Raw genomic sequence first — 144,179 nt, 5'->3', positions numbered from 1 at the left:
ACTGGGTATATGGTAGATAATTTCGAGCTTGCCTGTGTCTGGTGTGTTAACAGCTGTTCTAGCATGCAACTGTTGTGTAAACTGTAATTGCATTTATGAAAGTTTTTTATTGGTCCAGCTCAAACAAAATGCTTCAAGGTGGAAAGCAAAACAAAACTCTATGAGAAGTGACAGAAACACTTGGGCTGTTTGTAGCTCAGTATGCGTTCTAGTATGTCTAATCGCAGCATGATTTTTTTTCAGGGCCAAGTATCTCTTTTGTTCTCATTCTAATCAGCACACGTTTAGTAAAAGAGCTAAAGCATGAATTGAGGCTAAGATGCCATCCTGTTTGAATACCAGAGTCTTTGCTTTTCCTTATCTTTCAGTATTATGAAATACAGAGATTTTGGAAAGTAAGGTTGAGTGAACTTCTCTTGCACCCTGCTGTTGTTTGTATTAAACCAGACGGAATCAGAGCCTAGGAAAATTGATTTCCTGTTTAAAAATGTACATTTCACATGATTGTCTCCTTTTCAAATCACCCAGTTGTAATGGTCTTTATATTCTTAAATCCAGTGTTTTAATGGAAGTACTAAAATCCAAAATTAAAATTTGTTGCTGGAGCCCACAAATCTGTTGAAGCTTGTTGTATTAGTAACTGAGGACAATAGCTCTTACGAAATTTAGAATATGTTAAATACTTAAAGAAGGTTTAGTGGGAAATACTTCTTAAACACTATTTTATACCTTTAGAGATTTAATCTATATGAAATCTACTCATGTAGGTATGGTAAGAGTTAGTCAAATAACCTGTTCAGTATTATGCATATTATATGTAAAAACCTGTTACTAGACTCATATGATAAAACAAGTGCTCATGCCATAAGTGCAAGATATGAATATTTATATATAAAAAAGTAAACTTTTCATTTTTCTTGCTGGAATCTATTGGGTTCTTTTGTCATATTGTGATATTTTAAGAATGTAGTTTTTCTGTCAAAGAAAATTTTTCTGGCACTGTTGCTGTTTTGCTAGGAATTGCCAGTCTGTTCTTGGAGTGAACTGTCATTCATGCTTAATGAAAACTTACAGTATCCTGCTTAATTTGTGAGACTAAAAACATGGGGAAGAAAGCAGTAATTGTATGGTGTTTAGTTTTTTAAAATTGAGCCAGAGTACCCTGCAGTTTTATTCCAGCTCTTGGATGCTTTGCTCCAGTTCAGAGCAGATTTGGAAGAGAATCAGTATTGGCCGTTAGCCCACATTCTGGGGTATTTTCTTACAGTGAGCACAAGTACAAAGTACTGCTTCAATTAGTTCGGTCTGGTTTTACCACTCAATTCCTAAGGTAACTACAAGACAAAAAATGAAAAATAATGTAAATAAGGTAAGATTGTAGCATTTTAAAATAAAATTTATCTCTACCTTTGATTCCTTAAGAAAAGTAACAGTGCATAGAAGCAAATTTGCAGCTTTGTAAGCTGTGGCAAGGTACAGTGGAAATTTTTTGAGGATTTTCCAAATGAATTTGTATAGCTATTCTTATGCTTGACAGTAAAGAGGTGAGTAACACCATCAGAGTGGGGGCTTCTCTCTACTGATCTGGTTGTTGTTTCTGTTTAAAGGTTTGCCAAGGAGAGTAACTGAAGTTTTTTTGCTTGAAGAGCATGTGTGACTTAGTGCTGAGGATATTTTTGCCTTTCAAAAAAGACAAAATCTAAAAATTTCACATGGCTAATTAACTAAATGTGGTAATTGGAGAGTGTTTTGTGTCAGGTTTCTTCATATCCTCAAGTGGAGCCTGCATTTGGGGAGTGATAAGAATGTTGTGTAAATTTAGAATGAGACCTCAGTGGTGTAAGTTATTAAGTCTCTGAAAATGCTTTGAAAATTAGTTGTTATCTAACCAGTATGAATTTTTGAAGAAACTCGTTCATATGATGGTTTTCAAAGCTGTATTGTTGCTTATATACCTGGTTACTCTATTCATGTCTTATCTTTCTGGCATTTTTAAAAGCTGTCTATCTCCTTTTCTATAGCCTGATGGTTTAAAGGTGCCATAAATTACCTCATCAGTGGACATTTTTTTCCTGATTCAATGACTGAAGATTACTATGTACAAAGGTTTTGAACTTCAAACTCTGCAAGGGTAATAAGTGAGGTGTGCAGTGAATTCACTTACTAGGTAATTTGTGCTCAGCATTAAGCTTCTGCTGAACTTTACCATTGTGGTTTTCCCTGTAAGATTTTAGGACTGTTTGAAAAATATATATTTAAAACTAGATTAGCTGAAGAACTTTGATTAACTATTGCAACCATTGGAACCATATGGAACTTCTATTAACCATTATGGCACTTGTAAACTCTTGATGGTGGTTTGAGATGTTTTAACCTTTTAATTAAAGGGAAACACAGGTTGGATATCAGGAAAAAGTTTTTTACAGAAAGAGTGATAAAGTACTGGAGTGGTCTGCCCAGGGAGGTGGTGGAGTCACCATTCCTGGATGCGTTGAAAAAAAGATGTAGCACTCAGTGCCATGGTTAGTTAGGGCATGGACTGGATTCTATGATCTTAAAGGTCTCTTCCAACCCAGTGATTTTGTGGTTCTGTAACTGTTGTCAAGAAATCTTTGCAACAGAAATAATAATTTAGTAAACCATTTAGCCTTTTTATATGTATAGTTGATTAATATGCTAGCTAGCTGTTTCTTAAACTGCAGAAATGTGCTACTACCTAATTGTATTGTAAAGGCTATACTAAGAACTACTTTTCTAAGCACTTATTCTTCATAGTTGTTACCATAAACTCACTTTAATTTTGTTGGTGCAGCTATTGCCAGTCTGTATGAATACATCTCTGCATCCAGTCAGATGTATTTAATCCTCAGCTGGTGGTTGCCTGCGGTGTATGGTGCAGAGATGCAGGTTTAAGGAGTGAAAAGATGCTAGATGCATGAAAACCAAATCTCACAGGTGGTGATGCAGCCTTTTTGAATCAGGTATGAAAAAATGAAGTCCTCAGCTTTTCAGTGTGAACATTAACTGAACTGTTCACATGAACCATTGCAAAATGGTTAGGAAAATTGTGTAATTGTGCTAATGCCAAGATAATGGCTGTTGTCAGGTTTCTTCCTTCTTGACTTGGAGAAGAACAACTTGTTGGTGTTGTAAATTGTTTTAGAAACATTGCCCTGCTTTTGTCTTATGAATATTGCCATTAATAGATGAACCATCATGATTTTCAATCTTCTTCTTGTCCCTTCCTTCCCACTCTAAGTACTACTGAAGAAGTAATTTTTTCAGGAACAACTAAGAAGATCATAGCCCAAAACTGGTATAAAAGTATTTTACCTTGTTTGTATCAAACAATTGTTCTAGAAATGATTTTTAAGTGTCTGCAGTCTTTCTTATTTTTTTCAGTGAAATGTCTCCATTACTTCTCATTACTTGCACGGTTTAGCTAGTGAGAATGGATGCTACTGGGTTGTTTGTTGTTTGTTTGGCTTTTTAAGTAATACATTGTTTGCCATTAGCCACAGTATTTTTTTGAAGTACTGTATTTTTTTACTCTGAGAGTGTTTCTGAATTTTTCTAAACTATTATCCAACAATAACTGCCAACTATATTACTATGATTACCCCAAATAGTACAGTGGAAACTTAAATATGAATTTATTGCTAATTCTATCTCCAAGTTAGAATTCTCCATTACTGAGCAGAAAGCAGTGGACTTTATTTTAAAATACTAGAACAGACTTAAATATAATATGTGTTGTGTACCTTAATTGCAATTATAAAGAAACTCCCTAAGTTTCTAAGTTTCAGATTCTGCTATAATTAACTTCTTAAGTATTTCTTAGATACTTTTGGTAGTAGTGACAAATTTGTCTGTGCATCATGTTGTATGACTTAACTGCTGTGCAGTTAGTGGAGGCCATAAATGCAGTACTGTGCACCTAGAAAAATTAGCTGGCTGGTGTCCTGTTTCCTCCCTGAACTTCCCACCATTTCAGATAACAAACTTCAAGAAATTCTTCCTACCAGAAGAGGCTGTCTGACTCTGCTTTTGCATGGTGCTGCCTCTTTCTTGAATTTAGGATGCTTTTAAGTTTGGTGTGTTGGGGCTTTTAAAAACCGCTTCCCTAATCTTTCCCTGTTTCAGTTTTTATTGGGTTGCAGATTTTCCTCAGTTCTGAGTTTTAAGAGATTTATTCACGGGCTGAGTTACATTAACAGATGCCATGCAAATAGCAATGATTATATTTGATTTGACATACAGCTGGTCGGTCACTGGAATATATTCCTCTCAATTCTTGTGCAAAACTTCAAGTTTGGCTGCAGCCATAGCAGATGCTGATGTGGCAACCCAGACCAAACATTCTTTCCTGCTTCAGTCATCTGTGTGCATTCTTCGTTTAAAGGTCAAAGGAACTCAGCCAGTAAGGCTGACTCATGCAGATGTGGACTGTATGAACATCGTGTACTTTTGGTAGCGCCTCCTTTGCACCCATGCTAAGGGCTTCTTTTTGAATTGATAAATTAGACAAAATCATAGGCAATGAGTTGAAATAGTGGCATTTTTGGAGTTTCAGTCAAGGTGATGTACCACAACTCTGTGTGGATTGTGCTCTTGCAAGGTGGGTAAAAGGAGCCTTTTTGGGACAGGAATGATAGTGCCCGAGTGGAAAAGATAAGGTACCACAGATGGTGACCAATTCACTAAAACTAGCTTGTGAAACTGAAAATATTCAAATATTCTTGCAAGCTATTTTTTTATCAAAGGTGTTGAAGGGAAAAAAGCCAGCCTACGTGGAGACTTGAAATTTTTCTTCCTGCAAAACATGTCTTTTAAACTATGTTGTTACCATTCTGGCTTTGTAGCTTGTGCTGTGCAGAAACACTGAGTTTACACTTGGTTATGTACTTCGGTCAGTTAAAACAGACATGCTAAGTTGTGTCTTATACCTACCTAACAGCAACATTTCTGCATTACTCAACCCTTTCATCTCAGTTTTAGTCACTTGCTTGCACAATTTAGTTGTACCACTGATTGTTGATAAACCAGAGTAATTTCATCTAGTTTGGGAGTATACTTTCTGGAACTGTATGTTCACATGTGTTGAAAAGCCTATCTCCAAACACCTGAGGTTTTGTACATTTTAAAAAATACCGCAACAACCCCACCATGCAACAACCCACCTGTATTATTAAAAAAAGAAATGACTGCTTTTTTCAGGGGTCCTGTCAGTTCATGATAGCTAGCTTACATGAAGGCCTAGATCTTTCCTAAGACAGCTGTCTTTTAGAATTAATTTTTGTTCAAAATGCAAACCAAACATTCTAATAATTTGAACAAGTTGCACATCTTTTGATGGTGGATTAACTAACCTTAAAATAATTTTTTCTCATTTTTCAATGTAATTCTTCACAGCCACCATAGTTTCGTTCTGGAAAAATGATACTACTTTCATCTGCTAAATCCAGATTGACAAAAGTTACCTTGGTCTTACCTTAGCTGGCATATATCTTTGTCCTTGCTACACAAGGAAAGGTATAATCCCCATTGAAGAATACCAGATATGAATATGGCATTGCTATAAAATGGTAATGAATTAAGGAACTTGATATCTACTGAGATAAAAAAGACAGGAAAGAGATTTATGCATCCTTGTGCTTTTAAACTTCTCCAAAGCTGCATCTGCTTTAGTTTCTGCCATGTCGTAGGCAGTTATATTTGCTACCCTGATGTAAATTAAAATAAATGTTCTGTCAGTTAAAACACAGGTAAAGATTACATGAATCTGTGTACTTATCTATTGTTTCTGACTGTTGAAGTTACTACAAATTCCAACTTGTCTGCAATGCCTGTTGCATTCACAGTTTACTTTGTTTACTACCATAATGCTCATTAGATAACTGAGCTGAATGACATGTTACTTATGACTGTAGGTTAGTTTTCATTTAAAAAAAAGTTTAAAAAGCACATGGCATGTCTGATAACCAAGATAAATAAGGAATACTTTAATGATGCTGTATGGTCATGTATAATGATGTTGTGACATAATCAATGGAATTCTACATCTAGAAGTTGATACTTTGTAATGGTCTGTTTAAAGGGATGGAATCAGTGTTCAGTCAGCTCTTCTTAGTTGGTCATAGGTTAAAAACTAGTTAATTTGCTTCAGGGAGAAATATTCCTATGAAATACTGTGATAGATGTCTACTTGTATGATACCTACTGAATTTATATTATAAACATTGATCTGGCAGAAGGAATGGAAGAAACATAAACATTTTGAAATCTGTAATACCTGTAATGCATCTTGAAAAGTAATAAATTGGAGATACTTAATAATTCACCAATTTAATTACTGTAAACAGTTGAATAACAATTTATTAAATCAGATTTTTCACTGATACATATCCCTTATTTTAGGAGTATTAAGGCAGGCCACACAGCTATTGTAATGTTCATTCTCTATTAATTTGTCTTATCTTGTCTACGTACTAGACTAAACTTTTAGCATCAAAATTACATCCTAGATATTCAGTGCTGGTTGTGGGGGTGTGGGTGTATACATAGATACACATATATATACACACATATAAATATGGGGAAAAAAAGACCACAGGAATGTAAGTCCGTAACTCTTGTGTCTTTTGAAGGACAACCTGTTTCAATTAAAACATTTCTCTTGTATTTTAGAGGAAGCCCTCATCTGAAGGGGACCCCACATTATAAGGAAGAACAATGTGCTCCTTCATTAAATCTAGAAATGAAGAAAGTGCTGGACTTGCAAGCCTCTATCACAAGGTATGCTCATTAATTGGGTCTTGAGAATTTTTCCATATGTATCAATACTTTTTAAAAAGTGAAAGGAAAACTGGATGGAAGAAAAGGCTTCTAGTAAGTTTCTACGCTTATTAATACTAATGACTAGTATTAGTAAGTTACTATTAGCAGCTAGTAAGTCTGAGGAGATGAAAAAGTGAATTGCTGTTTAAGAATTCTTTCTGTGCTTGGCTGTACTGATATTTTCAGCATACAGAAGTATGCTCAGTATTACTGTGTAATACTATAAATGAGTTTGTCCTTCAGATCCAAGTGTGTATTAGAGATTTCATAGAGGTGTTGGTCAGTTAGAGAAAAACTGTATGCAGGATCCCAGCATTTCTCCAGATGCCTGCAGAGAGTCCACCTTTGTCCTTTTTCCTTACCTCTTGCATTTTTGTGGTGATGGCCTGTCCTATAAAGAAATTTTGAACATGATAAATAAGTATGTGTGAAAGGTTGCTGAAACTTCATAGCATTTGAGGAGGTGGGAAAGTAACAAAGTGAAGTTTGGGAAGAGGCTCCTTAGGACAAAATGGCTGTTGGAAGAAATGCAGTATATACTGGAAAAAGGTTTGTATTAGTTGTCAGGAGTTGGGAAATGTTTAAGAAAGGATTTAGGAGGAGTCTAATTTCTCCTTCACCAGTTCATTCCAACCACAGATAAAAATGTATTGTGAATTATTTACAGCCTAGGCAGTATTGTTAATTTTCTGGGATAGATGAATAATTGATTGTTGTCAGCAATGTCTTAAGGTTAGTCAAAAGTATTGAAAAGATCTTCAGCAGTTAGTATCCCAGTTAAGCAATTACTCTAACAATACAGACCTGTTCATGAACAGTGATTGCTGGAGAGAAGTTGAGGTGTATACCATATTTTGTCAGCGTGGTACGTTTGTAATTTTACAATGCAGTTGCTGGTACAAAAGGCAGTAATACAGTGTTTATGATATTAATTGATACTTCTGTGACATTGAATTGATACAAAGTGTTTTTAGGGATTAACAAATATCTTTTATTAGTTTGCAGTCCATGTTAGAAGATCTACTTGTGGCTACTGCTGATGGATTTCTCCATCTCATTCACTGGGATGGGATGACCAATGGGAGGAAGGCCATCAACCTATGTACAGTTCCATTTTCTGTAGATCTGCAGTCTTCTCGAGGTAGGTTTTAGGGATTCTATTGCTTATAACAGTTACCTCTTAGTGACATACCATCTGATATAAAATATTCTCTGTTCTTAAGCAGAGATGAGAAAAATTTGCCATTTGTAAATGGGAATGAAATAGCCTGTTTAAATTAGGTTTTCTCATTGAGGTAATAAGTGAACATCTGAAATGTCTGTTAGCTTGCAATATTTCTGTGTTCACTTATTTTTAAATTACTCATACTTTCTCAGCAGGTTCACTTACGGGATTTGAAGATGTTTACATCAGAGATATGGAATACTGTGCCACGCTTGATGGCTTTGCTGTTGTTTTTAATGATGGCAGAGTTGGTTTCATTACACCGATGTCAAGTAGATTCACTGCTGAGGTATGTTTCCTTTAGCATTTATATCATGCACAATAAATGTGTTTTCCTTGGTTTCTGCATTTCAGTTGGCTTTTTACTTTAAATTCTGTTCAGCTACAAAGAAACTAAAATTTGACATCTGCTTAAGACATCACATAAGAACAAGGCTGCATTTTGTAGCATAATTTGAGCTAGGTATTTATAGGGTTGATAGTGCTGGGAGGCCATAATTGATAATAACTTCCATTTATTCATTGAAATTGTCATTACAGACTGTGTCTTACTGTGTCAGATCAACAGCCTTCCTGTTAAAAGTTACAAGTGGGATGACAGGAAGTGGTATCTCCTAAATATAAGTACTATGTCTAGGACTTAGTTCTTATCAAGTCCATCTCTTTCTCATAGTGACAAGCATACTTCAGAATTTCTTTAACAGGAATCTTCCAAATTTTCTCACCTGTAATTTGGCCTAAATACTATTACAATTTGTTGTTACGTATCTGTGTTTTAATTACAGAGTACCAAAAAGAGTAGATCTATATCAGATTCCTTCACCCACTTAAAGCACTTGTGATCTCAGCTGTTGCAGATGAAAACTTACTTTTATGTTTTTATTTATTTCTTCATTCTTAGTACCATCTACCAATTTTTTTCTCCCTAGGCAGAGTTAGGAACTTTTTTGCCTTACAGGTATTGACTTATTTTGTTAATAAGAGATCTTATAAACAGTTTTCTTACATACTGATATCTCTCTGTAATTTATATTAAGAAGAATGAAACCAGTTTTGCATTTACTGGAATTTTATTTATTTGAGCCATGTAATTTGATCTTGACATTAATAGAAATGTTGAGATCATAAAGGTCAACTGACAGATGTGTAATATGGTGGACATGGATAGAAGCTGACTGCTATTAATAAAAGAACTGTTTAACAAAAAATCTTCTGAATTCCTTTCTCTACAGCAACTCCATGGTGTTTGGGCACAAGATGTAGTTGATGGAACTTGTGTGGCAGTGAATAACAAATACAGGCTAATGGCATTTGGATGTGCCAAGTAAGTTTTTTAAGGCTGGTTCAGAGCAGGGGAAGATTGTTTCATTATAAATCTGAATTAGTAGTTACTTCTTACTAAGTTGGGTTGCAAGAACTGTAAAGATGAAAATAATCAGTCTGCCTGGAGATTACATAATGTGCTGTCAAGGAGTCAGGAGAGAGGTGGAAAGAAATGGTTGCTTGCTTGAACTGCAGTTGAGATTTATGTTTGCTGTTCAGGTCTCGGGGAAAAAAAATTAAAAGGTGGCTCAACCAGTAGCAAGGATTGGAAAGTGCTGCAATCCCAGCTAATGTCAAAGCAGGATTATAAAGTCAGTTTTAAGTAGTTAGTCATAGTAATATTGGACAAGAATCAGCACTTGGCACTCAGCTGAGAAGATGCTCTGTGCAGTCATGATTTGGTCAAGAAAAATATTGCCTGTTAGAGTAACTGTGAATATTTGTAAATTAAATGTTGCAGAAGTACTTTTAGTTGTGGTATTTTGCATACTGCTCCTTCAAGTCCCCCCTGTATAATAGTGCTTAGGCTGGACTTAGAGTGCAGCTTTTTATTTTCTTTGATTGTATTTTACTTAGGTTTTGTTTTATAACATTTTTAAAAATCTGGTTTATTTTACATCTGTCCTCTTAAGAACTAGTATTCTTGTTTGTAGTAACAATACAGTGTGTTGGTGTTTCTTCAGAAACAGGAATAGTTACTTTGATTAACTGATCATAGTATGCCTTAGTACATCCCTGATGAAACTTTGGCACTGAGTAACTACTGCCTTCCCTCATGGATTGTCTGGCAGTTGGAAGCCATAAATGTATGTGGACTGTATGTACATATGTATCTTAGGAGAATGAAGTCTTTTCAGTACATGGATTATTCTAGGGCTGGTGGTTTGGGTCCTCTGATGCCTTCTGGAAAGCATCTTAGTAATTTGTTTCACAAAGTTCTTTGACTATTACTTGATTCAACATCTCTGTTCTAGATAAATTTGTTACTGGTGAGAGAAATAGCATCTTTTCTTAGACTCTTGAAACTGATAAGAAATCCAAATAATCCGTAGTCTAAAGCATGTGTAATGTCTTCCAGTGGCTCTGTGCAGGTTTATACAATAGATACCACCACTGGCGCCATGCAGTTTTCTCATAAATTGGAACTGACACCAAAACAATATCCTGGTGAGCTACTTTTATTGCTAGAATTTTCCAGCTGCTTTTAGGTTATGCTATATTTTTTATCATTGGCTAGTTAACCTCTGTTAGTTTGCATAATCACTGATGTGAATAGTATTTACTCCTGTCTGTTTATAATAATTGACTCTTGTGTCTTTGCACTTTTAGCAGCTTGCTTTTTAATTAACTTTTGGATATGTTTTGTGTATGTGAGCGTTCAGGTGGCTGGTTTGTGTTTTTGTGGGGTTTTTAAACTAATTCTTAGTCTTGAAATTAATTTTCAGTTACTTCAGGAAATTAAAGGTTATTGCCAAAACTGATAATGAGTATAATAGAAGTGTGAATTAATTTGAAGTGACTGATATACAGAGTACAGAAAAATACTGAGTAATGCAGCTTCCTTCCTGCACTGCAGTGTATTTTTTCATGTAGTATTCTGTGCTTAAGAGTAAGGAGCATACCAAGTGGGTAAATTGCATCCTCAACTGAAAATATATGTGTCTATTGGTTTTCAGTTAAAAAACAAGTCCATAAGTAAGTTTTACAGTTGTGTTAAGTGCCTCTATTGTCCAAAAAGTTATTTTAATAGAATTGTGGTTGTGTGGTTGTCTTATAGCTTATACACTGTCTTATAGCAGTGTATTTCTGGCATGTTTTCCTGTATTATTATTTTCTTATGAAACCAAGCATGCATTGGAAGGAAACGATTTTTTGTTTGCTACTTATTCACGTTGAGATGGTCAGTTTGATAAATACATCAGTTAATTGAAAAATCAAATATTTACTTCCATATATTTTTGTTTATACTTTTATAGTGAAACCAGTTGAAGGACTTTCACTGTTTTCACTTGCTTTGTTGTCTCTTTTTAAACAGATATTTGGAATAAAACAGGACCCGTTAAACTAATCAGATGGTCACCCGATAGCTGTGTTGTGATGGTGACTTGGGAATGTGGAGGTTTGTCCTTATGGAGTGTTTTTGGTGCTCAGCTTATCTGTACTTTAGGAGGCGATTTTGCGTGAGTATTTTTAATTTACATTGTAAAGAGTGTATTAGAAGTGTTTGTTTTTATAATTGAAAGCATCTAATTAGAAATTAATTCACTGAATTAGCTTTTTAAAATTCTCTTTTTCCTTTGTGATTTCTTAGATATTGAGATATCTTGGCAAATATTTAGGAGGGGATCATTTAAATATAAAGAAAAATATATTATTTTTATTTTGTAATGGTCTTTTTGTCTGTAAAAGAAAATTACTCTAGGAACAAGCTTGAGCAAGCAAATATTAAAATTCCCTCAGTGCATGTATTTCAAATAGTTTATGCTACACATCTGACAGTTGCATTGCCTTTTTTTTAGTGTCATGGATCAAACAGGCTGTATCATTTGAGATGAGATTCAATGTAGAACCATATGAAAACACAAAGATAGGAATTTAATTTATTATTCTGATGAAGTCATTTGTAAACTCAAACTTGTTCTGTTCTGTTTTTAAGGTATCAATCTGATGGTGCCAAAAAGGACCCTCTGAAAATCTGTTCCATGGTAAGCAGGAGTATAAAAACACTGTAATAGGATGACTCTTAATGTTTTTAATTGTTTTTAGTATAACAGGTTTTCAGAAAATCAAACTATCTTTCTTTTGCCTAATTAGTTTTCATAGTAAGATGCCTTTACTACAATGTTTTATTGAAGGACAAAAGGACAACTGATGAATTTTTTTCATGAAGTATGCATGACATGCCTTTTCTTGCCTTTGCTTTTAATATTAAGAATGAACACTTGCGATTTTTTCTTAATTTTGATTTTTTTCTCTGGTCTGTATTTCAAAGTGCTGTCAGACACAGATCAACATTAATTGTAGACTCTCTTATTTCTCTAAATTTACTAGCTGGCCTTTTACACTCAAAGTAACTTTACTAAGATTATTAATTCCAGAGAAACTGAACTGCTTTTTTTTTAAATACAAACTAGTTAACATTAAATCCAATCCTGCTAGTCTGTAAAATCAATAAATAAATAGAATAAATTAGAGTAAATTTTAAATTAGAACAAATTTCAAACACATCCTACAAGGCCTTGTACAAACCATGAGGAATTTTTTGCAGTATTTTTAAAACAATTTGGTTTATTCATCATGACATAGTTGCTATGAAGATTGACAATTCTAAACATGCATCCCAAGTGGAGGTACATATATGCAATGACAGTACCTTTTAAATTTACCTCTTAAAAAATTTCAAAAATTGAAATTCTGATATCATTGAATTTAATGAGCAGGAGCCAGTGTAATTTTGGAAATCAGGATTGTTTCATACCTGGCTCTTTGTTTGAATTTTTGTTTGTTACCCTAAACGTGAACTAAACAGTCTTCATTACTTATGTGAGTGTCTTTGCACAGTTACACTTCATTTAATCATTACTTTTTTAACATAAGACAGGAAATCATTCAAGCTAGATTCTTACTGTACCTTGTGATTTTTACTGTTTGATTCCTATAATGATATGCTTTAGAACAATAGAATGTGTGGTTTTTTTCCAGGCTCAAGTATGTCATAAGATCAGTTGCAGTAAGTTTCTGTAGTTCTTGTTTTGTGAGAATATATGGTATTACATTTATATATGTGTATGTAGTGTTGGGCTGGGAATTTTATTGTTGTTATTCTTTTACCTTCAGACCTGGGGATCAGAAGGGTATCATCTCTGGGTTATTGATGGGAGTTCTTCTTCAAACATGAAACCTGAAAGAAATGCAAATAATGAAGCTCAGCAGTTTGGTATTCTGCAGTTTCAGTTCATCAAGAGTGCACTCACTGTTAATCCTTGTATGGTAAGTTTATTTGTTGATAAATAATATCCTTTTTTTAGATCATACTTCCAGTTTTAGGTGCCCTCTGGGTTGTTCTCTCAGGTTTTAAGTCTGTTCTGCAGCTATTAGAGTTTTAGAGTTGTCTTTCTTTTTTATCGTAGAACCTTTAAAATGGTACTGTGAAAATATTGCTATGCAATATTTCATATTGTTTACTTAGAATCTCTTAATATATTGATCATGTGTTTTTCCTTTCCTTTCTGTATGTGAAGTTCAAAGTTGCTTTTTTTTCTTTTGTTTTGTTTTTGTTTGGTTTTAATATAGAGTAACCAGGAGCAAGTCCTCCTTCAAGGAGAAGATCGCTTATATTTGAACTGTGGAGATGCAGCACAGACTCAGAGTCCCAGAAATACTTTGGCACACTCTGAACATAACCACACCAGGGAAAGAGGCCCTTTTTCAGATGGCAGTTTAGATTCTCAGGGTTTAAGCACTTTACTAGGACACCGGCATTGGCATGTTGTACAGGTAATTGATCCTGGTTGCCCGTATGTGCTTCATGCTTGCAAGAATTTGTAGGAATAGAATATGCAGCTGATCTCCTCACTCTCTGCCAGACTTTCTTCCTCTGGTATGAGATCATTGCCTTTTTATTGTCTCTGGGGGTTTGCCATGGTACAACTTTTTCTCATTGACAAAAGGTAAAGCAGTGTTGGTCCTATCAGCCTTGTGGGTATGAGTTTGCCTCCTAGCCAATAAATACAGTCTTAAAGCTTTTATGACTTTGGGAAGGAGTAGTTAATTACTTTCCTGGGCTTTGAAAGAGAGAATAAGTGCAACATGCAAGAAATAATTTAGGTGTTTGTTTTTTTTATTTATGCAAAATGCTTTAAACCATATTCAGCTGATGTATATAGTCTTCCATCTATATTTTCAAACATAAAAAATGGCATCTATTTTAGCATATAACTGAAACTTCACAATATCAGGCTTTCAAAGAAGAAGTTGTTTCCAGGGTAGTAATGGGACTTCTATTTTTCGTGCAATATAAATAAAAAGATAAATATCTTTTAATCTGTGATTCTAATATGTATTCTTTGATGGTTGAATTGGTGACACTTTTAAAACAAGATTTCTGAAAGATCCCCACTATTTTGTTCTTCACATAGCACATGAATCAGTAGTATTAAAAAGTATTTGATTCTAGGCATATCAGGCAGGTTCTAGATACTGTTGAATTTCCACTTTAGCTGGCCAAGTGGCTCTTCTGTCTTCTAAAACTGGGGTGTAAGAAGGAGATATCTTTGTTCTGTGGTAAAAGTAAAGCTGAAACAATTAGAATTACTGTGCAGAGCAGCATATCCTTGAAAAAGGACAGTGCCTAGGTCTCAAGAGTACCTACCTTCCTTGTGTCAGATTGGAGAATGGAGTTCTAGGCTGATTTTGTATCATCCCATGTGACGTGAAGAATACCGAATTGAGATTTGATCTGACATATTCCAGTAAGGTTCTCTTATAGGAAGGCTTTTGGATATGCTGGTGTGTATTTGGGACAGGATTAGAAATTTCATCCCTACACTGAAAGTCCTGTCTGAAGACTGTATTTATCAAAATATTTATGTTCCTTTGAAAGATTCTCTTAGAGAGGGAAGTAGCTGGGAGGAGACATGAGCAAATTGTGACTATTAATTTGTAATATAGTATTAATTGGTATATGTTGTTAGTACATTTTGATGTTTTGTGTATTCAAAACAGGGTAACATTTAGGCATGAGTAACTTTTGGTGTGTGGGCAGTAATTTTATTTAAAAACAAATTTCCAACATTAAATACCTTTATGATAGTGTTTTGAAAAGAAACCACTGACATTGTCCAAATTCTTGTAGGATGTGGCAATTAATTGATACTTTAATGGTAGTTGGTATAGTCATGTGGTTTTCATTTTCTCTTTTTTTTTTTTTAGATTCATAGTACATATCTAGAGAGCAACTGGCCTATAAGGGTGAGTTATTTTAAGAATATGTTCATGCTTTTTAAAGATATTGGAGGGTTATTCTTAGGATTGACTGAACTCTGAAAATGAAATCATTAATTTACATTACAGAGAGAAAACTGTGTTAGTAAAGTATGAAACATGAAGATAATTTACACGTTTTGAGTCTGATATTGTTGCCTTGTGGTGCATATTTGGATAGGACATAGAGTTTAAATAAATTCCCATCTGAGGTTCTGCTGCCTTTTATTTCTTTTTTACAGTTTTCAGCTATTGACAAGCTTGGACAGAATGTAGCTGTTGTTGGCAAGTTTGGTTTTGCACATTATTCTTTGCTCACCAAAAAATGGAAGCTGTTTGGAAACATTACCCAGGTGAGAGGTTATGGAATTTTATTCTGGTGCACAGGGAAGATTTTATTTGTTGGGATGTGAGACCTGGAGAAAATTAAAGAGTATCATTTTCAAGGGAACAGCCTGTAGACACATTTGGGATTAGGGTTGCTGGTTATGCATGTGTTTCTCATAAAGTGTCTGAAACACAGGTCTTGTGGTTTTGACACACTAATTTGTGTCTGAATATTAGCAGAGTGTTCCAATTTTGCGAGTGTATAGTCAGTCACTTAATTCCATTTGTTTTATCTGAGAGTTCATGTGATGTAGCTTTGGATGTAAAGCTTATAAATTTGGGCATTTGAGAGAGTCCAGGGATGTCAGTAGCATGAAGAACTGTGGAACTATATTTTGTAGGATGAAGTTTGGCCTGCACATACTACTCTTTAGTACTTTGGTTATTTTAAGCATTAAAAACTTCTTATTCATAGTCTTGCCCCTATGCATAAAGCTTATAGAGATCATGCATGGCTTTAAGAAATTACCCATATAATGTACATGTGTGTGTGTTTAAGTGTATAAAAATACATACCTATATGTCATCTGCTTGCTTTTTTCTTTTCAGGAGCAAACTATGATGGTAACAGGTGGCTTAGCATGGTGGAATGACTTCATTGTTCTTGCATGTTATAATTTAAATGATCACCAGGAAGAGGTGAGATACTTTTCTTCAAAGTAAACCTATAATGATTAAATTATCTGATCTGTATGACAGTAGTATTATTATTAAATTTCATAAGCATGAAATTTATCGTGATATTGTGAGCATGTTTATACATGATAAACTTTGGTGTTTTTTGGTTATATTCAGAGTTTATATGTTAATATATAAGTAATTCTTTGCAGAAAATTTTTGTTGTTGTTATTAAAAACTGTGTACTGCTGACTACAGTGAATCTACTCGTTCTGAAAACTTTGTGACACTTTTGCAATTAGCATGAAGTGTGTTCTGAGATACCTGTTTACAGTGTTTTGGGACAATTTTGCAAGCTTTTAAACTATATGGGCAGAGGAGATTTACTTACTCTTTGCTCTTTAAAACTGGTGAATAAAATTCCTTCCTTATGATTGTTGTTCAGTACTTCAGCTTTGGCTATACTGTGCTTTAACTGCTTCGGTTATAATAATAAAACGGATGCAATGGATAAAATACTTGATGAAACAAAAACTCAGTAGCGTGTCTTGGTAGAAATTCTTGACAGCCATTCCACAATAAAGAAAATAACCAGAAGTGGAATTACTGTTACCTTCTTGGTAAACAGAACATGTTTACAAACTACTCCTTTTCCTTGCAGCTGAGAATCTACCTGCGAACGTCTAACCTTGACAACGCGTTTGCTCATATCACCAAAGTGCAGGCAAACACATTACTACTGAGTGTCTTCCGGGACATTGTGATACTGTTCAGAGCAGATTGTTCCATTTGCCTTTACAGTATTGAGAGAAGGTCTGAGGGGTGAGTGTCACTATTGAAATGCTTTTGCAGTAAGGTACCTGTAGACCTGCTCTCAGTTTGAGTAAATTCCTACAATAATACAAAGGTATTTGATAGCTGGTGGAGTCAGATTTTTAAAATATGGAGTGATGTTATCTTTATGCATAAGTTCATGAGGCTTTTCATTTGCACACATACTGATAGGCCCATGCAAGCCAGAAGTAGGTAGTGGCTGGTGTATGCACATTTCCAGCTGTCTGAACAAACATGTTCCTAAATTGTGGGAACTTGAAAACTGAATATGAATAGGACAAAAAGGGACTAAAAAAGACCCACATATTTGAATTTTTTTTTAATAAAAACATGTTTGTAATGTTAGAAGCACTAATTACTGAAGGGAAGGTGGCAGTAGGCTTGCAAAGATGAAAAGGTTTGGTCTTGGTGAGGTGTTGAGGAATTGTTTTAGTACAAAAGGAGTAGCAACGTAAAATATGCCAGGTGCTTTCAGACAATTAAGATTAGTGAATCTAAGGAGGAGATAAAGATTCAGAGATTGGGGGTTTAAGTCCCTATATAGGTGATGTTTCTTACAGTTATGGTATCTTCTTTTTAGCAAGAAAGGACCTTTTCGTGGTAGAAAAAAGCAAGTTGTTGGTGAACTTCAGAGAAAAATATTTTTAATGCTTTTAAAAAAGCTCTCAGCAGAATCCAAACCTGGAAACTGTCTCATTGAACGGTCAATAGAGTCATATTCTGAAGTATCTGATATTGTCTTCTATCCATGCATATCTGTATTTCCCAAGGTATCGAGATCAGTAGCCCATTTTAGGTTTGTTTGGTAACTTTATATAGAGTAGATAAGTGGGCATTTCTGCTGATTCCTGATTAAAGGAATGTCATTTGTTCCATAGAGTAAATTGTTTGCTAAGGGTAAGTTGCTTATTTTCATTAAGTTTACTTTAAGGTAGTTCTTTCATGTTAAGTACTGTTGTAAAATTTCTAAATGTAGTCATTTTCCTTTCAGTCTTAATCCTACTGCCAGTATCCAAATTCTTCAAGAAGTATCCATGTCTCGGTACATTCCTCATCCTTTTCTTGTAGTATCTGTTACGTTGACATCAGTGAGAACAGAGACTGGCATCACCTTGAAGATGCCTCAGCAGGTAACAGATCTTGAAATTTGATAGAATTGGTGCCTGAATTTGTTAGCTTACTCCTTAAAGGTTACCTGGCTGATAAATCAGTCATGAATCAGTGACTCTTGTATATGGTAAAATCCAGAACGCGGTTTTTTCTGAAGTTCACTATGTAGATATGCTATGTGGGAATTGGGCATAAGGGGGTGGATAGAGAAATAAGAGTTTAGATTTTATTTCATACCTTCTCGTCTTAACTTGCAAAGTTTGAGACCAAGTCTTGGTGAACAAATTAAATTTAACTCTGTCAAGGGTATGTTGCTCTATCATGTATTAACAGTCAAAAACCAGAGCAATCCATGGCATCAGGAATTACCTTTCTTGCAACAACATGTCCATTACTCAAAGAATAAATAGAAAAAATGAAAAGATGGCATTCTGTGTCTCATATGACCCTATGAGGCACTCTTTGTCAATTCTGCAACAGCCAAACAATAACTTAAGATGTGAAGGTCCCTGTCTTAACATCATAATTTTGTCAGGGCACTGAAAGAATTTCTACATGCAAAGAGAACTTGGATTTTTGTTGTAAATAAAAACAGAGTAGACTTAACTGAGCAGAATACTTTGCTTTCTTGACCCACCTTACTAAAACAATTTTTCTCTAACTGCAGCTAAATAAAAGTTCAAGATGCTGTACAAGTGTGGCTCAGCTCTTTTTGGCTCAGCTCTTGGGTTGTGTACCAGTGTAGTCTTTGCAGTCAGATACTGGCAATCATACTGTGATGATACTGATAAGAATACAGAGTTTTATTTTTCTTAGAATGCTGGTGGATTGCCCATTTTAAGACACATGGTTGGAAAAAGTCCATATTAAACACATGGAATGAGTTTGGTGAATAAGAAACCTTCCAGTATTTACTGCTTTGCACAAGAACTTGTTCTTGATTTTTCTAAGTCCTTCTATATTGAATTCAGCTGTTAGTCATCTCTGTAAAGTGGGACATTTAATTTACATTTTTTTCTGGGTTTTTAATGTGGTTATGAGTGAAATTATAATTCAAAAAGCTTAAATAATTTGCATAATATTCTTTCTGTCCTTAGGCTTGTGAAGCTGAAAGTATTATGCTTAACTTAGCAGGACAACTTATCATGTTGCAAAGGGATCGATCTGGACCCCAGATACGAGATAAAGATAACAATCCTAATCAAAGAAAGCATGTGAGTACATATATGAAGTCATACTGTGTATGACTTCAAAGATGGCAGTGATGGAAGAAGCTGTGCAAGAGAGTGGTCCAGACATAAAGAAAATAAGACTATAAGCAAGGCAGTATTTATGCTTACTGACGAAATTGTGGGCTGGAAGTATATTAGCATTTGCTTGTGTTCACTAGTTATATTGAAAAGAAATAGACAAGTTTTAAGAGTAAAGATACTGCCCAAAATTTCATACGCACCAATAACAGAAAATCTCTAGTCTGTCCAGAACTGTTTTGTATGTTTATGGAACGTTATCATTTTTTGCAGAGTACATTTACAGAGTTCTTGGCAATAACAACAATAGAAATCAATTACTGAACTCTCAGTTCTTCTGAGCTGATGAAAACCAATTCTATGTGAAACAAGCACATTGGGAGAGTGAAATTTGGAAAATTCAGATAGATTTGTCAATTCTAGGTTGGACTTGGGGGCTACCTGAAGAAGCAGAGAACAGGTTTTTACTTTTCACCTTTACTCTTACCTCTCTGCTTCCTGACTAAGTATTAAGGAGGTTAAAAAAAAAAGTGTCTTGAGTTAATATAGGTATTAAGTGGTGTTTTGTCACATGCTAGCGTGCAGATAAGAGAAAAGCAAATTTGTTTCTTCTTTGTTAGAAGAATAACATGTTTGAAGACAGTACTTAGCTGAAAAATAGAGTTCTTGTGAATAGGGTAAAAATAAAAGGAATAATGGATACTGATTTTTTTCTTCTCATTTTAAATAGCTGCCTTTTTGTGCTCCAGTTGTCCTAGCCCAGTCTGTTGAAAATGTATGGACTACTTGCAGGATTAATAAACAGAAACGCCACTTACTGGAGGCTCTGTGGCTCAGCTGTGGTGGGGCAGGTATGAAAGTCTGGCTTCCCCTGTTTCCCAGAGATCATCGAAAACCGCATTCCTTTCTGTCAAGACGGATCATGCTGCCTTTCCACATCAACATATACCCATTGGCTGTTTTGTTTGAAGATGCCTTGGTTCTTGGTGCTGTTAATGACACTGTGCTCTATGACTGTTTATACACTCAAACCAGTGCTAGAGAACACTTAGAGGTTCTCTTTCCGTTCTCCATTGTTGAGAGAACCTCTCAGATCTACCTCCATCACATTTTACGCCAGCTCTTGGTTAGGAACCTCGGTGAACAAGCCTTGCTTTTGGCCCACTCCTGTGCCACATTACCATACTTCCCTCATGTACTAGAACTGATGCTTCATGAAGTGCTGGAAGAAGAAGCTACCTCGCGGGAACCTATTCCCGACCCTCTCCTTCCCACTGTGGCGAAGTTCATTACAGAATTCCCCCTCTTCCTGCAGACAGTTGTTCATTGTGCTAGGAAGACAGAATATGCCCTGTGGAATTACCTTTTTGCTGCTGTTGGAAACCCAAAGGACTTATTTGAAGAGTGCTTAATGGCCCAGGACTTGGACACAGCTGCCTCTTACCTTATTATCCTACAGGTAACAGCACCAGATATATTGCAAGATATTTACTAATATTGCAGTATTTTAAAAATAATGTCATATCAAAGTTATGCATGTTCAATAGATCTTTAATGTAACAGTTTTCTGTTGATATTATGTCCAGTTATGAAGGGTGGTAAGATCATGCAGTGTAAGTAGTTAGTTTACTGTTTTAAATGGGAAAATTATAGCATTAAATTTATTGTTTATAATCTTTGGTATACTCGAATGTGAAGTAGTGTGGCTTGACTTATTAGAACTTCAGATCTTCTATAGTAAAAGTAAATCACTTAATTATGCTTTGTTGCTTGCAGAATATGGAAGTTCCAGCAGTTAGCAGACAACACGCTACTCTCCTGTTTAATACTGCCTTAGAGCAGGGAAAGTGGGATCTCTGTCGTCATATGATTAGATTTCTTAAAGCCATTGGCTCTGGAGAAACAGAAACACCCCCAGCTACACCAACAACTCAGGTTTGTGATGAGAAAAGTAGATACTATGCATCAAGCCTTGTATGATTAATCTTCATATTATATATCATGTTTGGTCCTTTCAGTGTATGTTTTGGTTTTCTTGCTTTTAGGAACCTAGTTCAAGTAGTGGTTTTGAATTCTTCAGGCATCGCAGCATTAGTTTATCCCAATCAGCGGAGAATCTCCATAGCAAATTTAATCTGACAAAAACACTGAGTATGCCCTCTGGCCCATCTGGAAAAAGGTAATGTCTTCTCATTGCCCACTTTATTAGGTAGAGGACTAACTTCTTACTAATTTAAGTTACAGAAAAAATTTATTTGATGGATATGTCCTAATCTCCTTCCACATTTTTTGCATTTATAATTTCACAACTTTTTTACTGTTTGTGTCTCCTAACATTCTTGGGAAAATATATTCTCACACATGTAAATACATGTATTTATGTTTATATGTATGCACAGGTATGCTTACATAGATATTGCTGACCCAAAGACTCTGAAACCACTGGATGTGGTACATATTGCAAGTGTAGTAATTTAAGTAGCTAGTGAGATCACGTGCCTCATATTTAAAGGACCTGTTTTTCTGAAAAACACATTTTGAACTGCTCACAGTTCACAGCATCACAGTGTACTGCTCTGCTACCATGCACATCTTGATCTGGCACTGTGTTTCCAAGCTACAAATAGAACCTTTTATGCCTTGGGGTGAACCCCTCTAAAGCTGCTGTATACCAACTTGATATTGATAGGTATTACAGTTCAGAAGTAGGATTGAATTGAAATTATTGTCTTTGCTTTGGCATTTTTCCCCATCCTGATTTCTAAAACCATCCTAGTATAAATTCTGAATTTAGGAATTTTTAATAGAGAGTACTGTCTTAAAGGTTTGGATAGGAAGGGCTGTGGGCCAATACTTGACTACTTCTCTAAACTTTGCAATGTCATCTGCCTTTTATCTCCTACTTTACTTTTTTCTGCATTGCTAATAGTTTAATGTTCTATAAAAACTGCTGCTGTTGTAACTTAAATCCTTTATTTCACCTACCTGTTGAGGCAATGGGACCTTTTAGAGAATATAAACAGCAAGGAACTAGGGAAACTGCTTCTGCTGTATTATAGAAAGCTCCCCTTCTACTACTCTGGTGACTTGATGTTCTGCAGTTGTGGCCTTTGTGACTCAGCTTTATCAGTGTTCACTAGGGTGTTCTGTGCTGTGTGTGTAGGTGGAGTAAAGACAGTGACTGTGCTGAGAACATGTACATTGACATGATGCTCTGGCGGCATGCTCGGCGTCTGCTGGAGGAAATCAAGCTGAAAGACCTTGGCTGCTTTGCTGCACAGTTGGGCTTTGAGCTGATCGGCTGGTTGTGCAAGGAGCGAGCCAGAGCTGCCCGTGTGGAGGATTTTGTGTGTGCTTTGAAAAAGCTACACAAGGATTTCCTCTGGCCATTTCCAGTTATACCAGCTTCATCCATTAATTCACCTTTCAAGAATGGAAAGTACAAGACAGGTACAGTAGCATCTGAGTTTGATAGATTTCAAACTCAGATTTCCCTCCTGCAATGCTACATCTGTGAATCTCAGTCTGTTCTGCCCCTTTTTAGCCAAGATAAGAACAGGCTGAGGCTTGCCACCTGCACAGCTTTCTCACACAGAGTGTATTTTTTGAAGAGATTCTGTTTAACATAGATGGTACCTCTCATGTGATTACCATTTCTGTTGAAATCTCCTGATTTCTCAGGTGTACTGAATTGGACATCACTGTAGATATTGAACTCAACATGGAAATTACTTCAGTGTAAATTCTGCTGCAGAAAATTACTAAAATCAATATTCTTTTGTAGTCTCTTGATGAGCTTTTGATTAACTTCTTAAAAAATAAATAGTAATGTTCCTAATATTTGAAAGTTAGATGGTAAGAACTTTGAAGACTTCTAAGCCTCCTTTATGTTACTGATCTCTCAGTTCACTACCTTACCTCCTTACAGCAAAGGTGACATTTGCTACCGTATCTCCACATGGCAAGGCTGACATTGCTGCCAAGTCTTCCTCTTTTTAGTAACAGCATCATTATTTACTTCTGTTGATGCTAACACTTTATTACATCATGCTTCTTTTATGCCAGTGCTCTCATAAAAAGCTGGTCAGAAATTCCTGAAATGCCTAAACTTGCTGCATTCCCTTGAATTTCATTGGTCCCCTGAATATTGACTTAGATGCAAGTTTTAGCTTCCTGAAATGCCTGGAGAGAACTGTCTAAATTTCCTTCTGGATATTTGCATGATTTTTCTATGGTGTGTTTTGATTTTTCTAGCTGTGGGGGAACAACTACTAAAATCTCAGTCTACAGACACCTTTGTAAACATGGAAATGGACACAGGGATTTCAAACACACCTCGCAGTCGTAGCTGGCTTGGTACTATCAGCTCTTCTCAGAGAGAAATTGATACTGTTTCATCCCATGGACCACACATGCAAGATGCATTCCTTTCTCCTTTGCTAAGTAAAGGTTAGTCACTCTTCCTTCTGTCTGCTCATTGGGACAATGTGAAGTGTATGCTTATATTTTGATATTTGCGTGTCACTGTTGTATTGTCCCTTCTCAACTACTGATAAGAAAAATTCAGGAAAAAAAAAAGAAGGGACTTACTGAAAAGTGAACTGAATTTTTTACAACAGAAAGGTAATGCCCATGTTGTACATCTCTAAGTACATGAAGTTGAATGTGGAATAGATATTTGCTGAAGTTTCTATCTGTGGTGATAACTTGAAGTTCAGTATTTTTTCAGTCTGCATAGGAAGAGTGTCCTACGTTGTGGTTTTTTGTTTCCTTGTCTCTTGCATAAATCAGCCTCTTGCAGGTGTTGGAACAGCTCTAATTGCATGAACTTTGTGCTTTTGGGTTTCCTAAGAATGATATTAGATATATTACTTATTGAGGAAGTTGAGGAAATTAGAGATCCATATTGTTGTATTTTTTCCTAAGGCTTTATGTAAATTGCTTATTAAAAGGTGCAATGTATGATGAGCTTACTAAAATAGAAAGTGTACTTTATATATACTTTTTTTGAACACAGAAGGATATGGAAAAAGTTTGTTAGACCATTGTAGTCTTTTAAAAATTTCGTATACTTCCTCTTGTCCTTGAGCATAGAGTGTTTTCAACAGTATCTAAATCATGTGATTTCCACTCCATTAGGGCAAAGATCTAAGTACATAGTGTGAGCTACAGTTTTTTCCTTAATTTTTACAACTGTAGAGCTTTCTGTGAGATTCAGGGCATTTGGAGATGTTTTCTGTCTGCTTGGGCATGGTCTCATTTTATTTTCACTCCTATTTCTCTTGTGTTTTAAATCTGGAGACTGCAAGAAAATAGTTACCTTTTTTCATTGCATTGACTTTACTGCTGTCTGCCACTACTGGTCTTTATATAAACAGGTATATGTAGGGCTTTTTTCTGAGCTGGATGAAGACCTTTGAGTTGAATGTACTTTGCTACACATTTTGAAGCAGTTTATTTCTAAAGAAACTAAATTAATAGCCTTCAAAACATTGCAAGCTGAATTCTAATAAAAATTTCATAAATTACTAATCCAGCACTGGTATTTATGGGCAAGAAGATAATCAAATAACCTTTTGACTTCCTGAACTTTTTCCAAGAAAAGATGCATATGCTTTAATATGGAAATAGTTCTCAAGAGTAGGTGCCTTCATGACTCACCACTGTAATGTTTTTAGCTTTGTTACTTTTCTTCTGAAAATTCTGTTACTGTATCTGCTCTTCATGTTTTTACTGGAAATACTTATTTTTGTATTTTGTGCTGGTAAATATTTACATTACAAAACACTTGAAATCTTCATGGTTTTGTGTGAAGAAAATAATTTGATATTGAAACTTCATTTTAACAAAATTTAAAGTTAAATAAGCAGAATTTTAGACAGACTGTAACACTTCCTGGACTTAATTCTAGGACTACAGTATGCAAGATGCTGTATTGGTGCTTTTATGATGATTGCCCGCAGATACCTAGGATGCCTTACTGATAATAATTCTCCTGAATTATTTTTACTGGATAGAAAAACTATTGCATTCCTGCAACATTAGTTCTACCATCCATAGTGACAAGAAGAATGCTGAAGCGGGATGGACAATATCCCTGAAGTAACTGTGATGCACCGTAAAGCATTACTGTTTGTCAATTTTTATAGGAAGTAGTTCAGAAATTCTGAATCTTACTAAAGTAAGTAGTTTCTTTTTTCCCTTATGTTTCTGAGTGTTTTTGATAGGTGATGAATGCAGCATTGGTTCAGCAACGGACCTGACTGAAACAAGTTCCATGGTGGATGGAGACTGGACCATGATGGATGAAAACTTCTCCAGTCTAAGTTTAACTCAGTCAGAGCTTGAGCAGCTCTCTCTAGAGCTGGCAAGTAAAGGGCCACACAAGTCACAGGTGCAGCTCCGGTAAGTAATGACACCTTTGAGACTGAGAATTGCTGGCTTGCAGCATTTGGAGAAAGAAACAATCTACACAATCACACTGCAATTTTTGTCTTGGGAGTAGAAAAATAAACAGCTATTCTCTCCATATAGGTATTTGCTACATATCTTCATGGAAGCAGGATGTCTGGATTGGTGTGTTGTCATAGGCCTTATTCTCAGAGAATCTTCAGTTATCAACCAGGTTTTCAGTATCATGCAGTCCTCTGATATTGATGGAGAAATCTGTCAGAATATTAAGACTGGCCTAGATGCTGTTGACAAGTGGGCTTCTACAGATTGGTAAGTGTTACTTTCTATTTTCATTTTCATTTGAGCTGTAGATATTTTGTTACCTAAAAAGTAACAAAAGTTATTACCTTCGCCTTATCTGAAACTTCACTTCAGAGAGTTGTAATGAAACTGGGAAAAAAATACCCAAAACACAAACCAAACCAAACCCAGAGGAACCAGCTTTCCAACTTTTATTGTTTGATCAGCGTTGCCATTTTCTCTTTATTTATAAACATTTGTGCTTTTCAGGCACGTGACAGAAGTACTAATTTTAATTCATTTGTGGTGTTTCATCCCATTCTCCTCCTAGCCCTGGGTACAAGCCATTTCTAAGTATCATCAAACCACAGATCCAGAAACTAAATGAAATAGTAGAAGAGCAAGTACAACCAGAGGCATTTCAGCCAGTGAATCCATCTAAGGTTCCTGAACAAGCGAACCCAAGAGCTGAGGAAAGCAGGACTTCATCTAGCCATGGCACTAATCCTCAGAGTGATGCTGGAAGCAGCAGTGCAAGCAGACATGAAGAGGACAAGGCTAAGACAGAGGATGAAGATTCATTCCAAGAAGGCAGTTATGACTGTGTTGTGTCTTAATGGAAGGTGAACAACTTCCATTTGTTCAGGTGTGAAAGGAAGCAAACCAGCTCTTAGATCTGCTTCTGTGTTTTGGATTTGAACTCTTTTTTAAATTTTGTTTGTTTGGTTTGGTTTTTTAATATTTCAATCTTTGAAATTTTTAGTGGGGATAACTAAACACCAGTTTCATCAGATAATTTCAAAAGGAGGCATGACTCTTTTTTGATGCAATGGCCAGACTGCAGCTTTACATTTTGATACTTTAAATGGTGTTGGAGAGTGAACACACATGGAGACAGATTCAGGCAATGTTCATCAGTACCTTTACATCACCAACATGATCCGAATGAACTACTTACATCTTGCTTGAGTTTAAAAGGTGAAGAGGGGATTAAATATAAAAACTGTTTTCTTTGCAGCTTGCCTGCCTAATAAATGTCTGATCAATGCAGTTCAGATTGGTTTGATACCGGTATTTTGTATTAAAGGACTGTAAAATATATTGTATGTTTTTGTGAATAATCTTGTACAAATACTCAAGACTGTAGCATATTTGGAGGTACCTATGTGTGTTTGCATGTTTCTAGATGACTAGTAAAGTTAAAGCAGAGTTGCACTTCTTTATGGATGAGGCATAATTTACTGACCTAACACTGACACAAGGTGGCTTACCTGTTTTTTTACTGCCACTTAACAGATCTTGCAGTTGGGTTAAGGGATTGCTGAAGGTTATTTATTTAATTGTAAATTCTTTTCTGATAAATGGATTTTTAAAATGTAAATAATCATCATATACTCTTGCTATGGAAAACTAGTTTAACAGCTCATACTTAAACATTTTTCAAACATTTTATAATATGCATACTTCTAACTAAGACATATTTAACTTTCATACAATGTTATGAAAACCTGGCTGCAGAAGTCTGTTGCTTTGAGGTACTTATTTTTTCTAGCTGCTGTCCCTATATAATAACTACCTGTAACAGTATTAATTTAGATATTAGCTTGTTTGTACTGTGCAATCTGAACAAAAATGTAACATTACTCATTTTATACATGATAAACTAGTTTATTTTTTATAACATCATTTGATTACTGACATGGACCAAACTAGTCATCGTAGGTAGTTACAGCATCTGTTGCTTTTCTAGCGTAGTTACTAAATGCACATCCATTTAAACCCTGAAATTAAGACTATTCACAATTAAGTTTTAAATGAATTGTGGTTTCATCATCTTTATTTCCTTTGTAGATAAGATCAAGTGCTTTAAAATGTACAGATATTAAACTGTTGCTTTAGAATGGCTTTTCTAAGCCAATACAACCAGTAAAAGTGCAATAATTGCGAGTATTACGTGGAAAGCTGGAGCCATTAATGAATGCAACTTGAACTTCATTTTAAGAGTTAAACTTGAGACTGAAGTTAGACGAAAGAAACGCAGTCTGGGTTCCAGCATTAAGCTTATTCTGCATTGTAGCTACTGGTTACAGATAATGTCTATCATACCTACAAGCCTGTTGTGACCTGATGTCAAAATTCATTATTGTTTTAAGGGGATAATACTTAAAGCTTTTTTTATGATAAAGAAACCTGCTTAATCTATGTTAAAAGAAATAAAAACTGTGCTTCAAGTTAATATTTTTCTGTGGTTCTGTGGTAATGATGTAGCCAAGCCCATCCTGGTCAGCGTTCTGCTGTTCAGGTTTTGGATCTGTGCAAGTAAAACATTAACTGATATATTAACATTCTTAATATTCATATCTTACTACTGTGCTACTGTTGTTTAGCAGGTAAATCTTTTTAGTTGTGAAATTTTAGAAGTTTGTACTTCTTTAGTAGTAATTATCTCTATGCAAATCTTACATGCTAATTTTGTATTTTGATTTCACTGCTGTTACACTTGTAATTAAAAGACAAATGTATTCAACTTTACTTGAAGTTACTCCTGTGAAAAAGAACTATTTCTGACTGCAAGCCATTCAGGTAGGCCATCTTAGAGAGACAAAGCTCTCAGAGAAACCACCTGATGAATTGTTTTTTATACTCCTGCAGCTTGTTTTTTACAGGATGAAGGAACCAAGCCTTTGCCTTATTAGTGCATCTTTGAACTTACATCCACCTGCTGCTGTGAAAAGAGATGTAGTGGGTTTAGGTGGCAAGGGTGTGGTGGCAAGGGAGGGCTGTGTCAGACAGGGCCAGTTCCAACAAACATAAGCTGGTGCCTCCTCTCTATAATGTATTTAACAAGGAGTAAAAAATGCTGTGGAATATGTGTGAGGAAGAGTCCTGCAGGCAGCCAGGCCCATACTGGAGGAGCAGGCGGAGATAGTCCAGGCACTGGAACAGAGATTCCATGCAGCCTGTGGCTCAAAGCAAGTAAATACACACATTAAATTATATACTAACAGTCTTGCCAATTAGCCTCTTACTGGTGTGGTACTGCTCAGCAGCTCAATCCTTTAAATGATGAGGAAGAGGCTCTACACCTGCAGCCCACTGTGGAGCATGCTGGAGCAGATACCCACAGTGGCAGCCTTGGAGCACCCACACTAAGCAGGTGGATGGATGAGCCCTGAAGGAAGCTGCAGCCCAAAGAGCCCACACAAGAGCACATTTCTGGCAGCAACTGTGGCCCACAGGGATCCATGCTGGAACAATCTCTTCCTGAAGGACCACCCCAGCAAGAGGAGAATCCAGTCTGAAGCAGTTTATGAGAGATGGTATTCCATGGAGTGGACCCCATGCTGGAACAGGGCAATAGTGAGGAAAGGAATGAAGCAGAGAGGAAATTTTTCAGACTGACCATGACCTGACTCTTAACTGAGTTAACCCAGTTCTTCTACACCACTGTGAGAGAGAAGGCAGAAGAATGAATCTGGGAAGGAAGGGGAGGTTGGGGGAAAGTGTTTGGTTATTATATTTTAATTTTAATTGGTAATAAAATAATTTTCCCAAGACCAGTTTGTTTCATCTGTTGTGGGTACCAGTGAATAATGTCCCTGCCCCAGCCCATGAATTTTCTCATCCCATTTTCTCCTGGTCTGCTGAGGGGAGAGTCAGCTGTTTGATAGGTACCCATCAGCTACCCAGGGTTAACCCTCCACAAAAGGTCTAGTCATCCACAAATGTGCACTATTTAACTAAAGATAGGAAAAATGGGTCACAAACAGTTGAGGATAAACATCTTTTTATGAAATTCAAACATGTTGACACTCTTTTCACTTTGTGTATTCAGCTCACATAAAACTGGCTGATGTAAGATCTCCTTCACAACAATTTGCACATCATCAAGTTTTCTTGATCTGTTTCTCATCCTGTGCGAAACTCCCAGAAAAACAGGAATACTCTGTATTCTTTGCTATTAGATTCTTTCACACCAGGTATGCCTACAAAGCTGCTTGAATCAAATTGCATTTCTGAAGGTAATTTTTCACTATCATTTTTGTCAACCCAAGTAAGCTAACCTTTCCTCAGCATGTTTTAGCTCAAAGAAACCATTTCAAATGGTTTTCAAGCTGCAGTGTCTCTAAGCTATAGGTCTGAGACCCACTGTTAAGTAAGCAGAAATACCTGAATTCATAATCTAGCCAGAAGCTGTATAAAGGAGGTCCTTTTCATAATAAACTGAGGGGAGAAGTTGTGTGTGGCTATAATGATATTATAAAAGATGATGGGTAATTTGCTGAGGGTGGTAAGCTGGGTTCAGCTGGATGGATTTCCCACAAGTAAGAGGGAACATAAAGGCAACCGACACAATCTACTGTTTCAGCTTCGTCTCCTGTCCTAGAGCTGAACACTGCTGAAGTACTCTAGCAGGCAGGGACAGGAATGGCAGCACAGGGTGAGTGGTGTAAGTCATCCCAGTGTTTAAGCAGAGAAAAGAGAGATACAAACTTGTTGAGTGTTCTGTTTATCATGTGGCCCCTGAAATGGGAAATTCTTTGGGCTTACTTATTCAGAGAGCACTGAGAGAAGGCTTTAAGAGTCCAAAGCTGGAGCCTAAAGCTATTACATAGCAGACACAAAGCACCTAACTACTCTTTCCTTTTTTATCCAAAAAACTCCAAACCCCAAAAAATCCCCCAACAAACACAAAAGAATAAAACAAAAAAAAAACCTTACCGAACAATGCAAAACAAAAACTCGAAACAAAACAAAACCACCCAAACAGAACAAACAACCACCTTCTCCCTTGAAAAAACCATCTCCAAATAAACTCTGCATGGGCAGCCTTCTAAGATGGTTACTTAAATTCACCTGTGCACTTGCTGGCTTTGAAGCTTCTACTTGTTCCATCCTCAGAACAGATTGAAAGAACTGTTCCTTTTTACATGAATCACTGCTAGTTTTAAGACTGATTATTTCATCTTTATGCAACTGAATTTTTTTAAAAACATGTTTGCTGAGGAACACTGATGCTTGACACCCTGCTTGAAATACAGATCTCCCTAAACAGGCTTATACTTCCTGCTCAAGACTCCGCTTTAATGCTTAGCATGTTCTTAAGCTGCACCCACAGCTTTGACAGAACCATGAAGAGCTGCAGCCCAACAGAACCTCTTTCACAGTGAACAGGAGAGCCTGGCTAATTTCTAGGATCAATTTATTTCCCTGAGACTGAAAGGGATTTACATGAAGGTTGAGAATGAATGTTCTGTGTTTAAAATGGAAGCCAGTTACATAAATTAACACTAACCACAGAATGTAGGTTTACTGATCTTGCATGTCTTCCTACCATTCTCCACCAAGACCACATACCAAGTTCTAAAATGGGTCATCCTGCAGGTCCCTTCTGGACAATTATCAAAAGTCAGATTATGTTTAGCCCTCAAGGGAGAAAAGTATGGAACAGCTTTGCCATGTAGACAAACTGTTCTTCAGCTGCATCCCACCTGCTACAACCACCTCTGTACAGACTTGTTAGATCTTGTCTATTTGATTATTGTTTCTCCAGGAGAACTGCAATCCAACACAGACTGACAGACATCAAAGACAGGCCTTACTAGCACAGAACAGCCCCACTCAGCTCAACAGTTTGTGTATGATTGTGTATGAAATTTTCCTGTTCATTGCACCTATCCCAACACTTCTTTCTTCAATTGCATGCTTCTACTTGAAAGACAATCTTGAAGGTATGGTGACACACTATAAGGATGCACTAGATTGCATAACAACAACATGTAGGGGCCTCCTTTGCTTAAATTGATAAAGTGCTTAGTACTCAGCTTCAGAAATACATATTTTAATAGAAAACACAGTAGATTCTCAAAGCAATCAAAATGGGGGGAAAACCAGAAGAAAGCAATTGAGAAAATGCTGTGGATATAAATTGTTTCCAAAGAGCATAAGGTAATTTTAACCAACTGTTTACTGCCTCTACTAAGAATAAATAATGTTTCTACTCTATGCCCTTGTATCCTTAAAGTTACTAGCTGCTTGCATTTAATACATTTCAGAGAGTAAATCACACATAGCTTTTTTTAGGAGAAATAGTAACCCACAGTAGCAGAAGACTCATCTGCTTGTACTTGAATAGGGAAGCAGATGGACACAAACAGAGAATTTTTCCATCCTCTTTTTTTTGTCTCAGATTAACAATAAAACTGGTCTCAACCATCAATTTTGCAAAGAATATTTAGCTTGGCTACCAGTGACTCCTCTGTATCACATCTTCTTCAAAAACCACCCTCCTGTCCAGGAAACCACCCAGAATTCCCATTCTGACTTTTCTCAACTCAGATGATTTTTGCACTCTTTGGCCAAGCTTATCCTCCACACAGCTCTAACACCAGCTGTCTGACCCAGCAGTATTATACTGCTCTTAGCAGTATTTCTACCCCAAGTTCAAGTAAAACTTTACTGCAATGAATGGAACTCAAATATATAGCCTTTAATCATGCTAAAAATCAAGTGTCACCAATCAAGTTTTGCTTTTATTTACAAAGACAGAAACTTGCAACAAACCAGATATACCTCATAATAAATTTATTTAACAAGGATTAAATCCTGAGACAGCAGAAGTTATTGCTTCACTTAAAGTTTCAGAAACTGCCAACAGGCATTTTTATATTTTTGGCTCCCCATATGAATTCTTCACACAGCACTTCCAAAGCTTTAAATCATAAGCAAAACACAAAACTCAAAACTGAGAAAGATGGTAAATATCAGTGCAGCTTTAGTTAACTAGCTGTGCATCAGCTAGAGTACAGTACAACACATTCGTTGAGATTCAAGACACAGGAGTTTTAGTTCATAACTCTGATTTCCAAATCATTAATAGCACTTTTAAATAATATAGGGATTGTACTTTCAAATCAGAAACAATCAAGTGATGATTAATGCACATTAATGTATAAACCCCCAAGTTTTAAGATACTGATGGCCAGTTCATTATGATTACAGTAATTAAACCTCTTACCCTAGTCCATGAGTGAGCTGACAATCTTTGTTAATGTCCCTTGACCAACCAATGACACTGGTTCTTTCCACTATTACACACTACTACAGAACAATCTAAAGGAAAAATACCTGACTGAAGAGCTGTTATCCATCACAGCTCACACAAATTAACTGTCACACAATTTTCTTTCATGTGCTCTGCAAACTTACCAGTACTAGCATGTTTCTACTCGAAATGATGATGCCTGCACAAAATCTGCTCTGCATGACATTAGGCAATACTCATAAGATTAACTATTTAAATTTGTAGTGTGATATTGATATAGCGAAATGTTTTATATATAATTTGGAAAAAAACATTAAGTTCCTTCAAATATATCAGGTTCTTTGAATTTCAAAAATTACCCTTAACTATTACCCCACTGCACTAAAAAACCCCAAAAAGATGGTAAGTACAAAAAAAGAAGTCAGTAGCTTCTGATTTCAAAGCTTGCCAATTAAAATTGGAAGATACTCTAAAACACAGACATTTATAAAAATCCATCCTATGAAAATAAAATAAGAGCAATCCAGAATATTAGACATCTTTTCAAGATTACTCTTTTAGGTGCTTTTCCTTAAGGAAAGGAAACCTTATTTTAAGAAATAGTAAAATGTATTAGCAAGTGCAATACTGACACACTACCAAAAGTTTCTCCAGAGGAGATACCAAAATTAGCCAATTCTAATAAATTGGAAGGAAACTAAAAATTTAGAGTAGGTTAATTATAAGACATCCACTTAAAGGAGTAAGGACTTAGCACTCTTATGTATGAGAGAGCAAGTCACATGCTCATGTGCTGACACTGAAAGATCCCAACAGGAACAAAACCACAGGATGGTAGTTAGGTTGAACTTAGCCACTCATGCTGTAACACCAGAGAGACAGGAAAAGGGTTAGGACTAAGTTTTTTAACAGAAACACACAATTTGGATAAACAATTACCATGTCCCATCATAATATTGATTTCTCTGCATTGTGCATTTGCCAAGGACTCAACGCAACCAACATGAGTACCACAGCTTTCAGTGACTTCCTCCAGTGACAAAAGTAATGCCTGGGACTTTGCCACCTCTGCCGTGCTCCCACAGGAACAAACACCTTCTAGCTGGAGATCAGACTTGAATAGGACGGATAGGATTGGTAGGTGATACTCCATGTATCAGTCAAGTACAGTTGTATTTTACACAGTATCAAAATAATTCCACGAAGCCCTCCCATTACAATTGCCACTATTTATTGTACTAATATTACCTCGTCAAGTGCAGTTTTCATTTTAAGAAACCCACTAGCCAAACTGCCACTTCAGTGGAAGAGCCAAGGTGAACTGCATTCAGAAAAGTATCATTATATCCCCAAGACAGCAGTAGTCTTTAAACAGTCAAACTGCCAAAGAAACACCATTTGCTGAAGTATTTTAAATTCTTGCTGAAGTCTCTGGCATCTTGTTAGAAAGTGCTTGCCATAAGGGCATGCTGCATCAGAGATAACCCTATCAGCCCTGCAGCATTGCTGACAAAATTAAAAGACGAAAAGGTCATAGGTACAGGACCAGCCAGAAGAAAACGTCCAGTTTGGAAACCTCTCCAGTAAGGCATAGAGTTGAGGTGACTTTTGATCTTCCCCAAAAAAGTAATGTGCTGCTATGGCAAGGGAGACTATCCCATCAGAATGCTTTTCTGGGGCCTGAAAATGAGAAAAGGACAACACAGTCTTTATGATTGTTCCTGATACTTGAACATACATCAATTCAGATGCAGTTTTCTACAGACAGTATCTGTCCTGCAGTTCTTTGTTCTCTATGTTAAAACACTCCCTTATCTTCAACGTATCAGTCTGATTACATGATGAGTTCAATTTGAAACAAACTGGCAACCACATTTTTGGATCACAGTGCCTCTGATGTGTTACACAGCTTCCACGTGCTCCTACTTCAGTGTTTGTATCTGCCTGTTTTGCTGACAAATCAAGATACGGACTCCAACACAGTGTTTACACTGATCCTTCTACGGCAAATCCCATTCTGCCTAGCTTTGCCTCTATCAGACTTGCAAGGCTTGTCACACTTGAGACTCCAATCTGCCTTATCGAGTACCCTTTGAGGATTATTTGTGTTTAGACTGCCTGATGCAGGAAGGAAAAATGGGCTTTCTGACTTTTCAAAGATACTTGTAATATTTACTCATAGGATAAGTACTAAACCTATAGTAAAAACTTACATAAAAAAATACTGCTAAACCTATACTAAAAACATATGGGTCTGCAAAAAAATATTCCTTTGCAAGTTAGAAGGTGAGGAGGCAGACAGATAATAGGTGGACAGCATTATGCTCTCTGAACATAGTAGGGCTGAGATTAGGTGGGTTTGGTGGAAGCCTACGCCTGGGCTGCTTAGGGCAAAGGCTGAGTAGAAGCTTAGGTGGAGGCAGGACATAAAGAAAGTTATAGGATGAGAGCTATAATTTGTTGAGTTGAATTCCACTCAAACAGGAAGGCTGGAAGCCTTGTTTCTAGCAAAAATAATGCAAAAGAAAATTTAGAAAACAAAGCTTTTACAGCTCTCTTCAGCTTCAGGGCAGGTACATTTTATACCAAGGATTCTATAATTCCCCAACAGCAAGCAAACAAGAGAAGAGAAAGAGAACTACTCATAATAATAAAAATCAACTCTGAAATAACAGTAGTAAAGATAAAACTTCAGGAACTGTGAGGGGAAGATCAGAGAAATCAAAACTTATGATCAAAGACCATACAGACAAGAAAAGTATTTTTCCCTTGGCTGTTTGAAAGTTGGTGAACTATCATGGGAAATACATGGGAGCTGATCTATAAAGCTGACCTATCAAAAGAAGGATACTAGAATTAAGATCTACCAAATAAAGCAAAGCATTAGGAAGTTACAGTGACACTTTTCGCACAGGAATGCAGCCATGGTGGGAAGAGGGTGGATCAAGGCATCACCAGTTTCCAGCAGTGCCGCACTCACCGTCAGTTCCACCCAGAAGTGCCAGGGAGCTGCCTGCAGCCCACGGGAGTAGAACACAAAGTAGTCTCCCCCCAGGCTGGCGACCGGCATTCCATCCCCGAGGGACCAGCGGGACAGCGTGGAGCCCGCGTGCGGCCGCACGTACAGGGACATGTGGCTCGGGCCTGCAGGGACAGAGATGTGTCCACATGGATCAACAGGCAGAGGAACCACCTGCTGTCCCTTGGAACAGCAGGGCATCCTTGAGCTACTATTCATGTCTTCCAAAGCACGACAGAAACATCTTCTCTACAGAAGATGCTCCAATTTTTCCTAAGCACTGGGATAAGTGTGATGTTAAGGTAACAGAGGAACACAGGACATTTTATAATAATAAATATAAAAAATACATACTAACATATAAAATGCTACAAGATCCAGCTTAGAAAGGACCTTCTGTAAAATCAAGACTTACACAAGACAGATGAAGTTACCAGTCCCAGATATAAGAACTGCAAGACACTACTCACAGCTTCTTGTGTGCTATGAAACTGAATTAATTCATGCTAATCTCAGAAAGCTCACTATCTTGGGAACAGCACTGCAACCTGCAGTACTGGAGTCAAAGCCTGATTTATTATGGGCATAAAAATAAACACAAATCATAAACCAGAAGCTTCAGTCACTCACCAGATACTTCAAAGCTTAACCTCACAGAATTCCAAGGCATCAGCTTCTTGGACAGAAGTTTAAACTGAATGGGGCTTCTTGGCAAAATTTCTGGAGCAGGAAGATACCAGTTTTTCCTTTGGAGAAAAAAAAAGTTTCAAGTTATTCTCAATGCAACACCCTGAGGTCAGAAGATAAGAAGTTTCTCCATAGTACAGCTGACTGTGCTGCTGCTACATGAAATATTCAAAAGATGCTGATTCTAGCAGGAGACAGGTAAAATCAACTTTTGGCCAGACAAATATTTAAAGGGCATATTAATAGAAAAATGGTCACTAGTGTGTCAATTCATTACCTTCATCTGCCTTAAATTACAAAACAAACAAGTGAGAACATTTTCACCTTCAAACAGATAAACTTTTGCTCTCAAGATTCTTGTGGTGTGAGAAACAGCCACAGCAGCTGAATTCCTTCTGTAGAGACTTGCTACTCTAAACATCCTCTGCTGTCAGCTGCAGTGAAGGAAGGGAAGAAGGGAGAAGACATATATCCTCCTCTTCTGAACTGCCCTTTAGGAGGGCCCCCTTCACCTTTTTCTCCTATGGTGCCTACATCTAATTTCCACACATCAACTTCTACAGCTCCTGCAGCAGAAGACACAGATGAAGGAATATGTACTTTTAGACCAGGATTATCCTTGGTTTTTCCTCCCTTATGTAAGTGAAATTGCATAAACGACTGCTGTACTTTGCAGTAAAGTGCTCAAGTGAGGCAGAGTTCACACAAACCGGAACATGAAATGGACTGGCAGAATCCAAGGAAGGCCACAGAAGGGAGCCTGCTCCTCACATGGAGTTCTAATGGTGTCATTGATTTCAGGTACATGGGGAGTTATGTGAGATATTCCATTATAATCAAACCCATTGATCCATATACCAGAGTCACTTTTAACCACATTTCCATCTAGATCATGAAATCTTCTGCTCGTATGCTAGAAGGAAAAAAAACAACAAACACAGAAAGATAATGGAGCCTCTGGAGTTTGCAAGAGTCAGAGGTGATTCTGAAATATCCTTAAGGTCTGAAATACCTTAAGGTCTGCTGCATTTTCAGTAGACTTTTCAGCACTGAACATGTATCTGAGTATTTATGAATATAAATGCAAGAATTACTCAGATGAGAAACATATCATAAAAACACTATCAGAAGATGACTGTTTTAGCCCACCTCAAACCACATTCACTTTTTAAATTACCACTGGTTACACAATTCACCCGCTTAAACCCCCCTAAAACACCCTGCTCTTCTGACACAGGTGAGCTGAACACTGGGAGTGAACAAGAGAAACATCAATTGTTTCAAATCCAAGAATAATCACTAGAGCTTTTAAACCAAGAAAGAAAGGGGATATTAAGCCTTGAAAAAACTAAACATTCTTGCAACCAAAAGAGGCCATACAACATGCAAACCTTTTCTTACCTGGAGAAAGACTCGCTTAGGCTTTGGATTAGCTGCATCAGAACTGTAAGGAAAGAAGATTCCACTACAAACGAGAATCAGAGTGACTACAAACACAGTAGTTAAAGTTACTAGCGTCGTTTTGGTACTTTTGACAAGGTAAATGAAGTTAATCTAGAGAATAAAAAAAGAGTCCAGTTATAAAACTGCAACACATAAATATAAAACACTACTTTTATAATTCTAAAATTCAATTATGGAACTGAAGGTACATTAAAAGGAAGTGTCTTGTGTGAGGTGGTACTTGCAATTATGTCTTTTTAATCTCAGTATTTAGACCTAGTGTTTTTAAGATGATTTCTTTTTTAAAAAGAAACAAAGTGAGTAGTTCCTGGAACTTTCAAAATTTTCTTGTTTTTAAAACATCTGCCAAAACAAACAAACAACCAAAAAAAAAAAAAAACCAAAAAAAACCCCAACCCAACAAAAAACCACAAAAACCAAATTTTTCCAGGTTCTATGGCAGCAGAAAAAGCCCACAAATCTGAGTATTCTTTTTGAAGTTTGTATATGTATTGTTCAGTCATATATTACACCTAAATCAAATCTCTGCTCAATCTCTACTCAAAATTTAGCATTACATTTTGTATTTTACATCAGTCTGCACTACATCACCATAGAGCAATATAAGCTCTGCTTCAATGATCTTTCTTTGACTATCACAAACTTTGGAATCTTTGACATATGTTCTAGAATTTTCCTGTAATGTTTAAGATACTGTCAAATTATCACTAACTTCCAGTATTAATTAAAAAGCACATCTTATTCTAAACTATAGAGAAAGCTTAAGGGTTTTAAACAACATTTGCAAATTCTACTTACAAAATAGGAAGACAGGATCACAGTGAAGATCACAATAAATCCTGCCAACACCATATCTGGTGGAATTTCTGAACCACTTCGTCCCATGACAGGTGTAAACATTTCAAACACAGTCCAACTAAGATACAGCATATACAAATAGGGAACAAACATCCCCAGCATGTACATTGCAATAAACTTTATTGTGGCACCTATACAGAACAGGAACAAACAAAAGACAAAAAAGTAGAAGTTCAGAAGGACATAAACACACAGCTTTATTGAAATATCCACAATGATATACTGCTGCAAGTCCCAATACACAATACTGGTCCTCATCCCTAACATGGATATGGGAAGATCTCATTTTGCACAGCTAACACCAGTATAATTTTCAAAACCACCACAAAATTAATCTTGTACTACAAAAAAAACCTGAAAAATGTTTACTGTCCCAAGCATCATGTAAATATTATTATATTTTTATGAACCTTACTGTTCATCAAAATTCTGATCACTTATTAATATACTGACATACTGTTCTTACAACCTGAGACCTGGGATGTTTTTCAGCATATTTTTTTAAAGCTTCTCACACTTACAAACTTGTCTCTAGTTCAAGAGCACTTTTTTCATGACAAAAATGTGACTTAGTTAATTTGATTACTCAAAGTCAATGTTTGTGATTTCTTTTGCTTAAATAAGAGTAGGGGTACACGTTTAGAAACATAATATCAACCCCTCAAAATCCATACCTTTTTGGCTGAATTCCTTGTGGATCATCAGCTTAGTGAGTAAAGGAAATGCTACCCACAATGTACAAATGAATGCTGAACAAAGGCCCATCTGAGTCATCACAGCCAATACTATTGACCAAATCATCAATGAGGCATCAAAAAAAACATCTCCCAGGAACTGCTCATTCACATTCTGTAACAAAAAGAAGTAAAAACATTTCATTACTGTGCACATTCCATAGGTCCCATCTCATGAGAACACATAAAAAAATCCACATTCCTTGTAAACAATTGTTTTCCTTGGGCAAAACGATTTTGAATAGCATCATCTCACCATCCTCTTACCATACAGAATTATCCATTACAGTAAATGTTTTTTATTAATTTTCTAAATCTGCTGACATAACTTGAAAAAGAGATTACATAGGCTGGGGAAGAAGGAGGAAGGCAATGTACAAATAACAATACCAAAGAATACACAAGGCCAGTGTTTCAGGCAAATAGGGTCTTTTTTAAAAAAAGTAATACAGCATATTAAAAAACTTCTTACACAAGCACTCTTATTAATGCACAAATATTATATTGGTCCCTCTTTAGGTCATGCCACAAGCTGTCACCTCAGAAGTCAGTTCATTAAAATATGTTACTTGTTTTGAATAAAAGACATAATATGTGAGACAGCAGATATGTTTCAGGGGGCGTGGGGACGGAAAGAAGAAACTTAACCATCAAAAATATTATTTGCTTTGGGTTTGGGTTTTTTTTAAATTACATGGGCAATTCTGCACTGTATGCATGGCACGATTCCTAACTGCAAATCCTGCTAGTAGCACAAGGGACTGCTTGCATGAACAATGGTTATCAGAAAGCACCTACTTCAGTTTCAGAGTGAGGAAGAAAAAAAGAGGAGAATGAAGAAACATAAAAGTTGCCAAACTATTTCAAAACACAAAGCTTATCAACTAAGAAGTTGTTGAGCCATGAATCTGCCTCTGATAGCCAAGGAAGAAACTGGCTTCCAAAATTTTTATGCAACTTTTAAGTCAAATGCAAGCAACATTAACTGTACAGTGTGGTGCAAGCTACAGCATGCAACACTTCTGATTTTCAGAAGGTTGATCTGATGATTAGGCAATCAGTAGCCATGAAGTAGATCTAGAGCCTGAAATGTCCTAACAGCTAATGAAAGTAACAACCAGCTCATCCAGACAACTGGAAAACGGTAACATTGCATCTATTTAATAAATGGTTCATCTTTTCCACAAAGGGAAAACACAAAATACATACATTTAGTAAGATACACGTACCACTTAACGCTCCCCTTCCCTAAGAACATTCAAAAGACCTACTTCCAGAGAAAGACACAATGGATCCATTCAGAACTTTTCATACAAACAAATAGCATGAAGTTCTTAAAACTTTTTCAAACATTTGTATTTGGATGACAACTAAGGCTTCCTAAATTCCCTTGTCCAAAACCTACCCACACGGCTGAGATAATATAAGTAACAGCAAGCTGAATGACTAAATATTACTGCACCTAAAACCTCAACCTAGCAGGCCTGAGTAGTCAACTTCTGCCCTGGAGGAGTGTCATATCTATCAGATACCTCAAGATTATTTGTATTTAACACAAAACCATATGAGACTGCTATAATCCATAATTATGAAATTATTACACGTTAAATTACATTGGTTAATTCATAAAAAAGAATCCTAAGCAAAACAGGTAAACAGACAGTAATCATGACAAATGACAGCAATGGAAAAGTAACACACCAAATCCTCACCGAGCTTTGCAGGGGCCTAAATTACTTTTACCTATTGCAGAGAAGAACACAGACAGAACTCTGTTACATCTCCAGCTGTGGTCAAAACAACTATAAATCAGAATAACTACTGAATTGTTTAAATTAGAAAATACCTTTGAGATCATTTGATCTAAGCCTTGCACCATGTCCCTAAGTGCCACATCTAGACATCTTTTATTAAATACCTCCAAGGATGGTGACCCAACCCTTTCCCTGGGCAGCCTGTTTCAAAGCATGATAATCCTTTCCATAAAGAAATGTCTCTTAATATCTAATCTGAATCTCCTCTGGCATAACTTACCATTTCCTCTTGTCCTGTTGCTGGTTGTCTGGGAGAAAAGACCAAACCCCACCTGGCTATACCCTCCCTTCAGGCAGTTGTAGAGAGTCAAAAGATCCCCCTGAGCCTCCTTCTCACCAGCCTAAACAATCCCAGCTCCCTCAACTGCCCCTCACAGAACTTGTGCTCCAGACCCTTCCCCAGCTCCACTGCCCTTCTCTGGACATGCTCCAGCACCAAAATTACTTTCTTGTACTAAGGGGCCCAAAAACTGAGCACAGGATTTGAGGTGTGGCTTCCCCAGTGCTGAGCACAGGGAACAATCCCTGCCCTGCTCCTGCTGGCCACACCATTGCTGGCACAGGCCAGGATGCCATTGGCCTTCTTGGCCACCTGGGCACTGCTGGCTCACGCTCAGCTGCTGTCACCAGCACCCCCAGGGCCTTTTCCTGTGGCAGCTTTGCAGCCACTCTGCCCCAGCCTGTGGCACTGCCTGGGGTTGCTGTGACCCAAGTCACAAAGGCTCCTGCCTTTTTTTTGAAACATCTCCTAAAGGTCAAAGCTGCCTTAAATCACATAAGCTCTTACCTCTCTGATTTAGCAGAACAATCTCTATGTTTAGATGAAGCAATTTTTCACAGTGACACTTAAAATACTAAAAACTTTTTGCTTTTTTTTTTAAGCAGCTCAAATCTATCTTCCACAGATTAAACACCTCATTGCCCTTCAACAATAACAACAAAGCCTTGCCTACCTTGTAGAAGAACTTCTTGGCTAGCATGTGCACAAGAATGAGCTTAGCTGCAGCTGCAGTGCCATAGAGAGACACAGAAACATAGAAATGGGTGTACCAAGAAAGAGCCCGTCCAATGAAGGAGACAAACACTGCTACCATGAGGACTGCCACCAGTGCACACACCCAGCTCGTCAGCGTAAAGCTGAATGCAGTCAGTAACTTCTTCAGGTTATGAACAGCTATGAAGAAGAAAAAAGAAGTTTCATTCAATACTTGTGTATTCTACTGCAGACTATCATCAACATTTTAATTACCCCATAGTGTAACTACTTTAATGACCAAAATAAAGGGATGCCCTGTGAAGATATCTCAACAGCACAGTTTGCATCTCTTAGCCTAATTCTTTGCATGTCTCTTTGCACGCATCCCTACTGCAATGTTTATTCCCAGAATACTGGTGCATTTTGCAGATTACAGCTTTCTTAATTTTCTAGCAAAAATTTTACTAGGGGGCCAGTGGAGCCACGGTTCCACTTTTAAGCATACAGAAAAGCCCAACAAGAAACCCAACAAAAAACGAACCACAAAAACTCCAAACCAAAATAAAAACTCTCCCCTGAAAAAATACTAAACGAAACAAAACCAACAAACCACTAAAAAAACCCACAAGTCCCACTCCTCGATCCCCCAAGAAGAACAAAAAAATTGAGTTGCTTTTCTTGTAACATTTTCTTACTCCAAAAATGTTTTCTGGATTTTGAGATGAGGGTGATTTCTTGAGCCTTATTTCTTTTAAATAGGCATGTTCCTACACATACTAAGAAGGTCTAACTAGATTTAAGTTGGTTTACACTCTATTAAATTTTTCTGTCATTTTCCCTATTTTTTTCCTTACTTGCTCCTGTCTACAGACAGGTGTCATAGAAACATGGTTCTGACACCATATCTGAATTAACAAAATAAAAAACATAATATGGATACTCGGCTTTTTTTTTTTCAATTTCCAAATCTTTAAAAGAATAAATTTTAACCTTCATGAAATGATAAGACACAAAATCATGATTCATAAATGCTACACATCTAGGCCTATCATATTCTTTCACCATTATTAATATTCAGATGCAAGATTTAAGCACAAAGCAACTCCTATGGCATGCTGCACACCTAAAATTTATTTCTGAAGTTCAACTAACCAGATGCTGTAATGGTCTGAACACTTTTCCACCTGCACTTTTGCATCGAGTAAATTACTATTTGTTGACTAGTAATGCAATTAAAAAAAACCAAAAAAGCTAAAAAAAAAAAAAAAACCAAAAAACCCAAACAAAAACACACCCAAAAAACTCAAATACAAACAAACAAACCCACCCCAAAATCACCTAGACTTACCTCTGGGTTTTGGCTGTAATACTTTTTTGCTTAAATAAAAAAAAGCAATTGCTGATGTAATATAGTTCATAATTGTGCCAACACGAGCAGGATAAGCCAGAACAAATAAACCAAGTATATCAAAGAACACAACATTTCCATGTCGATACTCAAAAGATTTAGCCAACTTTTCTGATGTAGCTAGGTATTTTAGGACAGCCAGAATATTGTCACCTATTAAAGGAGCAGAGGCACAGTATAATTATATCAAGGTTAATAAATTATCACACAGCATTTTTAATATAACCATTCTGAAAAATTGTATAGAAATATCCTCAACAAAGGCATGAATACACAAATGATTATACTCAAACAGGTATTTGACAGTATACGAATAGTATCTTCATGAGTTATTCTATCCAGCTGTCAAAATAAGTATACCTGGGAAGTCTCATGCACTTAGACATCACCTCAGTGAAGCAACAGTCAGGCTTTCAGCCCACAAACTCTTCTTCACCTCTGATATTTCACACTGGACTTGAAGGCTAACCCATGGAAGAGTTTACAATTTCCTAATCTTCATCCTTTCCTCACTACTAAGCGACCCCTCCAGGTTTCCATGACTATGAATTACCTGCCTTTCCTTCCCTACATGACTGTAAAGACAAGACCACTATTTTATTCTGTAGCCTCCAGGAATCAATCACCTTTTGCTTTTACACAGTACAGTCAAAACACAGGTAACTAATGAGAGCAATCATTCTAAACTTTGATTTTGCTTTTATTAGACCATTAAAAGTGCTTACTGACTGTAAAGTTTGTCTTTTTTTTTTTTTTTAACCTGTCATATATTTAATGGGACAAGTTCTACATATAACCATCATGACCAGTAAAACCATCTTACCGATAGGAATTTAAAAGCGTTACTTTCTGTCCTGCAGCTAAATTGGTGCAAGGAAGCGTTTAAAACCCTAATTCATGCTGGTCATCTAAGCTGGCTTCTGTATAAACTTGAAGAGTAAATAGTCAAAATCCTGGAGGCATTTAGGATTATGCTAATTTTCCTGGGAAATTAAAGGTTTTCATCATTTTCTTTACTGCATTCTGTCAAACAGCCTGCTATGAGCACAACCTGTTGTTCAAAAAAAAAATCCTATTTACCCAGTCTGTGTGCTACCACATAAGTTTGCCTGAGGTCCATTCTAATCCAAAATTCTCTGTTGGTAGATCAGTCTATATGCCACCAAACTACTCAAAAGCTTCTGTTGAAAAACATTAACCAATAATGGGACTTAGTGAGATAAAAGCAACATAGAATGCTGAATAATCAGGTATCAATGGAGAGACAATAACTCTGATTTGAAAGCAACTGTGGAATCTAACGTCACTCAATGCTGGTTAAGTTTATCTTCCCAAGCTGACCAAATATATTTCTTTTATTATTTAAAATGTATGTATTCAGTTAATTCTTTCTTTGTGTTCTTGAAAACACAACCAACATGTACTAAATGTGTCATTAAAATTATCAATTTATACTACAGCAGTCCTACAGCAAAATGAAAAAGCAGCTACAATACCACTCTTTGGTAAATTATTGAATCCTTAAAATACCAACCTGCTCTCTGAATGGAATCTGTCAAAATTCTGTCTGATGTGTCATATTTTGTATGATAAATGTAGCCATTTTCAATAAAAGCCAAATCTATTCCTACAAAAAGAAAAGCAGCATTTTTAAAATCTATACAATCCTAAAACCCCAAAACAAATACATGAAAGCCTCCCATATTCTTTACAGAAAATGCTGCTCTACTTTGTAACCCAGTCATCATCCTTACAGATGAAGAAAGTAGTCTTCTTTACAGAAGGAAAACTAATTGGACTTCCAGTGTCTTTAAAAGAGAACAGCTGTAAAATATTTTAAAGTATCTGTCATTTTGCATGTACCCATTCCCAGGACATCTGTACCCAAACAGAGGAACACATGAAAACACCAGATCATCTCAGCCTCATGTACAAGATGTACAAGATGCTTGCCAAATGCTTACTTGCAACACTTCAATAAATGTTCGTGCTGAAAAGTAATAAAAAGCAGCACTGTGAAACTACAGAGCACCTTCTCAAAACACCAGGTGCGCTCTTTGTACTTCTAATGTGTAAACAAAAGTATTTACCAAAACGCAAAGGTTAAACCCTCTGCTTAATAAGTTATACATTCAGTGTACCCCATTCACCTGTTCAGCTCCATATGCAAAAAGCTGCTACCTGCAATCTGAATGCTCACAGTTTTTAGCAAATTAGGTATCAATTCTGAGGAACAAACCAATTGTTAAACTTAATTATTTTTTTATTGGTTTATAAAAAAATCCCCAGAGGTCAGTAAGAAATCATTTACCATCCAGGTGTGATTCTGAACAAAGACGACATTGTACAAAATCAGCTAGTTTATTTTCAGACTAGAAGCATACTTCAGAACAGTACAGAATATGTCAGAACAACTGCTTTGTATCAATAATCAATTCAAAAATATCACTTTTCTTGACTCCAATGACAACCTGTCCTGGACAACAAGGACTTTACAGAAGTTTACAGTCTTTTGAACTGTGTTCATTGAGTGAACATTTCACATTTCTTTCCCACTGTTCATTCTCCACAGAAAGGACAGCAAGCTGTAAACAGATTAGCAAAACAAAAAAGCTTCTGTCCAGTCCTTGATTATGGAGAAAAACAAACATAACCCACCAAAACCCCCTAAAAACCAACAACCAAATCCCCCAAACAAAACACCACCACCAATAAGGAAAAAAACAACCCACAACAACCTAACAAAAACAACAACAAAACAAAACAAGAACAACAATAAAAATCCCCAACCAAACAAAACCCAAGGAAAATGAAATACATTAATGACTATGTCACTATCTCTAAAGACGATGATTTTGCTTAATCTATAGATACAGACATTTCATTCCTGCAAGCAGGTTATTAACATCATGTACCAAAATGTTTCAAACCAGAATATTTAATAGAGTACTGTTAATTCCTGGAGTATTTCCCTGATTTTCAAGAAACTTTTCTACCATGAAGCTTCTTTCTGGAAAACACCAGTCATCTAAAACATCCTTAGCAACTATATGACAATCTAAAAACTCTTTCCTTAGGAAAGGAACAAGAAAATTCCCTCCCAGTGTGACAGATCAAATTTGAAAATGTTCACACAGTCAACCAGAGACGAGTGTCCTTCTTATAAAAATGTAATGTGTATTGACATGCCTTTTGATAACATACCTGGAACATTGCCAAAATCCCTGTAGATACGGAAGTCAGTATCTGCCGGGATAATGCCACTCTGAAATATTTCCTGTGCCACCACAGAAGCAAAGGGATGTTTGGCTGCAACTACATATGCTTGTACCAACCAAGGATTCTCAGGTCCTGACAAAAGATGAGCAGAAAACTCACAACAAATATTTTTTGAACTTCAGTTAGGCTATGCATTCTCATGGTAACAAAGAACACAAAGTAACTCACTGAGATTTAACACTCTTGCCCTGCAGAGCATATAGTAAGTACAATTGTGTTGGATGAATGACTCACACTTGAGAGAAAGAATTGGCTACACCTGAGGGGAAAAAAAAACTAAGCCACTGTTGCCTCCCGTGTTGGAGAGCAACAGTGGCAGAGCAGACAAGCCATGTCCCAAAAAGACCTAGCGTTAATGAAGAAGTCACAACCTTTAGCAAAGCTTCCAATCCATCATGTATCACACATCAGTAGTGTTGTTTAGAAAAAGTCTGACCCCCTAAAGCATTCAGAGCAAGCAAACACCTAAGGGCTTCATCAGGACAAGAATGTCTGCAGTCCAGCTAGGATGGGGTACAGGTCTAACCGTAGCCTACAAAACACAGAAGTTTTGCTGCTTCCTGAGCATGAGATGGAGTTCTAATGCCAACATCTCCCTGATTTTACAAGAACTTCTGTGAAAAATAAATAGAACATGTGAAAGTATGAGTGTTAAGACACATGTACTACCAAAACACTTTTCTCCTTTTTATCTTTAAGTTAAAGGGAAACACAATTCTGTTGTTCTGGGAAGCTCCACAGGCTTCCCACCTATGAAGAAACTTCTGTGGTAGAGCTTTAGCCTGTAACTAACTAAAGACTAAGAAAAATTTAACTGGTGCACAGGACTGGGAAAAAGGCACAGATGTTCTCTTGTCTTTTGCTTATGAGTAATTTTCAATATTCCTTCAAGTCTGCATAATTTATTATCAAATTATCCTAGTGTAGAAATTGGACACAATGCAAGCTCATACCTGTTTGAAAAACAAGTTCTTTTCCTCCTACACCTGCTGCCTCCAGGTTAATAAAAGCTCTGATTGACTTGGCCCACTCATGTTGTGTAATGAAGCCATGACTAGCCTTGATGGGGAAACAAAAAAATATAGGTCAAACATCTACCAGACAAGCCTAAATGTTATTTTCCATCATTCAAGACTGCATATAACTCAGAGCACAAGGCAGAAAACACAATCAGATGCAGAAAATGCAAGTCTTCTATTTAAACTAATATATACAATATCCTTAATCCAACTGCACGCTTTCCTTTGAAATTATACACATTCTCCTCAGAAAAGGCAGGTAATCAATGAATATTTCAAGAAATTAAAAACAAGCTATATCTTTCATTTGTTAAGAGCTTTAATATACTGCTTTGATGTATAATTTTTAATTCTGGCACATTCTCACCTGTAAAATATTTTCTTCTGCACCATTAAATAAGAATATGACAGCATGCTGCAGGGACTGTGATGACTTTGAAAGTGTGTTAAGTATTTCAAGCATCACCGCACAGCTAACAGCATCATCGCTGGCACCTTAAAATAATCAGCAAAATAATAAGGCTTACAACAAACACACAGATTTGTAACAAAAACAAGAGAGAGAAAATGGTTTATGCTATTGCAGTTTTAATATAACTGCAGTACAATTGTGTTAAGCTTTAGTATATTTTTGGTGCTGCTTGTACCCTCTGTCTACACCACTTGAAAGCAACAGCTGAAAGAAAAAATAAATTCAGAAGTTGGGCAAGTGAATGACAAGATATCAGATTCAACACCACTGTTCAAGAGAAAAAGACTAACCAGGCTACTAGGAAAGCAATGTGATAATTATCTATTTTCCTAAATACAACATGAACAAATAAGGATGTTATTTTCATTGACAGCACTCTCAAATTTCAAGAAATAAACATTCCCACAAAAGTCACCCTGAAGTGCTCTACATTGTTACAATGCATTCAATTAGGAGAACAAAACCTCCAAGTTACACAAAGCTAAGACTGCAAAATAAAGCTAAGGAAATACCAGAATTCACACCTTTAAAAGTCTCCATAAGGTATACATTATAATAAAAGATTTTCATGATCAGATGCTTTTCAACACCCTTCTTTCTTTGCAGAAACCCCTTTCACTCTAATCTCTGTTGTCTTTGAGTTTCTCATCCAACTACAATCTCACACCTCCCACACCCCACTGGTTTTTTATCTTGATTAAGCAGCCATCTTTTAGTCAAGGCCTCCCATTTTCCCACTTCCCTCACTTTGGTGCAGGCTGTAGCACCTCCCTGTCCTGCTCTAATAAATAAAACCTGGGAGAAAACAGAAATTTAAACCTCATTCCTGTGGGCCTGGGTTGCACACATGCTGCTGACACGCACTGAGATGCCAACAATGGTGTGTGTTCAGGAGTCAGCATGCTATTTAGGTACACTTGCTAGCTACTCTAAATGTTCAATTTACACACTAAAGAAAAAAAAGAGCAGCTTTTCCAAAGCTTGTCACCAGGCAAAACTTAAGAAGTATCTGCTATGAAAACAACATATTCCTAATATAAACATAAATCTTAGTCTAGGTTTTAGCTTTAGTTTACTGCATAGAATAAGTAAATTTGAAATTTTTCCAATACACAATTCTCTACGCTATTTCTCAGAAATTACGGCCTAAGAAAACCACATCATGTCTGCAATGATAATTTCAAGAACGTTTTTGCTGTCAAGTTTATCAGAAAATAATCAAATAGGCCATATAAACTGAAGAGCAGTAGAATCAGAACAAGAGACATATTTTAGGACTTCAAAGTTTATGTTTTTTCCTTCACAAGGAACACAAGCTTTCTATTTTTTAAAATAAATTATTTACTGAGATTTGCTTCACACATTTTGTGTCTATAAGCACCACAAGCAGATTATATTTTATTATCTGATTTTCAAATGTATTACTCACTGATCTTTGAGTCATGCTGATTCTGGTTAAAAGCCCACCTTTCTGATAATGAAAAAAAGGGCTGTAAGCAAATAGCTAAGAGAATATGGGAAAAAACCAAAAAATTCTTGCTTAGGTAATGTGCAAGTGACACACTAAGAAAACAAAAGGCAGAGCAGCTCCTTGCTGCTGTAAAGGGCTAGGCTGCTTTGTGATTAATAACAAGCACACAGGATGATTTCTGGCTCCTCTGCAGTTTTCTCTAAAATCCTATACAAAGCACTCCTATGTTTTTGGCACTTCTGTGCAAGGTTGGTGAAATATTTTAGTGTCTGAGTAACTGTAAAGAAAATAACTGATGTAAACATAATCCTGTTTTATAATCCACAGAAATCGACACACAATTTACATAGGACATCAACTGGAAAACAATTTTTAATTATCATAGTACTGTGCTTGTGAAATACTTTAAGTCTCGGTAGACATACATGCAGTAATTAGCATCTCTGCAGTTCCTCAGTCACAGAGCATGTATAATAATCATGCATTTATTAAGCTAAATTTAGAAGCTCATGTTGTACAAATATGATTGAGAAAGAGAAGTTCTATACACAATTTATGTTCAGAAAAAAGGCAGAAGGAGTCCAGTAAAAGCTTTGTTTCTCTAGCTAACACTCAACTGTTCCCTTAATAATGAAGACTAATCACATGTGCTACAGAACAGAAGGCTCACCACCAATAAAATATTGCATGGGATGTAAATGAAAAAATTCCAGTAAAAGCTGTACCATTGGTGAGTGCCATCTGTGGGTGTTTTTTAACTGTAATAACAGGCACACACCTGTGGCTGAGTGTTACAACAGATTTTGTGTTTTAGATCCATACCTTCCTAGCTTTGTTAAACCCACAAATTTACAAAGCAGTTTAGACCCTTGCTGCAATAACAATTTTAAAGGATTAGATTTTAAAAATGTAGAGGAACAAGAATAAGAGAGTATGCAAAAGTGACAATCAAACTAGCAGTAAAACATATACACGCTATCAAGGTAATAGTACTCCAGCCTTTGATCACTACAGTCTTTTGAGACAGAAGCTTTGAATCTGGAAAGAAAAAAAACCCTGGCATATCTTAAGCATATCAGACTGAAAATCTGAGATACCGGTAGAAGGAGGGGAAAACAGACTCGTTAATGTGTGTGGGCATAATCTCTGGCACAAAGCATCCTGTGAAAGGAAAACCAGGATTAAATCAGTACAGAAATATGAAAAGACCTGGACGATGGGTGGAAACAGCACAAAAACAATATGCATAAGCAGTGAAGTACAAGAAAGGCAGATATATCCAAACTTCCCAGTAATCTAGATAAGCATCTGTAAATCACTGCCTACCAGAAAATGAGAGTGAAATCCTGAGTTTAACTAGGATCGATCTGTCACTCTAAACAATGAGTTTCACTGAGACCAAGCTGACTAGCTGGCATGTGCATTATTCTAGCGTGGCTACTTGGTAGGAGAAATCCATGAGCCAAGCCCTGCAGCTTATGTCACACACAGAAACATGGAACAAACGCACAGACCTACCTGGGGTATTTGGTACGGAATCAAAGTGACAATTGGATAACACTGCATGCTCAGCTCCATTGCGAGGTTCCAGCTTCACTACCACATTGGTTATGTTTGCATAGTAACTAGTAAAGCCCCCTAAAAAGTCAATGCTGAAGGAGCCTGTGGGCCTCTGTATGTCTACAGATATCTTGTGAGCATCCGTGCTTTCTCTTTCTATTCCCCTGATTTGTTCTAAGAGGTAGTTAACTGCAAGAACTTCATTTTCTGGACTTCCAACTGTTCTGGGCCCAATTGCTGTAATGTTGTCAAGATATCCCCTGTAAGACATAAATTAAAACTTAAGCATCAATACATTTAGTATGTAACTTATCTACAACTGTAACATTTTTGTAGATGGTTCTATTTCAAAACTCAAGGTAGGCAGAAGAGGCTAAAGCCAGTTAGATGATAACTTGTAATGGGAATATAGCCCTGATTAGGACTCCTTCTTTTTACCATGATAGTAAGCCATGGTATTGGTTTTCTCATCTGAACATACCAATTTAAAAAGAAACAGAAGAGTGAATGAAGAAGCTAAAGACTTTACCTTTAGCGAGGTTCTGTATATGCATATATGTCTTTTTCCGAATGTCTAAAAAAGCACACTTTTATCAAGATATACACCTGACGCTAACACTCCAAAACTGAAATTAAAGTGATAGTTTTAGTCTTGCCGATGTCTCGGTGACATAACAACTGAAAACTTGAAGACACTGAGCACTACACGAGACTACTGGAACTAAACTATGGGGAGGCGCTGCTCCATCAGCTCCGAGCTCTCGCCAGGGCACAGCGCGACACGACCCCTCTGCCAGGGACCGCCACCCACCCCGGCCGCCTCCCGCCCGGCGCCCCGCCGTACCTGGCGCGGGAGGCGCTGAAGTCGCGGGGCCCGGCGGCGGCGGGCGGGCGGCTCAGCAGCTGCCGGTGCGACACCTGCGCCAGCGCCCGCAGCCCCAGCAGGTACAGAAGCACTAGCGGCGCCCCCCGCGCCTCGGGCAGCGGCAGCAGCGGCCGCCGCCCGCCCCGCTTCTTGCCGCCCGCGCCGGGGTCGCCGTCCTCTCGCGGCGGCGGCCGGCGGCGGTCGCGCTGTGCGGCGGTGGCGCGGAGCCGCCACCCGCCCGTGTCGCCGCCGCGCTCCATGGCCGCGCCGTCCTCCCGCCCGCCGCGCAGCCGCCGTACGGGCACGGGCGAGGGTCAGAGCGCGGCCCGGCCCGGCCCCGCCCGCCGCTCACGTGGCCCGGCGCAGGGCCCGGCGGTGGCGCTGGCGCTGCCGCTCTCGCCCCGCCACCGCGCCGGTCGGGTTAGAGAGCAACAGCAAGCCGCCTGGTGCAGCCTCCGTGCTCAAGCAGGGTGATCCCAGGGCACATGGTGCAGGATTTGTCCATGCTGTTCTTGAATATTCCTAATGAGGGAAAGTCCACAGCCTCTCTGGGCAATCTGTTCTAGCGCTCAGTCAACTGCACTATAAAGATAAAGGTTTCTTCCTCACGCTCAGGTGGAACCTCCTGTGCATAATTTTCGGCCCATTGGCCTCGTCTCCTGCCCTCGTGTCCTGTTGCGCAGAGCTGCTAAGAAGAGCCTGGTCCATCCTCTTTGTACCCTCCCTTCAGAGACTTACTTACACTGATAAGGCCACCTCACAGACATATTTTTTAAGGCTGAACAGGCCCAACTCTCTCAGTCTTTCCTCATGAAAGAGGTGCTCCAATTCTTAAGCTACCTTTGTTGCTCTCTGTCAGACCTGCTCCAGGAGCTCCATGTCTCTCCTGTCCTCAGGGGCCCATAACTGGGCACAGCCAGTGCAGCCGGGCCTGGTTTGGCTGCACGCTGAGGCTGGGACGCCCTCAGCAGTGGCTGTCCATGGAAGTGGTGGCCTGGCAGAGGTGAAGCCCTGGGCCTTCTGTGCAGCCACAGCTCCGGGGGGAGCATCCACCTAACCCTGCACCTGACCAAAGACTGCCCCATGCACTATGTGCTGCATCACCTTGCTCACAAAGGTGTGCAAGGCTTTGCCTGGTTTCTTGCCTCTTTTCGTTGTTTTAATTGGTTAGTTGGTTTTGTTTTTGTTAAAGCAGAAAGGAAAGTTCACAGTTCACAGAAGTAACAGTGGTGCCATGTAGGGGAGCAGCAAAGTGCCTCAACCCTAGCCCCCACACCCTAAAAAACGTAACAGCACTGGTGGTTCTTGCAGGGTTTCACTCTCCACTGCATTATATCTTTGGCATTTCATAGTTGAAGCAGTCCCCAGGCTGGAGCTCAGGGGTGCAGAGCAATAGTGCCAAGAGGTGCTAGTGAATAGTGGCTTCGAGTGAACTTATGCCGAGGAGAGCACCCACGAGGATGGGGCCCGAGCAGTGACAAGGACCGTCACTCATGCAGCACTCCACATGGTTCTCCTTGGGAGAGAACACTTCCTCCTGCTCTCACACTGCCTTTGAGTGATGGCACAGAAGATGACCACTGTTTGTGGTCATTTTGTTTGTCATACTGCTTTCCAGTGTTCTTCACCATTTTTGAAGATATCCGAAAAGATACCTACTTTTTGCTGCTTTGTGATGTAATCTGGAAACAAAATATGTAATGATCTAAAGAAATGGCGGTTTCAATAAATCCAGTTGTGCAGATAAACACTGAACACTGCTCCTTTCTACCCTGCCTTTGTTGGCATATGAACACTAATAGGATTTGCAATATTCTTTGGAATTAAAAAGTCTGAAAAAAGTGGTGCGCTGAAAGGTGATGACTATGCTCTTTGCACACCCCAGGTTCTTTAGGAAATTTCCATACTCAGGCTTAGCGAGTTTTCTGATTTGCTTCACTGCATCCTCAGTACAGACAAGATTATTAGGGATGATTTATGATTTGCAACTCCCAATTATGCTATGACCCAGTAACATAGTTCTAGGCTGAGAGACTTGGTTTATTCTGTTTTGTTCAGTTTTTCTTCCTTTCTGCTTTTGTCTCACTTACCTATGTTAGCTCTCCCTTCACAAACAGACATTCCTACAGGTTATGTTCTCAAAAGTAGATGTTACATTAGAAACTACTATGAAAAATTCCAATATAATTTTTTTCAAAAATTTTCAAATATTTTTTAAAAATACCAGTGCAGAATTAGTCCAGTGAAAGATTTGCAACACAAATAACAAAACAAAACAAAACAAAACAAATCAAATGTGACCCCCCAATATGTCATGGAATGGAAACTGCCCTTTGACAATGTCATATTAATAACCTGTATGATGTTTACTACTATGAATATACTTAAGAAAATATGGTTTTAAAGAAAGACAGGCCTGCTATTGAATGTAGGTCTTTATTAATCCTTTGAAATTCTTGTGTAGATCTTGAAGTTATATAGAGAAGACAATCAAGGAATCAAATTCAGACTTTCATCTCTTATTTTGATTTAAAGCCTATCATCAGTGTTGAAATACTGGGGGGCCACCACTCCCAAAAGACTTGCCTAAGCAGCTTTATGCAGGGCCAGTAGCTCTCCAGCAACATATTTTGTTTTGCATCAGTTTTACTATGCCTACATTATTGATCTGAAGCATTATGCACAGTTTGAGAAGTAGGAGCTACACATCATTTGTTGATGTGTAGCTCTTTCTTTTGGCTCTAGGTGTACATGAGGATTGGAACTGTAGAAAAATTTCATTGTTTTCCTTATAATTCTCCTTTTATTTTTTGGGCAATATTTAAACATTAAACCACCCCTTGTTAAGAAAACGTCTTGAACATACTAATTTTTGTGACAGTCATATTCTTACAGATCAAAAAAATTTTTTAAATTCTGTCAACTCAAAATTTGGAAGTAATTTTCTGCTTTCAATCAGAAAGACTTGGTATGTTTGAAAGAGCACAGCCCTTTTATCTTCTGTTCTGAGCACAGCATTTGGGAGGGCACTGTGGGGTATGAATTGGGCTGGAACTACAGTGCTTACATGTTTTGACATGACTGTAATATCAGGGTCAAATTCATCAACAAACACAGTGCCCTTTATTGCTCTGTTAGTCTGGAATGACCAATTTAAGATAATTGGATCTGATTTCCAATCAAATTATTCAGCATAAATTCAGTTTGACTTTATGTCAAGAAGGCTGGTGTTTAACCTAGTATCTTGCAATCCAAGCTGGCTTATTTTGTCAGCTCACAAAAGAGGAAAAAACATGTTCACTGAGCATTAACTATACTTGGAAACCTTGTTTTAAGCAGAAAAAGTAAAAAAAGACAATTCCTTATCGATAAGGACTATGGGTTGGATTTATTTTCTAGTTAAGTAGCAAAAGTAAGTTAAGTCAAAGCAAGTTAGCATTCTTGCTTTATGGAAAAGTACAGATATAAATGTTTTATACGCTAAGGCCACCATCAGCTACTTAGGGCAAGAGAACTAGAACACTATCTTCAGAAGAACATTCAGTTTTGACTAAAAATAAACAGTGATGAAATAGCAGGTAAATTGTTCCCATTGTCACCTTTCTTATTGAAATGTGATTTACTGTGGTATTCATTTCTTAGCTTCCATTTTCTATCCATCGAATCTTCATACATCATTGACCAATAAATTGAAAATCCCTTTGTTACAAGATGTCTAGTCTAGTGTAGGTGTTAATACATCATGATCAAGACCCCTCTTACATTCATCTTCAAGCTTAAGTTTTATCAACTGGTGATTTTCCAGCCCTTTCATGCTCCTGTTAACCATTCTGATGATTTCAAGTTTTCTGGTAACTTACCTGCATTGCTAAACCAACAGAAGTAGCATTAAAGCACCTATACCAGTGACATATACAAAGGTAAGATCATTGCTGCTCTGCAGGGAGGCAGAGATCGTTATTTGCTTTAACATAAGTATGTTGCCACAGCTTTGAAGTGACAGTTCTGTCTGGCTGTCTTGGGAATCTGGTTCTGTCACTGCAGCATGTTCCAGCCATCCACTCAGTGTCCCACAGTTTCTCTGACAGACCAGCTTTCAATGAAGTTTGGACTCAGCAGGAAACTCTGTGAGGAAGAAGAATCAGATTTTACATTCTGAGTTTCCAGGACCTATTATGTCAGCCTTTCCTTAGTGACAGATGCGGGCTTGGAAAAATCTTGCTTCCCTGCACAGAAGATGGTGTTGGATCACTGAGCCTTGCTGCTGCAATAGAGCTAGATCTTTATTCCTCCCTCAGGCACAGATCTTTCATCTCTTCCATATATCCAGCAGTTACCTCACTCCTGTAACCACAATGTTATAACTAGAAGCTCATATTAAACCAATTTTCTGCCCTGTCTTCAAGGTAGATTTTTTGGGCACTACTACCAACAGTCCAGTTGCCGTCCCTTAATTGTGGCCTGGTTCTTATTCTGTGTACTGCAAATGTTTGCCTTGCAAATTCTGTAAGTGTTCAGTATTGCTCTGAGTCAACACACATTCTTCATTCTTCATTATAATGGCAGTTTTAAAAATGCTATCCTAGTTTAAAAAATGAAACTAGGAAGAATATTTTCAAGAATATTTGAATTTTAATAATCCATCCTTATAGAAATACAGGGCAGCCTTGTGTAGCCTTGTATTCAGTTCAATACAAGCTGTTGTCCATTCTCAAAACTCTTCTATACAGGCACACTTCATGTTGTCAAGGAAACTGGCACTTCTTCTTTTTGGACTTTATTTCCTCACTTTATCATCTTTCCACACCTGTATTCCACGATACAGCACCTAGCACAGTGTGTCACAGGTTGGTTTAAGAAAATAGGACAGGAAGTCTAATGAGCTTATATCCCTTGGTGTCTGTGCTCTCAGCTGAATCCTTGCAAAAATCTTTCCCAGACATCGATGGTGGGACATTTAGGGCTAATTTAGCCAAACACATCCATCTGTTTCCTAAGGTATGAAAACAGAAAATGCCTTATTGACACTCCAGATACACCCAAGAATTGGGCATTTTCACCTTCATGCTATAATTAAAGCAGAATGATTGGACCCTGCTCACTCTTTTCAGAACAGGAAGTGGGAGAAGCCACCCACAGATGCTGCTAGATTGATAGGGCACAGAGACTCTTGTTTGCATCAGCACTGTACTTGACCATTTTGATTTGGTAAGCAGTGCATTACCCTCTTCCCTGTTTAGCAGTACTCATTTCCTGTGTCCTCTCCTCTTCTTACCCTATAATTTTGTAATGGAAGCTATAATGACAACCAAGAATTACACAGAGAAAATGAGCTGATTCTTGCTTGTTGAAAAACAAAACAAACAACCTTTGTTCAGTTAAATATATCCTCCACTTGCAGCCAAGTCAGGCTCTATGTCACCCTCTTCCCTGTAGATACTCTGCCCCCCATTCCATGCAGGCTGAGCATTTCCTTTGTTATAAAGGGAGGCCAGGGACTGATGTTTCCCTGGGGAAGGGAGCAATCAGTACACCTGACTGTAATTTCAGGACAGCTTTTTCTTCATTTGCTCCCAGCCTGTAAAACTTCAGTCTATCTTAAACTAATAAGAATTTGTTTAACTGGTAATCAGATAACCAGAACCCAGTCCAAAACCAAGCCACTTATTCTTCTTTTAGGTATTTGTTAAATAGCTCACTTTTTACAGTCTGACAACTTCTGACAAACCCTAATCACTCACTTGCTTATTTGCTACCTCTTTCTGCTCTTTAGCCCCTCTGATATCTGCCAGCTATCACTGCCAGCTATCCTGTCTCCACAAAACACACCTCTTTTGTAATCCTAACTTTATGCAACTGAATCACCACCCTGGTTCTTCTTCTCTAATCATATCAAGATTAATTTTTTTCCTTCAAGACTTTAAGTACCTCTGTATTCATCCACATAAGTTACCCAGGTTCATTTATCATCCAATTTCAGCTATTTTGGCAGTGATATCAGCCTGTTTATTTCTTACATAACAGTTTTCCAGTCTTTTCATATGCTACCTCTCCTGCACACAGTTCTCTGAATATTTATGTTCAGGCTACCTCTATTACATTAGCAATCACTTAACACCACAAATCAAAAAAAGTCATTTTGATTCAGTCATTTCAATCAATATTCTCTTAGCTGATGGATCATATGACCAGGAGGGTTTTATCTTGGCTTACTATCTGTTTATCAATGCTGTCAGAAGGCTTTGGTCAAAAAAAAAAAAAAGAAGATGTATGTGATAAGAGCAGGTAGTTCCAAGCAGAGGGACAAGCATGATCACCACAAAAGACTGATGAATGCAGGAGGCATGGTTTCAATAAGCTCTCTGCATTCCATCTGAGCACAGCCGACTATGAGGAGACTTTGCAAGAATCTGTGTGTATTTATGCCAGGCTAGCTTTCTACATTTGTGCAGTTTATTTAAATAAGGACTTCATTCCAGAGACTTGTTTCCCATATTTTATATATACTGCAATAATAACAAGAGGCAATAGGTAGGTACGTTGTGTCTTCTTCAAAGACAGCCCTGTTCCCATTGAGAAATCAATGAAGAAATTCTCTGGTGGTGAAAGGAGTGAAGTAAAAGTATTTTGAAATCAGTGGAGATGAAATTATTTACAGCAGCCAAGAACACAATCACTACTTTCAGTTTTGAGAATACTGAGAAAAAGGCGTTTTAGAAATGCATATATATCGAGCCTCTGTTTCAACCGTTGCTGATTTCATTCTATGAGCCTGGTAATAAAAGCCAAGACACACAACTCCTGAATGGTTCAATATATTCTTTATGATTTGACAGGACAGCATTGAGGCATAATCTCTTCATAATCATGAATCATGGTTATTGAAGTACAGATGTTCCAGGGAGATTCTCATTTCACTCTACACCAAATATTTCATGGAGCAGTCTGCCTGTGAATGTATTTCGTGCTTACTCAAGCACTTAACGTGGAAGCTAACTTGGAACTTGTGAAAGCTGAGCTGGCAAAATAGATCTGAGGAGAAGTGACTCTTCTTGCTACCTGAAATAAACTTTTTTTCCTCCAGTGTGTGAATGGAAACATGAAAGTTCTTGCAAGAGTTTTCTAAGATGCTTAAATGTTGAACAACAAATAATAATGTAAGCAGTTTAATAGAAGTGCAGTCTACAATTTTTTTTTCTTACTTTTTAAGTAGAAATGAAAGATACTTAAATTTTATTTGTAAATTTAACATGTGGAGAAAACCAATAGATGATTAAGGAGAAGTACTGTACACAGGTATAGCATAAAATTTCTTCTGTATGTTGACAGAAAATTGTGAAAATATTTTGGCCTGATCAGATGAGCAAATTGTACTCTGCTATTAATGCGCAATAGTAGTTCTGGATAACCCAAACTATTTAGTATGAGTAAAGACTAAATGTATTTAGTAGGAAGGACTGTAGAAAATGAACATTCAGTGTAGTACTGCTAAGACCATTTTGGTTTTAAGAGAGAGTCATGACAGGCCATGACAATATTCCTTTGCACATAATCCCCAGTGAAATCAGTGAATATAATGTTAAAAATTATCTGATGGACTGACCAGTGAAATATTCCAGACTTCATTATTTTGTCCATAGACTTGAATTCCCATGACGGTAATATAATATTCAAGGGCCACCTATTCCAAGCATCCTGACAATGAGGAAGTCAAGCAGAAACACCAGGAGGCTCACTGGGTGGGCTGTGGGTTCTGAGGGATTGGGCAGAGGAAGTGGCTGAGCCACAGTGTCACATCTGAGAAGTCGTGGCAGTGAAGCTGGTGGAGCTGTCAATGACTGGCAAAGGGGAAGCATAACTACTGTTTTTAGTGAAGCAATAAGGAACCAGTGGAACTGCAGGCCAATCAGTCACACCCCTGTGCCCAGCAACATCACAGGTCAGACTGTGGCGGGCTCACAGTGAATACACTGGTTGTATACAACCACCATGTGAATTTCACCTCTGGATCAAGCATCTGTCTAGTTTCATTCCTGGCTACTTTTTTTTTTTTTTTTCTGCCTTCTGCAATTAATTTTGCACACAATTAATTTTGCCAAATTGGGAAACTGCTCCAGTGTAGTGAACAGCAGGGTCAGTTCACCAGTCTAGTTCACTGCATGAAAACTCACATGGTAGCGAGAAGGTGAAGTAGGAGTGGCAGCAACTTTTCTATCAAGACTGCACACTCATTTCACCTCAAAAACCGCCCCATAATTTTCCTTTGCCATATTTTTGTTTTCTCCAGCCCTAAAACATACTCTAAATAATTTTCCCAGCAAAAGAAAATTAGAATGTCATGTTGCAAACTTGCTGGCTTTGCATTCAAATATGCCAAAATATGAAATATATCTGTTTCTCTAGTTATGCAGGTCAACTGTATATTTATACTTCCCCTAGCACACACAAACTACACAGATTATTAATCAAGTTATAAAGTAAGTATACAAACATGTAAATAAAAATACTACAAAATGGAACAAGCTACTGCCCACCCTGCCCCCCCAACAATTACAATAGCAGTGTCACCACCACAACCTTTGTGCAAGGTAAATTGGTAGGAAAGTGAATAAGTTCCAATAAACCAACAGTGAGAGCTGGAGAGAAAAGTTTTACAAGGACCAGCAGTATTTAACTGTGGGCTTTTAAATCACACAAGTAAAGGACTGCTCTGGTGTGGTGAAAGGTTCAAATATGCATATATCATGCTCAGGAGAGCACATTCAAGCTTCCTGTAACTTCTGTAGTTGCTGCAGGCTATGTGATGCTCACTGCAGCCAACATCTGCCCAACAGCACAAGCACAGGGAAGCCACAAATGAATTTCAAATTTGAATAAACATTTGCAGTAAATGCCCCAGAACACAGGGCAATCTGAAGCCAGCTGACACATCTGAACTTTTTGGTTGGTCCCATAGTTGAGTTCAGTAGAAAATACGGACAGTAGTCCAAGGCTAATGTAAGTATAGTGCAGATAAATAACAAAATCTGCATTCCTCTTGTAAGTTTCCTCCACCCATTCCTGATTTTGTTTCTCTGATCTCTAGTCAGCACAGAACTTTGTTTTTCTGAGTATAGGTGGAGTCAAATGATTTTTGAGGAGGGGAGGATGGGATTCTTATAAAATCCAATGCTTACACATCCTGAAGGAGACAAATTGGTTTGTTCAGCTAGCCAGATGGTAGCTCAGATGAGAAAGATGACCTGGTAGTTTGCAGCACAACTCAAGAACTTACATACAAGTGGAAGGTGAAGGAAGAGCTTCATATCCCATACAAGCCTTGGCTGAATAAGGTAATTTCTTGATGCTACACCTGATTTTTGTTACTTCTAACTGGTTGCTCATAGCATTCAGCCCCTCTTTACCACCCTAATATGCTTTGTCAATTAACTGCTATAGATCATACTCATTAGACTGACTCTGAAAATGATGCTGTGAAGTTAGAAAGGAAAATTTAATGAAGAATTCCTCCTGAATTTGTGTCTGAGCAACTAGTACGACCCTACTGTAGTTGAAGATCTAGTGACAGATGAGCATCAACAGAGCCAGTCTGAGTGTTAGATGAAAATTATAAGGTATCTGAATATGACAAACATAGCCTGATCCTTGCCTGTGTACCAAGTCACATGTGTGGAGGAAGCTTCAGCATAAATTACAATTGATTTCTTTGTTTCTTTCCATCTTTCTTCTAATACAACCAATAAAACACGACTATTTTTAATCTGTTGTTAATTTATTAAAGCTATATTTTGTACTTAATTTTACATAGCTGCTGTTTCAAGGTATCAGCCTTGGTAAAAGTACTTTTGTGTCTATGTATATTAAGTATGTTTTTCTTCCTTTTCTCTCTTTTTTTTTTTTCCTAAGTACAAATCCAAGGTAATATTTGCACTGGAAACCCAAACCAAAAACCCATTACAAAGTCACTTTTTTAAAATCTAAATGTGGAAAAACTTAATACTTGCCCATTTTTGTCTTCTTGGGGGACCTATATCTGTAAAGTATCACCAGCTCACAAGGAGCCCATTCAGCCTCCATTCAGAGACAGTGAATACATTTTTGGGGGAGTGTTAAGTATGAGTTGCATGAAAACAACAAGTTTAGGATTCATACTAACAAGAGTTTTTTCTTGATTCCACCACCATGTTGTTTTGCAATGTGCAGCAAATGTATTCAACTCATTTGCTCTTTTGTAAAAAGTAAATCAGAACATGGAGCACAAGATAACCAAGTAGAACAAGTATCCATCTTCACAAGTTTATGTGGCACCCTAAAATGCAAGCAATGAGATAAGCATTTTATAATTTATTTTTATTATTGTCTGATAAGCTTTTTGAATCATTGGCATGAATCAAAACAGAAATAGCTTGGAGAACTTGTAGAGCATGAATAGAGGAACAGCCCCTGTGCCTCAGAAAGTGTCTTTGTAGCTATCCAGGTGCAAAGATAAAGGTTGCACTCTTGCCGCGTGTTCTTGCTGGCAAAATTTGCCATGAGCATAATAACACTACTAACAGAGCTGTCTGCTCTTGCTGATGCAGACACCAAGCACAGGCTTTCCTGATTTAACTCCATGTCTCACAGAACATCTGTTCCAGCTGCCATGAGAAATTTTGGAGGTAGGAGTCAGTGGGATGCTAGACAGAATGCTTATGCTTCCAGGCACAGCTTTACGTTTTTGAGGCACTGTGTGTATGACCAGGCGCAACAGAAGGAGCAGTACCCTACAGGTACTTCTTTTTATTTAGAAGGTTAGCTCCAGGGACAAAATGGGTAAGTGAGGATATTAATACCTTACTGTTTACCATTACTCAATAGTTAAGAGCAAAAGGAGATCCTATGTAGCTTTTTTCAGTTTAGCGTGTTTGCAATTACATAATCTTATAATAAATTTTCTCTTGCAAGTGAAGGAAGAAGAAAGCAAAGTGTGGTGTCAGAAACATGTTCCCTTATTGTAGTATCTATGCTTTCTTCTACCCTGTTCAGGCATTGCAGCAATTCCCTATAGTATGCAGCTGCACTGCTTTCAAATCCATAGGGCTGCTGGAAAATAACTACCTCATTAATTAATAATAGAACTGAAATAGCAATTTTATTTGGGAGTTACATGTAACACTGTGATCATTAAAAGGAACTGAAAGATGAATTCTGAGCTGTGACATAAAAGATATATTTGTCATAAGGAAACATGCTGTCCATTTAAGTTTTGTGAGCAGTGAGGCCCAATTTATTCTCCTCCTGGGACAGAGTTTGCCTAATGAAAGTGAAGAGTGCTGGGTGGTGTCATGCAGATTTTATCATGCCTGTTTTAGTCTGGGTGTTGCCTGGTAAGCAGCAGGATTTCTTCTATCTGTCTTGTGGCCCAAATTATAATCCCTTGCCCAGGCATGTCTATGCAGAATGCAGAAATATCAGTATCACTCTCCCTAAGCAGGCTCATTTAGCTTGAGTGTTGTGTCCTTTTTGTGTTCTTCCAAGCCTCAAACAAAATTATGACCATGCTAACTTGAGCTCAGCATTGTCAGAATGCTACAGCTACAGCTTGATATAATTTCTATATTTTCTTATAGTAAACTGAGCACTAATACAAGTATTAATGCTTACAACTTTACAAAATTTATGACCTTTGAAAGTATTATCTTCATTTGACAACTGAGAAAACAGTCACAGCAAGATCTGACAACTTGCTTAAGATGACCCCAGAAACTGTGGGAATGAAAACCTGATTCTTTCATACAGACCTCAACACAAGGCAGTCTCTCCCTCTCTTGTGGCTGTTCTAAAATTTTTTAAGATGTGCAAATGAGTCCAGTGCCATGTCAGACCAGATATGGGGCAGTAGAATGATTTTGTTTCTGATCCCTACAAGGCTCTCATGGCTTTTTCTCCCCACCCTGCTGCAGTGATTCAGATCCTCCTGAGATCATGGGAGCAAATCACAGGACTAGTGACTGCTTCTTTGTACTGGATAACTTCAAGTGGTATGGATTCCCTCATGCAGCTCATTTTTCCCAGGTGCACACAGGGTAGAGAATTTTAAGTATAGTATATCTTCAGCTATCTCAAGTTTCCCATTCTCCTCCTGAGACAGGTCTTTTTGGTTGTCTGTGTCTTGTACAATGTCCCTGCTCAGCATTTAGTGTCCATGAAGAAACCAGGAAAATGTATGAATGAATCTCTCCCTCCAGCCAGATCCCAGATCCTCCATACACTGCATGATTGCTGCATGTTTATTACAAAACTTTTAAAGGGAAATATGCTTTTTCAGTTTTGTGCTTAATAAGATGTTCTTGCCTATGAATAAATCTTTGCAAGGATGGATGCATACTGTTTTGGCAAAAATGCTTGGCATTGCAGGAATGATTAATATTTATAAATACTAAAATGTTGAGGACCCTAAAATTCTTCTATCTTTGAAAATCTTCATGTCTGAATATCTTCCCATTATCTTCTCTCCTTGGTTCACACCTGCATGCTTCTTTTGTTTTCTTAACTCTGTACTTGAATTTTGTCTTCTGTCTCTTCAGACCTCTGTTACCCAGGTAATATTTTCAGTCAAACCCCTGTAATGAATGTTGTATCTATAAATGAATGTTATTTAATTAACTTGATAATTACTTGTGTAAGCCATTCCTAGAATATTTTAATCAATTTCTTTAACCATGGGCCTTCTACCAATTTGCAGATCTGTTAAAAAACCTCATCACCATCACTACCACTCCAGAAAAAAAAAAAAGAAAAAAACAATCCAAACACCAGAGAAGAACTAAGAATTAGAAAAGATGCAGGCTAAAGACAGCAATCCACCCGACGGTGGCTATGGATGGGTTGTGGTAGTGTCAGCCTTCATGGTGATGGGCCTTACTGCTGCTGTCCTCAAGACTTTTGGTCTGTTCTTTGTTGAAATCCAGCAGCACTTTGATGAACTTGCAAGCACCACTTCTTGGATCACATCAGTAACCATTACCGTCTTTCATTTAGGAGGTAGGTAGTAGTATTCCTCTAGCATTTTATTTTAATATTAACTACCTGAGAAGTTTGGAAGTCTTCCTTAAAAAAAAAAACAATCCCAGCAACATATAAGGTCTGGAGGAAGTCTCTACAGAAAATACAGAAAAATTTCAGAAAATTGGCATTTACTGCCTCATATATGGAATGGGTTAATAACAAAACTCTATAAAATAGGAATCTGATTGCTTGAAAAACATCATGTACCTAAACTCATGATTAAGTTTTGCTACAGGCTCTGAGTTAAACTCATTAGGAATAATAGCCACAGAGCTTGTTGAATCAAGCTCTTAAAACAGTTTGTGCAAGCTCACTGATTTCAGTGTGACTGTCTGAAGTACTTTTTCAAAGTACTTCAAAATACAAGGATTATGACCCCATCCATCAGGTAAGCCATCTGCTAGCACAATTATTTTCAGTCCTGCTTTTTCCCACTTCTTTTTATATTCACCAAGATCCCCTTTCTTTGCATGTATTACCAACTCTATGTCTTCTTCACCCCTCTTACTATGATTCCAAGTTACTGATCTACCAGAAGACTCACAGGGTTAAAAAGAAAAAAACAATCTATTCACACAGAGAGAACTTAATAAAGACATGACCATGCAAGCAGAGACTAGAAGAAGATAGAGTGAAATATCCCAGTCAAAGGCAGTGAGGTCAAATACTACATCACATCAAATGAAGGAGGGAAAAATAAGAAACATACTGCATTTGACTCAGCTGGGTTGTTTAGAGAGTCCCTAGTGCCCTGCAAACTGCATGATCCTTCACATGATGGGAGGATTCCAAACATGTGCAGGCTTGAAGTGTACAGAATTTGTGAAATCTGCTCTGCATATTCTCATAGAGATATATGGTTGCTATAGGTAAATATCCTTACATAATAAATGCTATCATAATTTTCTCTCTGAAGACACTTCTTTGCATAGACACTGTATAATTACATGCATCCTACTCAGTCCACACCTATCAGTATTATTGCTTGGAACTCCAGTATTTCCAAACATCAAGAGCAACTGATCTTTCTTTGAAAAATGTATTCAGAAGGAAAAAAGAGTAACCCAAAGTCAAAGTAAAAAGATAAAATAAGTCATGAGTTGAAAAGATTTTATCAGTTTCATAAACTGCTATCCTTGATGCCTGCTTTGCAGTGACAGGTATAATTAACTGAAAAAAAAATTGAAAAACCTGCTTCACAGACCACAGAAATTAATAAATGGTAATCTATCAATTTGGTTAACAAAACAGATGTATCACTGACATATTGTGATACTATTGTGTCATTCAGGCATCTGAAGTTCATGAGAAGAAAAAGCCAGCATAGGAGGGAAAAACTTAACAGTCCTGTTTTAGGTTTTGTTTTGTAATAGCATATATTTACATTGTATAGGAATGTATGAAGGAATAGAGCATATAACACAAGAATATCAAGTATAAACCAGAAAAAAAATTGCCTAGCCACATGGGAGGCCAGCCTACTTCAAGGAAGGCAGCTATAATTTTCAGCAGAAGTTGCTTTTCATCCTTTGAAATCCATTGAAAATAGTCCTCTTTCAGTGAATAAAGCTTGGTGGTCAAACATTCCAAAACCCCCTCTGTACAGTAGTTTATAAATGTCTCAGGTCAATACATAATTGTCCTCATCTTCTTCTGCCTTTGCTTCATTTATAGGGACCAGAAACTTCCTGATGAAAATCACCTGAGCCTCCAGCTCTTTGAGCATGTTTCCCGGCCTGCTTAGTCTTTCTTAATGTATGTCTCTGGGAAACCTTAAGTGTCACTTGGCTCAGTAGAAGGATGATCCCGGAATTATTATTTTTTCCTATTTGGATCCTTTCAACGGCAGGTCTGTTTCTTGTATTGAAGGAGAGCATGTGCTTCCACTCCCAAGGTCTGCACTTGCAACAGGCTGTTCAGTTTACCACAGCAAGGATTCTCCCCATCACCTTCACCAGCCTTTTCTGGCTATTGATGTACACCTCCCAACACCTTTCTCTTTGTACTCTTGTTGTCATCCCTTTCCATTGCTTGTGCATTTTCTGTGTGTTGCCTTTGTCCTTTCAAACTCCGGAGTCAAGATATTTTACCCATTTCCAGTTCTGTGGCTAGCTTCTTTCATTCTCTTGCTACTCCATGTTTAATTTCTGCCTGTTTATTCTTCTTATTTGCTATTTAAGAACTGAGATTTGGTAATATTTCTGCTCCAGCTGCAGATCTTTTTCTTGTCTTCAAGAACTTTCATGGATGTTATCCTGTGTCTACTTTTCTCTTCCTCTTTTAATCATATTTTATGATTCACCAACTGCATGTACTTTATCATGTCTCATGAACTACATCTTAGGATAATGACTGAATTTCAGTATCATTTTAACATGTTTATAAAATTATCAGATTTTTGCTGTAAAACCTGATGAGACATTTGAAGTTTGTGTAACTCCTGCCAGGTCTTTCTGCTGTCAGGCAATGTACATGCTGAAGATTTTGCAGCAACTAGTACTCTGTCAGGTTTATTTCACTCATCCTAGCTACCAAATTCTCTTAATTCTGATTAGCACAGGTTAATGTATAACAACCTGCCCCTACAAACTACTACGAAACCTTCTTTACTGGCTGCTCTCTTTTAATAATTGTCTTCCTACGTATTTAAATTTAGAAGCGTGGTCCTTGTTAACTGAATTCGGTTTTATGCATGAACTCCAGTTCCCAGGATATTTAACAGATTTTAGGGAGCTGGTTCATGCCAGGTGGCACTTGGGAACCCCCTAGTGGCCACGGCCATTTAAAGAAATCCTGCGGCTTTGACCTCGACTCGTGATGCTGATGGAAAAAACAGCCAGGCAGTAAAACTATTCTTCATTAAGCAAAAATATCTCTGACATTTCAGGTATTTCCAGACAGTGACTAGAGACCAAAGTAGCTGCTGCACCATCAGATCTGTACCACCTGCACCTTTGCCCTTGTGTTGAAGAGCCCCTGCACTCTGTTGTGAGAAACTGTACCACTAAATAAAGAGTTAAGAAATGAACTGCCAATTTTCTGTAAAAAGTATTACCACAAAATAAACCCTAATTTTTGGTCCTTTATAAACTTTTAAAATTCCATTAAGGGTTGATTTTTGCAAAATTTTAGAAAACAAAATTAGTTTTCTCCAGAAAGTTTTCATGTCAGACATATCAATAACATATTCTCAATAATACAATTTTTATAGATGAACCTATAGATTCCGTGGCTGAAGTTTCACCTTCTGCTAAAACATTCCATGAGGTTCTGTCTTGTTGGTAGTTGTATCCTTCTACTGACGAAAGTCAGTAGAACTGTCTTACTACAAGGAAGGCACTAAAATGCTCTTTCCCTTTAAAAGAGAATATATTTGAATATATTTTCAAATCTGTGCCTCAGGAACAGTAATTTCTCTATCAGCAAGGATAAAATTTTGAAATTTTGATTGACCTCCTACTCCATCCAGCAGAATTAAGGCTGTTTGTGTCAAACATTATAAGGGCAGTCATCATCAAAATGTTTTATTTATTTGGCCATATTGATCAGATTAATGTTCTAATGTATTTTTCTTTCTCTATTTTTCTGCTTATCTAGCTCCTGTTGCCAGTTCACTGTGTGTACAATATACCCATCGGAGAGTTGTGATCACTGGAGGACTTCTGGCTTTTTCAGGAATGGCATTGGGATTTTTTGGACTCAACATGGTCTGGTTGTTTGCAACAACTGGCTTCGTACAGGGTATGAATTTATGGCTTCATGGCTTTCTTCCACCAGCAACGTATTTGAGGGTGCTAGTGGTAGGAGTTTTAAAATCTGGTATCTATTTTGACTTTATGAGCAGCCAGAACAAGCAATGTTCTTTAAAAGTGATTTCCCTCCCATTTCACCCTCCATTGTACAGGAGATCTGCAACAACAAAGAAGACAAATATTTAGATGCCAATAATTTACACTTGCAAATTATATGCAAGCAGAAAATTAAGTGTTCTGTTTTTCATTCAGAGATAAGAGCTTTGTGAAGGTTTAAAAAAACTTCATAAAGGGAACTGAAGTAAAAAGACAGGGAGATCCCAAATTCTATACTTTCTATCAGCTTATCTTATGGTTTGAACAGAGTCCCAGGCTTTCATTTTATTCCAATCCTTTCCTTTACTTCAGGCCAAACCAGGCCAGATAATTGTCCCCAACAGCTAGCAGATTTTCCTGGAACAGGAAGCAAACCTAGAAGGGAATAAAATAAATAAAAATTCTAAATTCTGCACTGGATGCCTGAGAAAATGTCTGGAATTTGAACCCTTTGGCAGTCCTGGGCTGCCAAAGAGTCTAGGGAGCCATCAAAATAACTCTAAGTTAGAGCAGGTTTCAAATTTGCTCAAAGCAGTTAAGCAAGAAAATGAAGAGCAAATAGAGGCAATACACCAACTTGCCTCATGTCCCACCTCACTCATGTCTACCCTGAATACAGCTCAGCTTAATTGGCTGGTCTGACCTAGTACCAGCCTTAACACACACAGCATGGACACTGGGATCTGCCTAGCTTCAGCCTCATAACCATGGGATTTCTCATGCACTGGCAAAGCTGTGAAACCAACTTCTTTTCTTTTTTTTTTTTTTCTTTTTTTTTTTTAAGTGAGAATGTAATAATGTATATACTTCATGTTCTGCTTTTTCACTTGAATATATACAATGTACAGAATACAATATAGTCACAAATATACCCTTACACCTACTCCAGCTAAGCTCATGCTTCTTCTAGGCAAAAATGTTTTCTTTCTAACACTTTTAACTTTGTAAATGTAGAAGCACTTACTGCTTAAATTTCTACCTTCACAAAATACCTCAATGGTGTCTAACCTGTGCTGTTTCTATTGGTGTTTTTCAGGTCTTGGCATTTCTTTTTCGTGGACACCAGCCATTAGCATCGTTAGCCACTATTTCTCCAAGAAAAGGGCTTTGGCCAATGCTATTGCCAGTGCTGGAGAATGTGCCTTTGCATTCATGTTTGGGCCATTTTTCCAGTGGTTGATTGGTCAATACGGATGGAAAGGTGCCCTCTTGATCATAGGTGGCATCCAACTCAATATTTGTGTCTGTGGAGTACTGATGCGACCCCTGGCAAGCAGCTGCTTCCTTGAGGCCAGCCATTGTGAAACTGAAACATCACCTGGCAATGATGCATCCAGGACAAACAAAGAAGATCAGTCTTCCATCACGCCCAAAACCTTCAATTGGATGCTTGTGAGGCGACCAGAATTTGTACTTTATGCCATTTTTGGTATATTAGCTGCTATGAGTTTTTTTGTTCCTCCATTATTTTTAGTTCCACTTAGCTACAGCCTGGGAATAGATGAATCATGGACTGCATCCCTCCTATCCATTTTGGCTACGGTGGACTTTGGAGGCAGATTGCTGTGTGGCTGGTATGCCAACCTCCACGTTACCAAAAGCATTCATTTGCTGGCAATGGCGATTACATTGATCAGTACTTCCCTGATGCTCTTGCCACTGGCTAACAATTACCTTTCCCTGGCAATATTCACTGGCTTCTATGGATTCTTCTTTGGCACAACAGTTGCCATTCACATTACAGTGCTAGTAGATGTTGTAGGCATGCCAGAATTTGACAGTGCCCTAGGACTCTTCATGCTTATTCGAAGCACTGGAGGTTTTGTGGGGCCTCCTCTTGCAGGTAAGTTAAGACAACTCACTGCCAAATACAGTTCAAAAGAGGAAAGGGGAATGGTAATCTGAACTGAAAAGATCTGGATCTGCACTCAACTTTCCCCCTTTTTTAGCTCAGGGGTATCTGAGCCAAGAAGTACATAAAAACAAATAGTCAGTTTAAATCCTCTTCAAAATACACTGCTCCTTCTCTTCTGTGTGATTTTGGAGGTACCTTTACAACAAGAAAGGCAGGGTTTACATGGTTGTCCTGCTTTCTGAATCCCACATAATGCCACTTGATGGCCTCCAACTATTTAGCTAAGAAAGTGCACCTTTGGGACAAGCAGCAGACACACACTTTCAGAGAAGAAACTGAAATTTGAGACTACTGATGTTGCACAAATGTTGGTATTGTTGGGAGGGTTTCTACAGAAGTTCAAATTGGACAGCCTGAAACATTAGGCTATGCAAACCTCAAGGAAATATTCAGAGAAATGCCTGCTGGTTTTAGACAGCATTTGAGCCAGCTAGTATAATAAACAGGGAAGGCAGCACATAAGAACAGTGGGAAGAGAGAGCAGACAATGAGACAGCACATGGATTTATGGTCTGGCAAAAAGATATAGTCATCTTGGAAAAAGGCAAGACAAATGAACTGCAAGCTGTAGAGGCTTTAAAAAGTGATATGGAAAAAAAAAAAAAAAAAAAAAGACCATTGTGACTTGTGCAATGCAGATCTGAGTCCTCATCCAAAGACCTTTGTTCACGCACAAGTGACTTTTGTGATAATGACATTCCTAATGGGTTGCAAATGAGTCCAACTGAATACTGGAATATTTTAATTCACTTTTGAAGTACAGGAACCAGGAAGATTTGTAGAGAGTTTGAAACAGAACAGTATCGAAAATGTGTTGGAAAGATCTGAATAAAATACAGTTTATAGTGGCTGGTCACTAGTACTAATTATTTGGGAATCAGTGTGGCCCCTTTTTGTATATTTAGAGAACTACCAAGAATATATGGAAGAGCAGGGAACCCTAAGTGCCTCTCAAGCTCTCCTCTCCTCCTTTGAGTGTAAAATCTAAAAGATTTGAGTTCATGGTTCCTATGCCTGTATAGGGCTGATCATAGTTTAGAATGTGGGCTAGGAAGTACGCTAAACATGGACAAACTTCCCAAAAGCAAGCAACCTTCATCAGCCCAGAAAGGAATGTGCCATCATACCCACAGGGCAGCTGACACACCTCTGCAGAGCTACTACTGTAATAGTGTACTGTAGAGATTTTTCAGTATAATACACAATGGCATCACATATTTTGGTTGGCTTCAATGTCCCTGAAAACCAAGGTCTTTTTGTTAGCTTCTGTGACTCTTTGTAAAATGATGAACTGGAAATCCACAACACGTCAGACAAATTCTCCAGTTTTGTCTCCAGCAGATGAATGTCCTTTCCTTCTTTAAACTCACTCATGCTGTAGTTATGGTCCAAATTTCAGCAACTCGTGACAGCTACACCACAGAACATGGAGCTACTCACATACACAGCTGCACAGTCTGTCTTTCTGCCAATACCTGCACTTGCACTGTCTGCCACACTTTTGGTTGGAAAGTACTTAAAACTGTGTACTATATTGTTTCACTAGTAATTCACAAATTAAAAACAATGAGACATGAATTGTGTTTCAAAACACAAAAATGAAAAATGAAAAATGCTATACTGGGGTGATGTTCCTTGTGCTTATGGTGTAGAAATCTGCCAGACAAGTATGTAGCCAGTACACTGCCTTTGTAAGAGGATATATTCTCAATGCTGAGCTAAATTACATTTGTCTGCTCTCCATCAATCAAATTCCTGTCATTTATTTCTTCTCCAGGTCTGCTTGTGGACATGACTGGAGATTACAGAGCAGGCTTCTACATGGCAGGAGCCATTCTTGTCCTATCAGCTGGATTTTTAATTATTTTAGATCGACTCCAACAGAGAAAAATAAGAGGAAGCAAGATTAGAACCAAACCAGAAAAGTCAATGTTACCTTACGCTTCCCTCCATATCCTGAAGCATCAAACCAGAAGGTATGGAGAGCACAATGTAGTGGTGTGACTACATGAGACCTCTGACAGCATCTCAAGGACACATGGAAGTGTATTATTTTTGCCAAAGTCACTATTATTAGGATTTGCAAAAGAACAGAAATTTTGGGTACGACTGTTTGAAACAAAGGAAGAAAGTAATTAATTTACATGCAAAGTAGAGCAGTATCTATTACCATATTATCTTGATATTGAAGTTGCATTTTGACTACGCAAGTCTTCAGTAGAGTCCCAGAGGGCTGTGCTAAATGAAATAGGCAAACCATAGTCTAAACTAAATTGCTGTGAAGTATATGTGCAGCAGATACAAACTCTACCCTCAACTGCAGACCGCAGCTATCGCTAAAAAAAAGGAAGAGGCATCAGCTCACAAATGCTTACTTGGGGAAGTGGTGCCCAGTATTTTCAGCAAACAAGTTGGATCTGAAAGCACAAGTAAATGAATACAGTTTTGAGCTGAAGGGTTTGCAGGTACTCTACAGAGTAGTGCTGGAATAAGACAAATAAATAGACAAACCTGGTAAAAGTTAAAAGTTATATGAGTAACAGAATACAGTAGAGAGAAATGCAGTCCTAGATATCAGAAGTAAAAAGCAAAATACACCCACAGAAAATGGAGGATTGATGAGTAGTATGGGAAGAACTAAGGCTACAGGGGACTTCAAACTGAGTAGAGAATCCCAAATGCAACCCTGTATTTAAAATAGCAAATGTCTTTCTGTGTTATGGTAATATAGAGGAGATAACAATGGTAATGCAGAGGAGATAACGATACTTGCAAAGCAGAGTTAACTGGAAGAAGTACATGAGCTGCAAAGAATTAAGTTGAACATAACTGAGAGAATTAAAAAATAAGGGAAAAGTATAAGAAATAGTTTGCCTGGTTAAGAAGAAAAAATTTTTATAGGGCATGAAAACAGCCTTCAAATCCATAATAGTCTGAGATGAAGAAAACATGATTAATTCCTTTTCTTGTTAAAAACAACTGGTAATTTATATCATTCCCAGAAAGGCAGTTATGTAATAGGGGAAAAGCTTCATTGTAGCCTGTTCAGATACAATGCAGGCTATGAATGCAGAATATGAAAATACAGACATCAGAGAATAGGTATCACACAATCAAGGATATAAATATATGTGTTTCAGAGTACTAGGATGGGCTAGATGACTTCCTGATGTCCCCTTCAGTCCCACATTCCAATTTTCATAAGGCAAATACTTTGACTAAAGTTTCTATTTATAAGAATAAAAAAGAGTCTGTATCCAAACAACTGGGGTTTTTTTGTAATTTTACTCTATTGGGGGAAAACAGAATTTAAGGGAGAAAAGGCTGAATAACATCTAGACAGAAACACTGAAAGGAAAAATAAGTAGCACTTTAAAGCCTTCAAACTATTATGAATATCATATCTGCCCTACTTAAAAACTTCAGAAATTTTCACCATTGAAACACTTCTTCTGTGAAGCTGAATTTACTTAAATCTCTCAGCTGAAAGAATTACTTCTTGTCTCATAAGAACTAGTATTTCAAAAATTTAATTTAACTTACAGGGAAACAGCTGAACCATTAATAAATCAACTACCTGTGGGGGCTTGATTGAAGAACACATATTGGAAGGAGAGCAACTGAGTGTGCAAAGTCTTGTAGTAAGGCTCTGACACACCTGACAAAAATCCTTTTTAAACTTATAAGTTGAAAAATTTAGATTTTTCTAAGAGTATTATTCTTCAGTCTTCTGAAGTGTTCCACTACTTAAAATAACTCTTCATTTTATAAAGTGGAGGCGGTATTGCTGGAGGTGGGAAGAATGGGGAAATGTTTAATAGATGCAGTTTCCAGCTCTGGCACTCTGCTAAAATTCTGTCTTTTATTTACAAGCCCTGTCACCAATTTATTTTGACATAGGCAGCAAAGAAGGCACTTAGTGGCACACTGTGCTGGAAGAACAGGGGCACAAGGAGTAGGTCAAGGGAGGTGATTGTTCCCCTCTGCTCCATGGTTGTGCATACATTTTGGAGCAGCAAAGCACAGGAAAGAAGCTGACAAAGATGACTGAGTTCAGCAGAGGATCACTGAGAGGCTGTGGAACCAGGGCTGGTTCAGCCAGGGGAGCAGCAGCTTTGGGGGCACCAAACAGCATCCCTGGCACCAAGGGGAGGAAGAGAGGAGATGCAGCTGGGCTGTTCACAGCAGTGCATGGTATGGGGGTGAGGCAGCAGCAAAGCTGAAACAGAGAGAGCTCAGGCTGAAGCTATGAGGACAGCCTGGCAGCACAGATATAGTCTGGCATGGTTGGGCTGATAACATCCTCGGGGCTTTCATGGCCAGAATGGCTGAAGTCCTGAGCAGCCCAGTCTGAGCTCAGAACTGGCTTTGTCAAGGCTCAGGCCAGAGATTTCCCCTGGTATCCATCAGGCTGAACAGTATCTTCTGAGAAATACTTTTATTTTCTTTGCTAAACGCACTAAATAATATTAGTCCCTTAGACTCACTGTCAATCTTGTTGCTATGTATCTGTCTAATGGCACAAAAGAAGTCAAATCATAGAATCATGGGATACACTGAATTGGAATGGGTCAATAGGATCATTGAAGTTCAACTCCTGACCATCCCAAGAATCACACCATGTGCCTGAGAGCATTGTCCAAATACTTCTTGAACACTGTCAGGCCTGGTGCTGTGACCACTTCCTTGGGGAGGCTCTACCAGTGCCCAGCCACTCTCCGGGTGAAGAACCTTTTCCTGATATCCAGCCTAAACCTCCCCTGACACAGCTTCAGGCCATTCCTGTGGGTCCTGTCACTGGTCACCACAGAGAAGAGATCAGTGCCTGCCCCTCCTCTTCCCCTCATGAGGACGCTGAAGACCACAATGAGATCTCCCCTCAGTCAGGCTAAACAGACCAAGTGACCTCAGCCACTGCTCACATGGCTTCCCCTCCAGACACCTCATCCTCCTCATCACCCTCCTTTGGGCAGGAGGCATCCTCATTACCCTCTTTTACTGTGGCACCCAGAGCTGCCCCCAGCACTCGAGGTGAGGCTGTCCCAGAGCAGAGCAGGACAATCCCCTCCTTTACCTGGCTGGCCATGCTGTCCCTGATGCCCCCAGGACATGGGTGGCCCTCCTGGCTGCCAGGGCACTGCTAACTCATGTTCAACTTGCCACAGACCAGGACCCTGATGTCCCTTCCTGCAGTGCTGCTCTTCAGCCTCATTCCCTAGTCTATACACACATCCAGGGTTGTCTCATCTCAGGGCCAGAATCTGACACCTTCCCTTGTTAAACTTCATTTGTTTGGTGACCTGCAATTTGTCAAGGTAGCCCTGCAAGGCCTCTCTGCCTTCAAAGAAACTAACAGCTCCTCTCAATTTAATGTCTTCAGCAAACTTAGTGTTCGAGTCCTGCATCCAAATCATTAAGATGTTGAAGAGCACCTAAGCCCTAAGGTGGAGCCCTGTGGAACCCCACTAGTGACAGGACCATAGCTTCATTTGGAAATTACTTGAGGAGGAAGTTTCTGTCATGAACCAGGCTTTCAGGATGAACATATTTATGGTGTTTGTGCAAGGCAGTCTACAGGACATGTTGCTCCCTGGAGGGGCCTGCAGTCAAGGTAGAAGCAAGTTGAGGAATAGCTTCTTTTCAAAAAGCTTCAAATCCAGCCTATAGTGGAGTTCTTCAGTATGGAAGCCAGATAATAACTCCTTCAAAGTAAGTCCTCAAACCATGGACAGACAAGGATCCTCAGGACAAACTGAAAGGGATATAATTCCTTATTTTCTCTTACTGTACTGTGTTACTGGTAATGTAGATTTAGCAGTGAAATACCTGTGAGTTTCCACTGAATTTCCCATAAAATTCAAAACTAAATCAGGTTGTACTTGTTTTACTTTGCTCTGTGTGTTGTAGGAAGCCTCAAATATCAGAGAAAAATAATTATCATTTAAAGGAAGCAAATTAATAAAAATCTCAGAATCTTGTCCTAGGAAGACGGGATCATAATGTCAACAGCACAAAACTAACTAACAGCTATTCTTTTTTGAAGGTCAGGCCTGTTATTTTTAGTTACACCAGAAGCATTCATTTCCCACCTTTCACCAAGATTCATCAGTGTCCTGGATTTGCCACAGGTCTGGCTGTAAGAAAAAAGCTGGGTTACTTTGGGGTTTCTACAAAGTACTCCTCTTCCATCCTCTACTCCTGAAAAGTTATCTTTGAAAACATAACACCTTTGGAATCCACGTGTCAACCCTAGTGACTTTACACTGATGGAGTTAGCAGCACCATATCAGAGAAATAACATTTTGTAAAAAGATCCATCAAAAGCAGGATGTGGTGTTTCATCTCTTCATCCATCCAAATCCTCAATAGCAGCATTCTGCATTTACATTCCAGAGGGCACCACAGATCCATGACAAAGCTGTTTGGTTTTTTTCCCCTTTCCTGTTATACTGTTAACAAGAGATTAATTCAGAACACATAATATTCAAGCAGTTGACATTTTACCCTACACATCACTTGAAGGAAGTAAGGGTCAGAGACTGGTTTTGCTACATGAAGAAATCATGAGGATTTTCTTTATTAGTGTTCTGATTCTCACAAGATCAAGCAGCTTGATCAAGCAAGCTTCAGTTATCATCCTCTTCCAGAAATGAAGCTTTTCTTCAGGAAAACACATGATTTGACAGGAATTTTACAACATTTCAGAGTGCACAAGGGCTGGCATGTCTCTTAGGAACTTGACAGACTGTGATAGATTCCACTTACAATTTTACACACATGGATATTTACAGAAACTTCCCTGCATCTCTTTCACCTTTGAAATTCCTATTGAGTTCATCTGGGTTAACTTGCCCAAATTAGCAAATTTATGCTGCTCACTCTTCATTCTTCCTGTACCCTTTGTTTTCCCCTCTGCAAAAACGGTGTTGCTTCAAACTTTTACCAGGTCTATCAAAACCAACCAGATCTGGCATTAATAACAGAATGACAGAGTTTGGAAGGCACCTCTGGAGGTCCTGTGGTCCAACCCCTGCTGCAGCAGAGCCATTTGGAGCTGGTTGCCCACGACTGTGTCCAAATGGCTTTTGCAGATGTCCAGTGGGGGAGACTCAACAAACTCTCTGGGCAACCTGCGCCAGCGCCCAGTTATCCTCACAGAAAAAAGGGTTTCCTGATGTTCAGAGAGCATAGCCTGTGCTTCAAACTGTGGTCACTGCCTCTGGTCCGGTCTCTAGGCACTACCATGGAAAAATATATAGACAGATTTTTACCATAATTAGGAAAAATACAAGAATCAGCCCCATCCTAGCTAAAAAATACTGATGTTAATACTTTTTATCTGACTTGCTAATGAAATGAATGTTGGTCACTCACACTGTCTGTTCTTTCCTGTGGAAACCCTGGGAATATTTCTCTCTCTGCTCTGGGGTGCCCTGACCCCCAGGGGAGCACTGACTTTGACCCTCATTCATGGAGAAAGCTTCCTAGACTTCAAGATAGACTAGAATCCACAAAAGTATGAAATAGATTATAGAGAGTAGTGTACGTCTATCACTTGGTGAGAAATTTAGGTTTTGGGATTTTTAGTACGTTGTGGATGGAAGCAAGATGGAGGGTACAGGGTGTCATCCTGGGTTTCTTCTTCATGCTTCTTCTTCCTTCTTCTTCTTGGGTTTGGGTGGCATTTTGTAATTGGGCAGAAACTATGTGGTGCAGGCTCTTTGGGATCAATTATTGGGTTAAAAGGGAAAATAATCTAGGTGTCAGTTCTTAATTGGATAGTTTAGTCTTAAAAGAGCTTGACAAGAGATTGTTAGTCATTTTGTGCCTTCTAATGAAAAGCTGCCAAACTCAGAGTAGTGAGACTGTTTTACTGATAAGAAATAATAAACACTTGAGTCCAAACACAAATTACTGTCTCAAGTGCCTTCAATGCAGACCCAGAAAAACCAATGACTGGTACCCCCACAACTGGTGCCCCGTGTGAGGAATTTTCTCTTGCGTCTGTCAGCCACTTTCACTACATTTAGTGCACAGCTTCAAAGACAAGTAAAAACTTAAGAATGTTTAATCCTTCAAACTTAAAATTGTAGAGGGACAGAGCGGCTCAGATTAATGATTCATTAGGACAAATGACAAGCAGAAGATGGCTCTTTTGTCTCCTTGCTCTTTTGGCAGTAACTAACTGCTGGTGTATCACAATACCCAGACCTTTGAATCAATCACAGGCTGCCATTTCTTGCCTGACCTTGTAAATGGAATTACTACGGCGTTAACACAGGCAAAGGCCAGGCTTCATTAGTTCTGGAGCTCATGGGATGTACCGTCTTTTTGTTGCAGTATTTGCTTCTCAGTATAGAATTAAACTGTACTTGCCTTAATCTAAGACACTTCTGTCACAGGGTAATGAGTTTTGGTCCACATATACTATATTGCACAGTGTCAAAAATGGTGCAAAAAGAGTGCTTAAACAAAGATATAGAAAATACATGCAAAAATACCAGTTCTCTCTAACAATATAAGCAGCCTTAGATGAAAACATGTTTGAATCTAGAAACAGTCTGCCCACTCTAGGAGCTTGTGCTAATTGGGCAGGTAAAAAGGTGTTGGGCTGTCTCTCAGAGCACATGTAATTAATCAAGATTTTTCTGCTGCTTTTTAAGAGGGAAGGATGCAGAATAAAATGAGAAGTTGTCTCCTTGCCCCTTTCATGCTAATTAATGCATTCAGAAGCTGAACTGAAAGGAATTTAAACTCGTGATAGTCATAAGAGGACAGATCAAAGGAGAAAAAAACAGACCAAGTAACAGAAAGCTGCACATGCCTTCAGTTAACAGACAGAATACAGGTCTGAAGGAGGTAAGATTTATATTTTTGTTTCACACAAAGTTTTCAGCTTTGTTTAAAAATTATGCTTTAGAAGAGGCTTGACTGTCTCTAAGTGAACTCAATATGCTTTATTTCCTTGGCTAGAATTATCTTCAGTAAAGTAATTGTGTTTTCTAATTTACTTGTATAGTGTGGGTAGATTAGTGGGATACAGTCAAGTAGGATCTGTTGTACTCTTCACATTACAGAAACATGATTATGTGAGGATTTATTCTTCACTATATTTGATTAAATAGATTTTTAACTGTTCAGACAGCTGTGATTACCACCTTAAGATTGGGAATATTTGTAAATTGAATTTGAAAATTGTAAATAAAATTACAATTTTATTTACAATAAAATTAATTACTACACATCTGAGTTTAGATTGTCAGCAGACATAAATCAGTATTCCCATCGGAAATTCAACAGATCTCTGAGAGTGTTCAGTGACTGAAAACCTATTCCCCGAGTGTTTACAGGGAATTACAGAATAGAAAAACAACTATTGTTAGGATCAGTATTATTTTTTCTTCTAAATTGTTTTTCTTGTCCAGGAAAATTGCCTTTTTTTCTATTTTCTCAATTTTGCTTTAGAAATCTGCCATCGCGTGGTACCTAAACAGACCACATCAAATTCTGCAAACTCTGTTACACTCAGTTGCAAACATCTTGATGTCAGTGATGATCCTAATATGTAGACTTATAGTTATGGTTTTGAGCTTTATCCTAAATTGGGATTTAGTTGTGTGTGTATAGGAATCTACTTGATTCTGAAAATACCAGATTATCCTGCCTCCCTAAAATGCTCCCATTAAAACAAAGAAGCTGAAAATATTAAGCTTCAATGGTAACAAATTATTTATCACACTGACACACTGTGTTTCTACCCTGTAGGTTTTAGCAGGACCAACCTCACAAAATGCCCAGAAGATATAACCACCTGGACAGCAACCACTTTAGAGGGAAAGGACATGTCTATTTTGCAGTGGAAGAGTAAGTGTAAACTAAAACCTATGTTAGCATGTAAGCTGGTGAAAGAATTTATATTGAAAGAAAACCAGAAAATTGTATAAAAAAAAATTACTGTTGTATATAAATGAAGTGTCTTTTAACTATCTTATAGGTCTCTCTAATGTTTGTCAAGGGGCGACCTCAGAGAGCCATCAATGATATGAAAAATCAGAATTGCAGAATTCAAGAATCTAGAGTTAAATAATATGATCACAAGTCATCAGCCTTTACCAGGTTTATTGAGGTTTATTTAGAATTTACTTTTAAGACTGTTGCAAGGTGCTCTGTACCCTAAATCTCTAGATTCACAGACCTCTCTTAGGAACCTCAAAGAGACATTTTCTCACCCTAAAGAATGGTGGAAACTCCCCATAGAAATAGTTAAAAAAAAGAGCAAAACATCAGTGGCCTACAAACATGACTCCCAAATTGTTTCTGCCAAATATTTTTTATCTTTGAATTACAATAAAATACGTTTGGTCTGGGATTATTAGAGACACCACCCAACTGGTGATGTTTTACTACATAAGGCAAGTAATTCCATTGTGCTAGTACTGGCTTACTGAGCCCCAAACTTAATGACTTGTTGCAAATACTCATACTGCAAGATAGCTGCTCCTCCATCAGCCCTGGCAAAAAGAATAAAAAAAAGGGGAAAATTCTCTAATAGTCCATCCAAAGCAGTTCAGTTCTTAAAAAAAAAAAAAAAAAGCTGGCTAGTCATGTTTCAGCACTTGAAACTAGACATGCTCACCTCGAACTGCTGTGAATTCTAGTGGCTGCATCTGTAAGTAGTTTTTCTAGTTATGTGACCCTCTCCTTCTAGTACCAGAAGCATTCTAGCCCTATATGAGCCCTAGATTCTTAGCGGCACAACTTCAGCTTTAACTGGAACAGCAAGAAATTGCATACACACTTTCCATACTAGCCTGTGAGTAGTTAGGGAAGGAGTTAGATGGCAAATGTGCAGTCAGAAGCTCCAGATACACATCCTGGGTTTTCTCCTAAATTTGCCCTAAACCAGGACAGGGACATACACAGGCTAATGGACAGCTAAAACAACACGTGACAAGCAAGAAGTCTAAAAATGTAGAGAGGGAACCAGTTGCCTGGAGAAGTAGTCCCTCCAAGTTTCAACTGTGCTGGCAAGAGTAGGAAAACCAGCGGAGCCATCTCACAACTTTGGCTGCATCAGAAAGTGACTGCTGTGAGCTCTGTCTATGTTAGAATGGGTTTATCCTGATTCACATAGCAGTTTTTCCCCATACTCTTTTCCCTTTAATAATTTCATATATTCTTCTGTTCCTGAACAGGAAAAGAACAAAAAAAATGGGGAATGAATTCAGTATTTCTCAACAGGGAGGATATTAAAATTAAAGGAAGGCTTTTAGTGACTAGGAAATTTGAAATTACTTTGTCAGCTTGCTTTTTTGATGTAAAGTGGAAATGTGCTGCTGTCCAAGTCCCCAGGAAGCAGTGAGGGAAGGGTGTTTTAGAGCACAATTTGCAAAGCATATTTTCCCTAAAATGACCCAGTGATGACAACAATGTGCCTGGTATGTCATGCAAGAACTGAATCCTTTTAAAGCTCTTTACAAATAATTCAAAGATTCTTACTCATGTTTTAAGGTTGCAATGTGTTTTATGCATCAAAAAAAAAAAACTTCCTTCATTAGAAGTTGCTGCAATATGATGCAATTAGGATACATTTTAAATACTTGTTGCCCAAGGAAATTTAGCAAAGAAACATGAGCTGCATCATTGCAGATGTAACATTTAATTTAATTCACATTCACTTGCAATATCACAATGCTGTGATTTGAGAGACTTACAGACAGGTATGTTTTTGGAATTTGTAGTCACTGGTAGATAATTATTTTCAAATAAATATATTTTAAAAATGTTTAAGAACTTGGTAGAGAAATTAGCTAACAGCTTAATCTATAGAAACTAAATGAAGTTATTAATACTTTGCCTATTTTCTGAGGTAAATTCTGCTCCATGACTTCCTCTGATAAAAAGTTGCTGACACAAAATTTTGGTCTAACCATACTTGCTCTTGGGAGGACGCATCTAGTTGTGCTGCAAATTTTGTTTTGCTTTCCCAACAGAGCTCTGGGTATTGGGCTTTTCATTTTGGTGCTGGCAATTTTACTTGCCTTTGGCTGCTGGTATTACAAAAGACGTAGTGGCTACAAAAGTCTGCGGGTAAGTGTGGCAGCTCATTTTCTCTCATGCTATTATTTTGGCAACAAATTACCTTGATTTGCATGACAATAATGCAGAGAACATCACATCTGTAACAGGACATCACTATCTCAAGCAGTATTTACACTGACATATGTCACAGACAAAACCACATACGAAATACAACCTGCCCCAAAGAACATGCAAGTCAGACAAAGGGGTAAGAAGAACCAGAGGCAAAGGGACATGAAACCAGTTGCCCAACTTTGCACAACACATCAGTAAAAAAACTTATCTGTAAATTTTGTAAGATCGGTAAAAAAAAATATTTGTAGAAAGCATTCTATTTATATTTACACAAAACAAAGAGACATCCAGTAATATATTCCCTGTTCATAAGATTTACCCCTAAATAAGGGGTAAATTAGAGTAAATCTAGGAAGAAGAGAAGAAAAAAAATTGTAAAAGTAAGTAAATACGCTCACGTATGGGTGATGTGAGATTCATCCACGCAAAATTTGATTTGCAATTTTAAGATTTACAAAAAAGTGGGACGGGTTTGAGATTTGTTTTCTAAGACTACTTTAAAAATATTTTCATCTGTGTCTTCTTAGAAGCTATTTTTAAAAAAAGGTACAATCTGTCTCATAACAACTGCTGTTAGAAGTTCCAAAGCTTTATATTTTAAGTTTTGCTCCATCTCCTATGAAAGGGAGGTCTTTTTTAATTCTTTAAAGTGAAAGCTTGTTATGATTTAACCCCAGACAGCAATTAATCACTGCGTAGACACTTGCTTATTTCCCACTGCCACCCTGGTGTGGAGGAGAATAGGAAAGAAAAGGCGAACTTCATGGGTTAAATTAGAACAGCTCAGTAATTGAAACAAAATATAATCATCTACTACTAATGATCATCATAGTGAAAAGGTGAGAAAGAGAGGACTAAAACCCCAAAGTAACAAGTGATGCCCAAAACAGTTTCTCACCACCTCTAACTGATGTCCATTCCTGAGCAGCAATCAGCCCCTCCCAGCCAAATCCCTTATTTTTATACTGAGTGTGATGTTCTCCAGTGTGGAATGTCCCTTTGGCTAGTCCAGGTCAGGTGTCCCAGCCATGAGCCCTCCCTGTTTCTCTTGTATCCTCTCAATGGCAGAGCACGAGCAACTGAAAAGTCTCTGACTTAGAGCAAGAGCTACTGAACAAAAACCAAATAATCGTGTTACCAGCATTAATCTCATAAAGAATCCAAAAAAAAGCACTGTACCAGCTGTTTAAAAGAAAATGAACTCTATTCCAGCTGAAACCAAGACAAAGCTTTAGGCAAAGCTTTTTGTTTATTTTGAAGAAGATATAAGTAACTGTTTGCAACTAAAAAACCCAGTAAAGGTCTCATCTAAGTCAGCAAATCCATTTCCTTGCTCTTTCTGGTAACTTTGTATCAGTCTTTTTCTATCCAATTATCTATCCAATACATATATCAACCAGCAGAATACCTAAAAGCTGAACTTTCATAGAGAAATGTTGCAAAAAATGAAGGTAATACTCAAAAAAACCCTTCAAAAACCAAACCAAATGCCTGTTTTGCATATCCTGGCAAAAAGCATAATCTGTTTTTTAATTCCTTCTCATGACAGATTTCTACTTTCTGGTTTTGAAAATCAGTTTTTTCTTAGGCTACTTCTGGCTAGGGGAGAACTGGTACAGAAAATGTGTACAAAAGAAATGCTGAAAAAATGGAAAACAAAAAGGTTCAAGATTAAGGAAAGGAATAGCTGGCATAAAAAATAGGAGGCATTTGGGTACATGAGATGTCAGTTCCTGCATCAGTCATCAGAAAAATGCAGTACTTATTTTTCTGTCAATGTAGTTGGATTACACAGGAGAGAGAACGTATGTCTCAGCAGAGACAGCAAAAAGTATTAGGTGAGGTATCTTTCCTACTTGCATTGTGTCTAATTGATTCTAATACATACTGTATATGTGCTGTCAAATTTTGCTCCAACTTCACAATCTCTTCTTCCTTTCACCTCCCCCATATTTCTCTATGATCTGTCACAGAGCAAAAGCTCTAGTGTGAGCACAATACGACGCGTGGTAGGTGAGGGAGAAATACTGGACTGCAAAGTGGCTCTCCAGGACTACAGAGACTTTAATTCTGTGGTAAGTTGCAAGTCAAGACCTCACTTAAAACTGAGTAAGACATGGTGAGATAATATTGTTAAATAGACACTTGATGATTTCTCCCATGGTGTATTTTCTCCTACTTTGAGTATTCCATGCTTCAATATCAACTTAGAAAGTAGTATTTGGAAAAAATTGTACTGTGAAAAACTAAAGAAAAAAATTACATCTACTATTTAGAATGCTTACTTCAAAGTTATTGTCTTCAATTCATATTTATTCTTAAGTTGTATGATCATTTTGCAATCTATTAGAATGATGCAACACCCGAATGCTGAAATATACTAAAAAACCCCAAACATCTCCCTAACTGATTTTCTACCATTCAGACAAACAAATAAATCGTGTCTGTACACACTATACTCTGATAAGAATTATCAGAGAATATTATAAAACTTCAATGTATTAGCTCTTCTAATCATTACAGAAAGATGATTATATTTAAACTTTCGATTTTCAAAAAGGTAAATTAAGTGATAAGTATATATAAATGGGTGTGTTTAAATTGCTTTAGAATTGAGAAGAGGCTAACCTCTTATTTAAAATAAGCTGCTCAAATTTTTATCACTAGAAATACGATAATATGCCTGCATCAAGACTCTTAAAACCTTCAATATTTGTCTGAATTATCAATCTAAAACCACTCCATATATATAAGAAAATTATTCCTGCCTTTTTAACATTGAAAATTCTCTCTTTGGATGAACAACAGCAATAAAGTGAATGTGATGCAAAACCAGAAAACATACTACCAAAAAGTAACCTTAAAAAATAGACACAATGAATGAACTTGGCTTCTTTAAGTCATAGAACTGTATCTAATATGGTGGTAAATAGCTTGCTGTGTGTTTAAGGTCATTTTCTTGTAATTTTCCTTATAATTCAATTGGTTTTTTTTTTTTTTTTTGATCTTTCACATCCATTTTCCTTACCACAGGTACCTGATGCTCCACCAGCTTATGACAAAATTGCTGCAGATCAGTCACCACCACCTTATTCACCATAACAAGATGAAATTTGAAACCATAAACATACTGATTCCATTTACTCATGCTTGCTCTTTATTTTCTGTCTATGCTTAACTTCCTTAAAGCTATGATCATACAAAAGAAAAAAACATGTCTTCATCAGCAGTTGCTGAAAACTATTCCTGCCTTATTTACAGAACTGGTCCTTGAAATGCCTTAATAAATCTGAATGCGCTTTTGTTTTAAGCTTTTCACTTCTTGCAGTCAGATGAATACATTATTCAAGATGACTAGACATTGTGGTCTAGTCATCTTGAATCCTTCACAGGTCTACATAGATCTGTAGTGACACACTATTCAGTATCAATCGGAGTAGAAAGTGACAGCACCTTTGTCTTCATCTTTCCCTTTCTTTAAAAAAAATAACAAAAAGCCCCCAAAACCAAAACAACTACAGACACACACACAAAAAAACCCACCAAAAAACAAAATCAAAAAACCCCAAACAACTATTCCTTAGAATGTAATGTAGAACAATCTGTCACAAAATGAACCAAACAATTTGACTACATGTCCTCTTACAAACTGTTTTCCTCACCAGCAGTTTTAAAATCTATTTCCAAAAAGTGACAATGTTTTACAACACACTTTAACCTCACATCACTTGTTTATGTACCTGTAATGAATTAATTCCTTATAAAACACAATTCCTTATAATAATCAATGTAGGCAACTTTGAGTCCATATTATTTCATACTGCAATGGATATAATGACATCATCTTTCAATTCCTTGTGGCAGTCATGTGAGAGAGCAAAAGAACTTTGTAAATCTAAAGACTTACATGTAATTTCTTTCTAATATGATGAAATTATTTAAGAAAATGCACAAAAAACATGTTTCTTGAAGAATACAGAATACAGCAGACTCCTAGATGTTAATTTCCCAAGCTTGCCAGAACACTATCAGTAATAAAAAACTAAGGATTTTGATATGCATAAACTAGCTACATACATTTGATAGTTACTGTTTACTCAGCCTTTTTGTTATTGCTTGCTTGCCAGATTATTACTTAAGATTATATGCAGATCAATAAATTTATACACAAGGCCTAATATCTGACAAGAGGCAGCTAGAATGGTACAACATTCATTAAAATCAAAAGTAGTTACAGAAGAAAACTGATTTCATAAAGCAATTATTAACTGCTATTAGTAAAGAATCTACTTCTTTGTCATGAAATACACCAATACAACAACATTAAAACAAAATAAGTTATCAACACAAGGCATGGGTTACTTGCCTAACATAAACTCCATTTGTGTTGACAAATAATAAAGATGGGTTTTTTGAAATGTTTCTTCTGTAATAAAAACATTTATATAGATTAAAATTGTTGGAAGGTAATAAATATCAGTAATTGCTGTGAAAGGCTATAATCCATCCATACGTCTTTACAAACTTAATTTATATATTTATTTAAAATATAAAGACGTATTTTTAGAGACTTATTTTTGAATTTTAACCTAAAAAGCTGCTTACCTGTGTCATTTCCAATATCCACCTGTCAGGAAAAAAATTGTGGAATTATTTAGCAACAGGAAGAAGAAAACACAGAAAAACATAAAAAATGCTATCTTATAGTTAGTAAGCACTAAAGATGTCAAACACAAGGGCCAACTAATTTTCTTGCAGGACTGGTAAGCTAAAGCTTGGTGCTGATATTTTTAGCAGCTCAGCACTCAGCATTTCTCTACTCTAGGGCAGCTTCCTTTCAAAAGACTGTAGCACTACAGTGGAATAGAACTGACATGCAGTCATTTTCTCATGTCTGAGAAAAAAAATCAATTAAAAATTAATAGAGATTATTTACTATGAAGAAGTGCTTAGAGTTCAAAAAGATTTACTTGATTGCACACATTTTTAGTAGTGTCAGAATTAAATATATTACCAGATGTTGCAAAAGCTCATGAAGTTAACACTGATGAAGTAGAAATATTAATTTGTTTGTGGGACTATGTAAGGCTAAATTGTTAAAACTCCTCAGCAGCCTGAACTGGAACAATTAAACTTTGAGCTGAATTTATAGATACTTAAAGGACAGATAAGCCCTCCTGGAACCTCAAATTTTTACATTACTTCTTTTACACAAAAAGTATTTGACTCAAAGACAGCCGCCTTAGATTTCTAATGAACAGAATGCTTCCATTGCTGCCAAAATCTAGCTCTTCTAGATGTTTTGTCCACATAGATTTTACTCTTGTGCCAACACAAAAGACATTTTTGGGGGTAGTGGTGTTCCGAACTGCCTGTGCTCACAGCAATATGAAGAAGAAAGGCTCATCCATCTTATCCTCATCCACCATGAACCATCTCTCAAATCCCACCGGATCGCAACTCACAGTGGAACAGATTGCCCAGAGAGGTTGTGGAGTCTCCCTCACTGGAAATATTCAAGGACCATCTGGAGCAATCCTGTGCAATGCACTCTGGGATGATCCTGCTTGAGCAGGGAGATTGGATGAGGTGATATGCTGCGGTGCCTTCCAACCTAACCCATTCTCTGCTTCTGCGATTCTATGACATTTATTCATCAAAAAAGAACCAGAGACTACTGGGCCATATTTAACTAGAGAAAAAAGGACAGAATTTATAATCCATTGTGACAACACTATTGACATTAAATGTCACAGTTACTGCCTCCTCTTGTTTCCGTAGAAAGCTCTTCGCATGGGATAGCTGCAAAGTCCAGTCTTGGTGGATTAACATGGGTGAAAATCTGAAAAATGCTTAAGCAGCACATGTGCCTTCACATTTCCAAACCATTTTAGTACAGCCTCAATTAGATGTTTGGACCACAAGCTTTATTTGCTCCTTTCCTGAGAGATATATCACATGAGTTAAAATCAGTACAAGAAAAGAGTGATGGCCTAATATAAATACTTCAGTCCTTCAATACTAATTTTGTGAAGTTTTTTCAACTCCACTAGCTTCCATCTCTGGATGGGAGAAAGAGAATTCTCTGCTGCACGTTTGCTAAGTTCTCTGCATACACAGAAAAGCAGCCTTCCTTCTTCACAGTTCTTTTTTTTTCATTTACCTTACCACCATCTTGTAGCTATAAGGGGAAAGATCTGACTCATTTTTGTTGAAAATAAGTTTCTTAAGAAAAAGGTGTCATCTTCCAAGTTTTATCAATTTGTCCTTTCCCACCCACCTTGGCAAAAGTAATTGATTTCTATTTCTCCATAGCACCATGTACACCTCAACTTACTGCTTCTGACATTCTGGAGCAAAAGAGTGGCCCTTTTTGGACATAGTTCAGTGCTAGATTTGATTCCGCAGGAAGAATTTTAGGATGGTTATCTGGAAGCTATAAAAAAGAAAAACCTTAGAACTGCTTCAGAATTTGCATTAAAACAAAAAAAAAAAAGATATGGTAAGTGCGACTATTCCCTGACATTAATATCCTGTAGAGAAATCCTTGCAAGGATTAAAAGGTGTCAGGTGTCTACCTTGTTATAAATTACTCATATTTCTCTATCTCTAGGAAACTCAACCTGAACATTTTTGGTATCAACACAGATTGAAGGAGCTTGTCTTTTTTACATTCATAATTCCCAGGATATGCAGCCCACACGATCTTCACTTCCTGGATTTTGGCCCCATTAACAACTTCAGTCAACTCCTCATTCAAACCTTCTGCCATTGAACACAATTCATGCATCGCTCCTTATAAAAGATAAGCAGTTTTATGCTTTTATATCACTGTTATTGCTGCTCTGCCTCTCTGAATTACTGCTCACATTTTTGCAGTACCTGATTCTTTGGCTGCAAAATCTGCCCTTTAATGTTACAGAGAAGCTCAGGCTGAGTTCACACAATTTTGCTGGAATTATTGTTGCCACTGTGTATACATACTGAGAAAATTAACTCATACTTGATCTATTTCTTAATTGTTTCCACTAAGCATTGCCTACTGGCCACTACAGCGAGTGAAACACCCAGTCCAAGGTGCAGCTAATATACAAGGATAGGTCTGCTGCACCAGCCACACCCCTGCATTTCATTTTCCTAAGTAAAAAAATTCACTTTCAGACATGGGCTCCCTTTAAAAAATGTATTGGTTTTCCATAAATTTCTAAGGCCATGGAGGAGGGAAATACTTCAGATAGGTCTCTTCCACTTTTTGTTCTTCTATGATCACATTGTAAAAAGCACTCTATTGGCAAGAACAATATTTTGAAGGCATAACGTAGTTGAACTGTAGAATACTGTCCAGACAAGCCTCAAACAAATTACCGCAATTTTAGTATTGGTGTGTTGCTAATACGAATTGTAAATGTTCTTTAAAAATACATGCACACAATTCCTCCTTCTCAGTAGTAAAAATTTATTATAATATTAAAAATCCCAACTTTTAATATTGTGTAAATGGAATCCATCATGATACTACTCTTCCTTTATTATAAGGAAGACACCCTGTGACTACATAGTAATACTCAGTCACCAATTCCTCTGTTATTCAATTTCACTGCTGCGTGTGATTAAAAAAAAAGAATGAGCAATGACTCCATAAATAGCAGCATGTTATGAAGGCAGATCTCAATGTATATGTTGGTACCAGATGGCAATAACCAATTGACAGCCAAAATAGTCTGATTTTATCCTTATTTATTCATTCTTGTGTATTTATACTTGAAATGGAATCAATATGAACAACTAGTTAAATAAGTATATTGTCTTCTTTTTATGACATCGGTATTGAAAAGCAAAGTTCTAAAGCCTGAAGACAATCAAAAAATCACAATTGTTTCTTTACTATCTTACTTCTCTTTGCTGTTTAATTTTTATAAATGCTATTTTTCAATGTTCCTCACATTCCTGAAAATAACTGCATTTTCCAAATATTTTCTTCATTGTAAAAAGTGAGAATAGGGGAAGATAAAGCAGTAATCTAGGTGTCTAACCTTTAGTTATGGATGGGAAGCTGGAAGGAGTCAGGGGACCAAGGATTCTATTCCCAGTTTCTCCATGTTGCTATGAGAACTCAGAACTTCATTGTCTTCATCTGCAAAAGGTCGTAAATTATATTTATGCACATTTTAATGGACCTTCTGTGTAACAAACAATTTTAAGAAATATTATAAGCAATAAATTACATTTTCTTTGCTTTTCCTTTACATGTCATTTTCATTTAATGTGCTTAGTTCAGCTGAGATTGTAAAAATTTCTGAAGAATTCCTGGACCAGTCACATATGAAACAATGAACTATCCTGGTTTCCAAGTTTACTCAAGACATTCAGGTGTGATTACTGACTAGACAATTCCATAGTTTGAGAAAATAGGAAAATAGACCAAGATTTATCAAGATTTTAAAGTTTGCTTTTATGCCACTGTAGTTTCAAGGAAATTTTTTTAAAATAACATTGCTCTTTGTCACATTTACAAAGTGGCTTCTTCAAGAACTAAAAAATCCTTATCTGGATGCCCATCTGTATAAAATGACCATATACAGATTTTATCTTGTATCCTATGCACAAAACCAATGAGATTTAAAAAGCATCATGTTGAAAATCATTACAGCAGTTTGCCCTTTTACATTTCCAAGAGACATAAAATCAAGAAAAATAGGAACAGAGTGTCAGACTCGCAGTGGTTTCAATAACCTGTTTTAAAGATCATGTCTTTACACTAAAATATTCTGCAAGTGGTATAGATTTATTGGATGAATTAAGTTGACACTGATGTGAAGTTGGTTTACAATTCATATTTCTATGAAAAAGTTAGTAGGAGGCTAAATAATATTCAGAAACCAACCCACAAACACTGAAATAATTATTATGAAGAAAACTCATCAACACACTGCTGAATAGCTCACAGGACCTTTAGAACACTCACTCTTCTGATACCACATCTCAAGGATACGGTAAAATTGAAAAGGTATACACAGCAATGACAGCAACTGATTACTTCCATGAAAGAAATAATTGAATTCACAACTTCTCTTTATTCTGGGAAATAGACAACCAACATGGCAAAGGTCTACATAGGCCATATAGAAAAATAGCAAAGAGCAAAGGCTCATTTTGTCTTACAATGTAAATATTATCAAATGAAACTAGCAGGTGCCAGGTTTGAAAACCAGAAAGGAGATTTATTTACCAATTCTCTACCACTGGATGCTGTGGATGGTAATAATCTTTTTACATACTTCCATGAATTCTTGAAAGGATTGGTGTATTTCATCAAAAGAAATACACTGAAAGCTATTAAATAGGAAAAAAAAGAAATCACAGCTGTGTGAGGAATACCCTAGCTCACAGATAAGTGGATACTAAAAGAGTATTCAGACCTGGCTTTGTGCTCTTTTGGAATGCTACTGTCAAGTGCTTCAAGAGACTAGGTGATACTGGGATTGATGGCCATCATAATAGCATAGATGGATCTTAAGTTTGATGCAGCATTATTTATCTTATTTTTCTTACTATTTTGAGCCAGTGAAGTCATCTGAGGTGCAGCTTACAGAGAGCAGTCTACATAAGTTAAGTCTTTGTGAGAACCTCTGGCCATTCTATTCAAAGGAAACACTCCTAACATAACAAACATTCATGCTTCAATAAAAAATATTAATTTACTTTAAAATTAATTTGGGCTACTAAAGTTCTCCACTACCACCAACTATGAACCACACACACTGTGGCAGCTATGGATGCCCTACAAATGCTAGCTTTTAGTATTTTTCTGACCTACCCCCATGAGACATATTACTTTCTCTTCACTCACCAGGAGAATTTTTGCTTCCCTTTTCACATTAAACCCTTTGCCATGTTACACAGTGAAATCAGCACAGGTTTGAATGACTTGGCAGACACACTTGGTTTGAATAGGTACTTATATGACCCCTAAAACTTGTCAAATATAATTGCTTCTAGGGTGGGAGAATCCCTATGAGAAAATGGCAGCACACGCATGAGAGTTTGAACAATAAAGCAAAATTAATGTAATTTTCTACTCATAACAAAGTAAGACTATTGTGCAGAACATGTCCATTCAGGTAAATAAAAGGATGTCATTCAGAATATTTAAAGTCATTAGTAAAGCTAGAATTTTGCATGTAATATGGTGCTTGAAAATTGTATACAATATCAGAGGGTGTCCAAAAGCAAGGCATTTCACAAGCTCTGAAATGTTGAACATGTTTTCTTAAAAGGCTGATTTATACATCTATGTTTATATGTTTCATTAAATGTCTTTTTAATTTCAAGTCGAGATGCAGGCAATTTTGCTTTTTCATTGTGCCTGTGAATATAATATACTTTTTTACAGTTCTTTTTGTGCTACTGGTACCACTATTCATTTGGTAGAGTGCAAAAGGTACATAGCAAATTGTCAATGGGTATTTAGGTTCACTTGAAAAAAAGCCTTATCTCTGACTAAAATTCATACTATTGGAAAAAAGTATTGAGAATAGGAATTTTATTCACAAAAATTACTAAAATTTGGTTTTACATAATTAATGTTGCAAGCCCATTACATAGCAGTCTCAAGTGTTTCTCCAGTAGGATTTGGAATGTGAACATATGTCTGAGAATAAAAATCCATGAAAACTGTAATCAAACTAATCAAACTTCTCATGTTGTAAAGTTTATGTCTGCCAAATTATAAAATATTTATGAAAATCATAAAATATTGCCATATTAATTCAGAAATTTTCTTGGAAATAATTCAAGCAAGTTACTTGAGTCCTGAGTTCCTAAATTCGGCCTTTCTAACTTTTCTCTTTATTAGAATTATAGCATAAATCTTTCCATTACATTAGCACACAGAAAAATGTCATGCAAGAATTTTTTCTCCATCAAGAACAACTTCAATACTAGAACCTAGTCTTGAGCTTTCCCAACAATGTAGACAATTCACTCTACAGTAAGCATAAATTAGAAAAAAAGAAAAAACAATCATTGCAAGAGAAAAATCAAAAAAAGCAAGTCCCAAGGTTCAACCAGTGAAATGGAAATAAAATGAGTTGCTGGTACATATGGGTAAAATGTCCATGAAAGAACTGCCATTCTCTGCCATCTCCCTGTGTTGGAAAAGACACCTGCAGCATTCAACTGTAAAATGAAGTCAGACTTAAAAATCCTTAGTACTGTAAACTCTACAAGGGCATGCAGACACCCTTAGCACCAGGTGTCTTTAAAATCAATTACAAAACATCTTCCATGAGAAGCAGGAAAATCATAGCAGGTAGCTCTTTCTGAATTTAAACAAACCTTATTTCATTCCAAAATTGACAGTTTCCATCTTTCCCAGCTCTAAGATAAGATGGAGATTTCTGATCCATAAAGATGCAATTCCCCAATGAAATTCTTTTAATTAGTGCAAAACGAAAGGTTCCTATGGAAGGCACAAGCCTTTCTTGCCTCCAGTTTCCCAGAACTTCAGCTAAATAGCTATCGGGCTACTTTTCAGAACAATTTAAACAGCAGCTGACAGAGGCAGTAAGATGTGGTCCTGTTCTTCAACTCAACATCTGAACTGCAGAACTGTGTACAGCAAAAGTGGAAGGGAAGTAGAAAATTCAACAGGGTGAAAGCAAAGGTTGAAGCTTAATTTTTATGAAACTCAGTCTACAAACACGGCTAAATACAGATATGTAAGCTTTTATCCCCTTTGTCATAGCTATTTAAAAGGCAACTCTTATTCATAAGCTCTTCTGAAATCCTCCCTTCTAGTTTCTAAAAAAACCCAAACCAACAAACTCCACAAAAAATCCAACACATACGAAGACAACAATTCTAAAATCACCATCTTCCATAAGATAAGATGGGCACCCTTTCTCTATATGCAAAATCACAAAACATATAAAAAACTTATCTCCATGAGCAGGCAGCTGTGAACTCAGCAGATCTGCAGAAAATAACCCAAAGGTTTTATCAGATCAAATGCTGAAACTAAGCCAATAAATACTGAATACACTGTATAAAAAGGGAAGGTTTATGCAATATGTAAATTATCCCCATTCAAAGTACTGATAAAGCTTCTTTTAATCTTGTATGATGTTTTAGCACTGTCCTTCCAGACAGAGCACTTATAAGCTAAAAAAACCATACAGAGCTAGAAAGCGTGACCAGTGGAAAAAAAATGGGTAGTTGTTATGGCTAGATGGAAGATTAGTGAGTGACCTTATTACAGTTACCAGATAATGTGGAAATACATACAAGGTTGTAAAACAGAGAACAATAAATTGTTCAACAGATCTTTGAGCTTTAAGACAAAGCATGGCAGTCCTTAAGAGCAATCAGTGTGACTTAGACTGGTGTATAGGAATCCATTTGTAGCCTTACCATTTCACTCCAGTTATTTAGGCAACATAACCAAACCATTAAGAATGGATGAAGTATGGGTTATCCTGCCCTATATAATGAGGAACAATAAGGAGGCCTTCCTTCCAAATCCTGTCAAATCATGTGAAATGTAAAATCAGAGAAGAACAGAAGAGATTAAAAATTTCATTCTACCATACACCAAAAGAAAGATATATATGTATGTATGTATGTATGTATGTATGTATGTATGTATGTATGTATTCTCCCATGGTGTAACAGATACACATATTTTTAACTACTGCCAACACAAAGCAGTACAGCAACTTGATTTATTACATGCAGATTCTTCTGCATTGTTGCTAAACAGTACACTGGTCCAAAGTTACTAAAATACTTAAAAAACTATACATTATGTAAACAAAACATAAATAAGACAGCATAGTTCTTTGTACATATTATTTAGTACAGGTTTTTAGGAGTTCAGGAATATGTACAATTCTATACTGTAGACTGCATTTTTACAATGCATATTTTTTTTTAAAGAAACAAGCCAAAAATAAATTTGACAAATAAAAAGGAGATACGTACTGTCATAAACACACTGGCAAACAGTCCATAGTGTAAGATGGAACATGTGCAAATTGTGAGATTTCTTCAAACTGTTACATGAATTAATTGGTCATCTCTGAGCCTTTTACTAGAGAACTTTCTGAAAACTTCTGACAAACTAAAATTTTTCTTTCTCCATATCCCCACAGGTAAACAGGTAAGAACTGTAACCTTATTAATATTGAGTAAACCAATTGCTTAAAACATTATAAGAAATTTTTCAATAGTTAACAAGTTCCAAAGTTTGAAGAATGCCCCAGAATTTCAAAGTGGCTCATTTGCAGTAAATTCAGGGTGCAGCTTTGTCAGGTTTATCAAGGCAAGATGACTGAGATGCAGGGAAGACTGCAGTAGCATTTCTGCTTGTGGAACTAACAACAGGAAGCAGTGATGAACACAGGGAAGGAACTTTTGGTGCTGAAGTATTTAGAGCATTCAGTATGGCTCCCTCTGGACTGACCAACAGTTTTTTGATAGAACCATCTAGCTGAAACACTGATGTGTTGCTTGGTAAATGAGAGTTTGGAGGATGAACAGCAGAAACAGAACATGCAGCTACATTAATGGGAGACTTTGTCACTGAAGATACAGGCAGAGTTACTGTAGACAGTGGAGTACATGAGCTAGCTGGAGTACCAAATATCTGAGGTGTTGCATGTACAATGGGTAAAGCATCTGCAGCTCCAAAAGAGTTCACAATTTTTGTAGAGCTTTTCAAAGGATGTTTTGGTATTTGCGAACTTAATGAATTACTTGGTGCTAGGATGCTTTTTGAGGTTATTGGATTAACAGTTGGTACATCTTGAGGCTCTTGACCATGGTTAATTGTTAAAGGAGTCTGCTTTGTATTATAGGAGAGAAGAAGAACATGGCTGCCAGCTCCAAGGCCTTGTAGTGGAACAACAAAGCGAGTACCATTAATCATTATCTGAGTTCCAGGTGCCAAAGGCATACAAGTGTTAATGACTATTTTCTGTTGAGTGGAAGGTTCATTCAACGGAATTCCTCCTGTTTTGCTTGTTACAGGGGGCAAAGCTTCAGACATCTGAACAGTAGAAGCACAAGCATAATCATGACTTTGTTTCTCTGTACTGGGAGGCACCTGCTGGCATTGCAGGGTGGAAAGACTGGGAAAACTAATTACTTCACCTGTGTTTGGCGATGGAGGGGGCAACATACTCTGAGGTTTGTGAATACCTGCATGACTTGACACAGCAGCTGAAATTCCTGATGACTGAAACTGAACCAGTGTGGGCAACTGTCTTTTTGGTACTGGAAGAGGAGCTGGAACTGCTGCCAATTGAGGAACTGTATGTAACACCTTGTGGGGGGTGGCTGCAGGTCCAGGCAAGCTAATGACTGGAAATTGCAGAGCAGATGCTAAGTTTTGTGGAGATACTGTTGGCTGTGTTGTAATCAGCACAGACGAAGCAAGATGTCCTGTCTTCACAGTTGATATACCCACAGTATTTCCAATATTGGATGTACAAAGTCGATTACCCAGAACTGGCCTTATTCTTGAGGGATCATTGCCACCAATCAAGACAGTAGGCTGTGCCCCAGAGGAAGTTCCACTTGATGTAACTGAAACAGATTCTACTTGTGCATTTGCTGTTGTCATTGTAAAGGCATTTTCAGCTTTTGTTGCAACACATATAGATTCACCAGCTGACACAGCAAAACTTGGAACAGGAACCACAGTACTACTTGTCAAGGATAGGGCCGAGGCTGTCCTCTTCTTGTCTTCTCCTTTAGAAATGCCAGAGTGAAATATATTAGCTGGTACAGCCTCCTGTGCACTGCCTTTAGTATTTACAATGGTCTGACCTATATTTAGTCCAATTTTCACATCTTTTACTTGAGCAATAGTTGGTGATGAGTTTATTCTTATTGGTGCTCCTACTGTAGATGGGATCAAAACCAACTGTGGGTGCTCTGTGGTATTAACAAAGCTTTTGGTCAGGGAAGAAGGAAGTTTCTGTTTCAATGACTCTGCAACTAGACTGGTGGTTGATGGGCCACTGGCAATTTGCGTGTTAATGAAAACCAGCTTCTGAGCATTAACAGCAGTGGATGCTGGACAGGGCATAATATTGACCCCTGATGCCCCAGATGGAGATAAAATTGGTGGATTTGTGATTAATGTAAATTTCTGGACTGGAGTACCACTGATTAACTCTCCATTTGTTGCAGAATTTGACTCAGATTGTGTAACAGATCTTGTTTTCACTTTAGTATCCCCTTGATGCTGCACAGAAGAATTTGGAGTTTTTACAATATTACTTTGTCCAGTGCTAGTCACACTAACAAGGCTGTTTGGAACTGCTGACACCAAATTGCTAGCTAATGGAATGGAGGATAAAGAAGAAGACACATGGCAGGAGTCCTCTCTTACCTGACATAAAGAGTCCCAAACAGCTGGGTGCTGTAGTGTGAATTTGTTATTTTTCTCCATTGCCTGGGTAAAATCAGCAGGGGAAGCTGGAATGTTAACAAAAGAAGTTGTTGAGGGGGCAAATCCAGAAGGAGATGATTGTCCAATATGTGGGAGACCAGATGTGCCTGTTGCTACAAATGGAAGACTAGAGCATGATACTGCTGTGGTTTTTGGCACGAGAAAGGCCTGAAGTTGAGACGCATAAGTGAAAACTGAACTAGGACATAAACTACTAGGTGACATCTGGTCTGGGTTTGTTCGCACTTTAACAATTCCAGTGTTTCCACCTCGTGTTGTGACCAGGATAGATTGTGATTCTCTTACACACACTGTCTTTAGCTCTTGCTTAGTTTCAAGGGAGTCAGTTTGCTGCTGTGATGCTATGCTGTGAGAGGCAGAATCAGTGTTTGTAGATGCACTTAATGCTGTTGCTGGTGTTAAGGTTTGGCTAGCTGTGAAAAGAGTAGGTGAAGCCAAAGACATAGGCAATGTAGCAGCCAAAATTGTAGTCTTGAATTTGCCACTGTCACTTTGGCTTACCTTAATTATTGATAAGTTATCTGCTGAAGTTACACTAGACAATGGTTGTGTAGTGTTCATGGGACCAGCCACTTGTGATGAGTGGGTAGTATTCTTGCTAGGAACTGTAGTGAGTGACTGAGTGGTATTTGCAGGGCTTGTTACCAGAACAGGTGTTAAAGAAACACTGACGTTTGGCATTTCTGGTGAGGATGTACAGTGCATCTCAAATGACTTTTTTTGTAGTGACTGAATATCCTTGGACACAATTTTTTCTTCCTTCTGCTGCAGAAGAAAATTCTTAGGTAAAATAAGAACTTGTTGCATAACTTTTTCTCCATTTTTAGGGTCAATCATAGCTTGCATTTGAATTTTCACTGAGTTGTTGGGAACGTCTATTGGTACGCAGTGGCCATTTGGCATTTTGTATACCATTTGCAAAGGAGTCTTTGAACTGGCCTGGCAGGGCAATGCTGGTTTGATCAGTGATGATTCCAAAGCTGGTAAAAGTGATTTCTCAGAAGTAGATACGTTCATGCTTGCAGGAGGCAACAGTTGATTTGTTAAGGTCACTTTGTTCCCAGTATTCTTGGCAAGCAAAGCCTGGATGGGTTTGGTCCCTTTCAGAAAGTTTGATACCGATGTTTCCTTTCCTGTCAAGGAAAGCAGCTCCAGAGTTGACCCTTCAAGTTGTTTCACCTCAGTCAAGCAACTATCCAACTGCAGGCTACTTTCTGAACTCTGGACCACAGCCTCATTAGTGCTCAGTTTAGCTTTCTTCCTTGGTGAAAGCTCAGTAGTGCTTTGATCCAGACAACTATTTTGCTTGAACTGTCGTTTAATGCATTTAGGCAGTGTCTTCTGTATCTCTTTAGAAGCTGATTCTTTTTTCAGAATTCTGTTTTTTCCTGCAGATAAATTCATCTCTAATAGTTTCATTTCATCTGCAAGGATATTAAAACAGAAACTGTGTTTTACATGCTTGCAACTGATACCCCTATAAAACAGTTTTACAGTGTCTTGCTAAAGGCAATACACTAGTTTGCAAGAGTAAAGTTATGCAGAAAGAAATGTCTAATTTTTTTAAGGTGTCTGTTCAAGGATCTTTGCTATACAAAAAGGGGGTAATAAGGAAAGGAGGAAGTAATAAACAAGAACATACATGGACTGAAACCTGACCAGCAATGGGAGACAGTTAGGAAAACCAAACCTTGTCTGTTAGGTTAATTGACAACGGTATGTGAAAGCATGAAAATATATATTCCAGCAAGGTTATCTTGAGGGGGAAAAAGGGAAAAGCCAGGAAAAAAATATACAGAGACATAGATCTGATCAAACAAAAAGGGAGACAATGTCAAGAAACAACTTCACCAATCACCCCATTTAATGGGCTATCAGGAAACTGCAGAGGCCTCTTGCAGGAAGATAATTTTCTGAACCTAATATGATTATAAACCCGGGGAGATCTTTGAGACAGAGGCAGGAGGGGTAAGGGAATTGGTACAGCTATACAACCCATGAAGAAATGTAGAGCGATAAGGGGAGATGCAAGGACAGCTGCAAGAGGTTACAACTTGTGGGCCTAGTGACAGCTGCTGGGGCGTGAGTGTCTGTATCCTCCCCAAATCCAGTGAGTGTGTATTCACTGATAAACTTCAAGCTAGACTAGCTGGTGAGCAGGAGGTCCTGGGGATCTGGGCTGGCCTAACAGGTGGACTTGTGAGTGGGGGATGCCTGTGCGATGATGTGAATGCCATGTTTCATAGTGAGCACCAAGCTGGACTAGCCAGTGAGCAGGAGATGCATGAAGCGGTAAGAGGGCTGAAGATGCATGCAGGAGGGCCAGGTGGACAGAAGGGCCATGCATTGAGGTTTTGACTGCATGGGGCTGCAGGGGGTCCTCTCCAAGGAGAGAGGCCAGAAATTGCCTTGTGCGAGACACAGCTGACTCCAAAACAAATCCACTACAGGACATGGCTGAGTCTGTCCACCAAGCTGATGATGTCTCATGGATAATGCTTTGTAGAAGCATGTGATAGAATGGACCGAGGAAAAAGTGTAGAAACACAATTCTGTAGACAACAAGGTCAACAAAGAAGGAGGGGTAATAGGTGCTCCAGGCACTGGAATGGAATGGATTCCCCTGCAACCCAGTAAGACCCCTGATCAAGCAGGTTTACCTGCTCCTATGGAGGACCCTGCTGGAACAGGTATGTACATTGAAGATACTTGAGAACCCCACTCTACTGCAGGTGAGGAGAATGCCTTGAAGGAAGTTGCAGCCCATGAAGAGCCCACTCTGAAGCAGGTTCCTGACAGGAACTGTGGCATATGGGAGATCCACACAGTCTTATGCTGAAAAACTCTAGCCTATGGAGAGGACCCACAATGGTGCAGTTTGTGAAGCACTGAATTCCATAGCGAGGACCTCACACTGGAACAGGGATGAGGAAGGAGCAGAAGGGACTAACTGTTATGAAACGACCTCAATCCCCAGATTCAATCCTTCCTATGATATTTGAGAAGGGAGAAGGTGGAAGAATTGGGAATGAAGATAAGCCTTGGAAGAAGGCGGATATGTGAAAGGGAGGGGTTTAGGTTTTGTATTTGTTTCTCACCATTCTACTCTATTCTTAATTGACAACAAATTCAATTTAATTTTCCTGAAGTGAGTCTATTTTGACTGTGACAGTAACCAGTGAATGATCTCCCTTGTCTGTATCTTGACCATTAAGCTTTTCCACATTGTTTTCTCTCCCTAGCCTCTTAAGGGAGGGAGGGGTGACAGTGGTAGGACAGGCATCTGGCAGCTGGCCAAGGTCAACCCACCATAAAATTTCACACAGATCTACTATGTTATCATAGAGATAGTTAAGCACAAAAAATGGCAAACACTCCAATAAAGCAGAATTTTCATCTTGGTCATGTTTGCCTTCTTCAAGTCTACATCTGACAGATATGGACCACAAGCCATTTTCACATTATCAGTGGTAGAGTTAAGGTAAAAAGTACGACTCAAACTCACATGGAAAAATTAGGTTCCCAAACGAACTCAATTCAGCTCCTGAATCAAGTTCAAGCTACTGAATTCCAGTAAATGCTTACCATTGTCTGAGTGATCTTTTTTGGGAACTTCTATATGTTCTGCAGACTCTGATGATTTACCGCACACTACTGCAAAAGATTCTTTGCCAGAATCAACTTCACTTTCATCATTACTCCACAATTCTCTGGTAAATTTATCATGGTCTGGATGTCTTTTAAAGTCATCATAGTCCTTCTTCAATCTAGACCTTAAAAATAACAAAACTAACTTTACTAAAAAAACATACTTTTAAACATTAATTTTATTTCTATTTGCTGCCAAACAAAAGGTTGGTATAGATTTAATTGCCTGTGCCCTTCAAATAATTACACTGTAGCCCTGTCTGCAAGTCTCTGAAACCAGAAAATGTGAAATGAGAGCAATGTCCCTTACTTTACCAAAACTGAATTCTATTTCATTAAGTCCTCTAACAATAGCAAAAAGACTGAGTCAAATGACCATTACTGTTTTACTGTATCCATATTCCTTTCCCTCCTTCATCTTTCCTGTGACAAATATACCTGTACGGACTAGAGTATTAACTGTAAAAAGTCTGCTCCTTACTTTGAAGGCAACCCCAAGAAGACAATTCAGTAAATATAGTTTTTCTTAAAGACATCACGCCTCTGGCCCAGCTATGACACTATATTGTAACTTTCTCCTTAAGAACACTTTCTTATCTCTGGCCCATTAGAACAGCTGCTGCTATGAGTTCTATAGGTTCACGATCCACTAAAGAATGTGCATATGACAGAAATACACAGGTACTTCACTCATTTGAACACCATTCATAAGCACATCACTTACCTTGATACTGCTAACCTGTACATATTTTCATTGTCCCTTCTTCTAAACCATTGTTTACATGGGATGTAATGGCTATTTTAGTGTACCAATACATTGAACTTCAGGATTCAGCTGGTGCTAACCAACACAATGCCCAGAAGGATTATTTAGGAAATGAATAAATAGATTATAGCAATTAACACTTTGTGTGGAATAGAATCTAGACTATTCTGGACCTAACCCTTATGACAGTAACAGTAAGATCTTAAATTTACTCACTGTTCTGCATTAGTGTATCAGTTGTTTGCATTGAATGCAGCAATGGCCAACTGCTCTCTATGAGCTGTAGAGGGAGGAGCCATGAATGATGTCACAGCTGGTATGGAATGACCCTCACCAGTCAGCAAGCTATTCCACTCCCACTGAATGTGGCCACAGGCAGGCCTAGGGATGATAACTGGCTTCAACCAAGAGCCCAGATTAACAGGCAAATTCCTGGTGCTGAGGCAGGTCTGAGATCAAACTAGGAAGTCACTTCAAAGTTTAAGATCAGGACCAGGATCCTGCAGTGATGCCTGCCAGGGCCAGGACCCAGTTGAGTGATTTCTGGGCAGCTCCATAGTGATGATGCAGGTAGAAGATCAGTCTGTGGGTCAGTCCAGATGAGTGGGATCCATGGCCAGGCACAGTAACTGCTGCAATTGAGCTGGAGACTGGCACATCCCCAGCAGAGACTGAAGATTGCAGAATGACCTGAAATGGGATCATGGATAGGCAGCATAGACGGAGAGCCTGGTGGGGCTTCTAAGGGTCAGTGAGATCTAGTCATTTACTGAGAGCAGACATTGAAGCCTGTATGAAGATGTCGTGTGGATAATACTTCAGCTCTGCTATCAGGATTTTGAGCTTGAAGTCTAGGTGTGGAAAAACTACAGGAGCATACCGGGAACTACTACTGTACTAAAGTTTGTGGATGTAATTTCCTTTTTTCTTTTGAGGAACCTCTGCTGTGAGGCCAGTGAACAATTGTAATCAGTGGGCACAAGTAACTTTCTCTTTTAAACCTTTCTGCTATTCAAATACAATCCAACATTATACTCTGTCATAATCTTGAAAAGACCAGAGGATCTTTCAGAAGGGAAAGAAAAAGATTTTGATCATAAAGTCTGCTCCTCCTAGTTAAAGCCAACAATAGGGAGGGAGGGAGGGAGGGAGGGAGGGAGGGAGGGAGGGAGGGAGGGAGGGAGGGAGGGAGGGAGGGAGGGAGGGAGGGAGGGAGGGAGGGAGGGAGGGTTGCCCGGCCCTCCGCACTGTTTGGAAGTTAAACACTGTTATTCAACTAGGAGATGTTAGTACCTCACTGAGACAGAGCAGCTGCAGTGAGACTTACGGGGGAACTGATGTTTACACCATTGCAGCAAATTTTGCTCAATTGGCTTTTCCCTTTTACATGACACCTTTCTTCACCACTGTCACTGGTGCTACACTACACTACTGCTTAGCAGTTGCATAATGAATCAGACCAAAACAGTGACCTAGAATCCTCCATATATCTTTCTTTTTTCCCCATGATTTGTAAACATCGCTCTTGAGATGGACCTGGTCCCTGGTATGCTATGTGTAGGTCCAAAAAGTTATGTCATGGAAATACTCAGGCTTTCCTCATTGAATAAACCAGGGTCACAGCATAAAACACACATATTAAAGACACTAGTTGTATTCAGTTAATTTGGCAAGTTATCTTGCACTCCAAGTGCACGCTTCTCAAGCTACCAGCACACACACATGTAAGATCTCAACTACACTGTTCCAGACTAAAATTTACTCCTATCAATCACAGCTAATATATAGCATTTCACACACTTTGGATGACAGTTCTGTGTTCTATGACCATATTGATGCAACACTGGCAACAAACAGAAGCTGGAAGCCACTGTGCTCCAAGAAAGTTATGATAAAGTTATGATCTTCTTGCCATTACTGAAACCTGGTGGGATGTGACTGGAGTGTGACTACTGATGGCTACAGGCTCTCCAGAAGAGAGAGGTGAGGAAAGAGAGAGGCAGAGGGGTGGCCCTCTACATCAGGAGGCAGACTGAGTGTGAAGAGCTGTCTCTGAAGAGCAGCCACGAGCAGGGCAAATGCCTGTGGCTAAGGATCAGGGACCAAAGCAACAAAGGGAACCTTGTGGATGGTTTTAAGTGCAGACCCCTGATCAAAGGGACCCTACTGATGAAGCCTTCTTGCTCCAGCTACAGGAGGCATCATCCTCACAGGCTCTTGTCCTGCTGGGGCATTTCAACCATCCCAAAATCTGCTGGGAAAGCAGCGCAGCAAGCTGCAGGCAAGCCAGGAGACTCTTGGAAAACATGAGGGATACTTTCTGGAGCAGAGGAATAGACAGCAGCCCTTCCAGAGGGGATACAATCCTGGATCTGAAGGGCACCAATGGAAGTGAGCTGATGTGAACATCAGCGTTGGAAGGAGTCTGGGCTGCAGTGGCCACACATTGCTGGAGTTTGCAGTCCTGAGGGCTATGGGCCAGGTGAGGAACAAAGTTAGGCCCCTGAACTTTAGGAAAGCAGACTTCCAGCTCTTCAAGGAGATAGCCAGTGAGATCCACTGGGAGACTTCCCTCAGGGACAAGGGAGTGGAACTGAGCTGGCAGATCTTTAAGGAAGTCTTCCACCACGTGCAAGAGCTGGCAAACCCCAGCAGCAAGAAACTGGGCAAGGAAGGCAAGGGAACAGCAGGGCTGAGTAGGGAACTGCTGGTCAGAGTGAAAGGAAAGAAGCAAATGGACAAGCAGTTAGAGCTAGGATGGGTGGCCCAGGAAGAGCTTGAAGAGACCTGGAATTGATCGAGGCAAAGGACACAAAGAATAACAGGGAGGGCTTCTACAGGCATGCTAACCACAAAAGGAAGGGCAAAGAAGGTGATCTCCTCTGATAATAAGGGTGGAAACCGGTAACAATGAATAAGGAGAAGGCTGAGGTACTCAACATCATTTTGGTTCAGTCTCCAAGGGCAACATTTCTTCCCAAACCTCTTGAGAGGATGGACAGTAGGATAGGGATTGGGAGAATAAAGTCCCTCCCACTCTAAGTAAATTTCAGGTTCATGATTACCTGAAGAATGTGAATGTACCGAAGAGAGGGAATTGGCTGATGTATTCTCCAAGCCACTCTCCATGCTATTTGAAAAAATCTTGGTAGTCAGGTGAAGTCCCAGGTGGCAAGAAAAAGTAAAACATTGTACACATCTTAAAAAAAGGTTGAAAGGAGGACCCTCGGACCTGTCAGCCTTTCCTCTGGTGAGGAAGATCACAGAACAGACTCTTCCAGAACCTATGCTAAGGCACAGGGAGGTGATTTGAGACAGCCAGCACAGCTGCTCCAATGGCAAGTCCTGAGTGACAAATTCAGTGTTCTCCTAGGATGGACTGACAGCATCAGTGGACAAGGGAATGGCTACAGTTGTCATTTATCTTGATTTCTGTACAGCCTTTTATGTGGTCTCCCCGCAAGATCTTTGTCTCTGAAATCAGAGAGACTGGGATTTGACAAGCAGACCATTAAGTGGATAGGCATCCAGAGGGTAGTGGTCAATGGCACACTGATGGGCATCAGTGACAAGTGGTGTCCCTCAGGGGTCCATACTCAGACCAAAGTTATTTAATATCATCACTAGTTACATAGACAGAGGGATTGAGGGCCCTCTCAGCAAGTTTGCAGATGCCACCAAGCTGAGCAGTGTAGCTGACACACCTAGAGGATGGAACGCCATCCAGAGGGACCTGGGTGTCGTGGGTTGACAGCCTTTATCCCAATATCGTGTGTTGTGTCTGGCAGTTGTGCCTTTTCTCTCTTCCCCCCCCCCACGCGGCCGTATTGCCGCGGCGGGGCGGGGAAGAGAGGAGAGAGGTTTTGACCAGGCCTCTTTGGCTTTTTGCTTTTGCTGCTTGGCTTGGCTAGCCGCTTTGCTTGCTTGCTTTCTGCTTTTTGCGCTGTTTTTTTTCTTTTCTCTTCTTCCCCCCTTCTTACCCTCCCCTGAAGATACTGGACCGGCTCCGGACCTGACCTGAGAGCTCCAGGACACCCGAAGCTTGCAAAGAAGAGTGGTGCCCTCTCAACACAGTCTGTTTTTTTGTTTTCTTTTCTTTTCTTGTGTTGGGGAGTGTTCTTTTGTTACTTGTAAATAAATAGGTTTTGTTTTCCACTTTGCTCCTCCGAGAAATTCCTTCCCGAACCCGGTATTGGGGGAGGGGTGGTTGGAGGTTTGTTTTGTTTTGGGGGGCTCCCTTTTGGAGATTTCCCCTAATTTGTCCTAAACCAGGACACTGGGCAAGCTTGAAAAATGGGTCCATGGGAAAATCTCATGTGTTTTAACAAGGCAAAGTGCAAGATGCTGCACCTGTTTTGGGGAAACCCCCAGTCTCAGCACAGGCTGGGGATGAACAGATTACAGCAGCCCTGCTGAGAAGGAATTGGGGTGCTGGTGGGTGAGAGGAACCAGCCGTACTGATTTAACCCGCCGTACTGATCAATAAAATTGGGCCTATGATGATCAACGGATGTCTGGGTCTCCTTCCGTCGACAGGACATACCCCAGCCATGGGCACTCCCAGCCCAGAGAGCCACACGTGTCCTGGGCTGCATCCAGAGCAGGGTGGGCAGCAGGGCAGGGAGGGGATTCTGCCCCTCTGCTCTGCTCTGCTCAGACCCCACCTGCAGGGCTGCATCAGCTCTGGGTTCCCAGCACAGGAAGGACATGGAACTGTTGGAATGACTCCAGAGAAGGGCACCAAGATGATCAGAGGGATGGAGCACCTCCTGTGCAGAAAGACTGAGAGAGATTGGTCAGCCTGGAAAAGAGCCAGCTCCGGTGAGACCTAATTGCAGCATTCTAGTATGTGAAGGGAGCCTTCACAAAAGGAAGGGAGAGAGACTTGTTCAAGAGCTTGTAGTGAGAATACAAGGGGCAATGGCTTCAAATTCAAAGAGAGTAGGTTTGGATTAGAAATTGGGAAGAAATTCTAAAGTGCAACCATGGTGAGGCACTGGAACAGGCTGTCCAGAAAAGTTGGTGAAGCCCCATCCCTGGAAGGCCAGATTAGTTGGGGTTTTGAGGAGCCTCATTTACAAAAGGTGTCCCTGCCCATGTGGATTGGAATTGTATGATCTTTAAGGTCTCTTCTAATCCAAACCATTCTATGATTCTTTGATTTGACAGACAAGAATACTGAGCACCAAATCATTCCACAACAGAATTTACTAAAATGGTATAACAGTGGACTTCACATACTGGAAAACTAAACTCTTCCTGACAGTAATGCTATTTGCCATGTGTCCAGAAGGATTCTAAATTGTGAAAGACAGGAAGAAATTAACAGCTAAGGAAAATGAACAGGAGTGAGAAGAGAAAGGAATAGGAAAACCCCAAAACTTGCATTTGGGTCCATTATTGAAAGCAAAATATTCAACAATATCCCAAATTTCCAAATAGGAATTTTAATTCATGGATGATATTCACAAAATGAGTTACTGAGGATCCAATGTAATATCTTTGGTATTATGTTTTCGTTTTTCAAACATAACACCTTTTACACTTTCCAGCATTAGCTCTGCATCACAAAACAGTGTAACTTGCTTCCTTCACACCCAACATTTAAGAAGCCTCTCTTACAATCCTTTGTTACAGAGTTCAAGCCTTGTGGCAAAACTAAGGTACGATTATAGCAACAGCTGTATGGTTAAGAGGAAAAAATGGCACTGAGCTGAAAGATAGTATCTAATCTCTCCATGATTTATAATCAGAGTAGCAGTTTCACTGTTACTAATACTTGCACTTTAGTAGCTTGAAACCTGTCACTATTTCACTCATATTCCTCTGACATACTTCTTTCCAGATGCATTTCTAATTTACTGTGTTACAAAGACCTCAAAACAATGCTTCAAGAATTGTTCTGTGGAGAATTCATTAATAGTTAATATAGGTAGCTTTACATAGTAAGTAGTTAGAGTATTCTAAGGAGCCCTGATATAGTCCTCTAGAGAAAGGTTTTCAGCATCTCTTAACCAAATAAGCAGAAATACAAATCCTAGCTGTCTTGCAGTATACTATTGATCAGCATGCTAAAGAACTCTAGAGTGTTTTAGAGGAAAAAAACACTACCAGGTTACGCTCAAATTTTTTTGGAGATAGTAAATCTGGAATATAAGATACCTCTTCCTACCATAGTATTGCCAGTGCCTCACTCCTCTCCTCAAACTATTTTACTTTCATTTATTTAAGAAGCCAACTTATAGATCAGTATTTAAAAGGTGAATTTGGCTCTGTTTTTCATCCCATGCACCACTGTTGAAAAAAAAAAAAAAGAGCAGGTAATTACCTGTTTCTTTGAAATGCTTTAATTAGCTTTGGTTCCCATGGTAACAGTTCATTAAGCAGTCGTAACAATGTACCATGCAATTCCTTTACTGCTTGCTTCCGGTGGAACCATCTTCCCTGAAAACATAAATTCCGTTTATTTATCATTGCATTAGACTAAAATCCTGTGAGATTTTACTAATACTACAATAATCTTGGTACATGGATATAGCATATGAGGAAGACAACTGGAAGAAAAGATTAGGAACTTCCAGAGTTACATCCACCCTTCCAGAGTTATATCTATCTAGGACATTATTACTTTTATTTTAATACTACAGAGGGATAATGTCATAGTTGGAAAAGTAATACTGCAAGGATGCTCACTTTTCACAGGTCAAAATTAAAATTGAAAGGATTCTACAAATACTCCATGTGCTCAAAATTACTTAAATAAGTAACCAACATGGGTAGTAATCTATTCAGTTCAGGGAAATCAACCACGTATGTACACTTTTCTGAGTTAAAATTTTTACAGAAAATTGCACCATAATCTCATTTAAGAGAAGTGGTATAAAGTATAACATTATTATTTGCAAAAGAAACCTTGCTACAATTTTCAAGGATAAAAATCACAATGTTTTTCTGTTACATTTTATTTAAAGTTCTAGAAAAAAAGCTTTTTTTAAAAGAGAAGTTTAGCAAATTTGTCTTTTATGAAGCAACATGCCACTATGCGACTACGCCACAAAGCCCAGTTTTCCAACATATATCCTTTAAGCTTTTAATTCAAACACATAATTAAAAGTTTTATTTTCAAAACTGATATATGTAATCTTATATTCATGTTTTCATATATTTAGAAAGTCTAAATAAGGATTGAAGACATTGGGAAATTACAACCATGCTGGCCACGATGCTGCAGAACACAGCCCTTAACACTCACACATACCCCTTGCACATAGTTTTTCCCCAAAACTTTATTCTGTAGTTCATTGCACAAAAGACTGAACAATGCATATATATGTAACTGCTATAAAAGAGATGTGGTATAGCACTGCTGCCACTCAACCAACTCTGTGCATTTTATGTAAATGAAGATTTTAGCTCCCTACTTGTCAAAGAAGATGTAAAACACTCAAGAGACTATGGTTCTGCAAGAAAAAGAAGCAGGACTTGAGAACTTTCTTATTTCATATATATATTTAGCTTTTGATAGTGCACATATCCTTCACAGCCTCCTGTGGTCTAGCACACCAAGAAAGCTAAGACAGGAAAATCTGGATAAAGCTTGTCACAGCTGCCTTTCAGCACTCTACAAGAATGATCTTCCCAAGGACTTTGGACAATTTCTCTCTATACACTTCAGCAGATCTTTTCAATGTACAAAGATCACTCAGCTTGAATGCTTGTTTGAAGAAAAAGTATCTATTTTTTTATGGATAATCATTTACATGTTACATTACAAAACAAACAGTTACCTTCATTCTTCAATTAAAATTACAAAAGCAAAGATTTCAAGTAGGATCGTTATGCCACATTACCACATAATGACCAATGTTGTACACACAGACAAAGCCAGTAAACTGTATTATAATTTCCTACACTTGTGGCCACTCTCATGCATAAAACCTGTCACTAATCACTACAAGAAAAACCAGACCCTGTGCGTACTGTAGTCTACCAGAGGATTTGGTATCATCTCTTAAAGTCAGCAATCAACAGAATTAATTGTTTACATACAAAAGAATATTACATGCACAGATATCTTTTTCTTGTAAGGTAAACAAAACATTTTGCAGATTGTTTAAAATAACATATTTATGTGCTGCAGAGCATTAGTGCATTATCTCAAAAAAATCAAATGGCAAAACTAAACAATGCTACTACTATTGTGAAGAAGAAATGCTCTACATGCAGTGACATAGCAAAAAAAAAGTGTGAAAATGCAATATTAAAAATACATGAAAAATCACTGCAAAGTAAAAACCCCAAGAAATTATTAATTTCTGAGCCTTATTTGTCTTTAAATAAGGTTAAGGTCTTGGCTTTACAAAAAAAAGAGTATTTATGAGAAAAATAAGTATCAGCTGACCACTGAATAAATTTGAAGCAGCAACTGTTAGACTGCCAGAACATGTACAATGTTTAGTCAAGAACAGACTTCAAGACTTTACTGACTTCATTAATACTTCACAGAAAAACAAATATATTACTTATCTCTCTGCTTACAAAACCAAACATAAAAAGCTAGCCAATTCCTGCCCCCTAATTCTACAGGATTAGCAGCTCTAGATGGAGGCCTGTCTCTAGTGCTGTCCCCAAGGGTTCAGTACTGATCCAGTATTGTTTTAACTTGTTCATCAGTGACTTGGATGAAGTGGCAGATGCCTCCTCAGTGAGTTCACCAATGACACAAAGCTGGGAGCAGTGGCCAATACCCCAGAGAGCTGTGCAACCCTTCAGAATGATCTCAACAGGGTGGAGAAACAGGCAAAGAGGAACCATACTTCCAAGTAATTTCAATGAAAATTTTATAGCAATATCATTTTAAAAAGCATAGATTAATTATTCCCCTTTGTTTCAATTACTTATTTTTCTTAGTGGGGTTTTAGAATTGACAATAAACCTGTTAAAGGAAAAATGAACAAATTTTAGCCAGGAGAAAAACCTTTTTTCCTCAGAAGTAGTCAGGACTGAAGAGTATAGGCCAAAAAAAGGCTGGAATAAAAAAAATCATTCTCTTTTAAATTATTGTGGTTTAGTTGATTTTCTGTGCAAACACATAAATGCTAGATGTTATTATTCCTTAAATATGACACAGTAAAAAGAGACATTAAAAGCATTTATAAAATCTTAAGATCCATCACAACAAAATTTAACATTTCTTTTCATGTGCAATTTGATTCTCTAACACAGTCCGGTGCTTGTCTTTTATTCAGAGGGGGGTAAAGGCAAATCAATAATTGATAAAACTATGACTTAACTCCCTATTACATAGCTGCCCACTAACTTCTATAGATAATACACTTGTTTTCACAAATATCTGCATTGTAAATTCTCAAAAATACCAAATGATACATTCTAAGAGATCAGCTACAAACTGAGGCTTAGGAGGTTCAGGCTGGATCTTCAAAAGTACGTTCATCAGAAACATAAAGCACTTGTTCCCTGGGAAAAGATGCCAACCCCCACCTGGCTACACACTCCTTCCAGGCAGCTCTCTCCTACGCCTCCTTTTCTTCAGGCTCAACACCCTCAGCTCCCTCAGCTGCTTCTTACAAGATTTATGTTTCAGACACTTCACCAGCTCCATTGCCCTTCTCTGGTCTCACTTCAGCACCGAAATGTCCTTCTTGTAGTGAGGGGCCCAGAACTGAACACAGGATTTGAGGTATGTCATTGGCCTTCTTGGCCACCTGGGCACTGCTGGCTCACGCTCAGCTGCTGTCACCAGCACCCCCAGGGCCTTTTCCTGTGGCAGCTTTGCAGCCACTCTGCCCCAGCCTGTGGCACTGCCTGGGGTTGCTGTGACCCAAGGGCAGGGCCCAGCACTGGGCCTTGTTGAGCCTCACACCACTGGGCTCGGCCCATGCTCCAGCCTGCCCAGATCCCTCTGCAGAGCCTTCCTGCCCTCCAGCAGATCAGCACTCCCACCCAGATTGGTGTTGCCTGTGGGCTGACTGAGGACGCCCTTGATCCCCTTGTCCAGATCACTGAGAATGGTATTAAACCAAATTTAGTTACCACGTTGTTCCAATTAGTGACAAACAAGACACTATTTTTTTCTGGAAACACAATATATGGTTATTAACACAGGAAAATACCAGAGGAAAAAAGGACTAGATAAAGAAGTATGCAATGTGACTTTAGGCTATGTCAACTTACAAGTAAATTTCAAAAATGTGAACACAATAAAAATACATTTTACAAATGGGCTGAATGTTTCTGTTTAAATGCAGAGAGACATTCAACACATTCAACTGAAAACTCACCTTTTAAAATAAGGTTTCTGACATCCAGAGCAGCCAGGAAATGCTGACTCCACTCTCTGTGATCGATGCACCAACATACACTATTCTGGTATACTTATCATGGAACCCCAAAGCAGACTGGAGCCAGGATATTGATACATGGGGTAAGGACTGAACTTTTTATATGAGTTTTTGTTTTGCTTTTAAATAAACACACACACACAACACCACAATATTAAGCAGTTTTATAAGATTGTCTGTAATCTTTACGTTATATCCCAGGGACATAAAGTAAAGAAAATTAGTAATCTTATAAAACCATGCAATATTGTTGAAAAGGGGTGGTGGTGGAGGGAGGAAACTTACCCTTAATAGGCCTGCTCCATTCTGCTGCGGGGTTCTGTGGTATGTGTGACATCACCAGTCTAGCGTTTTCTAGTGATGTCACACAGAGAGGGAGTTGGCGATCACCAGCTGCTTTGGACAACAGATACCTAAAGAAAAGAGATCAGTAATTTTTTCAAATCATATATGGATAAATGTTGAATGTTCTTAATAATTTATTTATGGGCCAAATACTACAATTTCAGGCACTTCCAATTTTGACTGAATAAGAATGCATTACAAGATCATGTTTTCACACTATGCAAACTCATCTGTTGTTGAAAGTGTTTTAATTTTGAAAATGCTTAGATTTATCTTCTATAGTAGAAGTTCCTTAGAGTGAGCCTCTTGCATTTTACTTTCAGCAACATCATTCTGAACATTATAAATACACATCAACAGCTAACCAACCTCTGACATTCTTTGAAGACTGGGATTAAGTAGAGAGTCAGGAAGAATGGCTTGTAGTAAATTATAAAACAAATTCACTTATGACATCTCTTAATCAATTCTATCTTTGAGCATTTACCAGCAACTAATGAGAAGTCCTGACTCCAGCCTGCACTTCCATGACCTATATTTCTGATCACACAAAGTTATGTCCTAAAATGATCTCATACTCTCTTCTTTCTAATATAGGCAAATAAAGTAAAACAAACAAAAAACAACAACACCAAAACAAACTGCAATAAATTTCTTGCTACCAAGACCGTCTTTATCTCCTGATTTAGTTCATTACTGTGAAATGGTTTTCATTCAAATATTTAGCCACATTCCAATTTTCTTTAGGCACAATTACTACACAATCATCACAGTGTTGATTAATATACCACTTTTTTTAGAAAAAATATAAATATATATATAAAATATATAAACCGCAAAAACACAAGAGAAAGTTTATTATCAGCATGAGCTTACTGTTGAATCCAGAAGAGTAAAATTATCCAGCACTGAATTGTCACATTTTACTCCTCCATTAGAAGAACTTCAAAGTTATCGACTAACTTAGACCTCTGGAATTCACAAAGAAAATGGATGTATGTAGTATCGTAAGCTGTTTACAAAACATCTATGTTTTTTAAGTTGTACTTAACTCCTTCTCATATATCTGAGCATTTTTCTCTTCTTAACTCTGGATATAGAAGTGTTTCTGCATTCTTCAGATGAGTGTCTTAAAAGCCGCTGTTTTGCTAGTACTATGTGCTGACAGGAATGTCTTGGATTATTTCTTCAAAAGAATATACTGATTGACCAATATCGAAAGCATTGTGAACTGTTCTGAATACATAGTAGTATTTCTGTGACAAAAATGTATGAGTACACATTGATCTCTCATGCAGAACCCACACTTTCACATTTGGAACTGTAGAAAGGTATGTGGCAAAAGCAGTTTAAAGACAACTTCCCCAATAAATATATTTATTGGAGTTTTAGTCAGTCACACATGGAAAGGCATGAAAGTTCAAGAGAAAAGAATTGTGAAAAAAGTAGACAATAAAGACAGAAAACTGGAAAAGCTTAGAAAAACTGAAGAGCATGAAAAAAAATATTGAATCTTAGTGAGATGAGCCCGAGTTAAAAATATCAGAGAAGATAATCAAGTACTGTGGAGAAGATTTCAAAAACCAAAGACTAAAACTGGCCTTATTCATTTATTTTATACAACTAAATATTACATATGATCCACATCTTCAATCTGTCCTCAGAAGTACAAGAAGCTGCACGGATGTAAATGTTAAATCTGTCTCAAAATTCAGTATTTGGGCTCGTATTAGTGTTTTCAAGAGATGCAAGCAAGGCATAGAGAAGCAATAACAGTATTTTGAAGTGATTAAAGTACAAATCAAGTTTTCAGGATAAGGATGTAAAAAGAGAGCATGTAAGATACATAACAGATGAAGATACATACTAACAGAGAAACTAAGCTTAAATTAAAAGAAAATGTTTCAGCTGCAAGACTTGAAGTCTATCTATTAATGCCCTGGAACCCAAGCATTTATTGTTTCTCTTTTATTGTAGCTCATTTTACCTGCAGTTTAAACCTGCAAATAGGTGTGCATACACAGATTTCTCAGATTATAATATTTACTGTTTGCGTGCATATCTATGTAAATACAATAATGCTGATGAAAACAACTATAACTGAAAACCCTTTACATGCAAAAGTTCCAAGCATGGCACATATTTCACTGGGGAGGAAAGAAGTGGTCAGGACAAGAGGAGGCAGGGATGGGGAGAGGAAATCAACCTCTGAACAAAAATTGAATAAGATTTAACCCAATAATAAAAATGTTTCCCTAGGCCACAGATGAGAAGACACAGTAGATTTTTCCACTTCATTGTTTGCAAAGTTGAGGTCTGAATTACTAAAATATTAGTAAGAGCCCTAAACTATTTTTGATGGTTGAAACATGAGTTTCTGCTGAAGGGAAGTTCTTCAGAAGTCCCTTTAGATTTTTGTCTAAACACAGTTTCCCTGCCAAACATTTTCAAACACGTTACAATATTTCCTATTTCCTCACTGAACAGAGAGAGAATATTTTATAAACTTTTAAAATGAACCATTTTTCATTTTTTCCCCATGTATTAACATATTTTTAAAAATAAAATGCAGCAAATCAATGAAAAACGTCAGAAAGCAGTCTCTGAGTTTAGATACTTACACCTCATGAACAAATTTAACAGCAGCTTATTTGGAATCTCATAAAAAACAGACAAGGAAAGTATGTTCCACGCTGGATCCACATAATCCTTTTAATAACCCCACAAGTTAATTTGTCTGAAGTTCTAACTATTTCTGACCTAAACTAGTGGGTTTTTCACTTTAAATTTTCAGATGTAGTCAGAAATATATATTTTTGCAGGTAACTTAATGCTGCAGAAAACCACAGTTTCCTTTTAGGCCTTCTGACTCACCTGCTAAAACAAATATCCATTTCCAAAGATACACAAAGGCATTCAACCCCCTGGGACCATCTCATTATAGGCTCCAGGAAAAATAGCAGAACACAAAACCTTTAAAAGGGAGGATTTCACTTTTTTAACTATTAAGTCAAGAACATCAGGGTGTTACAGACCTCTGCAAACAATAAAGCCTTTTCTCCAAACCACAATTAGCTGTTACCTTGGCTGGTGTCATTTGACTAAGTAACCTTTGTCTGACTTTTCTCTCTCTCTAGGGACGATGCAGTCTCCTTCTCAGGAAGGTACTGCCCATTATTCATTTTAACCTTCTCAGCTTATCTGTGGGAATCCTGGGCTCCAGCCTCCCTGTTCACCCTCTACACAGCTATGCATTTATGCATCAGACTTAGAGGGCACGAATCAAATCCAATAGTGCTACCAAAAAAAAGTCTTGCACTCAGTAAACAAGAAATCTTTCCGCATTCATGTTAAAAACTCAATTCATTTCACTGCAAATTCAGCTAGCATCTGCAAAAAAGCCCTAAATTCACTATTATATGCAAGCACCTGCAGTCCTGTCACTTTCATACTACACAATGTCAAGTAGGGTTTGAAAAAATAATAATAAAAATTTCTGCTATGATATGCAACAGTTAAGTACATAAAACTGATCAACCAAGGAACTTAACAGTTTCACACACACACACAAAAACCCTTCACATCACATGAGAGGTAGATTATCTGAAAGGCAGTAAGAAGATTTTCATTCACACTGCAAGTCCCACTTGATTAGACCAGACAGAGAAGACCTAGGGAAAAGTGGGATCCAAAATGCCAGAGACTGATAGTTGTTATCCTGTGTAGTGATCCAACAGAATGCATTACTTTACTGCCTCTTCTCTTAAAAGAAACTTTCTATATTAGATTGAAGTCTTTATGTGATCCTAAATATACTAGAAAAATGCCTCCCTATCATGTGTGTTTTCAAAATTATTTTTCCAACAATATCACTTCAAGTGTGGAATTAAGCTACTTTGCAAATCTTGGTCAATTTAGAAAATTTCTAGGAGCTCACATTCAACAAATGACCATGAATATTATATACACAGACTCAATTTTTAAAAAACTAACAAGAGCTAAAAATTCAACAAAATATCAATAGAATTTTTAGCTAGTATGTTCTTCTACTCCTACTTTACTGACTGCATGTAATTTTACCCACACCTTATCTGTGCATGGATAAGGTGTGGATAAAATTACTACCAGTTATTTTATTTTATTAATTTTATATTTATTAAAATTATTTTCTTTTAGTAATTTTATATTTATTAAAATTACTACTAGTTATTTACTAATTTCTACTAGTATCTAATTTTCATTGCTGTAAATTCTGGGTTTTTTCTATTGATTCAACCTTCAGTCCAGTTTTTAAAATTAAAGGATGCAGTTTCACATGTCCTCAGCAATATATAAGAGCTAGAAGACATTCTAACTTAGACATTCCTTAGGGTATCAGCCTTTCACTAAGCACAGATCATTAAACTTTAAGTTCCCCTTCTGCACTTTTAACATTCTTCCTTATATTTATATTTCCTTCACTTATTTACAAATGTTTAAGTCAGGTACAATACCAAATCTGACTTCTCCTCTCCCTCTGGATATGTAATATGTGGTAAGGAGAGGAATTATCAAGTAGCTGAAGAAATAAACCTTTTAGAGCAGCCTGCTCTAAAAACTGCAGGCTGCAATTACATAAAAATACAACTGCAAAATCAGTCCCATTTTCTTTTGTCTGCAGATAGACATTTCTGTTCTTACAACCACCACTTAACCTGTAGCAGAATACAAGCACAGGTATTTCTGCAACTCCATGATAAATTGCATTAGAAAACTGGTCTGGCTTACAAACAATTCACCAGCATAAATAAGTAGGTAGGTTTATCATAATCTAACTCTCACCATGCAACAGAAAAAAAATTTTGCTAGCCTCTCACATGGGATGGCACGGAAAACAGAATCTTCCAGAGACACAGGGAGTAGGAGCTATTTATTTGGCAGATGTTTTGGCTTATATCAGTTGAAAGCATATGTGAAATTGCAGCATTGCTTCAGAACTGTGTCTAGAGCTCAAGTACAGAGTTGAAGTCTTAAAAATTAAAGAACTTATATAAAATTTAATTTTCAACTATAAACAGACACAGCAAACTGGCACAAAGCAAAGCTCATCACGGGTATAACAAACTCACCAGGAATCAAGAAAAAGCTCAAGGCTTTTTAAAAGGAAAAATACTACTCATAGCTAACCTAAAGACAATACAGGTATAGAAAAGTAGAGAACCAAACTGTTTTAATCAACCAAACAGTAAAAATACTGTCCAACATTTCCAATACTTTCCAACATTGATGTAAAAGAAACTTGTAGAAATGCCCAAACTTAAAATTATCCATTACTTTCTATTACATAACCCTATTCTAATTTTATTTTAACTTGCCAAACAAAAATCTGTCATGTCATTTGTTGTCTCAAGTTGATGTTATGAAAAGTATCAGATACAACCAGTCCAACTATCTACAAAAAATGAGGGAAAACAGTGTAAGTTTATTCATACTAAAAAGGCCCCGTAGCTCAGCTCTTTCATTATAGTCTCCATTACCTCCAAGTTCTGGAGAAGGAATTCCTTTTACATACTCTAGAATGGTCTTAAAGGTAACAAAAGGGAGGTTACAACTAAGAAAAGGTTATACCTGAAAGTCTTAATTTAAAGTTAAATAAGCTGTACTTCTAAAATATGTTATTATTTAACATAACAGTAAAGCTAGCCTTGAAGGTTTTTCTCAACAGCCCGTGCTAGCAACTTTTACAACTGAAATTACCAAGGAGGTTACTTGTGAAGAAGAAAGATTCCTGTGGCTTCACCCAGGTCATTATTGCAAACAAAAATCAATATTAAATTACTATGAAGTAGTAAGAACATCGCCATCTTTCACTTAAAACAAGAAAGAAGTCAATGAACAGCATGTAAGTGTCATCATTAAAATAGATTTTCACATTAGGTCAAATTTCCATTATCAAATTAGAAAACTGTTTTACTTAACAGAATATGCACTTCAAAAAACCAGGACAAACTCAATTCTGGATGCTTCTGACACTGCCACTGTCATTTTGTTACAGCTGAAGAATGAAAGTCTGCATTTTCTCCAGTTTTTCAGACATCAAACATAACAACACATGTTTATTTCATTCAAAAATGAAATCCTAAAGACCTTCCTTACAAAGCAAAACTTCATTTTAAAAAGTTCAAATTTATGACTATTCACATAATTTATCATTTTTCTATTTGAATGTTTAAAAGGTAAATATAATATTTCCCTGATAAATATTTTTTCAAAACTAGTATCTCACTTTACTGTTTCCTCATAACCACTTCTACAGCAATTAATCCTAACCCTTTTTCTCTACATAAAATTTCTAACAACACAAGTGTTTAGAGACACAGAATCATTATGTGATAGGTCTATAAAGACACAACAAAAGATAGTCCTTACCTCACAACTACTGAATGCTGAATGAATTGTATCTTAATTCGCCTGTACTTAACTGTTTGAGTTTTTGAAGACGGTGCAATTAGAACCAAACATAGTATTCCTGCTATGTCATGCAACTTACTTAGATAATGACATTATCAAATTTCAGTTTAAAGTGCAATTATGACATATTTAGCATTTGCCTACCCTTGAAGAAGTCATGTTCCTACAGTTTTACTAGCAGACTGAAAGTCTCACCTACACATAGATTATTGATATGCTGTAGCATATCAATGCAATCTATATGCTATTTTAGCATATAGATACACTCTAACTTTGGGCTTTTTATCCTATTGCTGACATAGCTCTTCTGATAACCTCTTGGCATTCTTATGATAAAACCAGTTTACAATTTAGCAACTACAAAATAATTTCAAGATTAGGCTGGTATTATTCCTTTGTCTACATTAACAATTATGCTAATTGCACTGACACTTGTCTTTTAGAATCCTAACTTATTTGTCTCTCTTCTACTACAGCTCTCTCCCCTACTGAAATAACTTCAGAATATATTGATTCTTCATGAGACTATAAACTTTCACTTGAACTAAAAGCAGCCTGATTTCTAACATAGAAAAATAAACACTTCTAACTACTACTTTTTCATAGAAAGGCCACCATAGAAGTGCCTACCAAAGGTTCAATAAAGGTACAATGAAAAAAGTAGTCAGAGTTCTGTAGAGGGCTGTTGCAACTATTCATGTATTTAAACCCATCTACCATTTTAATAAGAATCACTGCCTTCTATAAAAGGCATGCTGGATTCTCGTCTATTATTCCTTTGAGGTTTTCAGTTGCACAGACTCAGTGATCCAGAGTATATTGGTAAAATTTGTATCTCAATCTGATATCAAAAGCCACATGGCATGCTTTCTGCTACAAACTCCTTCAATAAATATTAAACAAAGTAAATTTTAATAACACATGCAAAAAAAAAATAATTATGAATTCTAGCTCAATAGAAATTCTGATCAACACTACATGGGCAGATATGAGAATTCTATCCTGTAATTATTTGTTGGTAAGAACTTATCCTCAGGGCAAAAGAGTCACATGGAGTTTAATGGAGATTAACTACTCATTTTAAGGTATTACCACTATGTATATTTTGTTTTGGCATGGATAAGTGCTAACACAGGTACTGAATTCATAAAAATATCATAAAAACATTGAGAACGGAGCATCCCACACAGGAAAGATTAAGATTACAGTCTCCAGGTATCAACCTTAGGAAGTTTTCATGCAGTTACTGAAGAGCATAAAAAATTGAGTTGACAGGCCTCAGCAAGTAACTGACACTGTTTCATATCAATACAAGAGAAAGCTTTTAATGTCACATACCGATTTCTTTTTAATGTCCTCCAGATCCTTGAGTTCATTCTCAATCTTTGTGATTAATTCCCTGAGTTCATCAAGATTAGTGCAAATAAGCTAAAAAACAAATGAACACAAACACTTGGTGATGTGGGACTTGCAAAATGTACATTGAAATTAAATAAAATTTAAAAGCACATTATTACTTAGTGCCACCATTTGATTTGTATTTTCTTATAGTATTTTTAAACATTAAAAAAAAACCCAAACAAAAATCAGAACTTGTTGAGAAAAGCAAAATCTCAGTAGAAAATTCTCTTATTCTTCAGACATAAACCATATTTCTACCTGCAAGCTTCCATTTCAAAATGTAGGTATTTTCTTAAAACTTCTGTGAATGACAACTACCAAATTTCTCTCAAGTACAGTGATGACTTAGAACAGTTTTGACTACCAAAAAATTCCCTGGCAAAATAAGTATACTAGCTTTGTAGTATGCTGTGTTTATAACATTTACACTTGGTACAACTTTTCCTGACCATAACTTTATATGCTTACACAAAGTATTCCATCCCTGGATATGTTCAAGAGGCATCTGGATCTGGTGATGTGGTTTAGAGGTTTCGGTGGACAGGGGTAGTGCTGGGTGGGCAGTCAGACTGGATGGTCTTGAAAGTCTCTTCCTACCTTGATGATTCTAAGGCAACCTAGTCATCTACCAAATCTACCTACTTTAAGTATTCTTTAAAAAAGTATTATATTATTCTAATTCTTGTCTTTAGAAATCAGCTTATTATATTTTTTTCTTTCAGAAAATGGATGCTATTTTCTTGAAAAAATTGTCAAACAAAGGTGATCTGTATATTTTGTCTTACCATCACCTAGGGCAAGTTAAGACTAAAAAAACTAGAAACTATTAAGATGTTAGGTTCTGTTGAATTATGTTATAATAAGACTTGCTTCTTCTGAACACCCTTAGGTGGAAACGTTTTCCTTACAAAACACACCCTCACAAAAATGTTTTTATCAAACAACTGCTAAGTATTTTTCCCAAATCAGTAGTTTATAACAACATATTTTTACTTCAAATTCAAGTGCAGTTTTAGATTTTCAGCAAATTCATGTTAGAAGCAGCACTTTTGCTAGTCACTACTAAAAAACTGAATTAACACTTTCAGCAAAGTAAATTTCAGAAACCTCAAGTGCACATGTGCCCTTATTTTCATAACATTGTGTACACTTGAAGCATTGAGGAAATTGAGTGACTTAAATCAAAGTTTACCATTTTTACATTTATCACGTTTAGAATAACAAATTAATAAGGAAATTGGCAGTGTCTTGCCACAGACCGTGCATACAAAATTTACTTGTGAGAGGTATCTCTCTTGAGCCAGAAAACAGAATGACTATGGGTAAGTCTATGGATAATTAGGTTCAAAATGCATGTCCTGCACCCGAAGGAGTCCCAGTTACCTAAATTATAAACTGAAGCCAAATACTGGCTGTGTCTGGCCTGTGAAGAAATCCATGACACTATATTGTTAAGCAAAAACGTACATCACAAAGTCCTTGACAAAAGTCAATGAAGGCAAGGATAAAGGTTTTCCCTCCACAACTATAATCAATTTTTTGACTATACACCTGACAATTCAGTTTACTAAAGTCTATTGTTGCTTTTTACTTTCTCCTACAAGACCAATCCAAACTACATCGATGTGAAAAACGCCAATAAATAAAAAATGCCAATAAATAAAGTTTAATTGCCTTGGGGCTGGGGGTGACGAGCAAGAGTAATCAAATCTCTAAGTGACAATTTTCATTAGATGAGAAGTACATTTGAGGATCTTAACTGTGTGTCAATTACCTACTGATAAAATAAGGAAGGTAACAGCAGCTGAGCTTGGAGGATTTATAGTCAAAATGAGTTTAGCGTTTTAAATACTCCAATACGGAACTGAAAAGCACTATAAAAAGGTTCAAGAAAAAATTTCAATTTTTTCATTCCAGTATGATTTGAGATGAGGAAATAAAGATGCACACTGACTGGGAAAAAGGTAATTCTGAAACTTCTCTCACATGGTTAGCATTTCCTATCTTAGAGAATGAAGCTAGTGTTTTGAAGGAAGGTTGAAAAGAACAATGATGAAAATAACAAAGTGTATTCTACTTTATACATTTTGATATGGATTCTAGATGCTATTTCTCCCAATGAGATTCTTATTTCAGTGTTCTTTGCTTATGGCTGGTAATTGGTGGAACCTAGCAGTACAATTTTCTGCAAAGAACATTTCCTTCTAATATGTTTTGTATGTTTTAATGGATAAGTTACATAAAGGCAAAAAAAAAAGATATTAATAATTTTGTCACATTTTGATAGCTTACTGGTAGTTTCACATATGGCTCTTGAAGAACACACCTTCTAATTACTTATCATGAAGAAAATAAGTGAAAGTGAAGTGAAGTGAAAAAGTGGTTGCATTTTGAATTATCAGAGAGAATGAAAGACTAGTTCCTATTCTCTAGAACACTACATGGTGGCTTAAAGATTCAGCCTGTAAATGTTTATATTAATCTCATTAGTTGTAGACATGTTAACTGCAACAAAAAAAACATCGCATACGGCACAGTACTTGCTACATAGAGACTCTTTTTCATAGGCAATAAGCATCCTGTTTTTCAATTCTATACCAATTATACTCCAATTGAAGTGGAAGATTCAGATATTCAGTAAAATTTCAAATTCAGCGTTCAACTTTCATGTTATGATGCAACCTCAGATCTCAGTAATCTCTCAAAGACTCTCATTGACTCCTAGGACTTCAAGGAAGAAAGACAAAAAAAATCTGCTCTGAACTTCCTAAGGGAAGACAGGGGGCTCAAGCTCCATTCCAACTTGGAACTCTCCTGTAATCAACTTATAAATGAACTCTTTAACATCATAGAACCCAGTGTATTCCCCAGATCATTGATGCTCCTTCCTTGCCCCCTTAACTTCAGACAAACTTTTTGCAGAATTTTAGTTCACTTCAACAGGGTCTCACGCTTTATTTCAAGTTATTTGTGTAATGACTGTTAATTATAATTGGTTTTCCTACAAAGCTGCCCTTTTATCACTGACATCTATATGTGGAAAATGTCCAGATAGCCCTCTTGGGATCTGCATTTAATATAGACCATAGATGATGAAACTGAAATTGTTAAAGACACACTGAAACAGAGCATGCATGTTCCTTTTCTCCTTACTTATCATACATGTAGGTCTATACAGCTATGAGTGAATGTACATGAGGTGAAAAGAGAAAAGACTAAGTGAAACACTGGTTACCAAACCTAAATGTACTCTGTAACTGGGAAAAAACTGCAAAACACTTTAGTGTCTCTTCTGTTCGGCACTATAACTACCATTAATTTCTTTAAAATGTTAATGAGCAACAGTAATAAGAAGCTCAGAATAATAAGCAAGAGACAACTCAATAACAATCTATGAAGCTGTAAACCCACTTCTCCAATAATTCTCAAAATATTAAAACCAAGACTGGGTTTTTGTGCATTTTTATTTGATAAAAAGAATTTAATTTGCATCTCCTTTTGATTTGAGTTTGTTTTGTTGTTTGCAGGGCTTTGGGGATTTTTTTCAAGCAGTCTTGAGCTATATATTATAAAAATGGTATTCTAAATGCTAGATTAAGTAGCACTATTACCTTCTGAATTTTCACTAATAATTGATTTTGATATGTGTCACTGCACATAATCAAACACTTATTAGTACTCTTTTACTCAGCTTTAAAGCCAAGTCACGATTTTCAGAAGATCTATACTTAAGTACAGAACCTAATCTTATAAACTGAAGTGTCTTCTGATTGGGTTTGTGGGTTTTTTACATTTGTAGGCTACAGGCACGTGAAACATATACTTCTTAATTTATTAACTTTCACTCCAAAAGAACTGATATATAGACACGAATAGCAAAATCCTTGTGATTATGCCCTACCATCACATCTCACAGGGCCTGTAAGCTCTAAGCTGTTTTACCAAATATTTAAAAAATATACTTGTGCCTTCAACTACTTACATAATTTCATAAAATTTGGCCATTTGTGTATGTGAGGAAAAATATATTGAAGCATAAATACAAGACTGCCAAAAGTCTTAGTATTATTCCAAACATAAAAGGTTTAATACTTGCAAATTTTTCTAACAGTCATACCTGTTGAATGAGCCAGGTTATGTTGTTAAAAAGCTCCCTAATAAGATTAAACTGCTCAACACTTTGAGCCTCGCCTAAAACAGATATGAGTCCTAGCTTTGATCAAAAGAGTCAGAAGTCTTTTGCCACATTTTAATATAAGGTTTTACAGAAGATAAGTATACATTTAGATAGATATACATATGTTTTATCCACTAAAGCTAAAAGGTTGGACTAAGTTTTAGATAGACTACTTAAATGCAGTTGTTTAATCATGCAAGAAATTATTTCTGAACTAACTGTATATATCCATGGCATGCAGACAAAGTGCTTGGGAAAAAAATTAGACACCTACCTGTTTTCTGGAGCTATTAGAAAACATTTTAGTCAACACCATTACAATATAGATAAAGAAAGTGTACACTTAAATATCAGTTATCTCTCAACATTGACTGTTACTACCCAATTTTAACACGAGAAATTCTACTAGCTCCATCAGAAACACACGATCATGATGAAACCAACTGTTTCAGGATGAGGGTATTACAAAATAGCCATGATTCAATGTCTGCTGGCCAAACTTGCCCAGATTGCTTTCTGAAGGAAAAAAAGAAAAAGATAGCCAAAGGAGAACTTCAATCCAAGCAGCCTTGCATACATAAAGAGCACTTTGAATTGAAGTACTGTAACACTTCTACTACAGTACCATAAAATGATATTAGCATAATTAATACTCTTTTTACTTTCTATCGCCTAAGAGGTCCTAGAGGCCTAGAAATCAATCACATGCTGATAAGGAATAACAGTTGCAAGCAGGGTAAGCACAGTTGCCTATAAAGTTTTTGCAAGTCCTACCCTTAACCAAGCCAGATTTCAATTCAAGAATCACATTGTCACACCTCATACAAAACCAAGTAATTTTAATCCAAACAGTTATATCTATCATAAAAATGTCTTAGTCCTAGTTTTTACAGGCTTTTTACTGTAACAGATATATCTGGGATCATAAACAATACTAAAAATAGTGTTTCAGCTGCACTTCATAAAAATGGTAAAATATTTTCTACCACAAGAAGGTGAAATGTATTTCCAAAAATATCAGTTTAAGCCTTAAAAAGTAGAAGAAGCTTCAGTGAGTATTTGCAAGGTCTCTATCAGAAACTAAAGGACTTATTTCATAGATATTCAGATTTCAAATGCTCAAAACAAAAAATAAAATAATTTACCTGAAATTCTGGTATGGTAGACTTTCTGATACCTTTCCTCTTCTTTGTGATTGCTTTTTTAGATAACGATTTTTTTCCTTGTAAGATTAAAAGAGAAAAGCTTCATAATGCTGTTCATTGTACTTTATTAATAAAACTAAATTACATACAGGCTTGTAAGTTAAACTGCAACTAACAGATGGTTTTCAGTCATGTAAACTTGATGAATCAGAACTAGACTCAGCAGAAGCAAGCATTGAGCAAGTATCTGTGTACTGCAATCTTTTGGGTGGAGGGGGAGGAAAAAAAAGAAGAAAAAAGCCTACTACATTTTCAATAATACAGCACCAAAAAATCTAAGTCATAAAAGTAACATTGACACCACTTTTCTGAAAGAAGTGAAGTCAAAAACTTAAGACACAAACATAAGAAATATAGCATCTTACCTGCAAGATTTGTTTCTTTAACACTCTAAAGAATTACACATTAGGATCTGGGATATCTGTATCTAATAGTAAAAAGATACCCAGAAAACACAAGTAGGACCTAGAAATCCCTGATTGAACATATTGAATTTACCCAAGGAAATTAGACTGCTTTGTTTTTTCTGCCTGTGGCGATACCTAACATTTTTAGAAGGCAAACAACTTTCTATAATGCACTTCACATACAGCTGTGCTATATATAAATGGATGTAACAAAAAATCTCTGTGAAGGCAAGGAAGTGCTTTACTGCCTACAGTAAAAGAGTTCACAAATCATACACAGTTCTCAAATCAAGTAGTTATGTCACTAAGCAAGACAGTGAAGTTTCTTATATGGTTATTTCTACATTCATATGGTAAATTCAAATAAGATCACCTTTAACTTGTTCACTCAGGCCAAAACCATCATTCTATCATTATCACTTGTTCACATTCAGGAGTACCAAACAGTAATTTAAAAGCTAATCAAAAAGAGAAGAAAATAGTAATTTAATGTGGAATTTGTTGTCAACTAGCATGACTGCAGGCACTTGGAAACCATACAAGCACAGGCAGATTCAATATTTAAATTAATGAAAATATTGCACTGAATCGTCTTCCTAACAGATGCTATAAGTGTGTGCAAATGTGTATGTACATACAAATATTCATAGATGCCTATGCATCTATAGTTCCAGTTTATTACACTGTGAGTTTCCTGTACATCTTACCTGACTCTGAAATAAATACACTTATGGGACAAGGCACAGGGCTTGAAGAATCTAGATCTGAAATTCCACATAAAATCAAACTATATTAAAATGAGTAAATCAACCTAGAAACTACCCATATCAAATATATTTTAAAATTTAAAGAGCCCTCAACTACCAAAAATAAATACTTACATATTTCACATTAGAGAACAAGTGATAAAACAGAGAAGCTTATTTACTAGAACAATAACCCAAACACTCTGACAATGGGCAAAACTGTCCACATTTTTCTTATATGCTTTATGAATACAGCTGCATTCTACTACTGAAAACAATGCTGTTCATTGAAAGAACTAAAGTAGATGCTTAGAAGCTTTCTTGACAAAATGACTCAAAAAGAAGTCTGGTCATATGGTGGCTCCTTGCTATAGCCCTTTTGTTATGTTATCTGGAAAGAAAATGAAAAGACAAAAAAAAAAGGCAGCTAGATTGTCTTGCTTCTTTATGAAAAGGAAAATTTTAATATGCTTAAAATAGAACTTTCATTTAATTTGAATACTCGCAACATATTTTACAACAAGTATTACTTGACTATTTTCCGCATCCAGTTGCATATGACATATGATGTAATGAAATTCAAGAAGTAATAGTTAAACAGAAATATTCTCTCTTTTCCCTAACATATTCTTATGAAACGGAGGAAAAGTTTTAGAAAGAGTTATCAATTATTAGAAACCCAAATTAAATAAACATTTCTTTCTTCACATCAGGATCTGAAAAGCATGAAGTAGGAAAGATTCAGAGTTACAGACAGACCAAGAATTAAAAGAAACCATCTAAAAGCATAAGAAAATGAGCTTTATTCATTAAATTATAAATAGAGTCTGACATATCATAAAGCATAGCTGTTGGAATATATGTACCAAAAGACCTACAGAATCGCTGGTAACTGCTGTGAGCTAAGCATGTATCTGTATAGAGCAACATCACAGTATTCTTCCATTTTTTGACACCAGATGTCCTATGGTGTAGGTGTTTTTTCATATCATGTATTAAAAATGTAAAAAAAACCCTTACACATACTTATACTATGGGAGGAAATTAATATATACAGCAAACTACTTACAGCAAATTCATCTTCTACCTCGGTAACACCCTTTTAAAATACAAAACTGATATTAGAAAGAAGTTGTAGTGGTAGTACTGATAATTCTCCCTTTTAGAAAAGCTTGTATCTGGTTTTCCAAAAATTATTTCTCAGCTTTAAACAATGGTAACAGAAACCAAATGTTTCCCAATTGGCAGTTATCTGTAATTCATATATATTACATAGGCGAAATAATTTTTAGTAAGTACATAAAAATCCAGTTTTGTGACCCGGAGGTGTTATATTCTGTGGCTATCCCCCTCAGCACCCAGACTTGCAACTTGTAATAAACTTACGTATCTTTTCTATGTAATTGGTTATAAACACCCAGCTGCTAATGCTGTCTTGGGACAACAAAATCACTGGTGAGAGGGAACTTCTCAAATCACTCACTGAGGTCTGCTAGAGATCTTTTGTCCATAATACTGGATGAAGAAATTATCTCAAAGACTTATATTAATTCCTGAGCAGATGAAGTAATATTTCTGACAGTAGTTAGATCACAGTGCATTTTGAAACACGATGCACTGTATCTTTCCGAGCATACTCAACATACAAATAAACTTAATTACTGACTAAAAGCAATCCATAAGAAAAACCTTAGAACCTTAGCATAACCTTACTAAACCTTAGTTAAATATTTATAAATTAAGAATCTCATACACATAATCTGCTTAGTTCACCTACTCAATTCAACACAGCCTACCTCCTGTCCACATTTAAAGATATTCCAGTGTAACTATACATTCACTAACAATTTACTGTGCCACAATCATTAATTATCACAATCATTATCACAGGAAGCCTACTTCCTGTCCACATTTAAAGATATTCCAGCGTAACTTTACATTCACAGTCATTTACTGTGCCACAATCATTAATTGTCTCCACACAGCCTTTTCCAAAAGGTTCCGTATCAGTTTGGTTTCAGTTCAGAGTGGAAGAGACTATGAGGCATCTCACCCCCAAGAGGAGTTCATAGGAAACCAACATTTTATTAACCAAGAACCCCTTAGCTAGGTCTGTGAAAATTCTTAGACATTAAACTTAAGTTCAGTAGGTCCAGGAGAAATCTGACTGCCACACGTTTTTCTTTCAGGCCTAAACAAATTCTACAGACACTGTCAGCAAATAGCAATTAACAAAGTAACATAACTAGGATCTGAACTCTAATTAAGACCATCCAAAAACCACACTAGGGAGATTAAATGCAACTAAAACATAAGCCATCTCAAGTTGGTCTTGCCATCTAAAGGTGAAGAAGGGGAAACAAAGAGATAATTCAGATCTGTTCTAGTAATGTTTTTGGCATAAAAATTAGACTAATAAAAGATGAAGTCCCACAAACGTTCTTGATGCTTGTAAATTACTTCAGCAAGAACAATATCATCTATAACTTTTTCGGCATTGGGATCAATGTGATTTGAAAACAGAAACATTTTTACAGATCTAGTAAAACTTTTTATTATGAACTATGGTATATGAGTTCTTATGGCTTCTCCTTGAAGAACAAAAGAAATGTCAATCCATGCTTCGAATTATAACGTGACAACACAGTGGAATTTTGAATAAAAACTTATCTTAAACATTTTTTTTATAAGACTGCAACTTTTTTCTTGGATATGGAGGAGGGTCTTGTTATTCCAGATGAAGGAACAGATGTTCTTAATATCAAACACTAACTCCGTAGTATTTGTCATGGTAGAATACAGTTAAGTTAGCCCTGTCCAATTGCAAGAATTTTTGGTTTTTTCACTAAATTCTAGCAGTAACTTTAGTGTTCTCAAATTAAACAACAGGCCCTGTTACCTCTCCATTAACAAATCTGTAAGACACTTTATGTCTTTCAGAGATTTGGCAACTACTGTATGTATTCTGTTTCCTTTTAATCTTCTATTCTTCTATCTTGCTCCCAACAGGTCTTCTTTACAAAATATAACATGATACACTCTGGAAAATGAAGCTCTATTATTATAGAGTTTTGAAGCTTCCATATTGACACAGCATACACTTTTATATAGTCAAATGAGCTAAGTCAGTCTGAACAAGTGCATTAATATTGCTGATTTACAGAACAACGTCCGAAACCCTATAAAACCTGAGTGGTACATACTTATGAAGACATGGCACTGAAGCTTAATGCATGGAGTACATTGTTACTTGCTGGAATATCTCACTTAATGTCTTCAACATGATCAACAGGCTGTTCCTTTGTCTACAGGTTAGACAACATGACAAAGTTTTTACAACACTAAAAAGTCTCCAGAAGACTTCTGAATATTAAACTCCCAAGGACAGTAAACCAGGCACTACAACACTGCTGACAGGCTGCTAAATTAATTTTTTTGAATTCATCCAAGCAATGCTTGACTTCATACACAAAATGTGATGGTACTCTAAAGAAATAAAATATATGTAGTAAAATGGACTTCAAGCAGGTAGACAGCCATGAATTTTCCAGAGCATGAGTATATGGTACAGAATTTATATCCAAGGTTCTTCTAAAATAATATGCTGTATTGGTGTTTTCTAGATCAACTGGAATAAAAAGAGATTCAATTTACATTTACTGCAACCTCTGCATCAGGCACATGACAGTTATTTCAAGCAGCCTCTGGTCCCTTCTACTTTCTCAACCCTAAAGTTGTTCTGAATTTCATCCAATCCCTGTTTCAAACATGCAATTGTAGGATTCTCATGCTCTTGCACAGTGCCTTGCACTGAAACTTATCTAACTCAGTAAGAAAATAACATTTAAAAATTCATGCATAGCATGCACTTGTTTACAGAACTGCTCTGTCTTTCCATAACATTCAGTACTACTCTGTCAATAATTGTGACACAGAACACTGCCACAATAATAACCATCACCTTGTTTCAAAAACATAGATTCAGTGCAGTGGTCACACCTTTTCATAACTTGTAAGAAAACTCTGTCACTATGGTAAAGGTCATAACATAGCTGTATTCTCCAGTAAGTTCTGCTCACAATATTTCTGTGAAGTTTTCAGATGGAAAAACTGCATGACCAGTCAATATTCACTATGGGTACCACTGCTACAGCAAATCAGGAATATGCAAATCATCTCAATAGAAACACAAACTGTGACTCAGTTACATTTAGCTGCCTAAGAGAACCAACAGCAGGAAAAAATAGTTTTGTTGAAAAGTACTCACTTTTACATTCCTGATGTTCTCTTCTACTTACTTTTAAAGAAGGTTTTAAGGAGTTATTATGACCAAGATCAGATTTAAGTCACGTGTCTTTGGGGACTCAGAACAAGCTTTACTAAATCACTTTTTCTGCTCTATATTGTAAGGGAACCTTTAAACAGAAGATTTAATTTCAGACAGTCTTTAAGAAATACTACTTAGCCCTTAACATTAGGAAACATTATAAAACAACAAGTTATTGTAACGAATTGGATCCAATCCTATCCATTTCAGCCTAGCAGCATAGGACTAATGGAGATTTAACAACCATAGGAAGAAAAGCACTTTATTGCAATGCTGTAAAGTTACTGCAAAATTTTCTCCAGCAAGGTCAAATGAAGAAGTAGTCAGAATAAGATGGGAAACGCATCAACATATCAGGCGATAAAGGATAACACTTCTCCAAACTAGAGTCCTTGTTTGCCATTTGGGTTGTTATTCAGTTTGCTTGGTTTTAAGAAGACTGAAAACAGTGACACATTTGGAGAGCTAAGTTACAAAGGCAAATGTAAAATACATTACTTTCCCTGAATACTACATATATTAACTTAAACTGCAACTCTTGAAACTTCTGTTTAGATGTGGGCAGTGAAATATTTTAAAAGGAGGAATTTGTGATTTAAATAGTAAGACAGTTATTTAGCTGTTATGTGCAAATATTTAGGATCTAAATATTACTTAGCTTTAAATTTTGACTTCTATCTACATGCACTGCCATCAGACCTTGGCTAGTTTCTTAATCTTTAGAACATATTTTGTGGTCACTCAGATTCTTGGTTTTGGTTTTCTGCTTTTCAGATGAAATCCAATATTTATCTGTCAGTCTACACTGTTATGAAAAGCACCCTGTCATTTCAAAAAATACAATGTTGGAAAGATTCTGCTAAAATCTAGCACAGATAGCTTAGCTCAGGACTCAAAAGGATTAAGCTTTTACATTGCTTCACGTGATATCAAAAATACTACAGCTACCCGAACAATTTGAACTTAAGGTTTTTGTACCTTTACAGTTTGCAAATACCTTTGAAACCTTCCAGTGAGTTAACTGTAATCTGGACTGTGTATCACTTACCTGAAACACTTAACCAGATGCTGCCCAATTCTGTAATAAAAATGTCATCAGCATAAATTCTGATGCTGATGCATCCTGATTGGATGGACCCAGGCCCACAGCCAAAGCAGTACCGTCTGGTGCACAGTTTCACTATGAATGACTTTAGATTCATCATCTCATGTAAATACTCTGTGATTCTTCATAATTTGGATAAGATAATATAAACCAGAAAATGGAGGAACATTTCCACAATTGCTATAAGATACCATAAAATGCTTTCAAGTGACACTCTCTGACGCTAACCAGTCAGCTACATTTATTGTCCTGAATATTTTTTGCAACAAATTAACTCTTGCAATTAATTTTGTTCTCTAAAGATACCTTCTGCAAATGAATCACAGTTTGATCAAACGATGTGTTATATGCTTGTGTTATCAGGCAGGTAACTTTGACTCTAAAGTTAGTATCCGAACTGTCTAATGCAATAAGGCTCTCCCTTTTCACAAAATAAAGACTTATCAACTAAAAAACAACTTAAAAAAACATCTGTATCCTCCTAATTTTTACTGTAAGCAAAAATGCCAACTTACCAGACTTGTGCTTCTTATGTTTTGCTTTCTTTTTAATTAAAAACAACTTGTTCTGGATCTCAGACTTAAAAGATTTGAATGGATGAAGATGAATCTCACGCTTTCTTTGCAAGTCATCAAGTTTTCTCTGCAGATTTTCATTTAGAATATCCTTCAACTTCTTTTTTTTCTTTTTCTTCTTTTTTGCTAGCATCTTATTTAGTTTCTTCTTATTTTGCAGTAAGGTCTCTAGCACCGTTTCTTCAGCAGATTCATGGTAATTTCTGCCTTGGTTTTCATTATAAGTGCCATTGACATGCATTTGGCAAGCTTTCAGTGTGTTCCCCTTGAATGGACTCAGCTCAGGTCTTACTCTGGACATTTCAGGGCAACCTTGTCCATTCTCCACATCTGTTATTTCTTTTGAGCTAGGGTGACCACTCATATCCACAATCTCTCCTGAAGTAATCAAATTCCTGAAGTTCTCTTTATAACAACCAGTTTTTTTGATGTCACACACTCTTGAGGCTTTTACTTCACAGTCAACCTTCATTTCATCTGTGGTGACTCTAAAGCCACTTAAACATGCTTTTTTTTCCGGACAGATAACAATGTCCATACTTTTCTCTCCTTCTGTCTTGGAATGCCACAGCAGCTCTCTCCCAGCAGAACTGACCTCCCCATTGCTTTTGTTTACATATTCATGTTTTACTCTTTCCAATTTAATACGTGGCACTTTTTTAACTTTGATGGGAAGAGATGGGAATTCAGGAGCCTGAAAAGGTTTTTGTTTGTAAATTCGAACATCTGCACCACAGAACTGTGGAAAGTGAACATATGCATTTTCCAAGCAGTCATAACCAAGAATTACTTCTCTGCATTCATGGATAGGCTGACCTAGCACCGCATCCTGAACATCCTTTTGTGTTTCATATACAAAGTCACAAAGACCTTTTAGCAGCCATACTTTTTGATAAAACGGTAGCTCATGAAATGGTTTTTCATCCAAGGGATTAACTTCTCCGAGAACTTTGAAAAACTGGGGACACAATCCAAGTTTTTCTGCAGCAGCATTAGGATTGTCAGTCTGCCCCACAACAGTATACCAGTGTTGCACTTTCTTTCTGAGTGCTGCCTCCCAAGTCCTATAGGAAAATGTAGGCCTGCGATGCAATGTAGGTCTGCGATGAGGAGGACTTAACAAAGAAGTCATTATTTTAGATAAAAAAACATTACACTGAGGCATCAGAAGACAACGTTCCAATTCATAGAATACTATTTCAGGTAAATTTAAAATCTGTTGGGCCAAGCAAAGAAAATGACCAATAGCTGGAATCTCCCACATTGTCTCCATCCTTGTAGGTGCTGCTTGAGCTAAAAGTGATTTTTCCCATTCTTCTATTTCTTTCTGACTCGCTTCTTCTGCTTCTTTTCTTTCTTGATCTCTCTGCCTATTAAAAGAAATTTCATGAAAATTCAGATGGTAAGTGAAAAAAAAAGAAATGAGAGAGGAAATAACCAGAACTACAGTATGTCAAACATACTTATCTCTAAGTTAAAAAGAGCACAGTAATACAGAAGTTTTACTTCAGTTTGTCTTACTTTGCAGTGCAGAATGCATCAACCAAAATGGGAAATTACTGTCACTTTTTTCTATTACCACTAGTTTTAAACGAAGTCCCAACATAACTCCCTACTCTTCTTATAATTTCCTCTGTTATTTAAGACAGCCAACACATATGACCAGCAAATTCCTTCTTACTTGCAACAGGTTTCTTGGTGGGGAGAGGAGACAATGACTAGATTTTATTTTGTTTTCCCAATTACCATGTCTAACCTACTTAGGTGTTGATTCACAGGTAAAAGGTCAGACACTGGAACTCGTAATGACAAGACACAGACAACTGTTTTAGTTAACAATAACTTGTTTTTACAAACTTACTTCTAAAATCAAAATAGGAAGTTACATACAGATTAACAATATTATACCTTATTCTAAAATAGGCCAAGATACTCCATATTTTTCATTGGATCCAGTTAATTCCATGCTAACACCCTCACAAAAAGCAAAATTGACTATATAAGCAAACTTCATTTCACAATTTCCTTAATTAAATTACTAACTTGCAGCTGGAATTCAGTTATTCAAATGTTTTAATGAACATGTCTGAAACCTATCTGAGGATCATGTTTTCAGAGATGAAAGACACAGAACTGCCTAAATAATTTAATTTTTATCTTATTTTTATTTCTATACAATATACATGAAGATATTTATTCATATGTTTGAGTATTTTAAATTTAATTTTATTTTTATTTAATTCTCATCATAAAATGCCTGTGTCTTATGAAAGTATCTAAACATCTAAAGCAAAGAATTACGTATAAACTTGGACTTCAACAGACAATTTCTTTATATATGGGCCTAAGTTTTATAGAAAGGCGCTTGCATTTACAGTCCTACTTTTCTGGGACTGAAAGTATGCAACTCTTAGACATTCTAAACTAAGATGCATTATGGCTACAAGCATAAATCACAGCTACAAGCACTTTGAGTCGCCCACTAGGTAGCCAGAAACGGAGTCCTTTTTTTATGTTCCTGATAACTCATTTTAAAGTTGGGTGAAGAGCAGATGCTGCCTGTCCAAATACAACTCATTCACCAGCACTGTGGTCTCCAACTAAAACACCCAAGGCTGCAGTCTTCCATACTGTTTAGAAAGTACCTCTTCTGTGCCAACCTCAGTGTATTAGATTTCTAAAGAAAACAAAAAAGTACCAGAATAACCATTTTCTCTTCTTAATACCATTAATACGTACTTTAGCAATAAGCCAAAAGTTTAGAAACTTGCAATACATTTTCAAATAAAAATAGCGTTGAAAGTATGTGCATTTATATGTGCATCACTTTGAAAATTTGTACACACTGTAAAATGTGATCTTCACTGGAAACGTGCAACTAACTCTACAGGCCTTCCAATTGCCAAGCCCTTTTCATGAAAGTGCTCAGTAAAGTTAATTCCAGAACATTTTTGGTGAGTTGAGAAACAATTGGTACAGAAAAGTCCAAATTACTTTAAAAACATGGTGCGATTAAGAAACAAAACTGAGAGAAGAAATTTGAAGCAAAATTACTTGGAGAGGTCAATAGACTCAAAGAAATATCAAACCAGCTATCTACTGACAGATTTTTTTTTTGCTTAATAAGTGGTACAGTGCAAAATTTTAGGGTGTAAAGAGACAAGTCAGATATGCGTTTTTTCTGTTATTGTGGAACATTCTGTAGAAACAACCATCTTCTGTCCAGGATCTGGGACTTTTGAGTATATCCAGAAACACGGACTTAATAGTTAATTACTACAGTTTTGCAGCAATGTACTTAAAACAGGTGTATGAAAGCGTAATTTTTATCTTGTTTGGTAAACTGTTCTACAGACTCTAGCAATGAATTAAAAATCCAATCAAAATATCCTTTTTCAAAACATTGTTATCAAGTTCTAGAACACAGAGTTGAGCAAAAATCAAGAGAATTTTACCAAACAAACAATAACCCTAGTGATCTTTGATTTTTTTTTTGTGGCAAAGTGTGGTTAGAAGATTAGTGAATTAGAAGAAAGTTCTACAGAGAAAAGTACTGTCTAACATTCAAGTCAGCCATATAGCCTCAAATCTGCTGAAAATGAAGACGACCTGCAAAATTAAAAGTGAGCTGGTCACATATGGGAAAAAGTCTACAAAGCTGTAAACTTTGAAAAAAGCTAGAAATATTTTGCTTCCTGAAGCAAATACTGTCTTACCATTGTGAGCCACGTTTAGACCCAGTAACACAAATTACTGTTAAAGTAAACAAACTTCAAAGCTTCATTTTCCTCAAAGTAAAACACATTAACATTAAACACTGCCTGGAATTATTTAGCTCTTAAATTTAAGAAGACCACAAAATTTCAGAGTTATTTACATGAACAATCTAAATTATTACCTAACTGACAAGCTGAAATGCTACATCAGTGAGGTAACAGCAGAGGCACTGGCAGACATGATTTGCTTCTGGCTATCAGTGAGAGAAGCAGTGACAAAATCATGGAATTAGACTGTATTTAATCATTCTGGTAGCTTCTTAGCTAATTATTGCATGAAAAACTGTCCAAGGATACATATCATAAACCATAACGCACTAGCAGGAAATTACTATGGATGCTTTCAGTTAATATTAGAAGTTTTGCTACACTAAATTAAGAGTAGCTGTAATTTAATTCAAAACTTAAATGACCTCAGCAATTTTTCAAGGAAGTGGTACTAATTTTTTGCTTTGTGGATGCACTGTATTGAAGCCATGAACTTGAGACCACAAAAGCACCACATTTATTTACCTGAAAAAGCCATAAGGAGCTAGCCTCTTTAGAAAACTAGGAAGACAACTATTTAAAACTAAAACTAAATAATTTTTCTTATTACCTCTTTTCCTCTTTTGCTCTCAGTTGCTCTTCTTGTCTTAGAACCTGAACCATCGCAGACTCAAACACACCCGTTGACAAACCTACTAAATTGCGAGGCATAGAACGACGTCTTGTAGAAATGCTTGCTGTTGTTTTTTCATCCTCCTGCCCATAGCATCCTCTAGATGTTACAGCTAATGATGTTTTCTCTCTTAAATGCCTAGAAGAAAAAAGCAAGCCAATTCACAACCATGAACTTCTGTACCAGTGACACCTCAATGCCTAGCCTACCAACCATGGATCAAGCATGCTTACTCAGAAAAAAAGCAGTTATTTTTTCCATTTTGAAAATTCCTTTACAAAATTTTAAACCAAGCACATTAATATGACCTATGTTTTCACATCAGTTAAAAACTGTATATTTACCACAAGTTCCCAAATATTATTTGGAGATGGAATTCTCTATCTTAGTCTACAAGTATTTGGAAAGAAAAAACTTCCACAAGACCTAAGATAAGCAAGTATCCTTTTTAGTAGATACCTAAAAATAGGGGGCTGGGTGGTGGGGTCTATTAGGGGAAGGGTTTGGGGATCTATTAGTTGGTTCAGGCTAGGGAAGCATAGGTTAAACACCGGTTTCTTCCTATTTTAAACTCCAAAACCTGAAAGACAAAACACTACAAATTTGTCTGCAAAGTTACATTTTTTCTTACGTTGTTTCAAAAGACTCCATTAAAACTTGTTTGAGTTTTTCACAACCTGTGAAAAGATTTGAGGGACAGAGGAGAAAAATCCAACCTCCATTTAACAGGAACCTCCATTCTAAGGTAATTTTCTGTGGCTTGTAGTATTCAGGTATTATACAACCACTATTGATTGATTCCCCTGAATCACTTGAAGGGGATCATTGACCTAAACACTACTCTGTAATAATATAAGAATGACTATTGCAAGAAGTAGCTCTTCAATTTCATTTTACAAATAAAAACTTCAAAAAAATTTTTCTAATTAAAAACTGTAAAAGAACTTTGAGACTTCTAGGTTCCGTAATCCTTCGTCCTTACAAGCGCTAGAAACTTTTATTAAGCTAATGCACACAGACATAATGAAAAAAACTTTACAAATCTCTGAAGAGTTAATACAAGACAAACTCACTATATACTGAGGCAGGATTATCTTCAGACAGTTCAATATTTCCTAATATTTATCTGAAAAAGACTGTCCATTAAATGGAAGAAAGACAAAAGCAATTTAATTTATTTTTTAGTAAATACCTATACTGCTATTTGACAACACAAAATCTTCCAAGTTGTATTTGGTTATTTATCTGCCAGCTGTAACTCTATTAAGCCAGGAATTTATTTTTTTAAAATCGGGTTTTACTTTAGCAAACTAGGAACATTCATGCCCCACTACGTTCAGCTCCTTCCCTTCTACCACCAGACTGTCCCAAAACTGCCGTTACACAGAAACAGTTTCAAAAATACTGTTGCTACAGCAGCACTGCATACATTCACTCTGCTTTCAGGTGACTTCTGCACCACTTTCCTGAAGTGTCCTTCCTACACGAACAACGTTCTTACCACCTCGCAGTTCACAATTACGTCACTAGCAAACATAATGCTGATGGACACACAGAGCTTTACATATTTCCCAACACTGTTCCTTCTTTACCTTCATCCTTCACCAAAAACACCTCTTGGTTTTCACATCCAGAATACTATGCCATTCAGAAGACCGGTGGGCTTTCCACTGTAAGAGGCCACCATGGTTTTCTGATAATGACTAAACTATGACCAGTTCAAGAGAAAGCACGTACTTCAGTTGTGATTAAAATTGCGCTTTCTACCATATAGCTCGAGAGCTTTCTATGTTTCAGCTGCTTTGGCTGATAAGAAAGCAGTCCCTGCCCAGGACTTACATTTCAACTTACTGCAATTTCCATTTTGCCATTTAAGACTATACTATGGCAAGCATTGTCTCTCATTTTATGATTATGATTACCATTTCAAAGCAGGTAACTTCGGCTTAGTATTTCATTCCTACGTATTTTAAAGGTGGTAAAAATGTCACAGATTGGAAAAAGAACAATTTCAAATAGCTAAATATTCATACAGAGTTTAGGCAGTTTTGCGACAGAATAAAATAAAGAAAGAAGCATTTGACATCTTGTGTAAACAAGTGTCCCTCCATGCTCACAAAAGGCTTCTTTCAGAATGAAAATCTTAGTCAGGAAATGCTGCGCTCTATTTGGCATTTTGAGGTTTGGAATTCCAAAGCATTTTGAATTAAGATTTGAATAGTTCCCCGTAGGAAACGTTAATCTTCATCAAAGTACTGAAAGTTCCAGGGTTCTTTCTGTTGGGCGGTTTTGTTCGACGCTTGTTCTCCTTTAACGGAATTTAAAGAAACACACGCTCCTGTTCTACTTCATGTAAAGAACACGCTGCACGGCCCCTATAGTTTCCTACACCTACCGGGATAGCAGCGCCAACTTCTGTTCCAGCATCATCTCCAGCTTCTGGGCCTGTTTGGAGAGCCAGTGATCCACACCGTGCAGCCGATAGCAAGTCTCCAGCATGAGCCGGAAGTCACACACGAAATCTGCTATCCCTGTGTACTGCCCACTGGAAAATTTCTCTTCCATTTTCAATAGCCATATTCCAGCGGGCATGTGCTGCAAGGACTGGCTGCTCTTACGGCCCAAGAGGGAGCCAGAGCCTTCTTCCCCGAAAAATGCCTGATCCGCGAGGGGCTTCAGGAACGGCGCCGTCAGAGGCCGGTACTTCTCCAGCAGGAACTCGCGCAGGATGCGGTACCCCTGCTGCAGCTCGGGACTCAGGCTCTGCTGCCAGGCAGTGTTCCCTCCCTCATCATCTGCCTCCTTCTCAGGCTCCTCCATCCCACTCTGAGGGGCCGAGGGCGGATCCGCCGGGAGGTCTCCGTCGGACTCCATGTCTCCCGCCCCAGGCTCGTTCTCCGGCACCTGCCGGGGACAGCGGCGCTGCACCTCGCCCGGCCGCCGCATCCGCATCGGGCTCACCTGCGCACACAGACACCGCTCAGCGCCCCGCCGGCTGGGTGGGCGGGACGCGGTCGCCGAGGGGGAGGTACCGACTGGGCTGGCGCGCGGCCCCGCCCGCCCGGGGACAGCGCCCTCGCCCTCAGGGCCCGCCCCCTTCTCCCCCCCCTTCTCCCCCCCCCGCCGCCGGCAGCACCGGCGCATCCCGCCCCCCGCGTGCGCCGTTCCCGCCGGGCCGGCCGGGACCTCCCTCCGCGCCGCGCGCGCGCTCCCGACAGGCAGGCGGCGCGTGCCGGCCCCGCGCGGCGTCCGTCGGGTAACGGGCGGCGCGCGCGGCAGGCGAGCAGAGGGGAGGGTGGGGGCGCGGGTGCCCCCCCCGACCGGGAAAGGACGCGGACCCTCTCACCCCAGCGCGCATGCGCGCGCCTAGCCGGCGGCGATGCGCCTGCAGTGTTGTCGGGCGCCGGGGTTGGATGTGACGTCATCAGAGGGCGCCCAGCTCGGAGCCGGTGGGGGCGACTTAGGGGCGGCCGCTCGTGTGCGCGGGGCCGGGCGGGGACTCGTGACGGGGGCGGAGCCTCGCAGAGAACCCTTCAGTGGAGGCGGGGGGGCGAGGGGGGTGGAGGCGGGGCGGGGGGGGAGGATGGGGCCTCCTCGCGGCGCTGGGGGCGGCGGCGGCTTCCCCGGCTCCGCAGGGCTCTGCTGCCGTGCTGCGGCGGCTGAGAGAAAACTGCCACCTAACGAGTCTGTCGTCTCCCGTCAGAGGTGTGCCACAAGTGTTCAGCCGCCGAAGCAAGGCAGCAGCTCACAAAAGCACTCAGTTCTACACTCGGTGCTGCCCGACTTGCCTTAGGAGCTGGTGCGTTGTGAGGGGAGGCTGCTTCTAACGACGCTGTCCTAGCCTCGGGTGCACTTGTGGTCCTCTCACGTGTGCCCTCACGTTTCCTCTAGTCCTCCTCACCCCTGCAAGAGATCCTGAGGGACCCCAGGGAGCTCCGCAGTTGTAATGGTCTGCACAGCGCTGCAAAGCACTTGGAGACACGCCTCTGTGCGTGGCTTTGGTTTTATGCTCTTCACTTTCCGAACTGTATGAAAAGCTGAGGGCACCCTGCTGAGGGGAATAGAGGGGAAGAGAAGGAATGTAAGGGAGCAGGACTCTACTTCTCTGCTTCTACATCTACCTCTGTAAGGGCATTCTTGTTCTTCAGAGATCACTCCAGAGACAGACCTTGCTCGTAGTGGTGTTCCTTTCATGGGTATAAATGCCTCCACACTGCAGGAAGGTGGACCTGCTTGGAAGGATCATTGTGCATTAAGACTGTAGTGATCCATGCAATAGCTAACCCAAGTGTAGCCACATGCAGGATGGCCTTCAGGTCTGTGTTCTGCTGTGTGTATCACACGGCCGCAGAATAAAGTCAAGCAGTACTCTGTTAGAATAGCCATGGGCAGCTCCCACACTGTAGTGGCATCTCTATGACCTTGCCTCTATCTAAAACTGCAGCCAGAAATCCTTATGCAAACATTCTCTCTGACAGTAGAAAGGATTAATAAAGTTGGGATTTTTAAAGGAAATCCTCTTATAGCTTGAACGACCATCATGGGATAACCTTTCCACAGACAGAGTCTTCATGATGCACCCTCATTACAGATCCATTTGATGCTGCACTGCTTATGGTTTGTGGGATCTGAAATGCTGTAAGATAACCATTCTCACTTTCCTTATAATGTTAACGCTAAGAAATTGCGTTTGAAATGATACTTCACAGAGTCTGAATCCCTTTCTTGTACCGGGACCATAAGGACCATTATGTCCTGTTGCAAAACAGAGGGAATGCTGTGTTGTGTTTTCTTTAATAACTGATCTCAGGAATAGTGTTCGTCTTGTCTAAGTCCCAGTCCAAGCTGAAGGTGG

The 144,179-nt window shown here is 37.7% G+C and overlaps 5 protein-coding genes across 6 annotated transcripts in view; 3 read left to right on the top strand and 2 right to left on the bottom strand.

Moving 5' to 3' along the window:
- RIC1 (RIC1 homolog, RAB6A GEF complex partner 1) overlaps window positions 1-29,695 on the top strand; it is a 46,647-nt gene extending 16,952 nt beyond the window's left edge. Inside the window, exons 4-26 of one of the 2 annotated variants that reach the window (XM_058823392.1) lie at window positions 6,688-6,795; window positions 7,836-7,978; window positions 8,215-8,351; window positions 9,295-9,386; window positions 10,464-10,552; window positions 11,421-11,565; window positions 12,042-12,090; window positions 13,223-13,375; window positions 13,679-13,882; window positions 15,317-15,355; window positions 15,610-15,720; window positions 16,304-16,393; window positions 17,034-17,194; window positions 18,198-18,336; window positions 19,414-19,530; window positions 20,297-21,025; window positions 21,343-21,501; window positions 21,612-21,745; window positions 22,730-23,016; window positions 23,821-24,015; window positions 25,794-25,971; window positions 26,101-26,289; window positions 26,591-29,695. In XM_058823392.1, the coding sequence (XP_058679375.1) occupies window positions 6,688-6,795; window positions 7,836-7,978; window positions 8,215-8,351; window positions 9,295-9,386; window positions 10,464-10,552; window positions 11,421-11,565; window positions 12,042-12,090; window positions 13,223-13,375; window positions 13,679-13,882; window positions 15,317-15,355; window positions 15,610-15,720; window positions 16,304-16,393; window positions 17,034-17,194; window positions 18,198-18,336; window positions 19,414-19,530; window positions 20,297-21,025; window positions 21,343-21,501; window positions 21,612-21,745; window positions 22,730-23,016; window positions 23,821-24,015; window positions 25,794-25,971; window positions 26,101-26,289; window positions 26,591-26,876 (3,934 nt within the window). In that variant the 3' untranslated portion in view covers window positions 26,877-29,695. Of the gene's footprint in view, window positions 1-6,687; window positions 6,796-7,835; window positions 7,979-8,214; window positions 8,352-9,294; window positions 9,387-10,463; window positions 10,553-11,420; window positions 11,566-12,041; window positions 12,091-13,222; window positions 13,376-13,678; window positions 13,883-15,316; window positions 15,356-15,609; window positions 15,721-16,303; window positions 16,394-17,033; window positions 17,195-18,197; window positions 18,337-19,413; window positions 19,531-20,296; window positions 21,026-21,342; window positions 21,502-21,611; window positions 21,746-22,729; window positions 23,017-23,820; window positions 24,016-25,781; window positions 25,972-26,100; window positions 26,290-26,590 lie in introns of both variants that reach the window. The other variant, XM_058823391.1, reaches the window with a different exon arrangement.
- Window positions 29,696-32,837: 3,142 nt separating this feature from the next.
- Window positions 32,838-53,190, bottom strand: ERMP1 (endoplasmic reticulum metallopeptidase 1). Its single transcript, XM_058823718.1, has 15 exons — window positions 52,910-53,190; window positions 52,024-52,325; window positions 48,930-49,057; window positions 48,497-48,602; window positions 47,469-47,615; window positions 45,799-45,891; window positions 44,205-44,417; window positions 42,834-43,054; window positions 40,007-40,181; window positions 39,273-39,463; window positions 38,412-38,564; window positions 37,721-37,923; window positions 36,954-37,069; window positions 36,285-36,448; window positions 32,838-34,984 (listed from the first exon to the last, which is right to left on the bottom strand). Exons 1-15 carry the CDS (start codon window positions 53,188-53,190, stop codon window positions 34,820-34,822), a joined length of 2,658 nt encoding a protein of 885 aa, XP_058679701.1. The 3' UTR covers window positions 32,838-34,819.
- Window positions 53,191-65,751: 12,561 nt separating this feature from the next.
- LOC131571557 (monocarboxylate transporter 13-like) lies at window positions 65,752-73,744 on the top strand. The gene is made up of 4 exons (XM_058824316.1): window positions 65,752-65,953; window positions 69,575-69,718; window positions 70,862-71,668; window positions 73,518-73,744. The coding sequence occupies exons 1-4, from the start codon at window positions 65,752-65,754 to the stop codon at window positions 73,742-73,744; spliced, it is 1,380 nt and encodes a 459-aa protein (XP_058680299.1).
- Window positions 73,745-80,527: 6,783 nt separating this feature from the next.
- Window positions 80,528-87,165, top strand: MLANA (melan-A). The gene is made up of 5 exons (XM_058824276.1): window positions 80,528-80,599; window positions 81,506-81,604; window positions 83,734-83,830; window positions 85,870-85,971; window positions 86,930-87,165. The coding sequence occupies exons 2-5, from the start codon at window positions 81,531-81,533 to the stop codon at window positions 86,996-86,998; spliced, it is 342 nt and encodes a 113-aa protein (XP_058680259.1). The 5' UTR covers window positions 80,528-80,599; window positions 81,506-81,530; the 3' UTR covers window positions 86,999-87,165.
- Window positions 87,166-96,479: 9,314 nt separating this feature from the next.
- Window positions 96,480-142,270, bottom strand: KIAA2026 (KIAA2026 ortholog). Its single transcript, XM_058823900.1, has 8 exons — window positions 141,720-142,270; window positions 139,262-139,462; window positions 134,828-136,257; window positions 127,668-127,744; window positions 122,283-122,372; window positions 110,117-110,232; window positions 102,960-103,147; window positions 96,480-100,798 (listed from the first exon to the last, which is right to left on the bottom strand). Exons 1-8 carry the CDS (start codon window positions 142,268-142,270, stop codon window positions 97,188-97,190), a joined length of 6,264 nt encoding a protein of 2,087 aa, XP_058679883.1. The 3' UTR covers window positions 96,480-97,187.
- Window positions 142,271-144,179: the final 1,909 nt, after the last annotated feature.

Source organism: Ammospiza caudacuta, chromosome Z (assembly GCF_027887145.1).
Source record: "Ammospiza caudacuta isolate bAmmCau1 chromosome Z, bAmmCau1.pri, whole genome shotgun sequence".
Taxonomy (NCBI): domain Eukaryota; kingdom Metazoa; phylum Chordata; class Aves; order Passeriformes; family Passerellidae; genus Ammospiza; species Ammospiza caudacuta.
Note: the sequence above shows the minus strand (reverse complement) of the source record. Positions and strands in the feature narration are given on the sequence as shown.

Coding starts and splice junctions, on each gene's coding strand:
- ERMP1 (XM_058823718.1), bottom strand. CDS start 53,190: ATGGAGCGCGGCGGCGACACGGGCGGGTGGCGGCTCCGCGCCACCGCC. Junction 43,055..44,204: donor ATTACAGCCAAAACCCAGAG/GTAAGTCTAGGT, acceptor TCTTCTTCATAG/CTGTTCATAACCTGAAGAAG. Junction 37,924..38,411: donor CTAAGCGAGTCTTTCTCCAG/GTAAGAAAAGGT, acceptor TTTTCCTTCTAG/CATACGAGCAGAAGATTTCA.
- LOC131571557 (XM_058824316.1), top strand. CDS start 65,752: ATGCAGGCTAAAGACAGCAATCCACCCGACGGTGGCTATGGATGGGTT. Junction 65,954..69,574: donor TACCGTCTTTCATTTAGGAG/GTAGGTAGTAGT, acceptor CTGCTTATCTAG/CTCCTGTTGCCAGTTCACTG. Junction 71,669..73,517: donor TGTGGGGCCTCCTCTTGCAG/GTAAGTTAAGAC, acceptor TTTCTTCTCCAG/GTCTGCTTGTGGACATGACT.
- MLANA (XM_058824276.1), top strand. CDS start 81,531: ATGCCCAGAAGATATAACCACCTGGACAGCAACCACTTTAGAGGGAAA. Junction 81,605..83,733: donor GTCTATTTTGCAGTGGAAGA/GTAAGTGTAAAC, acceptor CTTTCCCAACAG/AGCTCTGGGTATTGGGCTTT. Junction 85,972..86,929: donor ACAGAGACTTTAATTCTGTG/GTAAGTTGCAAG, acceptor TCCTTACCACAG/GTACCTGATGCTCCACCAGC.
- KIAA2026 (XM_058823900.1), bottom strand. CDS start 142,270: ATGCGGCGGCCGGGCGAGGTGCAGCGCCGCTGTCCCCGGCAGGTGCCG. Junction 127,745..134,827: donor ACATAAGAAGCACAAGTCTG/GTAAGTTGGCAT, acceptor TAATCTTACAAG/GAAAAAAATCGTTATCTAAA. Junction 103,148..110,116: donor AAAGCATTTCAAAGAAACAG/GTAATTACCTGC, acceptor GTTATTTTTAAG/GTCTAGATTGAAGAAGGACT.